Source organism: Natator depressus, chromosome 2 (genome assembly GCF_965152275.1).
Source record: "Natator depressus isolate rNatDep1 chromosome 2, rNatDep2.hap1, whole genome shotgun sequence".
Classification (NCBI taxonomy): domain Eukaryota; kingdom Metazoa; phylum Chordata; order Testudines; family Cheloniidae; genus Natator; species Natator depressus.
Window position 1 is genome coordinate 29777315 of NC_134235.1, and position 144179 is coordinate 29921493.

Below are 144179 nucleotides of genomic sequence, written 5' to 3' on the forward strand. Positions count from 1 at the left end.
GTGGATCCTGTGGGCTCAAAACACTAGTTAATCTCCAAACTCTCCTACTCTCACTCACAGAAGTATTTTGATGCAAGACACCATCATTCCGATTCAAGACCTCTGAGCCCTGGTAGACAGAGCTGCAGAATGAATATTGTGCCTGTGGCAAACAGCTTCCGAATACTGACCCCGGATAAAAAAAAATAACTTCTACAGCAGTTGCTAGTTATGATGATGCCCATAAATAAGACTGCATAGAGTCACTTGGCGTTGACAAATCCATGTTATTCCAGAACAGAATTTGGGCTGTGCACAGGTTGCTTTGTGGCCCTTTTTCACAATGGGAGCAGGCTGTCTTAGAATGGCAATACATGACCACTTTTCTGCTTGTGAAAAAGCAAATACATACTTGGAGAGGGAGGTGGGCCAAAAAAGATTAACATCATGAAAAGACGTTGAACCAGGAAATGATGGGGCAGAGAAGAGATATGCAGGGAGAAACCCAGAGGAGTTCCAGCAGAAGCCTGGGAACCTCCGAAACCAGATGTGATGTCAGGATCAGGTATGTGTGGGACTTATGAGGCACCAAAGACTTTGTAGATGAAGAAATTAAGATTGTAGCTACAATCATGCACTTTCTCCAGTGTCCAAAACCATGACCACTTTTCTATTTACACTGTTCTCCTGGAAGCTGTTCCACTGTGGGTAAGTGTTTGTGTGTATGAGTGTGTGTGTGCACAAGCATGAGAATGATGGTGTAGCCTGGTGGTTAGTGTACTTACCTCAGAATCCAGTCCCCCTTTTCTTCTAGGTTTTTTAAAAAAAAACATTTATCCATACTGAAACAGCTTCAACAGTAGAGCCCAAGGGAACCCTACTTCACTCTATCCCATAGCCCAGTGGTTTAGGGCACTTGCCTATGAAGTGACGGATTGCTGTTCAAATCCTTTCACCCACTCAGACAGATGGTGGTGATGGACTTTAACTGGTGGGTCTTCCCCTTCCCAGGTAATAAGTATCACTGTGATAAAAGTTATGAGGGAGGTCATCTGCCTTTTTTTGTTAATCTAGCCCAAAGTTCCTATTATTTAGTATTGTACACTTTTAAGGTCTAGAATAATGGCAGGTGTGTAGACATGTGAATACTTCATGATTGTTTTCACTGTGCAGTTATGATTTCTCTTATGAACCAGACATAAGGAACATTTTTTCTTGAACTCCACCTCCTTTTATAATGTTAGTGATTTTTTTAAGAGCCATTGCCCTTTTGCAATTAAGGGCTTAATTAGGAATATTCAAGATATTTCAGATGGAGTAATTCAGCTTTTTAGAAGAGTTTTATTTGTATGTTTAATATTTTTGTGTTCAGTTTTGCAGTGGAGTCTGAGTGTTCTTTTAGGCCATAAGCATATATTAAAAATAATCATGCATACATTGACAAGATTTCAAAGAGCACGCTCTTGAAGGAAAATATTTATTTCAACAATTTTTGGTTCATGTTTACCTCTCAGGTCATCAAATCTTGATTTCCATCCCAACATATCATCTGCTTACTGTCTAATTAAAATCCTTAGAAAATGGCCTTGATCCAAAAGTAATGCATCTAAAAAAAAATAATGAAGTGAAGAATAGACGATGGAAGGTTGTGAATACAAAGGGCGGCAGAGTTAAACTACTTTGGGCACCTTACCACCTGCCAATCACTACACTTCCAAACTTATGAGTTTCCTATAAGTATAAACTTAGCTGCCTGTTTTCTGGGTTTCCATTCCCCCCCCTTTACTTTCTAAATGTTCTTGCAAGATTATACACCCAAAACACTGAACATCCCCGCAAGGTTAGCTTCTGCTAAACAAACTTTCTTGAATGGTATCTGCTTATTGTGGGCTGGAGAGGCATCTTGAAATTCAGCTAAAGTAGCTATAGTCATCCAGGAAGTGAAGACAGAGGTTCACTTGGAAGACATAAGCTATACCAGCCCTATACCCAAAGCAGTTTACTTTCTCCTTTGTACTTGCGCAGCTCTGCTGGCTGATGCATTGGAGGCAGAACCAACACTCTACCCACTCTCTGCCCCTTCCAAGCCATTCCTCACTTACCTGCATGACAGGAGGAATACGAGCTCTGTAGCAGATCATCTCCCCGTTGTGTAGGGTCTGATCATCTTCTCGTGTCCTTGCCACAAACTAGATATTTTTTCCAGAACCATGCACAAGTGATGGCTCTTTCTCTCACTGTAGCAAGGTCCTCCTTTGTACAGGTCTCCTCAAGGAGTCAGCAAACTAGCAGGTACTCCAGAGTCTGCACTTCACCGTACTCGCATGTATTCATGTAACTAGAGTAGCCCCATTTGATCCTATAGTCTTTGAACTACCAGTTTATGTATGCAGGCGGTTCAAGCATCGTCAAATTGACCAGTCTGTATTCGCCCCTCTGAGAAGCCCCTCCGGGGCTTCCAGATCTATTTCAGCGCATCCAGGCTGTGCATAATCTTTCATTCAATAACCTCAGTTGTGCCTTGCCAACTGTTGTATCCAAAGGCATAATGCTGGTAATAAAACTTTCACAATTTAAAGCATTTTGTTACTCCTATCTGACCATATAATGGGTACCTTAGTCTACTGTGATCCTTCTCTTTGGTTTTCTACCTTTCTTCCAATGTCAGGTGGTGCAATGCCAGCAAGTACAAGCTATCCTTTGGTGTTGGATTTAGACATCCTGTTATTAAATGACAGCTGTTGTGTAGAACAGGTATTAGTTTCTTAGCATGGACAGATTGTTCCCACACTGGACATGCATACCTCTCCTGTAGAGTAGCACAAGACGATAGCAGTGGTTCACAAAATAGCTGGATTAGCTCCCACTTTGAGGTGTCCAGTTTTCAGAGGATGTTGTTGCAGGCACTAACTTTCCCTTTTATCTTCCCTACATGTGCTTTGAAGGAAAGTATTCAGTCCAGTGTCACCCCCATATAAACAGGTGAGTGATTAGCCAGTGCGATTCCATCCCAGCTGGTGGTTAGTTTCCGCTTTGCTTTTTGATGGTGTAGGTAAAGAGCCGTCAGGTTAGTCTGAAGCAGGTTCTTATTGTAATAAGCTGAGAGGTTGCTCAAAGCACAAGTCAGTCTGTTCTCAACAGTGGTGACATTCTTCTCCTGTGACATGATGCATAAATGAAGCTCCTTATATTGGTCCATATGGGCTTATCATTGCTACATACAGTAACTCCTCACTTAACATTGTAGTTATGGTCCTGAAAAATGCTACTTTAAGTGAAATGATGTTAAGTGAATCCAATTTCTCCATAAGAATTAATGTAAATTGGGGGGGTTATGTTCCAGGGACATTTTTTTCGCCAGACAAAATACTCTATTTTATATGTGTGTGTGTGTGTGTGTATGTATATGTATATGTGTATGTGTATATATATATATACACACACACACATATAATATATATATACACAGTTTAAGTTTTAAACAAACAATTTAATACTGTACATAGCAATGCTGACTGTGAAGCTTGGTTGAGGTGGTGGAGTCAGAGGGTGGTAGAGGGGGGATTTCCCCAGGGAATACCTTACCGCTAAATGATGAACTAGCACTCAGCTGAGCCCTCAAGGGTTAACACATTATTGTTAATGTAGCCTCACACTCTACAAGGCAGCACGAATGGAAGGAGGGGAGACAGTATGGCCGAGAGAGATCGAGACACCCACCGTTTGTGTGTGAGAGAGACACTCATTGCCCCTTTAGGTATGCTGACTCCACTCTAAGAACACTACCTTTTTAAGTAGATCAGCAAGCTGAGACAGCAGCTGCTGCCAGCAAGCTCCCTCCATCCTGAGCCCTGTTGTGTCCCCACCCACTCTGTGGAGATGGGGTACAGGAGCAGGAGGAGAGGGGAAACCCTGATGTTAGCACCCCTCCCCCCCCCCACCCTTTGCACAACAAGCAGGAGGCTCCCAGGAGCAGCTCCGAGGCAAAGGGCAGGAGCAGCACATGGCAGTGGGGGGCAGGACAGCTGAACTGCCGGCAATTGATAGGCTGCTGGGTGGCTGCTGCACAGGGAACTTAGGGGGGCAGGGAGCTGATAGGGGGGCTGCTGGTCCATCCTGGTTCCAAGTCCCCACTAGCTAGCTGCAACCGGCTGCTCTCTCTGCACGCAATGGACAAAGCATGCGGCTGCCAAACAACATTTATAAGGGAACATTGCACAACTTTAAAAGAGCATGTTCTCTAATTGATCAGCAATGTAACAACGTTAATCGGGAGGACATTAATTGAGGAGTTACTGTATATTGAAAAGGGCTGGTGCTAGCACATTGCCCTTTGGGAAGCCATTTTGTCATCCTCTCCAGTGGCTCCATTTCTTTCACAGTTCTATGTAAAAACATCACTAACAATTTTTTACATAGTCGGATGATGTAGGTAGCTCACACAGAGGTGTAAGCGTGGCTTATGTCCCCTTACTCCTTAGAATGGACACACAGCTGAACTGAGAATTGAACCCTGTCCAGTTATTCTGTACACTTAGTCATTTAGGCCCCAGTTCTGCAACCTGATTCATCTGGGCAAATCCCTATATCTACATGGGTCCACTGAAGTAAGTAGGACTGTGTATAGGTGCACAAGTTGGCTTGTGCAGATCAGATGTCAGGATCAAAGCCAAGGCATTCACTTGAAAAGAAATAGAAAAATACATAAGCAGAGCTGGACTTGGAAAAAAACTCCCTCTCCCACCCCATTGTCATGACCTTTTTAAAATAAAGATACACTGTAAAAATTTTTAAAAAAATCAATAAAAAAGACTGCACCTCTTTCAAGCCTTTGTTTAAATCTGCACCGCTACCCATTTAGTGGAAAATATTAATGGTGAATGATCCAACAAAGTTTTCCACCAATAATTAATATCCTGTTCTAATACATTTGTCAAACCAACAGCCTTATCTGTGAGTGCTCTGAATCTATCAATCATGTTTTATGATGAAGGGTTCTGTCAGTTCTTTATAATTTAAAGGAGAACCAAGTCAGATTCTTAATTTCTCTTATTCCCCTTATTTTCCAAGATGTTATGTTAAATACTGACATTTTTCTCTTTCTTTATATCTGAACAGAAAACCCTGTACAACAATTTTGAAAAGATCTTAGGTTTAATAAATTAGAAAAGTAGAGGGAACAACACAACTGTTCATGATTTTACAGTACACTAATGACCGAGTAACAATGGGTAAGAGTAAGAGGTGTTGTGATACTGTGGTGACTTAGACAACATAAGAAGCTTAATACAATAGTGGGAAAAATAAGATTTTCCTTCTATTAAAAAAGGTACAGCGTGAATTGTCATTCACATTAGCAATCAGCACTAGTTTACTTATTAGCCTCAAGAGAGCCTCTTATGATACATAAAATCAACATGCAACGAGATAATTTGCTCTTGAACTGACTTCTATCAAGCAACATTCTGACAAGAAAGAAGCACAACCCATTTTGAGGCCCCACTACTAATTGCGGGGGGGACCTTCATTTCAGAAATGTTCTCTCCGTTACAAAGAAGCTCACCACTTTTCTTAATAACAGAAGAGCAATTGATCAGCTACTTTGAGATATCAAAAGCTCATTTGAGAAAGGAAAAGTCTCACTATTTGTGTCAGAGATTTGCATGAGAAATATCATGGAATTATTCAGGTGTTGTGCATTTTTTTAAACACTCCTTCACAGATAGGGCTTTTTTTTTTTTTTTTTTAAATTCCCAAATTATAAGACTGGATTTTTAATACATCTGTTTAAAGTACTGATCTCCTCATCAGACTCCAGCTTTAATTTTCTTAAAACAGTCTCAAAAATAAATAAGAAATCATGGCTAGTGGTCTAAAACTCAGGTTTGAAGAATCACTTTCAAATCTTAACGGGATTATTTGTTTTCCAATTATTAGAGAAAGACTTAGTAAATACAAATTCAAAACTCTCCTGAACAGTACAGAGTGCATTTCCAATAGCCCACAGCTGAATAAATGTGATCCAAATATGGGACAAACACACCGCACACATCAGTCCCCTCTACAACCACCTGCTCGGCAAGGCTAACTGTGGCACAACAGCCTTACTCCTTGGGGAGGCGTATCTCACATTTTTAAACCCAGTCAACTTCCCTAAAGGTAGAGAACACTCTACGCAGAATCCACAACAAACTGAGGGCTGTCCACCTCACATGGCCATGCCAGCCCAGAGGGCAGACAAGCCTTTTAAAATAAAATAAATCCTGAAGTTAACCAACAAACAGCAAAGCACATCCACTTTCAACCTCACTTCCACAATTCTCAGAGAGAAAGAGGAGGGTGCATAGTCCAGTGCTCAGGACACCAGGCCAGGCAACTGGACAGCCACATTAAATGTAAGATATTATTAAATATGAGTAATTATCAATAACAAACAAACATTCAGGAGATCTAGAAATTAGGAAGTGGACCAATATTTTTAATTCATTTCTCCTGTTTACTTCTATTTTCCTTCCCACTTTAGCAGAAGACAGGCTAGACTGAAGCTGTATATTCAGCATTTGCTGTCTCTCATCTATCCCTGTCTCTTCTGTCATATCCTGTTCCCTTTCTCTTGTTTGTTTCCCTGCCAGAACTGCTCTCTGAATCAAGAGATGTGTTCAAAGTGGAGGACAGACCACTTATAGAATGAGCTCCTTGGCATGTCTGAAAACAATTCTAAGTCTGAGAACAGCTAATCCGGGCTAGTTGAGGAGAATCAGGATGCCTTCTTTAAGATATTTTTTGTGTGGCCATGTTTAATGTAATATGTGCTTCAGCTTGTCCTGTTGATTTTTATTCACTCTAACCTACAATCTGTAATCCCTTATATTTTGTAACAAGATAACAGATTTGAGGATTTAACTGTGCCGGGATCCAGAGCCATACAATCGCAAAATTAAATCTCAATTTTGCAAAGATGTACACTTGTGCTTAATTTTCAACATTGTGAGTAGTTCCATTGATTTCAATGGGACTACTCACATATTCAAACTTATGCATGCACATAAGCATTTGCCACATCTGTGGCTTGACATTCAGGTTGGGGTTTCTATAGGGAACCCTGACAGTGGTCCTAGTTGGAAATCTGATCTGGCACTTGGACAAAATTGGTGGAAATCTTGTGAGAACACCTGCTTTTGCAACATGTCAGTCAGCTGCGCTTTTCCTTCTTTCCTCCCATCTGACACTATCTTCTTCTTCCTTGCTACCTTTGCTTTCTCCTGAGATGTTGTCCCACAGGATTCCCATCTCCCTAGCCACTGCTCCCTCCTTTCCACCATCTCTTTGGGGCATCTGAGGCAGGTCAGGCAGCCACTTAAAAGTGGGAATATGTAACTCTGCTGCCAGGTTGGGTTCCATATCTAGGGCTTCCTTTTCAACAATACAACACAGAACAGGCTTGAGCCCTACCCAGTTACTTGGAAAAATTACACACCAACCTGGGCACCTCAGAGGCAATACTTCCATACTCACAAGCACAGAGTCTAAGTGCAGAAAAGAAACTTTTAATGAAAGGAGAGAAGTCACCCAACATTAATTAAGGAAAATACCACAAGCAGGATTCATAAACATAAAGCTGTGACCAGGACACCTACCCAGAGTGCGTGGGGCAGTGCCTTCTGCCTCACATTCTTGAGTTCTACAACCAAAAGATCCTTTACTGTGCCCCCTTCTACTCCCCCACCATACCCCACTCACAGTGGTTGTCCTTGGTCAGGGAGGAGGCAGGATTCAGAGGTGCAGTTGTGTGAATTCACCTCCCACGGAGGGGGGGAGGGGAGGAAGAAGGCACCTTTCTTGCGCTGCCATCTGAGCACTTGCTCAGTCTGGCCGCCCCATCAGCCGTGGTTCCTCTCCGCTTGGCTGCCCCGCCAGCCACTCCCACTGGCCCACAACTTGCCACTTTTGTCGGCCACTGTCATAAATATAAAGAGAAGGGTAAACACCTTTAAATCCTGCCCAGAGGAAAAAACCCTTTCACCTGTAAAGGGTTAAGAAGCTAAGATAACCTTGCTGGCTCCTGACCAAAATGACCAATGAGGAGACAACATACTTTCAAAGCTGGAGGGGGGGAAAACAAAGGGTCCTCTCTGTCTGTGTGATGCTTTTGCCGGGACCAGAGCAGGAATGCAGGTCAGAACTCCTGTAAAAAGTTAGTAAGTAATCTAGCTAGATATGTGTTAGATTCTGTTTTGGTTAAATGGCTGATAAAATACGTTGTGCTGAATGAAATGTATATTCCTGTTTTTGTGTCTTTTTGCAAGTTAAGGTTTTGCCTAGAGGGATTCACTATGTTTTGAATCTGATTACCCTGTAAGGTATTTACCATCCTGATTTTACAGAGGTGATTCTTTTACTTTTTCTTTAATTTTTCTTTAATTAAAATTCTTCTTTTAAGAACCTGATAGTTTTTTTCATTGTTCTTAAGATCCAAGGGTTTGGGTCTGTGTTCACCTATGCAAATTGGTGAGGATTTTTATCAAGCCTTCCCCAGGAAAGGGGGTGTAGGGCTTGGGTGGATATGTTTGGGGGGAGACGTTTCCAAGTGGGCACTTCCCCTGTTCTTTCTGTAACACTTTGGTGATGGCAGCTTTTAACCTAAGCTGGTAAGAATAAGCTTAGGGAATCTTTCATGCAGTTCCCCACATCTGTACGCTAGAGTTCAGAGTGGGGAAGCAACCTTGACAGCCACCCATCAGTTACCTTCTGCTACCACCTGCTTCTCTGATGTGACCTCTGTCGGTCAGCCTCTTAGTGTTTTTAGCTCTCTGCAGGCTGGGCAGAAACACTACCCCATCTCCAGTGATTTCAGCTCTTATTGAGTACTTAAAATAACAAACGGCTCCTAATGAAGCCTATTTAGTTCTGCTTTTGAACAGTGGGGAGGAACAGGTTAAATCAGACCAGGGACCCTTAGGGAGAATCCACACCTCCTGGCTGGGATACCTGTCCCACTCCTCATATTTTTATAGAGGTCTGGCATTCAAACCCCTGGCTTAAGGGTTTCACCTTTCAGCTGAGGGTGACCCTCTCATTTGGGACAGGTTAAACACAGTTCTGCTCCCCTTTATTCATACAATAAAGACAACAACACTGATAACATTTCACTACCCCAGCACTCAGTGCTAAAGTGATTTGTAACCCAGCACCAGCCAAAGTTGATCTGCTGGATATCTTGGCAAAGTAGGTGTGTTCATGTAAATAAAGTTTGTTCCTGAAGTCTCTCCCCCTCCCAACTTGCTGTCACGGGAGAACTAATTCAGACCCTGCTTACAGGAAGCTTGGGAAGATGGTACATACCCAATCCTTCTGCCAACACATATGTGGCATCAGAGAGAGGTACAGTCCATTGCCTGATCCTACTACTGCCCAGTGGAACTACAAACCCCAGAAGCCTTGCCGTAGTTCTGGATACAGATTTTAGGGTCAGGCAAAGGTCTTAAAAAAACAACGCCCCACTGTGTTTTTTATTCAGCATGAGATATAGATATGACACTGTTCTCTGCCATCCTCCACTCCCTCTCGCAAAAGGAGAGACAACAGGCAAAACTAATTAAAATAATTAGAGTTTGAGTGAAAGATCTGCATTAAATATCACAGAAAATCCCAATTTGCAATAGCTAATTGATATGTTAGATAATTAGCTTGTGCTTTCTCAAAGAAAATTTTAAAGATCTGCATAGACTGTACTGAAAAACAGCTTGAACAATCTAACAAAAAAATAAAGGAAAAGCTTTTTATGAAGTGGTTCTGATCTTACTCTATCTAGTTTTATAGAAAGTTACATGCTTCTTCTCTACAAAGTCAAAGATTATTATTCAGTTTAATGTCTTCCTAAACAATCTTCCTTTGGAATTATTTAATTGATCTCACAGTCACCAGGCTAATGCAAAGACCCCAATGAATAGTTTGGAACTGAGGTTGTAAATGTGACGTGTTTGCATATTGTACTTATGGTATTAATCTTCAGGGATTGTTCCAAATGTACATGAATTTTTTTGGGGGGGAGGGGCAGTTTTGGATGTTTACATTAGCAAATGTAAGCTAAATCTCAGCTTGGCCAGTGCAGGGTGGATAGAGGCTGCTCAACAGATCATCTGAAAAAAGAATCGTTCTATATGAGAGGATGTGCTGTGGGGTGCACTATGCTGCTTTTCTGAAAAGGAATAAAATGTTAACATTAGCGTTGCCATACTGGGTCAGACCATGATCCATCTTATCCAGTATCCTGTCACCAATTGTAACCCACCCCAGAGCTTGAGGAACAATATACAAAACAGGACAACTTGGAGTGAGTCACCCTTGTCTTTCACTCCCAGCTTTTGGAAGTGAGAGGTTTAGGATCACCCCAACAATGAGGTCATGTCCCTGATCATCTTGGCTAATAGCCATTGATAGACCAATCCTCTATGAACTTTTCTCATTCTCTTCTGAACCCTGTTATACTTTTGGCCATCACAACATCCCATGGCAGTGAGTTCCACAGGTTAATTGTGCATTGTGTGAAAAGTACTTCCCCTTGTTTGCATTAAACCTGATGCCTTTTAGTTGTGTTGAATTACACCCTGATTTTTGAATTGTGTGAAAGGGTAAATAACACCTCTGTATTCTTCTCTTTTCCCCCCACACCCTTCATGATTTTATAGACTGCTATCATATTCCCTCATTCTCATTTCTTTCCTAAAATGAAGAGCCGTAACCTTTTTTCAGTCTTTTCTTGTGTGGAAACTGTTCCATATCCTTGATCATCTTTGTGCCCTTCTCTAAACCTTTTCCAGTTCCACTGGATTCTCTGACAGAGCTACCAGAATTGGACAATATTCAAGGTATGGGAGCACCATGAATTTAGATGGTGGCTTATGATATTTTGTCTTACTTTGTATCCTTTTTCTAGTACTTCCTAACATACTGTTAGCTTTTTTGACTGATGCTGCATATTGAGCAGATATTTTCAGAGAACTATCCACAGTGACTCCAAGATGTCTTTTTTGGTTGGTGATAGTTCATTCAGAACCCATCACTGTAAGTAAATTGAGATTATTTTTTTCCAAATGAGCATTACTTTGCACTTATCAATATTTAATTTCATCTGCAATTTTGTTGCCCAGTCCCCCAGTTTTGTGAGATTCCTCTAACGCTTCACAGTCTGCTTCGGACTTAATTCAATATTATTCAAGATAGTTATCTGTTAACTTCACCACTTCACTGTTCACCCCCTTTCCCAGATCATTAATGAATGTTGAACAGCATAGGCCCAGCAGAGATACTTGGGGAACATCACTGTTCCCCTCTCTCCATTGTGAAAAGTAACTACTTATTCTTACCCTTTGTTTAGTTACTGATCCATGAGAGGATCTTCCCTCCCATGACTACTTAATTTTTAAAAAGTCTTTAGTGAGGGATCTTTTCAAGAGCTTTCTGAAAATCCAAGTACAGTATATTTACTGGAGCCTTCTTCTCTACATGCTTGTTGAGTCCCTCAGATAATTCTAATAGATTTGTAAAGGGAAGTCATTCCCCCCCCAAAGCCATGTAGACTCTCCCACAACATATCACGTTTATCTATGTGTCTAATAATTCTGTTCTTTACTATAGTTTCAAGCAACTTGCCTGTCTCACTGATCTATAATTGCCAGTGTAACCTTTGGGTGGGCTAGAGTTCACTTCATTACCCTTCTCCAGTGCCTAAAAAAACCCACCCAACTCCCATAGAAGAGTAGCTGGAGACCCAGAGTTCAGTCTCTAAGGATTTTCAGCAAGGATCGCACAGGATCAACCTCCCCACATTCAAGTCCCAAAAGGAACTAAAGAACTGAATTTAATTAAATAACTTGATAATAATCTTATTTTTACAACATGGCATGGCTATTTTATAATCCACAGGCATTAGTTTCACAGATATACATAAACATAAATAAAGAAAACCAAATTAAAATCCGAACAGTTCAGTACCCACAGAAATATAGTGAGAAGAAACTGAAAGTTCCCAAAAGGTTAGGTTTTGTTCACTTAAGTCTCAGTTAGAGTCTTTGATCACCAAATCTATACAGTCTGCTGAGTCTTAAACATCATCTTTCCTCCACTTGCTTGTAGGAATCTTCAGCTGGAATCCAGGCAGATGCTTCCTCTGCTGAAATCAGTGCTAGCCAGTCAGCTAACTCATTAACCAATCACTCAGTTAAATGTATAGAGTTAAAGAAAACACTGCTTCAAAAAGCTTCAGAGTTGGGACAACAGCCTGCTTCCTGCTCCTGGGCTCAGCTTCTCCCAACTCACATCAGGGCACATGGCCCTTTTTAAAGCAGCTGCCCTGACTGTTTGCCCTCCTGGAGTCTGACTCCAGCAACAGTGAACCTACTGGTGCACACCCAATTCCAGAAGCTTCTGGATGTGGAGTGCTTAATCGGCCTAGCAACAATGACCCAGAACAGCTCACTCCTACTTCCCCGCCAATGGGTCTCTTAAAGAGATATCTCCCTATTAGGCACATGGGTTACACCAGCATCACCCCTGGTTCCTTTTGGGGGGGGGGGGATGGTGTCACATTAGCTACCTTCCAATCCTCTGGTACAGAAGCTGATTTCAGTGATAGGTTACATACCAATTAGTAGTTCTGCAATTTCATCACGTTTCCAGCTCAATCAAGTTTGGATCTGACTGGCACTATTGGCCAATATTTTTTTCTATTAATTAGTTTACATGTATACAATATCATTTATCCCAGGATCTAAGTGTGCTGCTATGCATTGATTTTATCATTTTTCAAATTGACATGATTACGATATGGCTTTTAATTTTCCAGTGGATTTAGTGCTCATGACAGAAACCAGACAAGCAGTACTAAAGTGTGAAACCTCTAATTATTCACTGAGCAGACACAGTTCAGATAGCTGCACTGTAATCTTCCCCATGCTGTCCCATCAGTATTCTTCAAACCTGCCACCTAAACCCTTGGAGTGAGAAGGTAGCTGCGTTTACCATAATACATTGTTTTTCTCTAGGAGCTCCCAGAAGAATACTATCAATTATAGTAATTTTGTGATGTAATTACCTAGCCACTGGGAACTGTATTGAGACCACAAATTCCATTCCCATCTTATAGAACATAACTAGAGCATAAAAAAGCATCTAGAAAAACCCCACAAGTTCTACTGTTTGGCCAGTTGCAAATCTCTATATCAGGCAAATAAAGTTAAAAGTTTTGAACTAATTGTAATAATTCCCTCCCCTGCTTCCTCCAACCTGTAAAGATATGGAACTTGTGCTAAGACCCTACATGTCTCTTTCAACTCAAACCTAAATCTGTGGTAATTAAATGGCTCGTTATAGTGCCTCACACTCTAATGTATTTATCTTAACACTCCTGTGAGGTAGTAATTTCCTATTAACCCATTTTACAGGTGGGGAACTAAGGAACAGAGGGGCTAAGTGACTTGTTCAAGGTCACAGAGGAAATCTGTGACAGCAGGGAATTTAACCCACGTCTACTGAGTCCTTCACCAGCACCCCAACCACTGAACAATCCTTCCTCTCACATTTTCCAGCATTCTATTGGATAAACTAAGATTAGGGGAAAAAATATTACCAGGAGGAAATTAAAGACATTTTTCAAACAAAGTTTTAATGACTGACTGAACAGCTTTTCAGGCAAGCTAATATTTGCAGTCATAGCTAGTGAATGAATTCCTCAGATTTGTCTTTCTCTCTATGGACATATCCTAAGATCTAAATAATTGTTTTAGGTCCCAAGCCGGCAAACACATGCTTAACTTTAAGATTACTTTAATGGGACCAGTATGTGTGTGATCCTCCTGCCACGTGCCAATCGCAGCAACAATGGCAATTTTTAAAAGATAAATAAAAGTATGAGTTGATACCCCACCTAAAGTTCTACTCCTACTTCTGGCTCTGGAAAATTAAAATATAAGCCCACAATTATCTTTGCAAGTGTTGCCCTCCACACACTTGCAAGCACTCAGGAGTCCTTTAGAAACAAAGAACACAAGTATCTTTTTATTTGGGGTAAAACAGACAAAAACATGAAAGTATGTCTGCACACAATTTATGCATATATAAATAAATTTACATATAAGAAAATGGGGTTTCCTAATCAGTACATCAGGAGTCTGGTCAAACACCCACTCCCAAATACTAAGAGTTCAATTTATGGAGATCCAGAGTGCTGTCTCCCCCCAAACTCCACTCATGATTTTACTAGATTAGAGCAGACTGGCAGAAGATAACCACCCCAAATCTAGTAAAATCATGGTCAGTTCTGTGATTTTAGTTCTTCTTTCACCAGTCAGGTGGGCTGGGGCACTATGAAGTCATTAAAGCAGAGGTGCCACCACGCCCCAGTATTGTCAGGCCTTGCTGTGAAGTCAGTTCTCCTTCTGCTGGCCTGCTTGGCCCAGTTCTGCAGATTCCGCCACACATGTTTCAGGTGGAGAACAGAGACTAGAACAGGATCTTGGACAGAATTCTTGCTCCCTAGGGTAGACAAAGACCTTTCCCCTCCCTTTCATTTGCTTTGTTACTAAGAATGGCTTTTGTTTGGATGCCCTCTGACCCAGGGCATGTCCTGCACAATTTCTATGCCCTTTCATGAGTTCAGTAGTGATAATCTATCATCAACTTTAAATATCAAAAACAGATTTCAGTTAAAACAAAACTCAGTAAGTGGACTTATGTGTAAACAATATTGTATTATCCTTTGTGTAAATGAAGTTGGCCATAGCAGGTTTTTTTGTTTTTACCCTTACAGAGGGAGCAGAGAGGCTCCATTCTTCTAGGTCCCTAGCCATGGAATTCACATAGATTAAAGTTAAGAACATGTATGTTAGAGCTGGGGCCTTAGGTTTGTTTGTTTTGCATTTCAGAAATATCCTGACCTTCTAGAGAATGTTAGAATGACGGAAATCTGCCTGAGGACCTATTGTAAAAGAAATGGTAAGTACCAATGTAACCCAAAAAGAGAGTCAGGCAACGTCTTCATATTAGAAAAAAAGATTTATAACTTTTCATTTGTATGTTGGAATTAAGATGGGAATCTTCTGATCTAAACTTGTTCATCTGGTTTGGATTTCTTCGGTAAAATCTAAACCTTTAAAGGGACCCATTTCAATTTCTGCTTTAGAAACTAACCTCCCTCCCCCACCCCCCAAAAAAGAAAAAAGTTTTCATTTTTCGATTAATGGGACCCAGTCTCAAGTTTGTAATAAGCTACAAGAACCTGAAACATGGAGTAATTTTTTCCTAGATATTTCACACACCTTTGTGCACACAGCATTACAGACCTGCTTACTCAGGCAAAAACTTGCATTGACTTCAAATAAGTAACAGAGAAACAGTTGCTGAAAATAGTCAATACTTGCCATCTCAGCCAAAAGAGATACTTACATTTCTTCGAACTAGTGCTGCTCAAAAAGGAAGTTACTGCACCTAAAATTCATAATTTATAAGAGGAAATGTAATTAAGTAGATAGGCATCACACTGGAAATCAGGCATCATGCTGGAAATCAGGAAACCTGGATTCTGTTCTCGGCTCTGCCATCGCTCTGCTATGTGACCTTGTCCACTCTGTGATTCTATTTTCCCTCCCCACTTTTGTGCATATGGTGTCTGTAGATTGTAAACTCTTTGTGGCAGGGACTCTTACTATGTTGTTTGCACCTTGGGACTCCCACCACAGTTGGGAGCTGTACATGTGGCTGTAATACAAATAAATGACAATACAATGATCAGACCACTGCCAGTAGGTTACTAAGTCATCTCAGTCAAGGAAGAAAGCCAAGTTTTATCCGTTGACAATGAAATAATGGTGAAAATAGTAAACAATCATCATCAACTCTGCCTGAGGCCATAGATTTGAAAAGGAATCTTGCTGAGTGGCTTGAACACCGAGGAAGAGATTTGGTGTTATTTTGATTTTGTTTTGTTTTAGTGGGGATAGAATTTTGGAAAGCTGAGAACAAGCAGAGAAATAGAAAAAATCCTGATGTAATTTCCAAAAGGTTAGCAGAACATGAGTACAAGTCATTACCCTTTTCAGTTACAGCATTTCCTACCCTTTGCAGGGAATAGTCTTACTCGCCACACTTGTTCTGAAAGCTCCTCTGGGTTTCCAGAGTGAGACACTGCAACATGTCCAGTTATTTTCATGGAAAGAGAAAAGAAGTGGAAACCTCTTCTGCAGAAGATGAAGCTTTAAATTATAATTTAAAAATTGTTGACACCCCCCCCCACTCACACTAGTTAAAAGTAGGCTCTGCCAACTAGTCTTGGCACAGCTCCCATTCAGAGCACACATTTTTCACTATTTATTCCACCAGGTCCCAACAGCAGCAATTGCTTGTCCCCCTCCTTCCTGCTTGACAAATGCTATGATAATACTATGATAATGCTATGCTGTGTGCAAGCTTCCCTGTGTAGCTCTTCAAGACCTTATATCTTGATTTTTAGACCCACAACTATTGTTTCCATTTATTTACTTCCAATTAATAAGCTTCTTTTGTTAAAGATTAAAATTTACCTTACAACTAATGTATATCTATAGATATACCATCTCCCATCAAAATATCGCAACTCTCTAGTTTTCAAACATTTACAACATTAACATAATTAAAATTTAGGGCTGGTAAAAAAAAATTTTAAAATTGCAATTAATCATGAGATTAAAATAGTCATGATTAACCACAGTTTTAATTGCACTGTTAAACAATAATAGAATATTAATTTAAATTATAAATATTTTTGGATGTTTTTCTACATTTTCAAATATATTGATTTCAATTACAACACAGAAAACAAAGTGTACAGTGCTTACATTTTATATATTTGATTACAACTATTTGCACTGTAAAAAAAATAAATCTACAAGTCAAAGCAAGAAAAGGCATAGAAATGTTTAGCATGTCTGGCACATAAATACCTTGCATCACCGGCTAGAAAAGAACCATGCAAATACCTGTTCTCACTTTCAGGTGACATTGTAAATAAGAAATGGGCAGCATTATCTCTGGTAAATGTAAACAAATGTGTCTGCCTTAGCAATTGGCTGAACAAGAAGTGGGATTGAGTGGATTTGTAGGCACTAAAAGTTTTGTTTTTGAATGCAGTTATGTGGAAAAAAATAATTCTACATTTGTAAATTGAACTTTCACAATAAAGAGATTGTACTACAGTACTTTTATGAGGTGAATTGAAAAACAGAATTTCTTTTATTTTTTTTACAGTACAAATGTTTGTAATCTAAATAATGTAAAGTGAGCACTGTACACTTTGTATTCTGTGTTGCAACTGAAATCAATATATTTGAAAATGTAGAAAAACATCCAAAAATATTTATAATAAATATAAATTGGTATTCTATTATTGTTTGACAGTGTGATTAAAACTGTGATTAATCAAGATTATTTTAATCTAGTTAATTTGTTTTGCGTTAATCACTTGAGTTAACTGTGATTGACAGCCCTATTAAGATTATTATAACTTGTTATGTTTGTGATAGTGCCTAGAGATCTTGAACGGGATCAGGACCCAATTGGGCTACATGATCTACAGGTACATAGAGAAAAATCTTGACCCTATTCAATAGCCATTTGGGATTTTGCCATTGACCTTACTGGGCATAGGATTTTAAATGAAATCCTAGCCCCATTTAAGTCAATGGCAAACTTTCCTTACCTTTATTGAGGTCAGGATTTCTCTCATAGTACAACATAGATAAATATCTTACAGTCTAATCACAGCAAGGCATACCTTGGAAGTATGAAATAAAACAAGGGAAGGGAGAATCATGGTAATAAAGAAAGATCATATCAATATACAAGTGAGCTGTGTACTTCTGGGTGGTTCCTGGTAGTTCCAAATGATTGCAGATCTATTTATTTATTTTTTAAAAAATAATAGAATCAGTTATCCATTAACTGATGCACAGTCAACCCACTGTGGGCTGATTAACATTCATTTAGGTCAATGTGTCACATCATGGTGACTAGCAATTTAAGATGCACATCACACAGAACAGGACATTGTCCACCCTGAAGTTTGGCACTGCCCAGAGTTAGCTGAAAACTGTATGGATGTTTGAAATTTAGTAGTTCATGTTTCAGGGATTCAAAATAGATGCACTTTTTGTTTTAAAAAAACCTAACATTGAAAATGTTATTGCAAACAGTAATTGAATTGTTAGCAATCTTTTCCTTTTTTTGAAAACTGGGGTTTTGATAAGTGAAAAACTTCTAGAATCATTCCAATATTTGCCAAGGGGAACAAAAAGTCCAGATATTTTTAAAATGTAAAATTCTAAAGAAAGAAAAGTCACTTAATTTTGGTTAAACAATATACATTTCTGAACATGTCCCCTGTCACCCACAAAAAACTGAACCAACTGAAAAACAAAAGAACAAAACCCACACTTGTCATTTGAAAAATTTCAACCAGCGCTACTAATGCCACTGAGAACAAAAGGATCATCAGCTATTACAGAACAGTGACAGCAAGTGGATTTATTTAAAAATATATATATATATAAACTGAATTGCTTAAAGCAGCAACTTTCGTTTGGCAATGCATCTTATTTACAATATTGGTATTTAAATAAAAAAACCTCTTACAGAGCTTCATTCCTCTAGCACATAATATAAATCACAGGTAAGAGAGTAATCTCTGGGGAATGAATTTTCCATTAACAAAATATTATAAATGCTGTTGCCACAGTTCTTAGGAAAATCATTTAAAGCTGCTTTTAAAAGTTCCATATATACCAACTCCTGTTCTATTTTCTTGACAAGTGACTTTTGCATTATTCTGAGTTACCCATCAATTTTTCATGACAGTGAAGGACCAATTGAAAGGAATAGAAGCAACCATGATCTCTGGTGTTATGATAAAGCACAACATGACCTCTGGGCAATATATAACTTGCTTTGCCTGACCATTTTAACAGAAGATCACCAATAGTTGTGCAAGTAGGTCCAACTTGTTTTCTGCTCTTTTCATGTAATACAGCTTGTGTTTTTCTGAATATACCCGAGTGGCCAAGTTCGTCCCAGATTCATCCAGACTGAACCTAATGAAGTTGTGCCCACTTACACCTGAGCTGTATTTGGCTCTGTATCTTTAAATTCCATAGCCCATAAACTATTCCATGGACATGAAATCATTTTAACACTCCCTTCCTTATGATTCAGGGTTGTGCATGTGGAATTATAGGTGACATATTTTTTTATATGCAGATATTCTCATCTCTACTTTACCTTTTACTCTGACACCTGATAGCTTTAAGTGTAAAAAGAGAATCACATTGAAATGAACCTATACTGATAATGCACAAAAAATTAAGACTATGATAGGGTATCTAAATGATAACTCAAAGTTTTACCCATATTAAGCCTAATACCCAATACTTGTGATCTCCAAAATCTGACACTTCAGATAAAGCACAGACTTGTAGATTACTGATAACTATCATGTTGTTAAATGTACCTGTGATTGAAAAACTGCATCTTCAGGGACTGAAAGTTTTTTCAGTTTAATACAAATAGTCATTGTGCAGTTTTGTTAGTAATGGACAGTCAGTGTTTCTCTACTGGGTAAGCTATGTAACACTAAAATGTGTTTCACTTGTGAGTGTCAGTGGAATATGAACGCGCAATTCACTAAGCTCCATCATGGTCAATGGAAATTTTATGAGATAGGTTCACACATCTACAGTAGCTAACATGTTTCTTTCACGTCACGTTTCACTTTCTGAACCGGAGTTAATTTATGCTCATGTCTTCTGCTGTACACAATAAGACTGATCCTGAAAAGTGTTGAGTGCCTTCAACTCATGCTGACCTCACAGGAACAGCTCAGCATTTTGCAGGATCATGTGTTATCTCACAAGTAAGTAGGTCAAGCATATCTGTATACTTAACCTGTCCAAATGTTATCATGGACTGAGTACCTAGTTTTTCATGCCCAAAGTATACATCTAGTTCTAAATACCTCCTCTAGCTCTCATGCTGAAATGTTCTGCTTTCTGCTCTCCAGGCAACTGGAGTGACTAACACATATTCAACGAGGAGTCCGGTGGCACCTTAAAGACTAACAGATCTGAAGAAGTGGGTTTTTTTACCCATGAAAGCTTATGCCCAAATAAATCTGTTAGTCTTTAAGGTGCCACCGCACTCCTCATTTTTTTTGTGGATACAGACTAACATGGCTACCCCTCTGATACTTAACGCATATTATGAAGCATGAGTACTGAATTAACCATGCTTACAAACATAGGCCAAACATATACAGAGGCATCATGCTGTGGATGAAATAAGTGACAATTCTCTGTATGGCACTGGTTAGAGCACATCTACTATCTTAGACACAATTCTGTCCTCCTTCATTACTAGAAGGCCATTGACAAGTTAAGAGCAGCTCAGAGCGGGACTAGAAAAATGTTTAAACAGGGAAAGAAATGATGGTGATCGATTAAAGGAACTATATACGTATATCTTAACTAAAATAATGCCTTAGCTAAAAATCTATTAAATGGACTACAAATATTTGAAGATATTGGGGTATTTAAACACCAGAAATGGAAGAAGGTTTTTAGTATTATCCAAAGAGGTATAACATGGACTAATGGGATAGAAATGGAAATTTAGGCTGAATATCAAAAAGTATTTCATAACAATCTACTTGATTATGGAACAGTCTTCCTAGGAGAATGGTGGAGACTATTCTATGGAATAATTTTCAAAGGGCTGGTCAAAACATAGGAAGATGCACACTTTTTTCTTATCTGTATGTCAGGATACCCATCACCAAAATATCTTCGCACCTTAGGAACCTACACCATTATTATGGAAATGATTGTTTAAGGAAACTTCTTAAACAATATTTTTAAATTGCACATTGAGCAACAATATAAATAATAGGTTTCAGTCAGGTAGCATTCTAATGGAAAGGAAAGACTGTAGTTTAATACGACTTATATTGTAGTAACATTTTCAAGTCCAAGCATGTGTGGAAGAAATATTTCAGGATGCAAGAGGTTCCTTCACAAAGATATGCACAGTATACTTTTGTTCTAACAGATACTGTATCTTAATCTTGGAGAGTGATTTATTTAATAAACTTGGCAGAAGACAGTGTTTCCCACAAGCATGATAGTCCACTGTCAGACTATACTTCAGTTAATTCATTTCAGTTCATTTTTTATCTCCAAGCTCCTCTCCCCATCCAGTCCAATTATAATTTGAAATAAGTTGGCAGCTATTGTGCTCTAGATGACCTAGTGTAGGTCTATAGAAACTAAGCCATGCTAGTTATAAATGAATTGCTCCTTGCTGTAAGACATACAGAGATCAACTCCTACCTGACAAAAGCTTAGCTAAGATGTTAAGTTTGGTTAAACCTTGTTATGGGTTGAGCTGAAGCCTCATTGAAATTGAGGTGCGACTGTGCCCTTCACATAAGTTAGCTGTGGTAGAGATAAGGGGCCACCCATAAAATAAGGCCTAATAGAGCCTGCCCAGGAATTTTGGATTGGGAGGGTGGAAAAGATTTTTGGTTAGTATTGTTGTGTGTAAAGTGTATACTTGTGAGGGAAGAGAACACACAGAAACCAAGGACAGAAGAAAAGAGGGACAGAGGCAGACAAAAAGCAAGCCAAGCAGTAGCCTGTGAGCATAGTGACATCCTGGGAAAAGCTAAAGAGGACTTTTGGGTTGGTTGGCTGGCTAAAGAGGCTAGAGGATGTAAACTAAGAAACTGTTCCTTTTGTTCTTGGTTGCAGGAGCAACCGGCAGAAGCAGGACTTTGCATGTTCATTGTAAAGAAAGAAGACTGCATCAAAAAGACCAGACTCCAATTTCTGCTTCCAACTTGAACATTCCCAACTCTCTCAAATTTGACTAGCCTCTTGGGTCAAAAAAAAAGGGCAACGCTATGTTCTGAACAGTGATGGACATACGGACGATGCTCAAGAAATAATGTCCTATAAGCAAGGTTAAGATTAAGCTGTTTTGGTTCACATGGTACAGCAAGTAGTGATTGGAGATTAATCAAATGTATGATTTCCCCCTGAATATATCAAGTATCAACAATATTCAAATTAATATTGTAAATGTTCATGTTCAGAGCTGGAGCCATATTTGATTTAGGATTGGAATGGGTTCTGTTGCTGAATAACCAGCAGACCTGCACAGTGAACTGACAGGTGGCCCAGCAGCTCTGCCACAGTGGGAAGATATGACTCCCTGAAGTATGTGACAGCAATTTCCCAATGATGCATAGTGATTGTCCAAGATAAAAGCTTAACATTGGTTCAAATGCAGGGGAATTCTGTGCTGTGGCTGTGACAGGATTTGCCTCTGAATAACTTGTATTTTTTCCTACCAACTTATTAAATATTGTCACACTAGCAGAAATACATGAAATTGAAAGTCTGAAAAAAGTTGTAAGGGTTTAACAAAATAACCAAAACAATAGTATCTATATAAAAAGCTGAGGATTGTCAGTCTGTCTATCCATGACTCTGAAACCTCGAATGTCTCTGAAATCAGTGTGAAGCAGATACAAATGGTTTAGCATAGTTGAGAGCTCTTTTTCATAGAATCATAGACGATTAGGATTGGAAGAGACCTTAGGAGGTCATCTAGTCCAACCCCCTCCTCAAAGCAGGGCCAACACCAACTAATCATCCCAGCCAGGGCTTTGTCAAGCCGGGCCTTAAAAACCTCTAAGGATGGAGATTCCACAGCCTCCCTAGGTAACCCATTCCAGTGCTTCACCACCCTCCTAGTGAAATAATGTTTTTGTTTAGAATATCAGCATGTTAAAAACTTCCCCAGGATTCATTTTGTTACCATTTTTAAATTCTCAGGCATTTTTGGCTCAACCCTCCCTTCTTCCCCCGTCCCTCCCCCTTTTTGAAAGCAGTCCTGCAGAAGTTTCTGCAAATATGGATATACAGCACTGATAAAGACTGATACTGGAATACTGCTGGTGGTTCTGGTGTCCATACTTCTTAAAAAATGTGTTGAACGATTAGATGGGGTACAAAAAAGAGCCACAAAAGTTATTCAGAACACTTTTAATCAGAATTTGCTAGTTTGTCAAAAACTAAATGTTTCTCAGAGATTATTTGATTGCAACTAAGTGCCTATAGTCCATTGGAAGAGTCTGATGGAACTCTGATTGCCAGGTAGATTTCTTTTGGAAACCAGCCCAGTTTCCTGCCAGCTCACTTGGCCAGCTCCTCAGCAGTTTGCCTGCTAGGCTGACTTGGAGTTGGGGATTCCAGGGTTGGTGGCTCTGGGACAGCCCACCAGGTAGACTGCCATGATCCAGGGCTCCATTACATTTTGCCAGAGAACTTTGCATTTTTTGTTTTCAATCAGAGCAAAATCGTATTTCAAATCACTGGAATTCTTTTGAAACTGAATTTTTTTCCCTCACAGCTCTAGTAACTACTTTAATAGGGAGAAACACTGGGTAATAAAAGGCTCTTTAATCTAGCAGAGAAAGTTAGAGGAATCAACAGCAGGAAGCTGAAGCCAGACAAATACAAATTAGAAACAAGGCAAAGTAATTTTAACAGTGAGGTTGATTATTCACTAGAATAAACCACGAAGTGAAGTAGTGAATTTTCCACCTCTTGAGGTCGTTGGATCAAGACTGGATGTCTTTCTGCAAGGTATCCTTTAGTCAAACTCAAGTTAATGGGCTCAATATGGGGGTAATGGAGAAAAAATGTATAAAGGAGATCAGAATAGATGATCTAAGGGTGCTTTCTGGCCTTGAAATCTATGAATTTGTTAATCAAGTACTGAGGCTTATTTCCCCCATGGAGTTTCATTGACTCTGTTAGTGTGTCCTTTAAATCATAGAATCCTAGAATATCAGGGTTGGAAGGGACCTCAGGAGGTCATCTAGTCCAACCCCCTGCTCAAAGCAGGACCAATCCCCAACTAAATCATCCCAGCCAGGGCTTTGTCAAGCCTGACCTTAAAAATATCTAAGGAAGGAGATTCCATCATCTCCCTAGGTAACACATTCCAGTGCTTCACCACCCTCCTAGTGAAAACGTTTTTCCTAATATCCAACCTAAACCTCCGCCACTGCAACTTGAGACCATTACTCCTTGTTCTGTCATCAGCTACCACTGAGAACAGTCTAGATCCATCCTCTTTGGAACCCCCTTTCAGGTAGTTGAAAGCAGCTATCAAATCCCCCCTCATTCTTCTCTTCCGCAGACTAAACAATCCCAGTTCCCTCAGCCTCTCCTCATAAATCATGTGTTCCAGTCCCCTAATCATTTTTGTTGCCCTCCACTGGACTCTTTCCAATTTTTCCACATCCTTCTTGTAGTGTGGGGCCCAAAACTGGACACAGTACTCCAGATGAGGCCTCACCAATGTTGAATAGAGGGGAACGATCACGTCCCTCGATCTGCTGGCAATGCCCCTACGTATACATCCCAAAATGCCATTGGCCTTCTTGGCAACAAGGGCACACTGTTAACTCATATCCAGCTTCTCGTCCACTGTCACCCCTAGGTACTTTTCTGCAGAACTGCTGCCGAGCCATTCGGTCCCTAGTCTGTAGCGGTGCATGGGATTCTTCTGTCCTAAATGCAGGACTCTGCACTTGTCCTTGTTGAACCTCATCAGATTTCTTTTGGCCCAATCCTCTAATTTGTCTAGGACCCTCTGTATCCTATCCCTACCCTCCAGCGTATCTACCTCTCCTCCCAGTTTAGTGTCATCTGCAAACTTGCTGAGGGTGCAATCCACACCATCCTCCAGATCATTTATGAAGATATAGAACAAAACCGGCCCGAGGACCGATCCTTGGGGCACTCCACTTGATACCGGCTGCCAGCTAGACATGGAGCCATTGATCACTACCCGTTGAGCCCGATAATATAGCCAACTTTCTCTCCACCTTATAGTCCATTCATCCAGCCCATACTTCTTTAACTTGCTGGCAAGAATACTGTGGGAGACCGTGTCAAAAGCTCTGCTAAAGTCAAGGAACAACACGTCCACCGCTTTCCCCTCATCCACAGAGCCAGTTATCTCGTCATAGAAGGCAATTAGATTAGTCAGGCAATTAGATTAGTCATAATACCAGTTGTGTTCAACTCAAAACCCCACTACAACATTACAGGAGAGTTCTCACATTCCCTCCTCCTACCCCCCACCCAACTGAGAATGGTCATAATACAATACACACCGTTTATGTTGGACAAAGTTCTGTTCTCAGATCTGCACAGTGGATCTCATTTCCAATATTTTGTTCTCCCAATCATATATCACTCAGATCCATGCATAGAGGGAAAGCAGAGGAGCAAAAAGTGAGATCTGTGAAGATATGAAAGAAGAATTACATCCTCAGTTTGGACAAATGTTAACGTAAAAGGAAAAGCTTATGCCAGCATTGAATGCTTTAATGATTTATCTGACCCCTAGTAGCAGTTTAGCTTGTTTGATGTTAGTGCAGTAAAACATAGATGAATATTACCATGATCTGATTTAGTATGGATATTTTTCCCTGACATTTTTATGCTCAAATTTACTTACAGAAGTGTAATTAGTCATAACTGAAAAATGAAATCACTGGGCAACATAACATAGGTATTAGGATGACTGAAAATATTATGTTTAGACAAATCCTGCATTCCAATAGTTGTGTGAAAAGCCAGAATGGTGATTTATATTAATCATTATAAACATTTACATAGCACCAACAGTAACTTAGGTACATTATAGATAAGTATTAAATGAAGACTAGGTTCTTAACTTGAAGATTTTACAATCCTAGTAGGCAACACACCTGGACGGCTCTCTCCAGGTGACGGGAAAGGATAGTATTCCACATTAAGAACCTCCCTCTCATCCCTCCCTCCCTCCCTCCCTCATTGAATAGGAGTAAGTATTGTTTTTACTGTGGAACTGCTTTATAAGTAAATTGAAACCTGCATGTGTTGACTATTTACTTGTTTAATTTTTTTTTAGCAATTTTTTTTTCATTTTCCTCTCTTAACAAAATGGCAACCACAAAAAGAGAAACCTGACAATTGTGCAAAACTTTATTGGAAACAAAGGCCACAATATTTTAAAATATGTAGACACCTAAGTTGAATTCTATGGGTTATGCTCATGTGCATAATAAGTTACTGATGTGCATCAGTTCTTGCAGGATTGGGGACCAAAACAGTCATTCACTATAACAGTAACATTCATAAAAAAAGAACTGTACAATACATACATTTTGCAGCTCAGCAGAGGTGTGCAATTGAAGGAAAGTTTCAGATTACAGTAAGCCTATTTGGTGCATTTTGGGAAGTCAGCATATCTGCTTGGCCCCCAATGAAAAGACTGTAGTAGAAGATGTTAAAGACTGAACTGAGAAAAGTTTTAAGCAGATATAGAGATTGGAGTTTCCAGAGCCAATGCTATGTTTGGAGGTGAGACCGACTACATCTAGTCGGTACCTTTCCACCTCTTCCACAAACTCTGGCTCCTTTCCCCCCAGCAAAGTGACGTTCCATGTCCCTAGAGCCAGTTTCCATTGCAGAGTGCCAGTTCATCGTGGCGTGTCTCTGCTGCTGCTGCCATTCTGGCATCACACCAGACCCTCACCCTTCACCTCACAGGGGGTGAGCCCCTGAGACAGGTCCATGTTGCCTTTTTGAGGTGGGTCCAATCAGGTTACATAGGTAGCCTGACCACCAAATGGGGTACCTGACACCATCCCCAGGGGTAGATCCTGGTATCCCTAGTCCAGGTGAGGTTCATGTGGTTATTTTTGTGCTTTCATATTGGTAAGGCAGCATGGGTGGATGAGATTTGCCCAGAGCTGTTGAAAGCACTGAACAATGTTGGGGTGTCATGCTTAACATGCCTCTTCAATGTTGCGTGGAAAGCAGGCACGGTATCTATGGACTGGCAAACTGGGGTGATGGTCCCATTCCTTAAGAAAGGAGACCAGAGGCTGTGTTCCAACTCTAGGGGGATCACACTCCTCAGCCTCCCCAGCAAAGCTTATGCCAAGGTACTGGAGAGGAGGTTATGCTCGTTAGCTGAACCTCAGATTCAGGAGGAACAATGCAGATTCCATCCTGGCCAGGGAACAACGGATCAGCTTTTTGCTTTCTCAGAGATACTCCAGGGGTCATGGAAGTTTGCTAATCTGGTCTACATTTGTTTTGTAGGCCTAGAGATATCTTGTGGGATGTGCTGCAGGAGTATGAGGTGCCGATGCCACTTGTGTGTGCTATCCGGTCCCTCTATTCCTGGAGTGAGAGTTGTGTTCGCATTCTTGGCATTGGACTCCACCAAATGTGTGTCTTGTCCCCACTCCCCTTGTGATTTTCATGGATAGGATATCAAGGCACAGCCAAGTTGTTGAGTGCATCCTATATGGGGACTCTGAGGTGGCATCATTGCCTTTTGCGGATGTTGTCCTTCTTGCTTCTTCAGACTTCAGTCTCCGACACGCACTTGAATATTTTGCTCCTGGAGTGTGAAGTGGCTGGGATGAGAATCAGCACCTCCAAATTAGAGTTCATGGTGCTCTCCCAAAAGAAAGTGGATGGCTCTCTCCAGGTGAGGGGAAACACTAAGCTACCCTTAGTGAAAGAGTTCAAGTATCTAGGAGTCTTGTTCACAAGTGATAGCAAGCAGAAGTATGAGATCAACCGATGTACCAATCCATGCTGGTGATGTGGGAACTGAGTTCTTGAACAAAGCTCTTGGTTTACAGGTCACTCTATCCCCATCCTAACTTTGGGTAATGACTGAAAGTACGAGATTGTGGGTCCAAATGGCAGAAAAGGGGTTTCTCTGCAGGGTGGCTGGACTTACTCTCCAAAGTAGGGTGAGGAGCTTGGCTATTCAGGAGAGCCTCTGAGTAGAGCTGCTACTCCTCCAGATTGAGAGGAGCCGGTTGAGGTGGTTCGGAGACCTGATAAGGATGCCCCCTGGAAGGTTTCTATTGGAACTCTACTGGGCACGTTCTACTGGGCAGATGCCCCAAAGCCAGCTCAGGACATGCTGGAAGGATTATATTTCCTGGCTGGCCTGGGAATGCTGGGGAATCCCCCAGGAGGAGCTGGAACTTGTTGGAGGAAAAGGAGATCTGGTCCTCCCTACTCGCCATGCTGCTGCCGTGACCCTCATCAAGAAAGGCAGCATGGGGGGGGGGGGGGAGAAGAAGAGATTGGAGTGGGAAGGAGGAACCTATGAAAAGACTGAGATTAGACAGGTGTGGATTTATTCAAACGAAGATTCATTGTCAGTCTGGAGTGTGAACAAAGATTTGGCCTTGTCCTTATTTTGTCCAAACCCAAACAGTAACTGAAGTAGTGTAGGACTCTTAATAAGGGACTAAGGAAAATGTATATATGTTGGTATTAAAGTAGAATTGAAATAGGTAATGCTAATTCAAGTTTATCCAAACTATTTTGGATAGAGGATGTGTCACCCCAACTCTGCATTTCCTGGTCTTTTAGGTTTGGAGTACATTTTTTAAAATTGTAATGAATATTTTTAACTCCTCATGTCCTGGTCTTTCAGAAATTGACTTTGAGCATTTAAACACTAATGATTAGGAAGGATACAAAGACAACATGGCAGTGATATGTGGTCCCAACATTAACGTCAGCTTAATGCCCCCATAACCCCCTTCTGGTGAATATTCTTTAAGATTTTTTGCATCACAGTTTAAAGAAAATTTCTTAACAAAGAAGTTATCCTCTTTCTTTTCCATGAACATGGTACAATAACAGTGAGACACCTAGTTTTAAAGTCCTCCTCATGATTATTTTACATCTTCAATCAGAATAAAAAGAGACTCCATGGTATAATGGCTTATACAATGATACTGACATGTCTTTTGGGAACTACATATTAACACGAATTACTTCATAATATAGGATCCTGGTGTTACAGTTATAGGATTATAAAATGAATAGTTTTTGCATTGGTTTTGGAAGAAACAATTAATTAACGATATAACACCACTAGTCTTTTGATATTGAAAACATATTGTAAAGTTAGTGGAAAACAACCATCCCCATAGAAATTTGAAACATCTGAATTATGACTTGTCTTTAATAAGAAAAGCTGTTTGAAAACAAAAAGTTAGGATGCAACATGATGACTGATTATCCCTTATATTCTCACCGCATATAAAAACATTGTGCCCAACACAGTACCTAGGTACATGTATTACTATGATATATTGTGGGAAAGGCTAAAACCTCAAAGACTGGGAAGGAAGGCACTAAAGAAAAAAAGAAGGGAAAAAAGAAGGATCAGGAGGATTAGATGAGATCACAGACTTACAAATATAATGGAAGAAAGGAAAGCAGCAGATAATTTACCAAAATCCAAGCATATTGTATTTTATACAACCTAAAACCTATTTAGGAAAATAGGACTTAATCCTGCAAACCCTTTACTTACATCAGGAATCCTTATTCAGATCTCTGTTCCAATAAGACTGCTCACCTCAAGATTTTTTTTTTTAAAGCATTTGCAGCATCAGCCATGTAATTTTATTGTGAAGTCACCAGATGGATGAGACTTTTCATAAGCAGTTCAAGCTGTTTGGCTTAATCCCCTGCCCAGTGGTGAAAATTTCAACCAATTGTTCTTTAAATAGACAGTTATCTGAATATTTTGACAGTTATGTTTGTAAAAGGCTGGGTTTTAGTTCAGATGATGACTTTTTAGAAAGGTGTCACTTGTACACCACTTAAGTTTAAGTGGAAGCAGTCCATCTGGATCAAGAGCTCAGAGGTTACCATTGGGGAGTAATTTATCCAGGTTACATTGAAAATGTCTGCTGGTGCACCAGTGCATGTAACACCCACAAAATGGTATGGGCAGTTAAAGATCTCAAAATCTCTTATGTTCAGTAGGCTGCAATTGCTTGTAATCTACGTGAACCTCTGCATGACCAAAATATAAGCATCTGGCATTGCATAAGCTAAACACAATCAGGGGTCATGTTGTCTTAAAATTGTTCATCACAAAAATAGAAGGACCACTAATGCCTGATCTCAGAGCGTACATGGATCTTAAATTGATCCAACTGCTACCCACAATGGGAACACCACAGTTATGAGCGTCTCTCTATGTTCAACAGGCTTACAGGCCGTTTGGACTAAGTAGATCTCCCTGTTTCTGATCGAGACCATTTAGACTCTCTGCCTTAAAGTTCCTTAAAAGCATTTGAGTGAATCAGAACAGGACAGTGGATCCTTTGTGAATTAAAATTAGTGATAGCCTTGGGAGCTTAAATGAATTTTTCACCTCAGTATTAAAAAAAGCAGCAGATGGGTAGCTTCCTAGAGACTGCACATTTCTGGAGGGGAAATGAAATGTTACAACATTCTACCATTGCACTGGAGCAGATAATTAGGCAATTAGAATTATTAAGAGCTGACAAAGAACAAGGTTTTGATGAACTTTCTAGTTAGGCTTGTGGTAGCAGCTGTGATGATCAAGGTAGAGGCTACTGAGTACATACGCTACTTGCAGACTAACCGACTTACTGAGTGAATGTACACCTCTGGGTTGTGTTGGCTAGGCGTCGTTATCTTCCCCCTTCAGCAACAATGGCTGGTTTTGTCTTAATGGTCAAGACAAAGCTAATTTCCTCTCATAATTTCTCCCCATCCTCCTTATTCCACACAGTTCTGTCTCAGATTAATTCCAAATAGTCACACTTTTGCATCCAGCACACTTTCCCCTTTGGATGCCTATTAATTTCCCCAGTGTCTCCTGGAAACAGAAACATTTATGTAGTCACTGGGGGAAGAGTGTTCCTCTGAAGGAAAATGTGTCCCAGGAAATGATGGACGGTCCCGATTCTGAACTCTGGAGTAGCTTCACTGATATCTGTTGAATTACACCAGCATAAAACAGGTTTCATAAAAGTGAAGATTTATGAAATCGCGCTAAGAATCAGACATCACTAAGGAACCACCCAAAAATTATGAGACGATCTTGAGCAATAAGGTCCTTGCAAATTATCTTAATTATGAGGAAGATACTGGGGAGGGGGGAATAGATACTATTTGAGAGTTCATAACAGTATTTCAGTCAAAGATAATAGGTTCAGAAGGGGCAGATGAAAAAAGCCCACAGGTAGGTATAAAAAAGTACCTGAACAGGAGGCTAAATGTGTGTGTGGAGGGAGCAGGGGAAGAACAACAATACGAATGATAACAGTGGGGCAATCTGACAGACATTTAAGATGTCTCCACACAAATGAGAGGAATATGGGGACCAGGAACTAACTAGAATTATTCCTGCATAAGCTAAATTGTGACTTAATTGTCACCACAGAGATTTAGTGGGATAATCTCATGAACTGAATATTGGAAGAGGGTACAACTTGTTCAGGAGGCATTTCTAGAATAACAGAAATATCCAAAAAAATACATGAAGGATTTCAACTACCCAGACATCCGTTGGAAAAAGTAATACTGGACACTTCGTGTTTTGCTGTAAGTACTTGGAAAGTAGGGGGGATAACTTCTTGTTTCAGAATGTGGAGGAAATAAAGAGAGCAACCAATTTAGATTTGAACAGGCAGGAATTGGTTGCAAATCTAAAGGTGGAAGTCAATTTGTGTGAAAGTGATCATGAAATCATCATTTCATGATTCTAAGGAAAAGAATGTGTGAGAGCAGCACAGTAAGGAAAATGCACTTTAAAAAGACCCAAACATTAATAGACTCAGAGAACTAGTGGGCAAAGACTCATGGGAAGAAAATCCCAGGGAAAAATGAATTCAGGAGAGCTGGCAGTTTCTCAAAGAGACAACACCAAATTCTCCCACTGAGAAAGAAAGAAAGATAATAGTAAGAGGTCAATATGGCTGTATCTCTAATGACCTGAAAAATAATAATAAAAAAAGAATCCTACAAGAAGAAGTGGAAAAGATGGACAAATTGCTAAATAGGAGTACAAAAAAGAATATCACACACATGTAGGGACAAAAACAGGAAGGCAAAGGCAGAAAATTAGTTACACCTAGCAAGGCACCTGAAAGGCAATAAGAGGAGTTTCTATAAATACATTAGGAGCAGGTGAAAGATAAATTAAATTGTAGGTCCTCTACCTAGTCAGGGAGGAGCTGACATATTTAATGTCTATTTTGCCTGAGTCTTCACTACAAAGGTTAATTGTGACCAGATTCTTGACCCAACTAAAATTAACAACAAGGGTGAAGGAACACGAGACAAAATAGTGAAATAATGGGTTAAAGAATATTTAGATAAGTTAGATGCATTCAACTTGTCAGGACCTGCTAAAATTCATCCTAGGGTACTTAAGGAACTAGCCGAACAATCTCTGAACTGTTAGCAATCATCTTTGAGAATTTATGGAGGACAGGTGAGGTCCCAAAGGACTAGAGAAGGGAAAACAGTTACTATCTTTATAAAGGGGAACAAAGAGGACCTGGGGAATCATAGACCAGTTAGACTAACCTCAATACCTGGAAAGATACTAGAATAAAAATTGATTGCTTAATAATTTAAGCACCTAGATCAATGGTAGGCAACCTGTGGCCCACACGCAGCCCATTAGGGTAATCCGCTGGCAGGCCGCGAGACAGTTTGTTTACATTGACCGTCCGCAGGCATGGCCACCCGCAGCTCTCAGTGGCCTCAGAAAAACTGTCTTGCAGCCCGCCAGTGGATTACCCTGACGGGCCGCAGGTTGCCCACTACTGACCTAGAGGATAACAGGGTGATAAGTATTAGCCAATATGGAATTGTCAAGAACAAATCATGTCAAACCAACCTAATTCCCTTCAGTGACAGGATTTGCCTAGTTGGGGATGGGTTGGGGAGGGGGTACTTATGGCACATCTTGATTTTAGTAAGGCTTTTGACAATGACCCATGACATTAAAAATATAATAAAAAACACTAGGGAAACATTACTAGATGAAATTATTATAAGTTGGGTGCAAAACTGTTTGAAGGACTTTATTCAAAGAGTAGTTATCAATGTTTCACTGTAATACTGGGAAGATTTCTCTAATGGGGTCCAAGAGGTCTTTTAGCACACCTGTACTTGTTGGTAATGCTTGACAATTGTAGGATTTAGGTGCCCTTTTCCTCACATAACACCTTGGATATGAGGCTACCTTGGGATAAGAATTGTTACTTTAGGCCACCTACCTCTACAAGTAGAAAGAATGTCCTATTAAACTTTGAAAATGGTACACATAACACTTTTCACATCATAAGTAAACAGGTTATTAAGGCTTTGTTCTAGTATAATCAAGGTAAATAGGTTTTTTCCCCCCTTTGAATTGGTGCTAAAGAAATAAATGTTTGTCTATTACGTGGAGAGTGATATCTAAAGGTTTGATACAATACAATCATAGTGAAATGATTTTTGAGCTATTGTAGGAGAGGTAATGGATTTTGAAACAGTATAATCAAGGTAAAAAGAATTTCAAGCTTGTGGAAATTAAGTAATTGTACTGATAATGTAAGCTGAATGTTGGAATTACAAGTTTTATAGAAAGTCATGTACTTAAAGTTTTACTGTAAGGCAAGTAACAAACATACCATAAACAATGCACTGTAGATCTTTGTGCTGAGTATAAAGTTAAATGCTCTTTGATTTGAGGAAGAGAGAGTTGTGATTCCCTCCATACTGAATTATATAAATAAGATGACTCATTTGAATCAGCATGTAAATGGGATCGAGTTCTATTTTATAAAGCTTGATTCAGAAATGTTCACCATTGATATCAGGGACATCAGACTTCTGTTGACTTTTTTGCTTAAGTTCATCATAGAACAGCGGAAACAGACACACACTCAATCTCGAGATTTACTTGATGTCACCTGTGGCCCTGAATTTTCTTTCTCCTACATCACTGATGGCAATTTTGTAGAGTTGGTGACACAGATTTGCAATGGCTCATTGCCTTGAACCCACTTTTACTTCTCTGCTATTCCTTTTCCAAACCTCCATTGTCTCTCACCTTTACTCCTGCAGCTCCATTCTCCAGATCTCCCCAAGTCTTAGGTCTCCACAGTCTCCCATGTCTAGGGAATGCAGGCAGCAGCATTCTCCCTCTTGCACACGCTCTTTCTCTCTCACACACACACAACCCCCCCTCGCCTTTGTCCTTTCCCCATCACTATTGCATGTCACCCTTACTCACCCTCTCACCTCATTTTAAAACTTTGATTGTAAGCTCTTTGGAGGAGGGTGGCAGGGCCATCCTTAGGCATAGCAGCGGCTGCGTAGGGCACCCGGAAATGTGGGGCACCCCTGGGTCTTAGTATCCACCCTTCTGCCTCATCCTATCCCTATTCTGCCCTTCCTGCAGACTCTCACAGTTAGCTGCTGCAGCCTGGTGAGTCTTCCTCCAGAGGGGATCTAGTAACTTGAAAGTGAAAAAGCCTTCCAGCCTGCCGGACCTATTAGCACAACATTGAAACTGTTAAAGATCCATTCAAATGGTAATGACCCATTTAACAGGCATTTGCCAGTCCCCAGGTATATACTGTCAACTTCTGAATTTACTGACAAAAACAGTAAGTTACAGTAATATTTACTCAGAATCTGTTAGTCTACAGGACCTTAATTTAAAATTTGCTTTAAAAATATTTCGTTAGTGTGTTAGTGAAGATTATAAAATCACATCTCTAAAAAAATCCTTGCATAGATTTTTAGATGCAGTCTGAGTATTCATCGTTAGCCTTAAATGCTTGGATCTTCAAACATATAGTTTTTTTTTTTTTCAATAAATCCTGCAAAAGACCAGCCTTATCTAAATACACATTCTAATTACTATAATACAAAAAACTTGCTTCCAAAGTCTTCCTGTCCTTTCTGTACATCCCTTTCTTCCTTCGCCCCCCTGTTGAAGTGAGCCCTTAAAGGGACAACACCCCTTTCCTTCCAGACAGCTGGACAAAAGAGTTTCCCTTTCTTTACTTCTGACTTGATGAACTTGTTTAAAACTTGATGAACTAGTTTTAAGAGAACCCTCCAGCAAAATCAGTTCCTTAGTAAGATATAAAATCCTTTGTTATGCCTAAAATTTGTGGAAACTTATTTTTTAAAGCTGGCGAAATTTCATAAACATGTCTATTGTTTTGGAGATCACAAAGCAAATTAGTGTTCCCTTTTTCTAAAAGCAATGAGCATTGTTATGAACACACTAAACCTCTGTGACTGATTAATTTAAAATAATGTCTTTGTTTCAGTGAGTTAAATATGTAGTAATCTGGAATGATTATTTTATTAAGGCTTAAGAGTACATTTAAAATCAGCTTAGAAATACTGATTAAGAAAATGTAAAACAGATAAGAGCTGCATCATGTATTCCATTATATTTAATGTTGTATTCAGCAGGACAGCTGACTTGCCCTAACTACAAAGTTTTTGCAAATAAATCTCTGACAAACTTCAAGGTATATCAAAAAAACTGTGACTGACATTTTTTATTCCCAAATTTAGTGCTTTTAATTAGTTACCTTCTGCACGTCCTGTCTTCACCTTCTGGCATGCAGTGGAAAACATGCTCCGTTTTCTTTAGAAAGAAATTGTAGAAGAGTGTTTTTTTTTTCAAATGTCATTTGCTTCATTTGGGTTCAGGGATTTAGCTGGAAGGGGGTGAGCAGGGTGCGGGAGGGAAGAGAGGAGGGAGACAATGGAGAGGGGCGGGGCCTGGGGCGGAGTGGGGTGGAATATGGGTGGGGCCACAGGCAGAAGAGGTGGGCTGGGGAGCTAGCCTCCCCAAGTGGCAGCTTCACCCACTGCCCATGACAGCAGATAAGAGTTGGTCGGCTCCCGCACACCCAACGTGCAGTGCAGTCTCCTTAGGCAGGAGTCATATTCACAGAGCCAAATGCGATGGCACCACACATTCTGTATGAGGAGAGGGTACGGGGGTCTCTGCGGGGAACTGTAACTCTCCGCCACTGTGAGGCGGGCCAGATGGCTCGGTATCCTTTGCTGCCTTCTCCCTTCCCTGCCAGGCTGCAAGCCTGGGCTGCTGTCGGGCAAAGGGGCACCAGTTTAATAATACTGCATAGGGCCCCATAAATCCTATGGAAAGCCCTGGAGGGAGGCACCTTGTATTTCTATGCTTCTTTTAGATGATTACAAAAAATAAACTGTAGTAAGAACCAGTTATTTTTAGGGAAGTTTTGGTTTTATAAAGGACTAAAGTAGTTTCTGCATTAAACAGCTGGTGCCTACAACCTGAGGTGACACTTCATCTGATGATAGGAGTCAGTGTTTCCCAGCATGATTCCACGATCGCAGTAATGTATGCCCTGATCATAAGTACCAGAATTATTCTCATGCCACTTTACCTTTCCATTTACATTTTAAAAGAACACTGCACGTTAATGGATATTTGTCTGTTTTAACTATAAAATTCCTTGCTTTTTGGTAATTTAAAGTAAAGACCCTAACGCTATTTTAAAACATTGTGCTGGCTTAATGGCGTCTCATCTTGCACCCACAAAAGAGCTCTTTACATAAATGTAGGAGGAAAATCTGCAGAATCTTCAGATATTTTAACCACATGTTCCAGGATTAGCTATATTTTTTTTTAAATGCATTTCCACAAATCAGTTATCGAAAATAAAATGAAATGCTGTCAAGGACAAATTTATTTTTAATACAATGCAATTTTACTATTAGCACAAAGAAATAGTACTTTTCTGAGTAAGAGGATAAAGCAATTGTACTCTATAATTTATAGCGTTTTAAAGGCAACTGTTATACATAATTGTTCACCTAATATGTTTATGTAACCAATCTTTTTTCTGGGGAATTGCTAGATCATGTCTTTATACACTCTTCAACAAGAATGCCCAAACAAACTTCTACCAAAAAAAGTTTCAAAACAGAACTTAAGTTACATCTTTCAGGGCTATCAGACACTCGATGCTTAATATAAACACATAGAGGTTGAATATTAACATGTTCATAGAATCAGAGAATATCAGGGTTGGAAGGGACCTCAGGAGGTCATCTAGTCCAACCCCCTGATCAAAGCAGGACCAATCCCCAACTAAATCAATGTGTTCTGTGAATGATTCCATTTTTTGCTTTACAAGAACAGGTTATGCTTTCATACATACAGCATGAAAATGTGTTTCTCCCCACACCCTACTCCCAAGTAGTCACGCTACATTAATTGGTTTGATTACTGTAGTCTCACCATATTGGGTGGTTCCTGACATTTCACGCTGAGAATCTTGACCAAATATTGATGCAATAAAATGTAATGTATTTATTGTACACTTTATTTGGATAGTGTATAGTAACTTTACTCTGTTTATGCTAGTATGCATCTCTTTTCTATGACTAAGAACCCAGGCAAACCTTAGGAAACTCACTTCAATATCAAGCAGTAGATACATACAAAATATCCTTATTCTTTAAGGGTGTGTGTAAGTCATTATATTAAGGTTGCAAAGCCAAACACTCAAAAGTTAGGAAGTGCCAGAGTTAACAATGTCTGTGCAACCTTAACTTGGCAAGCTTGTGCATATGTGTTATGATCCAGGCCTTAGTTACAACACCCCTGTACGGGCTCTGGGGATGAGTTAGACTTTTGTAATGAGAGAGGAAACCTATAGACTATTCTTTTTGCGGGTACAGACTAACAGAGCTGCTACTCTGAAACCTGTCATTAAATAAGTAGTCACTTTAAATGTGAGTTCTCTGATACCATGTTGATTGGGTGTGGGATGAGAATCTAAATAAGACAAGAACATACATAAGATAAAATAAAAGTGGGATCTTTGTGAACATTGTTTGCATTGCTTATGAGTAGTCTACTTGGATTTAAATGAGGTTACCTATGTGAGTATGAAAAGTAGGATTTAGCCCTAAGTATCTAGGACCAGATTTTTAAAGGTCACCTACAGCTAGCTAGGCACCTATTGGAGTTTTCAAAAGCACCTTGGTGCCTTTCTTCAATGGAAGTTAGTAACATAGGTTGTTTTGTAAATTTCATGGAAAGTGAAAGGGACTTAGGCTCCTAGGTCACTTTTGAAAATGTACCGGTGAATAAGATATTTAAGTCCCATTTTAAAAAGTGACACCACCTAATCAAATCTGTTAGCCACTTCACTACTGATAACTGTACCAGAAGCTACGGTGCTTGTTCACTTTTCCTTGGTAACTTTAGTGCTTAGCTAAAAGTGCTGGATTCTCTTTAGGCAGTTTATGGGATACAGCAGGTTATTGCAGGATTTTGTGTGCATTCTATGCAATTTCAAATATGGTTTTAGAGGCACTCTAGTGTAAATGGCTGCAGCATGCCTCAGCTTGTCACACTTTCTAAATATTTGAGATATATCAAAAAGACCAAGCACACTGCAGCAACGTACACAGCTTCTCTAATAAGTACCTGTACACCCCCTCTATAGTAACAGAGCAGCTCATAAGCTTTAATAAATGTATCCACAAAACACTCATGTGATGTAGGGAAGGGTTATTATAATACTTGTTTTATAGAGTGTGAATTTAGAAAGAGAAATTAAATGACTTGTCTCAGCGCCCAGAATTGAAGCCAGATCTCTTACGTCTCAGTCCAGAACTTTGAGTCAAGATCATCCTTCCTGCCATCAACTAGAATATAGAATTGGAAGTGACTTGAGAATGGTGCACAAGCCTTGTATTTACATTACAACTGATACTGTACTGAAGTTTTGGTCAGACTCAGAGTGGTTCCAGTTACAAATATCAGGTTATCATTATCGTCCTGTTCAGGTAAACATATGTAAAACATATTGCTCATAAAACCCACAGTGTGCAATCTTTTACGTACAATAGTATTTGTAAGAGCAATAGTATTTGTAAGAGTTGGCAAGAACATGAGGGAATGCAGTGCCAATTTCTTAAATGACGAACTCTGAATCCAGTCTAGACCTCTCTACCCTAATCACTTAGCTAATAGCTACCAATATCCACCCAGATGCTCCATATTGCTTCTTTTATACTTGACTGTGACAGAACTACTAAATAAGAGCTCAAAAAAATGACCAAGTAGTTACCTAAAACAAATTCCAATTATTACAACCTGCAGTTTGTGCAAACACACACACTTTAGATTGCAAACTCTTCAGGGGATGGACACTGTGTTCCTACATATATTTGTACAACATCCAGCACACAGGGGCTCTGACCAAGACTACTGGCTTTTAGACACTACCACATTATAAACAAACACAGTTAATCACAAAACCTCTTTCATGAGCTCTTTTTCTTCCCATTTGTGCCATCCCCGACCTTTCACCTCTCCATGTATCATGAGGCGTTTAGTTGTCCTGTTAACTTTATGACTTAAGATTTTTGAAATCTTTTCCTGTCAAAGACACTGATTTTATATCTGTAAAGTACTTTGAACAAAACACATACATGTTAAAAATCATTCGTTGATATATTACAGTAGCAGCTACAGGCTCAACTAGGGTTGCCAGGCATCCGGTTTTTGCCTGGAATGCCCGGTTGAAAAGGGACCCTGGCAGCTCCACTCAGCACAGCTGACCGAGCCGTTAAAAGCCCAGTTGGCTCCCAGAAGCAGCCGGCATGTCCTCTGGCTCCTAGGTACAGGGGCGGCCAGGGGCTCTATGCGCTGCCCATATGCTGCCCCAAGCACCAGCTCTGCAGCTCCAATTGGCCTGGAACCGCAGCCAATGGGAGCAGCACCTGCAGGCAGGGGCAGCACGCACAGCTCCCTGGCCACCCCTGAGCCCAGAAGTCAGAGGGATGTTCTGGATGCTTCTGAGAGCCACCTGAGGTAAGCCCCAGCTGGAGCCCACACCCTGAACCCTCTCCCATGCCCCAACCACATGCCCCAGCCCTGAGTCTCCCTACCCCCCCGGCACTCCAACTCCCTTCTGCAGCCCAGTGAAAATGATCAAGTGAGCGAGGGCGACGAGAGCGAGTGATGGGGCGGGGGAGGAGTGAGCAGAAGTGGGGCAGAGGTGTTCGGTTTTCTGCAATCAGAAAGTTGGCAACCCTAGGCTCAATCAGGAAGGGGTCCCTTTATGGTAATCACTGAACAAAAACCACATAGCACAAGGATAATCTCAGCCCCAAAGAGCATCCACTCTAAGACAAGATGTAACGGGATAAGACAACCAAGAGGAGCAAGGGAGAGCAGGAGTTTATGTGGGAGGGGGAAATCACTAAAGTAGTTGAATTTTTAGGACAGATTCTCTTTGTGCACAATTCTTAGCCAATCATTAGCCAGCTATCAAACTCACCAGTGGCCTAGCCAGTATCTCTCACAGCATTCAAAAGAAAAAAAACATTTTACTCTAGGGGTTTAGTAGAAATATCTGGAAGTTTCACCAATCACACAAAGCAAATACTGTTAAATTCTTTTTCAACATAATGCTTTAACTAGAGAAATTCTGAGTAAACCATTACGTTTTATGATGTATTTTATTGCAAATAATAGTCAGTTAATTTGCTTTAGACAAAAATGAATGCAGACATAATCAATGCAAACCCAACTGTTTGGTTAGAATTTAATCTAGTGATAAAATATTTATACTAAATTTGAAAAAAAACTGAAATACATCGTAAATCATCAAGAGGTTTGATCCAGAGTCCATTAAGTCAACAGAAAGACTTCCATTTATTTCAAAGGATTTTGGGTTGGGCCTCAAGTTGTTTTAAAATTATATCCTTTACACTGTGTCACTCCCTCCCCCATCCAGGCTAACAGTAGGGAAAAATGTTTCCCTCCAAAGTAACAGGTATGGCTGAATACGCTCACAGTGAAGATCTGATGAGCAAAAACATGCAGAGTCATGTTTCAGAGTGTTCTCTAATGGAACCCAGTAGGAAGAATTCTTCCTAGTCCAGTTAGATACTAATTTAAGGAAAAATTTGAGGACCACTGGATATGCGATCTGGAGCAAGACCACCAGATATCTCATCTGTTTGATGTCACTGCTTTACTACTTTTATTGTTGAAGGTCTCTGGAGCGTATGCCACACAGTTAACCATGTGACTAGGCTATGTCTAGTCACATGAGCTTCCCTTCCTCATAAGTGTTGGCTATCTTGCAAGAATAGAGAGAAGAATATTGTATTACAGGGGATTTCCCAGTCTCTCTCTCTCACACACACACATACACTACACTCTGGAACATAAAAGCTAAGACCCTTAAAAAGCTGAACTGAGTTGAACTAAAAGAATAAGAACCAGAGTCTGTGAAGTATCTGTTTAATCAATGCAATTATACCAAGAACATATACAGCCCTCAGCTGTTGGAGTAATAGGATGGGATTTTCAAAAGCACTCTCTATTAGGTCTAACAATGGTAAAATTACCATTGACTCCAATGTGAGCAGAGAGAGGCCAATACTGAGTACTTTTGAAAATACAACCCATAGTGATAAATTATGCTAATATCACCTGGCGAAGATTTTTTGGACAATGAATCCTGAACTTTATTAGAAATTTCAAGTCAGTCATCATAAGAGAGACAAGTAACATTGCTTACTTCAGATTTACTCTGTTTTTAAACAGAAGTTACTAATTTAATATGGCCACAGATCTGATTAGGTACCTTCTTGCTAGCTCTCCACCAGGCTGCTGTGAGGGGAATCCAAGCTTTTAAGTCTTTGGATGTATTAAGATTCCTGGAGCCTGAATGGAGTCCAGACACCACCCCAATCTTGGGGAACCTAGGCACTTGCAGGGTGCAGCCCTTCTACTTGGCACCCTAGTCTGAGAGCCAGAACCCACTGTCCAGTTTCCTAGCCCTATTCCGCCACCTCCATACTTAAACAGACTCTCTGGCATGCCATGCCAAAAGGTGTAAACTTTCTGGAATACAGTTTAACCCTCTCTGGAGGCTTGCAGTAGTTGTGAAGCATTTAACACACACACTTTTCCCAGAGTTTACCATTTTTCCTCTTTCACTTTATCATATCAAGCACAAGACACTATAGATCATATAGAATGAACGCTGATGCATTTCCCTGACTCAGTTACCTCACCACTCCAAGACATTCTTTGGGCAGTGGTTGGGCTATTCAGAATCCCTGCTTCAGTGCAGCTTCTGGGCTGGAATGTGGGGCCTTCTTCCCAGTAGGTCAGATTGCTTCCTTTGCCCTTCAGTCTGACCCTTTCCTTCTTCCTCCTCCTGGGCTTCCTTTGTTCTGGCTTTGAGTAGCTTTCTACTGTTCTCCTCTTACCCCTCTGAAGGGAGGTGGGTAAAATAAAACTGGTTTTGAAAGTATGCAGCTCCTTTTCTAGCAAACTGTGGTGACCAAAGTAGTGTTGGAAGTTAAGTATCTTCCTTTTGTATCTGTTCTAGGCAGACGAGGACACAACCCTGCTAGCCCCAGGTGGATACATATACAGAGAGAGATTAGTGATGCAGCATTTTTTCATAGTGACATTTCATAACTCCATAATATCAACCAGAATGCATAAATTCTAAGATTATCACAAATCTACTCAAGCCACCACCACCAGATCATGAGAATATACTATTCTCTCCAAAAACAAAAAGTCGAAATTAAGGCCAAGAACGCTGGCTCCCTGAATCATGTGAGGAAATTAGACTCATCTTTAAAAAAAACAACAAAAAACATCCATCAAACACAACAACGGTGTTTCTAATTCTCTTGTTTGAAAATGTAAGTCAATGTGGTGATGTCTGCCTGAGTCTGCAGGCAGAGGAAGGACCAGATGGGGAGAAGCTGCCTGGAATACTGTGTCCAATTCTGTTGCCCACAATTCAAGAAGGATGCAGATAAATTGGAGAGGGTTCAGAGAAGAGCCATGAGAATGATTAAAGGATTAGGACAAAATTCATCTATACCAGGGCTTAGGTCGGCTGAATTACATTGCACCGTGTAATTTTTTTCCACAGCCCTGAGCAATGTAATTATGCCAACCTAAATCTATATATAGACCAGCCCTTAGAAAACATGCCATATAGTGATAGACTCAAAGAGCCCAAATCTACTTAGCTTAACAAAGAGAAGGTTAAGGAGTGACTTTATTAAAAGTATCAACATGGGGAACAAATATTTAATAATGGGCTCTCATCTAGGAGAGAAAAGTATAACATGAACCAATGATTGGAAGCTGAAGCTAGACAAATTCAGACTGAAAATGAGATAAATATTTATCAGTGAGTAATTAACCACTTTACCAACGTTTACCAAGAGTCATGGTGGATTCTTCATCACTGACAATGGTCCCTTCTGGCTTTGGAATCTATGAACCCACACTCAGCACAGATCATGCCCCTTACTCTTAGAGATGAGGGTATGAATCCACCTTTACTAAGGTGGTCCACCCTAGGCCACATATTAAGAAATTATGTTCTAGGATCTCAGACTATCTTACTCAGGCCTGCAAGAGACACAAACTTTAGGAATCTTGGGAATTCTAAGTCAAGGTTCTACTTTCCAAAAAGCACACCAAAACAATGCCCCAAAACATTCAAAAGGGTACAATAGCACCGTAAAAGTGATCCAAACTTACCAGTACCCTGCTAGCACCATCTCGAGATTAACCAGAAACTCAGAGACAGCCACCTCCTTAATAGCCTATTCAGAATCTTAATTCCCGTATGTGAGCATTGGACAAGTTTGCCTCTAACTTCCCAGTTCTCTATAGTGTGGGGATATATTTTGCACACATGCACTAGTGCTGAACCTCTACACAAATATTAAGTTATTCACATGAACCTAGACATTACTAAGTGCTAGGATAATTTCAATACATTTTGTGCACAGAGACTACAGTCTAAGAAGAAAGGTTAAAAATCAATATATTTGCAGAAGTTGATTAATCAAGGTAAACATGTTTTTAAGGACCCTCAAGAATGCTCCGAGTAATTTTCATGAAACTCACATTTGATAACTTAACTAGAGTTGTGCAAAGTCTTTTGTCACAACACAGCAAACTGGATGATGCTTTTTACTTATATGGCGGAAGCAGCTAGAAACTCTAGTTAATGAGCAGCGTTGCCCCAATTTACATGAGACAGGATGCAACAGGTAGCCAAAACAGACAAATGGAGGATTGGGACAAGTGGATTGGGATGAAGTAGCAACAAAGTGAGAGAGGTTATCAGGTGTCACAGTTCATTGTTTGCCTAACCAGTGCCAGAACGGGAACCAATACCCAAGGAGAGACGAGCACTGGTTCCAGATTGTAAAAAAACAAACAAACAAAGAAAAACACATACTTCAAAGGGGTTTCAGCCCAGGACACAGCCACCATCTCTCCCACTAAACTTCCCTGTTCTCTCTGGAGGTTGCAGTTCTTTTCTTCCTCTAATTTAGCTTTTGTTAGCTTTGTTTGGGAGGGGGAGCAGTGGCCGGTGAACCCCTTTCTCTCCATAAGTCTTTTAGGGGAAGCTGCCTGGCTCTTTCTTCTCCTAGGTAGCAGCACTCTTTATGAGGGAGGAGTGTGAGAGCTGGTGCATTGCAAACAAGAAGGTATTTTGGAGTGAGAGTGAGCACTTGAGGACTGCTAGAGTTAATAGGCAAAGCAACACTTGCACTGCTAGAGGCCTGGGCTTGGTTTATGAACAAGGAAGATGCAGGAGGAGTGTGTGATCTGTTTTTCTTAACAGACCCTACAGTGATACTGTGGCCACTGTTCAGGTTTTTGAGCTTACTGCTTAGCTACCACACACACACTTTCTGCATGCAGGTTGCTCGTTACCTTATCTGCTTCATTGGTAGAGCCCTGCAAATATCCATGTTTGTGAATGGATGCAGATCCAAATTTTATATCCATGAAGAGATCTATTCATTGGTCTCAAGTCTTTTATAAGGGGCTAGGTACAGGCAAAGACAGACTCATTCTACATTTATTTCCCTGCTTCCAAGGAGCAGGCAAAAATACGTTTCCTCCTCCAAACAAGTCCTGCAGCAAAAGAACTGTTGTATTAATTTCAGTGGAATAAGTGGGCCCAGAGAGTTAAAGGTGTTAATGTGACCTTGTCATTGTACAACACTAACATTTTTAAAACAAGGTTTGGTATACAGAGAACTCAGTGTGTTTGATACCATGGCAACACTCTGGTAAAAGAAATCTTTACCCTTTTATTAAAGATAGAGAAAAGGAAAAAAAACATATAGGCTGGAGCACCCACAGGGAAAAAACGGTGGGTGCTGAGCACCCACCAGCAGCCCCCCATCAATTCCCCCCACCACCTCAGCAGCTACCACCTGCCAGCGAGCCCCACGGATAAGCACCTCCCCCTGCCTCCCCACGCCTTCCGTCCACTGCAAACAGCTGTTTCGCGGCACGCAGGAGACTGCAGGAGGAAGGGTGCAGGAGCAAGGATGTGGCATGCTCAGGGGAGGGGGTCGAACAGGGCGGGAAGAGGCGGGGTGGGGGTTGAGCACCCCCTGGCACTTTGAAAAGTCGGCACCTGTGGTTAAACACATTGGAAATGTCAATTGTTAAATGAGGTTTTCATTTTAACAATATTTCTTGTTCCCTGTCCATTTAGCTGAGAAATTTTAGAAGGAAAGCATGCTTATTTTTTTAAAAAATTAGATGGTATAAAAGACATTAATTGTAGTTTTTGTTGAAAACAGTTGAGATAGGGTGGAGCTGTAAAAGTTTGATTCTGTTTTCTAAAATTGGGGTGCGGGGGCAAGGAACGAGACACACAAGAACAGCAAAAAGATAGAAAATGCAGCTTTTGTCTCTGGTGTTGACTTACTTGCAATCTTCCTGCGGGAAAATACACAGATATGGCAGAATTGTTTTAGTCATTTCCAACCCAGACCTGGTAGTCTTGTAGCAGCACTGGGCTGTTTAGGGCATTGCTTTTAGCTTAGGGTGACCAGATGTCCCAGTTTTATAGGGACAGTCTCTATATTCATGGCATTGTCTTATATGGGCACCTATTACCCCCTACACCCTATCCTGATTTTTCATACTTGCTATCTGGTCACCGTAGTTTAGCTGCCTCTTTGATTACAGGCTCACAGTCGTGTTGTAAAATACAGTCCACCAAGACTATGGCACATTTTTTTTTTGGTCCTTTTTTTGGAACGTAAAAGGAGAGGGGTCATAGAATCATAGAATATCAGGGTTGGAAGGGACCTCAGGAGGTCATCTAGTCCAACCCCCTGTTCTAATCAGGGATAGGAAAGAAAAAGAAAAGGTGGAGAAGGAAAAGGACACATGAGGGGAGAGTCAACATCTCACATTCCAGGTGGTATATGGATTTAGCCAAAGTCAGTGGAGAGGGCGGTAAGGTTTCATCTGGGTCCCTCTCTAGCCCAGTCAGGTCATCTCTCAGGATTAGGATAAAGGTCAATCAGGAGGATCCTGGGATCCAGGAGACCATGATGGTAAAGCTCATTTCTTCCAATTCACCTGTCTCCCAGACAGTGTTACAATCAGGGTCCAGACACCTCAAGGGGGAGTAAAGAAAAGCTTAACCCTCCAAATAAGCAATTAAACCAGCTGCTTGCTTATTATGTAATTGTATTACAAAAATATATCAAGTAAGGTCTTTTATGAAAGCTTGTAATTCTGAACTGGATGGTCATTAAAAGATGAATTCGAAACCTCGTCTGCATATGTTTAGAGAAAACCTGTGCTCAAACTTCAGCTCCACTTCATGGCACAGGAGAAGTAAAGCAGGAGGGTCACCTCCCAAGCCAGTTGTTTACACAAAACGAATGTCCTCATTATTCATTATCCTCATAACTCATCTATTGTCCAGCCCAGGAAGAAACAAGGCTGGACCATTAAAGTTAATGGAAAGACATTGAGGAAATTCTCAGTTCTCTCATTTTAAATATCTACAGTGACTAAAGGAAGGGGGAAAAAAAAAACACCACCCAGGAACACATACCTGCACACTCTTTTAAATCAGAATAGGTTTGAAGTGAAATCCATCCAGAAACTGAGGGACAGCATCAGGGGTGAAAGTAAGTTAGAGGACTTACCCTTACGCCGGAGTCCTGAGCAGGGGGCGTGGCCTCAACCGGAAGAGGCATAGCCTCAACCGGAAGAGGCAGGGCCTTATATCCCCGGGCCCTTTAAATCTTGATTTAAAGGGCCAGGGCTCCAGCTGCGGTAGTGGCAGCTGGGAGCCCGGGGCCCTTTAAATCACCCCCGAGCTACCAGCTGCAGAGGTGGCTGGGAGCCCCGGTGCTCGGGAGCGATTTAAAGGGCCCAGGGCTCCAGCTGCCACTACTGCAGCGGAGCCCCAGGCCCTTTACATCACTGAGGAGCCCTGGGGGCTCCTGGCTGCCACCGCTACCCTAGGGTTCTGGGCTCTGGCAGAGCTTTAAAGGGTCTGGGACTCTGCTGTGGTAGCAGCTGCCGGAGCCCCGAGCCCTTTAAATCCCCTCCTGAGCCCTGCTGCCCGAACCCTGGGGTAGCGGTGGCTAGGCTCCATCGGGGATTTAAAGGACCCCAGGGCTCCAGCCGCTGCTACCCCAGGGCTTCGGCAGCAGGGCTCCGGCGGGGATTTAAAGGGCCGGGGCAGTAGCAGTGGCTGGAGCTCCGGGGCTCTTTAAATCCTCCCCAGAGTCTCCCCACCCCTACCCCAGGGCTCGGGCAGCAGGACTCAGGTGGGGATTTAAAGGGCTTGGGGCTCCAGCCGCCACTACCGCCCCGGCCCTTTAAATCCCCTCCGGAGCCCTGCCGCCGCTACCCCAGGGCTTCGGCAGCAGGGCTCAGGCAGGGATTTAAAGGGCCCTGGGAGGGTAGCAGGGGCTGGAGCTCCGGGGCCCTTTAAATCCCCACCAGAGCCCCGCCACTGCTACCCCAGGACTTTTAATTGCACTCTGGGAAAGCCGGTTCTGGTACCGCGCACCGGCTCTTACCGGTACGCCATACCGGGGCGTACCGACTTACTTTCACCTCTGGACAGCATCTAAGCAGGAAGCTGCCGGAACAGTGAATCCCTGCTCCAGTCTGAACAATTTCCCAGTGTACCCCCAAGCCAATAGGTATCATGTATTAGAAAAGGGATTTTATACAATATAGAAGTGTGAAGTCTGAAGTTGTATATATGTTTATTCGGTGTAACTTGCATGTATTTGCTCCCCATTACTATTTAATCTTTGAATCTGTTTCTTTTATAAAATAAACCTTGGGTGTTTTACACCCAAAGCAGGTCTTTATTGTGCAAACTGTGTTGAGTATATGTGCCACAGTGGGCTGATAATTGGGGGGCCTGGTTTCACACCTTTGGGGGTGATGAAGCAGAAGGGAAAAATCCAAGTGTCGAAGTTAAGAACTCTGGAAGAACGGACATGGGTGCCAGGTAAATTCCCCTTTGGGGGCGGGCGGCTAGACTCCAGCCCCACCCCTTCTGCCCATGCCCCCACCCATGGCTGGAGCAACAAGCCCTCCCCCGCACCCACTTGGTCAGAGGATCCCCAGGCTGGCCGGAGGCCTGAAGGTCCCCTTTCCCTCTACACCTGCCCAGAGAAGCCCTGAACCCCCCCTTGTCCAGCACTTGCCCAGAGGAGCCCTGGTCCAGCTACAGCCATACCTCCCCTCCCCAAATCCCAAGCTGCCCAGGAAAAGCCACAGTATCTCTTCCCAAAGGAAAACCTGAACTTTTGACATGCTCCATGCAGGTTCTGGGGTGGCTGAGGAGGTAGTATGTGCTACTCCGCTTCCTGGGATCATCAGTAGTCTCTCTGGAGTCCAGGGAGATTATTGATGAGCCCAGGAAGCTGAAAGAAAAGGAGTACTTGTGGCGCCTTAGAGACTAACCAATTTATTTGAGTATAAGCTTTCCACTACATGCATCTGATGAAGTGAGCTGTAGGTCACGAAAGCTTAAGCTCAAATAAATTCGTTAGTCTCTAAGGTGCCACAAGGCCTCCTTTTCTTTTTGCGGATACAGACTAACAAGGCTGCTACTCTGAAACCAGGAAGCTGAGTAGCGCATACTGACTCCTCAGCCATCCCAGAACCTACCTGGGGCATAATAAAACAAAAACCTCCCCTGCCAAACATGCAACCACGTGCCCAGCGGCAGCAGAGGCAGAGTCTTCCCTGGCCTATTCTACTTGCTGCCTATGGGGATGGATTTGGGGAGACTTAAGAGTGGAAGTGCTGTTGGTGTCACCCTGCAAAGTGAAACTAGGCTAGGGGAAGCCAGGGTGAGACCTTGTGCTTGCAGGCAGGCTTGTGTGTCAGGGATATGAGCCACAACAGCAAGTCACCCCCATGGTTACAGGGCAGGCAGCGACAGAACCCTTGCCCGGTGTGGGTGATCCCCAAAATGTCACAGCTAGTAATTTTTTTTTTCCCAAAAAAACTTTGATGGCCCTAAGAGGCAGTGAGGAGTGGAACAGCCCATCCCCTAATGATTTTGTCCATTATTTAAGCCTACTTTCTGACACAGCCATTAAGAGAAATGTGGGACCAAAAATTGTTTACCAGGCATGATCTTAATGCAGTCCTTGAATTATGTCATTAGGCCTTTGTCTCCCTTTCTCACCTCTGACCCCATAAATATTTGGTCTAGGATATTATGACATTCATTGATCTTGCACTCACTTTTCACAATTGAGCTTACAATTAGGGCCTATAAATGTATCCTATCACAACACTGGTGCCTGTGAGACATTTTATTTATGGAACTGAGATACCCCACATTATACCATCCATCACCTTGAGAAATCCTTACAAAGGACAAGGGTATAAGCAAAGGAAGGACCAGGTAAAAGCTTCTTGGTCTTGTTCCTGCAAAACTGGAGGCAAGAAGTTTATCATTCCACCATTAAGATTCCCTGGGATATACTGGAAAGTGTACTTCTGCCATCCTTCCTTCCCCTCAGACAAACAAAAGATGGGGGTGGGGGGAAAAAGGCCCTAAGATTTTCATGCTGAAATGAAAGATATGAGCCAGTAGTCCCCCAAAAACATTGGGCAGGGAGAACCATGGCTTGTTGCAGGGAAATTGCACAGAGAGGTTGATTTGGGAGGGTTTACTTAAATATCTAACAGAAAGGTGCTATGGCACCTCTGTTTCAGTCAACAATATTTAATGGGTTTCCTTCTGAAGTCACACTGGTCTTATACTGACTGCACTGAAATTAATCCTGCTCTATAGTGCCGCAAGTGAGATCATAGTTAGGCCTAGTGCTTCAAGCAAGCATTTAAGACCAGTTGAGCATGCAAGAATAAAGTCAAGTGACATCCAAAATATCAGTTATGCAACAGCAAAACAGAAACAGTTAACAAACCAACTGAAGCAATAATAATTCAGAACTTAACATTTCTTCCTTTTCTTTAGGCTGTCAGCTTGTGCAGTATACAATTCTAACTGTCCATTCACTTCATTTTTTCAATCTGATTATACAGTTTCACCTGCAGGGACTATTCTGTGTAACAAAGGCCTTAGACAAATATTATCTTGTTTTTAGCCTCTTTAAATAATTGAGGAGACAGCTTTCAGATGGTTTAACCCCAATCTTATCAGATAAATATGTGGGTTCTAGTGGACCTTCAGAAAGGTTTTTTTTCTTCTTACGCTACTGTTACTAACCCAAACATCCAGACTCACTGAAAAAGCCATTACTTGATTATAGTACTCAGTGACAGTAATTTTTAGTGGTTCTGTTACTCCTTTCAGTCCCTATTTCTCTGAACATCTTGTTACAGAAGTTGAAGTCTCAACAAATAAGTTAAAACATTCACTTTACAGTCAACGTTTAGCATAGAACATCTATAGCTGTTAAACTACACCAACCCTGTGCCCTGCAATCAGATTAGGAATTCTAGAAAATAGACCTGATTATTAACATCTTGACAGGGAAAACATTTGCCCACAGGCTCCAGTCAGTGGCCTTATCAGTTTCCAATTAACACTGAATCAGACAGGGTCCCCCATGAGCTATAACTTTACTTTGCTTTCATTCTTAGTGCATGTTTATTTAAAAACTAATCTCCCCCTTGCAAGGCAGGGAGCACTCCTTGTACTGCTACCTATCTAGGCCTTAGCCTCTCTCCTCTTGGGTAAATTTGGTGTGGCCCCTGACCTAGCTTCAATATGTCCTCCCTTTAATTTCCTTTGTTACACTGTTTTTTTCCTAGAGAGACTTGTACCTAAGCCTTGCTCAAAAGTGAAAATTGCCAGCCACCCAAGATGAATCTTGGGCCCCAGGCTCAGGAGCACAACAAGCAGTGTATACTGAATATGACTGGAGTGGGAGTGAGCAATAACTAATGTTGCTATAATTTCCAGCAGTTTCCAGAAAAAATGAAATTAAAGCTCAACTAATGTTTCATTAAGTGCCAATTTGTGACACCTAAGTACTGTCCATGACAGGGTCCATAAAGGGGGTCACACCCTACGGTGAGCTCAGAGAGACTGTGCCTCAGACACTGCAATAGTGAGTGGCCCTTTCACAAAGAAATTCCATGCATTCCACTCCTTTTGTACACCTGCATAATGGCCTTTTGAGCCTGACCCCATGCCACCTTTATACAAGAGGGGATTCTATCCTCAGAAGCCAGGACTCTGAAAAGAGACTTGGGGCTCATGGTGGATGATCAGCTGAACATGAGCTCCCAGGGCAACGTTGTGGTTCAAAGGGTGAATGTGACCCTTGGCTACGTAAACAGGGGAATCTTGAGTATGAGCAGGAAGGTTATATTACCTCTGAATTTAGCACTAGTGGAATGCTACATCCAGTTCTGGTGTCCACAACTCTTCAACTGAAGACCAGCAAATGCTCTGCTAAATCCTCCTGGTCTGTGGATGACATTCTGAAAACAATGTAGTGACATCTGGAATATAAGGGATAAAAAAAGCCACTCTTCATTAAAAAATATTTAAACAAACAATTTAATACTTCTTGAGCGTCTTAGGCTTTGTCTACACTGCCCTTTCAGTGGTAAAACTTGTTGTTTAGGTGTGTGAAACCGCCGTGCCCCCCGCCTCCTGAATGACAAAACTTTTACCAATGAAAAGCACCAGTGTGAACAGCGCTTTGTCGGCAGAAGAGCTCTCCCGCTGACAAAGCTACCGCCTCTCTTGCGGGAGGATTTTTTTTTTTGGTCAGTGGGAGAGCTCTGTCCTGCCTGACAGAGTAACAACATTGTGTCTAGGTGCTGACTCTGTGGGTGCTCCAGGGCTCAAGCACCCACAGTGGGAAAAAAATAAAGAGAGTGGGTGCTCAGCACCAAGGAGCCAGAGCTTGAATGTGGAATGTGATGAGTTCTATGCTGCTAACAACTTCTGCCCTTGTGGGGAAGGGAGTTTGTTTATAAATAGAGGCAGGGTGATTAAGATAACAAAAGGCCTGTCATTAAATTAAGGAGTGTTAAATGATCCTGAAAGCATTCTCTGGCACTCCAGCTAAAAGATAGGAAATAAAGGGTAGAACAGTGGTCTCCAACCTTTTTATGCCGAAGATCACTTTTTGAATTTAAGATCCACCCAGTATCTACTCCACCCCCGTCAAGGTTCCTCCCCCACTCTGAACTCTAGGGTACAGATGTGGGGACCTGCATGAAAACCTCCTAAGCTTACTTTCACCAGCTTAGGTTAAAACTTCCCCAAGGTACAAATTAATTTTATCCTTTGACCCTGGATTTCCACTGCCACCACCAAACTTTAACTGGGTTTACTGGGAAAGGTAGTTTGGACACGTCTTTCCCCCCCAAAATTCTCCCAACCCTTGCACCCCACTTCCTGGGGAAGGTTTGGTAAAAATCCTCACCAATTTGTATAGGTGACCACAGACCCAAACCCTTGGATCTGAGAACAATGAAAAAGCATTCAGTTTTCTTACAAGAAGACTTTTAATAGAAGTAAAGGAATCACCTCTGTAAAATAAGGATGGTAGATACCTTACTGGGTAATTAGATTCAAAACATAGAGAATCCCTCTAGGCAAAACCTTAAGTTACAAAAAAGGTACACAGACAGGAATAGTCATTCTATTCAGCACAGTTCTTTTCTCAGTCATTTAAAGAAATCATAATCTAACACATACCTAGCGAGATTACTTACTAAAAGTTCTAAGACTCCATTCCTATTCTATCCCCGGCAAAAGCAGCATACAGACAGACACAGACCCTTTGTTTCTCTCCCTCCTCCCAGCTTTTGAAAGTATCTTGTCTCCTCATTGGTCATTTTGGTCAGGTGCCAGCGAGGTTACCTTTAGCTTCTTAACCCTTTACAGGTGAGAGGATTTTTCCTCTGGCCAGGAGGGATTTTAAAGGGGTTTACCCTTCCCTTTATATTTATGACAACCCCTTCCCTAAGGCCCCACCCAGCTCATTTATTTCCCCCCTCCCTCCATCGCTCGCTCTCCCTCACGCACTTTCACAGGGCTGGGGCCAAGGAGTTTGGAGTGTCAGAGGCAGCTCCGGGCTGAGCCTGGGGCAGGCGTGCAGGAGTGAGGGGTGCAAGCTCAGGGAGGGAGTTTGGGTGCAGGGGTCATACGGTCACATTGCACCTAATCTCATAGAATCCACTGGACATTTCATGAATTTTACTTTTTATTAGTGTCATTTGTGGTTTATAGATTCAAAATCCTTCAGGGATTGTTACAAATCAGTGTAACATGCTCAATTGTGGGGTGTGCATTGGCTGAGCCTGGGGCAGGGGGTTGGGGTACAGGAGTGAGGAATGCAAGCTCTAGGAGGGAGTTTGGATGGAGGAGGAGGCTCCAGGCTGGGGCAGGGGTTTGAGGTGCGGGAGGGGGTGTGAGGTGTAGGCTCCGGCCAGGAGGTACTTACCACAGGCAGCTCCCAACTGGCGACACAGCAGGGCTCGGGCAGGCTGCCTGCTTGCCTGCCATGGCTCCACAACGCTCCTGGAAGTGACTGCCCACGGGCATGTCTCTGCAGCCCCTGTGGGGGAAAGGGGCAGCAAATCTGCTTGCACTGCCTGCACCTGCAAGCGCGGCCCCGGCAGTTCCCATTGGCTGGTTCCTGTTGCTGGGGGCAGGGGCAGCATGTGGAGCTGCTGCCTTGGCCCCCCACACCCCCCTCAGGGGCTGCAGAACTGTGCCAGCAGCCAACCGCTTCCAGGAGCTGTGTGGGGCCAGTAAAGATACCAATTATACACATTCAGTGACTAGAATATGAAAGAAGTGTATAGATACACTGAAAATAGGCTGCCCCCAAAACTGGCAGTGCCCCCCCCCCAAAAAAAAGAAAACAAACAAACCACATACACCTACTTCTTCAAAGGCACCCACTGACAAAAACAAAAGTCAGGGCCTATGACACTACACTTCTTTTAGTGGCACAGCTGCAGCAGCACAGCTGTGTCGCTAGAAGGTGCGTAATGTAGACATAGCCTTAGGAGATGTTTAATGAAGGGCTGACATTAATAACTGATGCAAATATGTAGACTGAAGCTAGCTTTGATTACATAGCACAATGTGGGGGCTGAATTTTACTGCTAATTTAGAATCTGATCACTCAGTTCTCTGTTTGTGGGCATCCCCCAGCACTATGATTGAAGTTATGACAATTTCTGGCAGGATTTGGGCCTTAGGTGAAGGAGTCACCTCTACAGTATAGATTTTAGATGATCAAAAGAGTGATCATCCTCTGAATTTCACTGTGAACCAATGCACCTTTGTAAAAAGAAAAGGAGTACTTGTGGCACCTTAGAGACTAACCAATTTATTTGAGCATAAGCTTTCGTGAGCTACAGTTCACTTCATCGGATGCATACTGTGGAAAGTACACAAGATCTTTTTATACACACAAAGCATGAAAAAATGGGTGTTTACCACTACAAAAGGTTTTCTCTCCCCCCACCCCACTCTCCTGCTGGTAATAGCTTATCTAAAGTGATCACTCTCCTTACAATGTGTATGATAATCAAGTTGGGCCATTTCCAGCACAAATCCAGGTTTTCTACCCCCCCCCCCGCCCCACACACACACACAAACCCACTCTCCTGTTGGTAATAGCTTATCTAAAGTGATCACTCTCCTTACAATGTGTATGATAATCAAGGTGGGCCATTTCCAGCACAAATCCAGGTTTTCTCCCCACCCCGCCACCCCCCCACACACAAACCCACTCTCCTGTTGGTAATAGCTTATCTAAAGTGATCACTCTCCTTACAATGCATCTTTGTGTTGAGATTCAGGGGGAGTATATGGAAACATGACAAAAATGATGGGAAAAGCAAATACGAAGAACTTACCCAACAAAGTAATCCCTTCATCAGAATGGCCAGTGGAAATAGCCCCATATTTTAGGAACTGTGCTGAGTCTATTACAGTTGTTGCATTTGTTCATATTTCATGACTAGTTGTGGCAGTAGAAGTCACTTCTGGAATTAGTGATTTGAAGCTGCATTAGCTCATGGTGTTATTACTACATTATCTAATAACAGAATATTTTACTTGTTCTAACCATATATGTTTCACAAGTTTTTATCAAGCATGCAGAATTAGTACATAAACACAGAAAGTAATATAGCTAAGACATAACTTATGTCCTTTACTATTTTTACTTCCATAGTAAAAGTAAAACAAATGCATTTCCTATGAGAGGTGTTTTACTCAAACACATCACACAAGACACTTCTGGTAATGTTTTTCAGAAAGGAAATGTCTCTTTTCTAATGCTCCACTATACTGATTATGGCTAATTTCACAGATATAAGAAATCCTTTTGTCAGTGTTTTCAGAAACTACAAAGTTGACATGTACTTGTCAGTATATTAAGAGACAGCTGAGCCTTGACCTGAATATGCATGTACATGAAGTGCATCTACTCATTTTTTGTGGCTTGCTGCCTGTGCATGCAATCAAGGACAATATATTGAGATGCAAATGATTAGTTAGCAACCTATGCACATTATGCACTTGTTTCCCCAGTCAAGATAAGTGGTCCACACACACACACACCCCTCAACCTTTTTTTAAAAAAAGTCCTAGTGGTAAAATCATTTTTATCTTATGTTGTTTTTCACTTGACATTAAGGTTTAGTTACATAGCTTTAGAATTTGTAGAAGGAAGTTACAGTCTAAAGCTGAGTCTACTATGGGACAAAGAAATCAGGTTTACAGGTTTATATAGTCAGTATCTTCCAGCTCTGAAAATGTTGTCTGCAGCTCTTACCTCAGCAAGACAAGTAATTATTTTTCAGCTTTAATATATTGAGCACAATAGCATCCATGTGCAATGGTTCATTGTCTTTTATTTTGTTTTTTGCAGGTTCAATTAAACTGGAATGGCTCATTGAAGAGCACTGGTCTGATATACTGTATGCAACAACTGGAGCTCCCTCCTCTGCAAATGCCTTACACAGAATTTGTAAGTAGCTGGCATTGCAAGACTACATTGTATTCTAGATAGTGGCTCTTTTTTTAAAAAAAATACATAATGTTTATATGCCTATACTCGGTATTACCAAACAATGATTGAAACTTAAAACTAAAGTCTGTTTTCACAGTGTAGTTTAGAATGGTTACAAATGCAATATAACAAATACACACTAAGAAGTGCCCTGGTGTACACATCCTGGTATAATTGGTGGGATTTTGTGTGATTGTATGTGTCATCTGGAACAAGAAAGATTTTAGAATAAAGGATTGTTGGCAACCTGCAAGTGATCAAAGAATACTTCAGAAGAAAGTCTTTATTTCAGATAACAACTGGCTATAACCACATATTATCTGATACTGCAGAGCAAGGTACCAAAATGTTTTGAGACATCTCAAAAGAATGGAGTTACATATTGGATTTCTGAAAGGGTTTCATCCACTGAAATGCAGAACATTCCTTTTGAAGACAGATTGTCTTAAGACAATCAATACGGTTGAGTAAAGAGCATGGGAAGGTGGATTCAAATGTGTGGGTGTTGCAGAACTGAGCAGCCACATTACTAGGCTACTTCCAGAATTCATTTATAAAAACAAAAAAGTCTATCTATAGGATAAACACATGCTTGTCAAATGGTGGTAAATGTAGTTTATAGCCCAGTACCTTTCATCTGTGTTAGTAACTACCAAATGCTTTTAATAATCTATCTGCTTTCTGTATCTTCTGGTGAATATCTTCCAAGCCATTTTTTACTTCGTCACACAATTTCAGGATGTGTAATTCTATTATATGTAATTATGTGATACAAGTGCAGATAATTGTCCAGGTTCTTTTATTAAAATGATCCTGGAGGTAACTGCAATTTATCCAACTCACTGTAATGGCCCACTTTTACAAAATATGGTGTTGCTCCCTTAAACAAGTTATCCGGTAACAGCTGTTTAGTTTCCACTGCTGGCACACTTACCTAATAAAGCTTACGCTAATGAAGCAGCTACTGTTTCTAGCCTCAGACAATTCAGAGAGTTTGCATTTTTCCTCCTTCTATCTAATGCTCTCATCCCCAGCTCCTGATGGTTTAATATCCCTGAAAAAAGTAACAGACCTCTTTGCCCATTCATTTCATGAGCTGATTTACTGAAGAGAGAGCCCTTATTTTTATATTGCAATTTAAAATTCCCTTATTAGTTTTAGGAAGAGATTTTATCTTTGCCGATTTGACTTGAAAGGTTCTAGACACTGCCATATGAACAATGATACAAATGTGTAGCATCTATTTGCAATTCCTAGTGATGACGTTTAGATTCTTTCATCTTTCCTTTAGAAAATATTCAAAGATTGAGGCAATTGACTAACAAAGCATACAATAGGAAAATTCAATTCACCAATGTACCTGGAAGTAGAAATTGGCCTGTAAACATGTATTATATACCCAACAAGAATAGCTTATATTGCAGGTAGTTCCACTGTAAGTATTGTTTTGCTTGCTTGTCCACTGTTACCTTATGCTTATTAAACATAGTCACCAAGGAGGAAAACTTTTCCTCCTTGTTGACTTCAGTGCACGAGTCGGTGCAGACAACAACTCATGGCCAGATTGCCTAGGACATTTTGGCATTGGAAAGATGAATGAGAACAGTCAATGACTTCTTGAATTCTGCTCCCAAAACCAAATGTGCATTACCAAGTCATATTTTACAGGAAAGGATTGCCAAAAAGTGTCATGGCGACATCCATGATCAGGCCACTGGCACCAATTAGACCTTGTTATCGTCAGGAGGAAAGACCTACCCTTAGTGCAGAACATTTGGACATTCCACAGTGCTTATTGTGACATGGACCACTCCTTGATTATTAGCAAAGTGAAGACTACAGCCAAGAAACTACATAGAGCAACACCTAGCAGCAAGCCTAAAATCAATGCTATTAACACCAAAAACCAGAGGAAATTCCAGGAGTTTGTGAAGGCTTTTGAACTTAGCATGCATGGGAAGTCATTACTAGAGAAGGCAGAGGAATTCTGAGAAGATTTAAGAAAAATCCATGAAACAGCTTTAGCTACATTTGGGGGAAAGAGATAATCAAATAAGGACTGGTTTGAAGAAAATGAAGCAGAACTATAACCTCTGATCAACATTAAGAACACAGCCTATCAAGAACACAACAAGAAATCAGAGAGCACCAAGTGAGACATCGACATGCAGAAAACAGAGGTACAATGAGCAAGCAGATACTGTGCAAATCATTACTGGATCAAGCTCTGAAGAGATATAGACTACCTCAAAACACAGGAAACCTCTAAGTTATGTATGATGGCCTGAAGAAAGCTCTAGGTCCCACTATCAACAAGGTTGCCCCTCTCAAATTGCACAGCAGTGAAATCATTACAGATAAAAAACAAGCAGTTATCTCATTGGGTTGAACACTATTCAGAGTGATATGCACAAGAAAAAAAAACAAAAAACAAAAACCCCCACATCACCAGCTAATCACTGGACCAAATACCAACTCTACAGGTCATGCCAGAGCTAGATGTGGAGCCCACTGTAGAAGAGCTAAGCAAGGCCATTGATTTGCTATCAAGTGACAAGGCTCCTGGAAAAGACAGCATCCCAGCATAAATCCTAAAGTGCAGGAAAGCCTATTTACCATATCTTCATCAGCTGCTACTAAAATGCTAGAAAGAGGGTGAGGTACCACAAGAGATGCATGACGCAAACATCACCACTTTGTATAAAAATAAAGGCGAAAAGGGTGATTGCAACAACTACAGGGGTCTCTTGCTACTAAGTGTAGCAGGAAAAGCTTTAGCAAAAGTCATCTTAGTGCACTTACAACAGCTGGCAAATCATGTCTACCCTGAATCACAGTGCAGATTCAGGGCTGGAAGATCAATTGTAGACATGATATTTTCTCTGCATCAACTCCAAGAAAAGTGCAGACAGCAAAACCGGCCATTGTACATTGTCTTTGTGAACCTAAGCAAAGCATTCAACATAGTCAGCAGAGCAGATCTATTTACAGTACTAGAAAAGATAGGATGCCCACCAACCCTGTTAAGTCTCATGTTGTTGTGGAATGAACATATAAGAACAGCTGTCCAGTTTGACGGGCCCACTTCAGACAGCTTTGAGATGAAAAGTTGAGTGAATCAAGGATGTGTTCCTGCCCTACACTCTTTGGAATCTTCTTCTCAGTACTTTTGAATTGTGTAGTTAGGACATGAAAGGTGGAGTGTATCTCACACAAGATCTGATGGGAAACTCTTCAACCTGTCCTGACTTAAGTCAAAGACCAAAGTCAAAAAGGTTTAATCTGGGAACTTCTATTTGCTGATGCTGCTGCTCTCATAGCCCACGATGAAGATCACTACAAGAACTCATGGACTGCCTTTCAAGTGCCTGCTGCCCTCATAGCCCATGATGAAGATTACTACAAGAACTCATGGACCTCCTTTTCAAGTGCCTGTATTTGCTCTCACCATCAGCATCAAGAAAATGGTTGTATTAGGACAGGGGGTTCCATGAGATCCTTCAATTACCTTAAATGCAAACCAGCTAGAAGTAGTCCAAAAGTTCAGCTATTTAGGTTCTATCTACAATGACCACCAACCTCTCACTGGATGAAGAACTAAATGTTTGCATTGGGAAGGCTGCCACCGCCTTTAGCACACTAGCTAAAAGAGCAAGGAAAAACTCAAAGCTTACCATCAAGACCAAAATGCTAGTGTACCAATTTTACATCCTCAGCACTATCATGTAGGTGGGGAAACATGTGCTCATCAGGAGAAAAGGTTAAACAGTTTCCACCTACATTGTTTATGTCACATACTTAACATCAAATGGCAAGATATGTCACCAATGAAGATGTTCTTCAAAGGGCAAATTTACCAAGTATGACAGCCGTGCTCAAGGAATGATGGCTGCCTGGGCCATCTGAGTAGGTTGGAAGATGGATGCATACCCAACGACATGGTATACGAGGAGCTATCAGAGGGAACTAGAACAACAGGACGTCCCAAGCTTTGCTATAAAGACACATGCAAGTGAGTTATGAAGGAATCTGGAATTGACCCTGACTGATGGGAAATCTTGGCAAGTGATTATAACAAGTGGTACCATTGTCTCCATCAGAGTATCAAAGTCCATGACAGAAGCTGGCTCCTACAGCCTGAAGAGAAAAGAGTCCATAGGAAGCAAGCAGCTCCCAACCAAGATACATACCTTTGCAATAACTGGCAAAGATCATGCAAATTTCAGATTGGACTATTCAATCACATGAGACATTGCAAACCATCTACATCATAAGCTGCAATTCCCACCATCTCTCACAGACAAAAGGATACCAACAACAACAAAAATTAAATATAGCTCTCATCCATGTTTCCCATGAACTCAGAGGCCTGCGGCCCTGAGTGCAAGACACTGATGGAAGTGGACCCTTTAGTCCAGGCCCTTTTAATAGGGAACACAAGTGAGAAGGATCAAGCCCCTCTCCCTTCCCCATATCTTCCAGAAAGACATAGTCCCCTATCCCGTCCCCCCACAACTGAAGTCTAAAGCCTCATGGGCTGTAGTAAGATAAAAATTATGAAAAACAGAACAAAAAAAATCGGTTCAAAACAAAAAAGAACATTCTGCATCACATATTTGGCCTGAGACAATGCAAAAGCTAGGGAGGTACCAGTTAGGATGGAGGAGTGCAAAAGCAAAATCCTACATCTCTCCTCAGCTTGTTCCTTTCTCCCTGACCCTTTTGGTTGGGCAGTGTGTGAGAGACCCCACCTAAAAGCTCCAGGTAGAAGTCAGCGCCTTGTGATATAGGTGCCTCTCCTCGGTCATTCTGCTCCCTCCCTTCTGTCTCAGAACACTGTTGTGCTTCAGATTTCTTTGATCACCTGGCTTAGTAATATAATCAGAACCACCCAGAGCCACTCTTACCCACTGGGGTATACCCCAGTATATGCACAGAGGGGACTATTAGTTAATCTGTCTGTGACCTGGTAGGTTCTCGCCAACCCCAAGGAGTTCAGAAATAATCACGAATGTAACTTGGCCTTCTAGATAAGCACCAAATCCCACAGCTCTATATCACCAAGTCATTGCTCACTCAGAAAGGGGCAGGGGAGAAAGAGAGAGCCAGAGAATGTAGGAGTCCTTATAAGAAGGGTGTATCAGTATTTAGTTTACCATCATCTGCACCCAAAGTCCCATCCTCCAAAACTTCTCGTACCTCTCAGGTGAGTCCAAAGTTTCTTAGGGAGGCAGGTTCCAGTTGGTGTCCCACTCTCCCTAGGCTCACTACTCTTTTGGGGGGTGTTTTTCCTCTTGACATTCTACCAGTCCCCTACCCTTCTTGGGAACTGTTTCTCTACCATTTCTCTTTAGAATGAACTGGGTCTACCTTATATAAACCCTAGACCCCTGCAACTACACGCAGCCTCTGAGATAACTGGTTGATTGGAGTCAGCTACTTGTGGTTTTTCTTCCTCCCCTCCCCTTCTCCCCCGTCCTGTAACTGTTCACTGTTACACAGTCATTCATATTGTGTCTGTTATAGGTTTTCCAAAGCAATTCACTATTACAATTACTGCTTTGGCTAAAATGTTAAAGTTCCTATTTGTTTCTGTAATAATTTTAGATCCTATATACCTATTACATTTGCTGTCTTCCAGAGTACTGTACTTTTTGTTCCATTCTATTAAAAATATTTTTGAAAGGTAATTGTCCTTCATGGAGACGTGAATCGGAAACTATTTCCTTGTGTGTCTGGCAACTAAGTTTAAAGAGGCAGGGGGCTCCTATATCCTTATGCTTCTCTCAATATTGGTTCTAACCTATTTTAAATTTGAATTAATCAGCAGGTTGAAATTGATTGTCAAATCAGCACAGACTCTATTAGTGATAAGTGAAAAACAGTTGTGGTAACTTGAGTGAACAAATATAAGTAACAATGCAACATATGAACAATGAGTGAAAAAAACCCAGCTGAATCATATACATAAATAAAGTCCAATGAATTAAGCACTGACAAAACCAGTAAAAACATAGCAACAAGAGCTTCTTCAAAGCATTCTCATCCTCCTGAGAACACAGTCCTAGTGCATTTCACTAATGTTATCTAAGGTTTATTTTTGGAACCATATCAGTTAAAATGTATGCAGTAAACTAAGAGCCAGACAATGGATCTCATATGTACAAATGCACAAGGAGCACCTTTAGGGTTGAACCAAACTCTTGGTTTAAAGGGTGTGAAAGGAAGATAATTTTAAACTACTGTGACAGGGTCGGACCAGATGGCTACAGCAGAGTAAAAGAAGGCAGATATATTAGCCCCAGGTTAAGTAGGTCCCTTTTCCCTGGGTAAGGTAACAGGGAAGGGTTTTTTTTTTGTTTTTTTTTCCCCGTTTCCCAACAGGGAAGGTTTTTTTTTTTTTTTTATTGAAACAGAAAAAAATTTTATTGTGACAATTACAAGAATTATCAAGAACCAAATCAAAGTATGCAACAAAACAACGCAAACAGAAGGTATAACACAGCAGCTTTCAGGAGGGAGAAGTGTTCAGGCTAGCCTGGGCCCAGAGCGGGGGGCTTGGTCTTCCACCCTCCTGAGTTACCTGGTGGCCTAGAGCGGGGGGGCTTCCTCGACACTCGTGGTCTTCCACCCCCTCGAGTTACCTAGTGCCGCGCCCAGTGTCACCGATTATCCCCCCCCTGAGAGTGCCCGGCAAGATGGGCACGGCTGCGGGGTGGGCAGTTTGGGGGTGGGGGGGTAGACACCCACGTATTATAGGGCCCTCCTAGCAAAGGGTTAGACGGAGGGAACCGGATGGGGTCACCGAGCAGAGAACCCCGGACAGCGCCCACCGCTCTTCAAAGGTGTCAAGGGAGTCGGTGGTCGCCGCCCAAAGAAACTCCGCCCGGATACGTGAATGTACTGAGGATAGGAAAAAGGCCCTACAATCACAGGACGTTTCATGGGCCAACCTCCTCTCTCTGGTTTTATAAATGGCTGTTTTTGCCAAAGCTAGGAGGAGGTTAACCAGGAGATCCCGCGACTTTGTGGGGCCGTGGATGGGGAGTGTATAGATAAAGAGGTGGGGAGAAAAATGAAGCCAAAAGCGCAACAGAATATTTGTGAGGAGCCGAAAAAGGGGCTGTAATCTGGTACACTCTAAATAGACGTGTGCCAGGGTTTCCCTCACATTACAAAAAGGGCAAGTATCCGGGATGGAAGTAAACCGTGTCAAAAACACGCCCGTGCTCACAGCTCCGTGAAGGAGCCGCCAACTGATGTCTCCGACGGGCCTCGGGACCAAGGTGGAATACAAGCTGGCCCATCGAGGTTGCTCACCCTCCAAAGGTGGCAGGAGGTCCCGCCACTTTGTGTCGGGGCGGGACACCAGGGTGTGGGCGTGAAGAGTGTGAAGCGTGAGTGTATACAAATATTTCCGTGATGCAAGTTGAAAACTGACCGGTTGCAGTTCATGCAGCCGGCTCACAGTGAAAGGGTGAGGGGTTTGTCGGGATCGGCAGGGTAGGGGCCCAATGGAAAGGTCCGGCAGGCCCGGGGTAGAGGATGGGCGTGGTGCGCCCTCGCGCAAGGCTCGGTTGACATAAGCCCGAGCTGCAGGGGTCAAGGCGGCCTTCACCTCCTGAAGTACGCGCCGGGGAGTACGGGGGCTGGAGAGCCCCATGCGCCGAGCGAGCGTCAGGGGATCCAGCCAGTCTCTCCGGTCATAGTCCAGGAGGTCTCCGACCTTCGTGACTTCCGCCAAGACCAACCTCTGGCGCACCGAGCGGGACTCCGCCACCTGCACACGGAGTTGGGGGTTGTGTAGCAGGGGCTCCATGAGGAGATCTGCTCCCGCGGTGGCCGCCACGGACCTGGTCGTTAGAAACAGTTTCCAGGTCCGGAGGAGGTCCTGGTAGAAGACCGGCAGCCCGGAGAGGTCTCGCGGAAAACCTCTCGAACAAAGGTAAAAGAGCTGCCGGTCGTATCGGAGCCCCTGGAAGCGGCGCAGGAAGGCGTGTGCCAGTATGCTCCACGTCGAACTACCTGCACTGTAAAGGAGCCTCTGCAGGGCCTGGAGGCGGAAAACGCGGACCTGAGTGTACAGACACTTCAGGCCCTGTCCTCCTTCCTTCAGGGGTAAATGAAGAACTCCAACAGGGGCCCAGTGCATTCCCGACCAAAAGAACTCTAGAATCAATCTCCGGAGGTGGGTCAGGAAACCCGGGGCCGGGGCCAGGGTGTTGAGCCGGTACCAGAGCGTGGACAGGACTAGTTGGTTAAGCACCAGTGCTCTCCCTCGGAGGGAGAGACATCGGAGTAGCCCTGTCCATTTCTGGATCCGCTCTATCACCCCGCCCTCCACATTTTGCCAGTTCTCCGGCGGGGAAGGGTGCGTGGCGGAAAGGTAAACGCCGAGATAGAGCAGAGGACCCGCGCTCCACCGGATGGTCTGAAGCGCGGGTGGGAGGGAGCTTACCTGCCGCCAGTCCCCCACCGCCAAGCCAGAGCTCTTGACCCAGTTGACTCGGGCGGAGGAGGCTGCCGAATAGATGGCTTGGCATGCCTCCACTCGCGCCAGGTCGCCCGGGTCCTGGACCACGAGAAGTACGTCATCGGCGTACGCCGACAGGACCAGCCGCAGCTCCGGCTCCCGCAGCACCAACCCTGTCAACCTCCTGTGGAGGAGACAGAGGAAAGGCTCGATCGCAAGAGGGGGCACCCTTGTCGCACTCCTCGCCCGAAGCTGACCGGTTCGGCCAGGGTCCAGTTGAGCCTAACCAAACACTCTGCGGAGGCATACAGCACCCGGAGAAAACTCACAAACTGAGGTCCGAATCCAAACGCCTGCAGAGTGCTCAGGAGGTACCCATGGTCTACTCTGTCGAACGCCTTCTCCTGATCAAGGGACAGGAGGGCGAACGACAGACCATCTCTCCGCCCGAGTTCCAAAAGGTCTCGGACTAGAAATAGGTTGTCAAAAATGCTGCGACCTGGGACAGTATAGGTCTGGTCTGGGTGGATCACGTCCGCCATCACGGACCCTAGCCGCAGCGAAATTGCTTTCGCTACGATTTTGTAATCCGTGCTAAGGAGTGAGACGGGACGCCAGTTTCGTAAATCGCGGAGGTCCCCCTTCTTCGGCAGCAAGGCGAGCACTGCTCGCCTGCACGATAGAGGGAGGATCCCGCCCTGCAAGGACTCAGCCCAGACAGTAACTAGGTCTGGGCCGAGGATGTCCCAGAACGCGCGGTAAAACTCCACGGTCAGCCCGTCCATGCCCGGAGATTTATTGGTGGGCATGTGGCGGAGGGCTTCCGAGAACTCGGCCAGGGTGAGAGGCAGTTCTAGCCGCTCTCGGTCGCCCACGCTGACCATGGGGAGGTCCTCCCAGAGCACCCCGCAAGCGCCAGGATCGGTCGGATCCGGGGAGAAAAGGCTTGTATAGAAGTCGCGGGCCCTCCCACACATCTCCTCCGGATCCGTGAGCGGGGTGCCGTCTTCTGCTAGAAGGCAGGTGACGTGCTTCTTGGCCCCCCTCGTTTTCTCCAGGGCATAGAAGAAGCGGGAGCCGCGATCCATCTCCCGAAGGAGGCGGATGTGGGACCGGACGAAGGCACCTCGGGCCCAGTGGTCCTCGAGGGCCCGAAGCTCCTCCCGCTTCTCCCGGCACGCTCCGCAGAGGGACGGGTCCTCGGGGTCGGTGGCCAGGCGCCTCTCCAGCTCCAAGACCTCCCGTTCCAACTGCTCTATCGCCGCATTTCTCCGTCGGCTGGTGCCCCGAGTGTAGTCACGGCAGAAGAGCTTGGCGCAGACCTTCCCTAGATCCCACCATCGCCGCACCGAGGGAAAGGCACGCCATTGCTCTCGCCAGGCGAGCCAAAACTCCCAGAAGGACGTCACGAAGCTCTCGTCCTCCAACAGGCTATTATTAAAGTGCCAATAGGCCGGCCCCAGTCTCTCTGCACGGAGGGAGACCGTTATAGTAACTAAATGATGGTCGGAAAAAGGGGCCGGCCGAATGGTGGAGGAGTGGGCCTGTGAAAGATGGAAACGGGATAAATAAATACGGTCCAACCGAGAGTGGTGTGACCGATGGGCCTCCACCCGGACAAAAGTAAACGTGGAGGTGTCATCTGGGTGATGGTCACGCCAGACGTCCACCAGGGAGTGATATTCAACTATTCCCCGAAGAATATTCGCGGCAGCCGGGCTCGGCTCGGCGCCTGAGCGGTCCTGTTCCTCGAGGGTGGTGTTAAAGTCTCCTCCCAGGACCAGGCACTCGTGCGAATCTAGGGTGCCGAGAAAGTCGGACACCCGCTGGTAAAATTGTGGCCGCTTTGGGCTCATTTGTGGGGCATAGATATTAACAAGGTTAACCACGAGCCCCTCCATACGGACTCGAAGGTGCAGCAGGTGGCCTGGCACAACCTCAGTGACCCCTAGCACCTCGGGCCGTAGGGTGGGGGAGAACAGGGTCGCCACTCCAGCTTGCCAAGTCGTGAAGTGGCTAAAGTAGACCCCGTCCCCCCACTCCAGCCGCCACCTGTCCTCAAAGGTCGGGTCCGTATGGGTCTCCTGCAGGAAAACTACAGAGTACCCTCCTTCCCGAAGGTAAGAGAGCACCTGGGACCTGCGGAGAGCCATCCTACAGCCCCTGGTATTCAAGGTTGCAATAAGAGTAGGCATCATGCGGAGGGCTGGTGGGGTGGAGGTTTCTCGGTGGCGGGGGTGTTTGTGGCCCCCGGCGGGTTGCGCACCAACCCGTGACCCATCTCATAGATGAGTAGATCGCTTTGGAAGCTGCGGGCCCGCTCGTAGGCCGCAGCACCGCGCCTGCCTTGCCCTTTGCCCTCCTTTATAAGGGCCCTTGTGGTCCGAAAAATTTGCTCAAAGTCCCAGAGCTGAAGAGCTAGCTGTACCTTATTGCGGGCACCACGGGTGTGTTCTAAGAACTTCCGTAGTGCATGCCGCAGCTCATGGGGGGATGGGGTTACGGTTCCCGGGGTATTCCCCGGTGGGACTCTTAATACAGCCTCGAGGTCCGCTAAGGCAGGTAGGCAGGGTGCGGACCACCGACGGGGGGTCTGACAGGCTGGGGTTATGAAATCCATTTCATGCCTTGGGGTGGAAGGGAATGGCGGGGGAAAAATTGCAACTCCTAATGGGTCGCAACTAGAAAGTGTAAAGACTGCTCCTTGGGGGGAATCTGCAGAAGGCGGAAAAGAAACGACCCCAGGGGCGGCAGGAGCATCGCAGGAGGGGATAAACTGGGTGGGGCTAGGGGAGGGGGCAGGGGCAAAGGTAAGGCTCTGAGATTCAGGAGGCAAGCAACTGAAGGAAGGTGCCTCCTGAGCAGAGTCGAGGGTTAAGGGGTAAGGGAGGGGGCTCCCAGTAATGCTAGGCGCTGGCCCCGCGTTGGTCTTGGCGGCCGTGGCATCAGGTGGTGGACCACCTTCTGCAGGGTGCTTGCCCGGGAAGGCAATCAGGGGGAGGGAATATGGGGAAAAAGGGGCTGGGGTGAGGTTGCCCGGTCCGAGGCCAGCCGGGAGTAGATCATCCTCTCCCTGGGTGACCGGGGTCAAATCTAGGGCCTCAATCTCCGCGTACACGGAGGAGAGGCCAACGCCTGCTACCCCGGGGGCCTCTCCTCTAGGGCCCGCCTCAGCGGTCGCCTCGGGGTTCGCGGGGGGTTCGGATGGTATCCGAGCAGAAAGGGCGTCCTCAGGGGTCTCGGAGGGGAGGGTCTCCCGTGGAGGGGGAGTTCTGCCCTCCAAAGCCAGTCTGTCTTCTCCTCCCGACACCAGCGGATGGACCTCACTCGTGGTCGTAGCGGAGGGCTCGATGTCAGTGCCTCCCTTCCTGGTCTTCCGGGGGGCTTCCGCGTCGGATGGATGCAGCGGAGCTCGAGCCTTCCGCTTGCTCCGTTTCCCCTGGACTAAGTTCCAGTCCTCCATAGCGTCGTCCGGGGGCTGGTTAGCAGGGGTCGTGTCAGGGGGCGGAGGTGATGGTTCAGGGGTTCGGGGGGGCAGCGGTGAGGCAGCATGAGGAGGGGGGGGTTCTCCTTGGGGTGGGCCCTCTCCTATGCCCGATAATATCTTTGTCGCACCCTCCTCCATAGGCTCTACTGAGGTGGTAGTAGCAAGGGTGGGACTCCCTTGCTCGCCCAGGCGTAGTAGAGAAGGAGTTTCCTGGGCCCGGGCGGGAGCAGCAGTGGATTGAGTAGGAGGAGGGTTGGTTTCAGGTGCTGGGCAGCCAGGGGCGTCGGCAACAACGGGGCCGATATCCTGCCGGGTCTCGGGGGTCTCAGGTGCCCCTCCCCTCCGGGCCAAAGGGCAGTCTCTGCGGACATGCCTGGCCGAGCGGCAGAGGTAGCACCGGGCCTCTCCGGTGGAGTAGAAGACCCGATAGCGGGCTCCCTGGTAGGGGACTAAGAAGGACCCCTCGAGCGCCTCCCCGTCACGCACCCCCGCCGGCGGTAAAAGCTGCACTTGCCGGCGGAAAGAAAGGACGTGACGGAGGGTGGGGTCCTTGCAGCCCAACGGGAGAGGGCTGATGACAGAGGTAAGCTTCCCCAGGGCGGAGAGAGCAGGTAACAGGGCAGCATTGAGTAAAAAGGGGGGAACGGAGGTAAGGACGAGGCGAACACCCAGGTCTTCTAGCGGTTCTAGGGGAACAAACACCCCCCCTACCACCAGGCCCCTCTCCACCGCCTCTTGGGCGGCAGCCTCCGTAGCTAAGAAAAAAACGACCTTCCCATACATCTTGGAGGCCGCCACAATAGCCGTGGGTCCTACCACCTTCGCCAACGCCTGCACGTATGTCTCCACGTGGGGCGAGGCGGGCACCAGGAGGCAACGGACACCGTGCTTCCTGGTCAGGGCGGAAAAAGGGCCCCGACTGCTGGTGATTGTAGCGGAGGCAGTGGGTGGGCGAGATGACGAGGCGGCAGGCAGGGGGGAGCCTGCCACCGCCCGGGCATACGTCCTGGGGGCCGGGGGGGGGACATATGTAGCGCTGGTGGAGGGAATTGCAGGGAGGGGCGCCGCAGTCGATGACGAGGCCACAGCTGTGGGGGCCGCCCCTGCCATGGAGGGCCCAGATGTTTTGGCGGGGCCCTTTCTTTTCTGCCCGTCCTGGCTTTTGCGGCCAGCTGGCAGAGGGTTCCTAGAACCTGAGGTGGGAGGGGGCATAGCAGCAGCAGTAATCACTCCGGTGCCTCCTGCTGCCGGTGCCCCAGCAGGGGCGGTGGCAGATTTTTTGGCAATCGTGGGGGGGGGGCAAGATTGGGGGTTGGGCGGGGGGGTGGGGGAAAAACAGCTAAATTTTTGAAAGGGGCCTCGCCTTCCTCATTCCCCGCCATTGTAAGCAGGGAGGGACGGAGAGACACCGGAAGGAAAAAGGGGGAGGGGGGAAACAAAATAACCACTCCTCCCTACTAAGCTACAGGAGGGGAGAGGAATATCAAATGGGGTGAACAAGGGGGGGGGAAAATCCAATAATAGGGGCAAGCTATAAGCTAAGCAATCCGGGGGGGGCGGTGTAAACCCACGCACGTTTGTCCAAAGAGTCTCGTTTGGTCAGCTGTTATGTCCGGTCCGAAAGGCAAAGTTCAAAGCAAACAGCTGGATCTGAAGGCGGATGGCAAATTGCCAGCAGGGACGAAGCGGCGGGGGGGTCGTGACAGTTGTAGTAATGGTGGGGGGGGGTGGAGCGGGCACCGATGGATCGGGGGGCAGCTTATTGCCACACCCCCTGTGCCGCCACAAATGCAATTAAAACACAGTCAAACTTCCCCCCACGAGAGTAGAATTCGAAAAAAAACCCTCAGTCTTACGACCCATTCACGATGATTCGTAGCTTTTTAAATTATGTCTCCTGTCTTCTGAAATCCTTCTTCTCCGGCCGTGTTGGCTGTGTTCCAAGGCTTCCGGCATGCTAAGAATGTTGTAAAGATAGTCCGAGCTGCCAGCAAAGCGGCTGGGTCTGGGGGCTTTCACTCCCCCTCCAAACAGCAAAATCGGCAATCTTCCCCCCCCTCCTCCGGGGGTTCAGCTAAGACAAATAGCTGCGCCCGAAAGCAGGCGAGGGGGGGTAGTGCTAACTGCAAAATGGCGACTTATAAAAAGCAAAAAAAACGGCAAAAAATCAAACTAAATCAGCAAAGCGTCCAGCCCGGTCCGGGGGGGAGGACTAAGGCAGGGTCCAAAAGTAAGAAAAATCCGGGCCAGGGGGCTTTAGGAAAGAAAAGAAAGCAGATAGCTGGGGAGCAAGCTAGGGACGGTCCGTCCTCCAACAGGGAAGGTTCCAGAACAATCAGGAACCTTCTGGAAACAATTAAGACAGACAGGCTGAGTAGAACACCTTCAGCCAATCAAGAAGCTGCTAGAATCAATTAAGGCAGGCTAATCGGGGCACCTGGGTCTAAAAAGGAGCTCACTTCAGTTTGTGGTGCGCATGTAAGGAGCTGGCAGCAAGAGGTGCTAGGAGCTGAGAGTGAGAACGCATACTGTTGGAGGACTGAGGAGTACAAGCATTATCAGACACCAGGAGGAAGGTCCTATGGTGAGGATAAAGAAGGCGTTGGGAGGAGGCCATGGGGAAGTATCCCAGGGAATTGTAGTGGTCGCACAGTTGTTCCAGGAGGCACTCTAGACATCTGCATTCCACAAGGCCCTGGGCTGGAACCTGGAGTAGAGGGCAGGCCCAGGTTCCCCCGAAACCTCCCAACTCCTGGTCAGACACAGGAGGAGTGGACCAGGACTGTGGGTTCACGAAAACGGCCAAACTGAGGGCTGCCGTGAAGCTCCAAGGTGAGCAAATCCACCAATAAGTGCAAGACCGACCAAGGTAGAGGAGGAACTTTGGCACAACTGGTGTCAGGAGCAGGATTTCATGTGCACAGCTTTTGGCCCAATGGCAGGTGCCCTATGAGGTGGTTGAACCCGGGGGGGGGGGGGGCAGAAGTAAAAGAAAAGGGAGAGTGTTTATTTTGTTTTTCACCACAATGGAGGACGTGGTGTGGGCACTGATACAAGCCACGGCTGCCCAGCAGGAGGCTACCCGTGTTCAGGCAGCTGCCCAACAGGAAGCAGTGCGGCTGCAGCAAGAGACTAATCGCCTGCTGATGGACCAGGCTGCTGAAGACCGGGCTATGTTGCGTGAACTGGTAAACGAGGTAAAGGCCCTTACAGAGCTGAACCGCGGCCATGATGGGACGCAGAGCATGCAGGCCAGCAATTGGCTGCAGAAAATGACACGGGAGGATGATGTAGAGGCATACCTCTTGGCCTTTGAGAGGACAGCCCTGCGGGAGGCTGGGCCCTGAGAACAGTGGTCTGGCATCCTCACTCCATTCCTGTGTGGGGAGACCCAGAAGGCCTACTATGATTTGCCTGAAGAGGCTGTGACAGACTACTCCCAGCTGAAAGCAGAAATCCTGGCCAGATCTGGGGTAAGGACCGCAGTGCGGGCCCAGCGATATCATGAGTGGAGGTACCAGGAAAACAAAACCCCGCGGTCCCAATTATATGACTTCATCCATCTCGCACAAAAGTGGTTACGAACTGAGTCCCGGAGTGCAGAGGAGATACTAGAGTTTCTTGTCATTGACCAGTACATGAGAGGACTACCATCAGACCTTAATGCCTGGGTAAGCCAGAACGAACCCTCTACCTATGATGAGGTTGTCGCGCTGGTAGAAAGGTGAAGGATGGTGAGGGAGCTGACCCAACCAGTTAAGGAAGAAGCACCCTGGGTTAAACTAGCAGCACCAAGCCCTAGAGCTCGGGTGACTGGGCCACCAGGAGAGCCCCGGTGGAAAAAGAGAGGGGCTGAAGGCCCACCAGAAGCCACAAAGAGTCGGAGCACTGAGGGGGAAGAGGATCGTGATGTTAGACTGCCCAAACCAAGAGACCGGGGAATGCCTAGGGCTCCATACAGATGTTATGCCTGTGGAGAGTGGGGACACATAGCTGCACAGTGTCCCAATGCCGAGGAGCCTATGCAGTGTAACCTGGGGAACTGGGCAGATCCATGCTCCCTAATCCACCTTGTGGGGATCTCACTAACCCCACATATGTACAGCAGACCAGTGAAACTAAATGGGGTAGAGACCACAGCACTGCTTGATTCGGGGAGTGCTATCATGCTTATCTCGGGGAACCTCGTGAAGCATAGTCAGCTGCTGTGGGCTAAGCGTACAGGGATAACATGCGTCCATGGGACAGTTGGTTGTTACCCCACCATCCCAGTAAAAATCGAGATTGAGGGGAACACTACTGAGGTAGCAGCAGGTGTAGTCTCTAAACTCCCATACCCAGTGCTCATAGGGAGGGACTTCCCAGGGTTTGAAGACCTACTCCCGGTAGGGGAATTGGAGAAAGGGGGAAGCCCTGAAAGTAGGGAGGCATCCACAGTAGACTGTCAACCCCCAACCTTCTCTGAAATATCCCCAGATTTGTTCTCCACTTCCAGACAGCGTAGAAAGATGAAAAGGGAAAGAAGGGCAGCTAAGACCTTGGGAACCCGAATACTGGCCCAAAGCCAGAGGGTCACCCTCGTAGGTAGGCAGACCCGAGCAGCTGAAAAGGAGGCCACCCAGGAGGGAGAAGCACCCGAGTCTGACCCACACCCTCACGCCTCTGAACCAGTAGAGGCAACAGAGGCTGGCCCCTAGATCTAGGGCAGATTAGCCCCGGGAGAGGAAATTTTGGATGGGACCAGGCTGAAGACCCAAGGTACGACAACATTAGGAAGGAGGTGACTGAAATAGATGGGGTCCCTGTGGAGGGAAAACCCAGGGACCAGGACCCTACTTCATAATGAAGAAGAATCTCTTATACCGGGTTGCACCAGTACAGGGGCAGAAGGTACAGCAGATCCTAGTACCTCAAAAACACCAGAATGCTGTATTAAGTCTGGCCCATAGTCATCTTTTGGGGGGGCATTTGGGGGTAGAGAAGACCCTGGCACAGGTCATGTGACAATTCTTCTGGCCCAGAGTACATGAAGAAGTGTAGAGGTACTGTGCATCCTGCCCAGAGTCTCAGCTGCACAGGCTCCATCCCCACTTGGGGGCACCTTTAGTACCCCTTACCATCATAGAGTTCCCCTTAGAGTGAATAGCCATGGACCTAGTGGGACCCCTGGAGAAGACAGCCCGGGGTCACCAATATATACTTGTCATTCTTGATTATGCTACTCGCTACCCAGAAGCCATCCCCCTGCAGAAGAAGGCCTCTAAAACAATAACTAAAGAGTTGGTGGGGATCTTTGCCTGAATGGGGTTACCAAAGTAGATATTAACAGACCAAGGTACCCCATTTATGTCGAAGCTAATGAAGGACCTCTGTATGCTGCTCCATATACATACCCTGAGAACTTCAGTCTATCATCCGCAGACCGATGGGCTGGAAGAAAGGTTTAACCGAACCCTCAAGGCAATGATAAGGAACGTGGTAAGTCGGGACGGGAAGGATTGGGACACCCTACTACCCTACCTTATGTTTGCAATCTGGGAGGTACCTCAGGCCTCAACTGGGTTTTCCCCTTTTGAATTATTATACGGATGCCACCCCCGTGGCATGATAGATATTGCAAAAGAAATCTGGGAAGAGGAACCCAATGAGGGGAGAAATATAATTGACAATGTGTTGCAGATGTGAGAACGAATAGCCCGGGTCACCCCTATTGTACGGGAACATTTGGAAAAGGCACAGGAAGCCCAGTGAACCCATTACAATCGCCAGGCAAAAGTCTGACCGTTCCAACCAGGGGATCAGGTGATGGTGTTGGTACCCCCGGCAGAAAGCAAGCTTTTGGCCGAATGGCAGGGGCCCTATGAAGTGGTTGAACCCATGGGGGAAGTAACCTACAAAGTGCAGCAGCCAGGACGCCGGAAAAAAGAACAAATTTATCACATTAACCTCTTAAAGCCTTGGCACCAACAAGAGGCGTGTGTAGTTGCCCAAGAGACCCCGCTCCAGGGAAATAACATGCAGGAGGAGATCAGGATATCCACTGATCTGACACCAAACCAGAAGAAGGAGGTAACTGAGATGATCAACTGGTACCAGGACGTGTTTTCAATCAAACAAGGTCAGACCACCAAAGCATATCACCACATTATCACAGACCCTGGGGCAAAGATAACTTTAAGGCCCTATCGGGTCCCAGAGGCAAAAAGGGAGGAGATCAAGGCAGAGCTAAAAAGGATGTTGAAGCTGGGAGTCATCGAAGAGTCCCACAGTCAGTGGTCAAGCCCGATTGTGTTGGTGCCCAAACCCGATGGCACCACTAGGTTTTGTAATGACTTTCGCCGGCTGAATGAGATATCCAAATTCGATGCAAACCCCATACCTCGTATCGATGAGTTAGTTGACCTCCTGGGCAATGCCCAATTTTTGACCACCCTTGATTTAACAAAGGGATACTGGCAGATTCCCCTTGCCAAAGATGCGAAAGAAAAGATGGCATTCTCTACACCTGAGGGTCTGTTTCAATATACTGTTCTTCCTTTTGGACTGCATGGGGCACCTGCCACCTTCCAGCGTCTTATGGACAAGCTCCTACGGCCCCATACCAGTTATGCAGCAGCATACCTGGATGATATGATTATTCACACCCCCGATTGGGAAACCCACTTAGGAAAGATGGAAGCGGTTCTGGACACACTAAGATGGTGGCCTCACAGCCAACCCAGCCAAGTGTGCTTTAGAGCTAGTCAAGGCTAAATACCTTGGCTACATTGTAGGAAGGGGCATGGTCAAGCCCCAACTAAACAAACTAGAGGCTATCCAAAATTGGCCCCAGCCAAATCAGAAAAAGCAAGTCCGGGTATTCCTGGGTGTGGTGGGATACTTCCGACGATTTATTCCCCATTTTGCTACCAGAGTGAGTCCCGTGACAGACTTGATAAAAGCCCGGGGTCCAGACATGGTGAAGTAGACAGATGCCGCAGAGAAAGCATTCATGGATCTACGGATAGCCCTCTGTAGTAACCCCGTGCTTATAGCCCCAGACTTCAACAAATAATTCATTTTACAAACAGATGCATCTGAAGTAGGATTGGGAGCTGTCCTATCGCAGATGGTCAGAGATGAAGAACACCCAATCCTCTACCTCAGCAGGAAACTTCTCCCGAGAGAGCAGAAGTATGCCGTGGTTGAAAGAGTGTGCCTAGCTGTGAAATGGGCCATGGAAACACTACGTTATTACCTTCTGGGATGACGGTTTACCCTTGTGACCGACCATGCACCCCTCCAGTGGATGCAGCAAAATAAAGAGAAGAATGCAAGGGTGACCAGATGGTTCCTGTCCCTCAACTTTTCCAATTCACCATACAACACCGGGCTGGAAGCTACCATGGCAATGCAGATGGCTTGTCATGAATACACTGCCTGACGTCCCAAGTTGCTCAACCCCGTAGTGTTAAGCAGAGGGGTGTGTGTGTGTGGGGGGGATATGTGACAGGGTCGGACCAGATGGCTACAGGAGAGTAATAGAAGGCAGATATATTAGCCCCCGGTTAAGTAGGTCCCTTTTCCCTAGGTAAGGTAACAGGGAAGGTTCCAGAACAATCAGGAACCTTCTGGAGACAATTAAGACAGACAGGCTGAGTAGAACACCTGCAGCCAATCAAGCAGCTGCTAGAATCAATTAAGGCAGGCTAATCGGGGCACCTGGGTTTAAAAGGGAGCTCACTTTAGTTTGTGGTGCGCGTGTAAGGAGCTGGGAGCAAGAGGCACTAGGAGCTGAGAGTGAGAATGCAGACTGTTGGAGGACTGAGGAGTACAAGCATTATCAGACACCAGAAGGAAGGTCCTTTGGTGAGGCATAAAGAAGGCATTGGGAGGAGGCCATGGGGAAGTATCCCAGGGAGTTGTAGCGGTCGTACAGTTGTTCCAGGAGGCACTCTAGACATCTGCATTCCACAGGGCCCTGGGCTGGAACCCGGAGTAGAGGGCGGGCCCCGGTTCCCCCCAAACCTCCCAACTCCTGGTCAGACACAGGAGGAGTTGACCTGGACTGTGGGTTCACGAGAACGGCCAAACTGAGTGCTGCTGTGGAGCTCCAAGGCAAGTAAATCTGCCAATAAGCGCAAGACCCACAAAGTTAGAGGAGGAACTTTGTCACACTACCTACAGATGATGTAAATTTGTTGTTGAAAGAAAGCATGGAAGGGGGTTAAATAGGGGAAGGGAGGAAGGAAGGAAGATCCACTGATTACATCACTATCATGGGACTTTGGAGACCTGAGTTCAGTTCCTTGTTCTGCCACAGGCTTAATGTGTCACCTTGCACAAGTCACTGAAGGTATGTCTAAACAATGACTAGACACTGACTCAGGCCCACTGGGCTTAGGCTATGGGCTGTTTCATTGATGTATAGATTTCCAGGCTTGGGCTGGAGCCCAGGCTCTAGGCCCCTGTGATGTTGGAGGATTCCAGAGCCTGGATTCCAGCCTGAGCCCAGAAGTCTACATAGCAATGAAACAGCTTCAGAGCCGAAGACCCATGGGCTCGAGTCAGCTCACACAGGCCAGGTGTGGATTTGTCTTTGCAGTGTAGACATATGCTAAGGCCCAGATTATTAGAGGTATTTAGGCACCTAACTTCCACTGAAATAAATGGGAGCTAGATGCCTAAATATCTTTCAGCATCTGGGCCTCAGTGTCCCATCTGTGAAATGGGGATGATAGAACTTACCAACCTCATAAGGGTGTTAAAGACTGTGACGTGCTCACACATTGTGGAGATGGGGGCTAAAACAGTAATGGTGTGAAGTGAGTGTGTTTAAGAAAATGGATGATGAGGGGGTTTTAAGGATTCTAGCAAGGGTACAAAACTGTTACTACAATAGAATAGATTATTTTTAAGATAGGAGGAAGAATAAACTGTATATATACCTGGATTCAAATTTGTTTTGATTGTGCAATGCTGATGGGACAAGATTTTGGCCCCTTTTTTGGCATTTCTTTGCTAGAGAGCTGCTGGCACTTTGTTCAGCATGGCAGTGAGCTATGGGCTGCATTGCCGTCACTATATCAGCCAACGTTATCATCATAGTCACTAGACAACACCTGCTGGGACCTGGGGATCACATACTGGATCTTCATTTTTTTTTAAATATAACCCTTCTGCCATGGTGGAGCTGGCAGCAACCATGGCCAGGTTCCATATCTAGGGGTTCCTTTTCAACAGTACAACACAGAACCTGCTCGAGCCCCCACCCAGTAACATGGAAAAATTACACACCTCCTTTGGGTGCCTCTGAGAGGCAATACTTCCCCACTCACAAGCATAGAGTCTGAGTGGAGAAAATAAACTTTTAATGAAAGGAGGGAAGTCACCCAACATTAATTAGGAAAAATAACACAAACAGGATTCGTAATCATAAAACTGTGAGCAGGACACCCAACCCAGAGTGTGTTGGGCAGTGCCTTCTGCCTCATGTTCTTGAGTTCTACAGATAACACTTCCTTTTCTGTGCCCCACTCTGGTCTCTCACTATACCCCACTCACAGTGGTTGTCCTTGGTCTTTGAGGACCCAGGGTTCAGATGTGCATCTGTCTGAGTTCACCTCCCACCTGAGAAAAGAGGCACCTTGCTTGCTCCATCATCTGAGCATTGGTCTGGTTTGTCACCCCACCAGCCATGGTTCCTCTCTGCTAGCTGACTGTCAGTTACCTTCTGCTACCACCTGCCTCTCTGCTGTGACCACTGTACATCACTCTCTTAATGATTTTCTGCTCTTTGCAGACTGGTCAGAAACACTGTCCTTCCACAAGTCCTTTCAGCTCTCATTTGAGTCCTTTAACATAACTAAAGGCTCCTAATGAAGCCTATTTAGCTCAGTCTTTGAACAGTGGGGAGGAACAGGTTAAATGAGACCAGGGACTCTTGAGAAGAAGCTACCCCTCCTGGCCGGGGCACCTGTTCCTATCCCTCCTACTTTCACCGAGGTCTGGCATTCGAGCCCCCGGCTTAGCGAGTTCCTTACCGCTGAGGGTGACCCCTCAATCTGGACAAGCTCAGCACCGTTCTGCTCCCCTTTATTCATACAATGAAGATAAAAACATTTCACTACCCCTGCATTCAATACTAAAGTGATTTGTAACCCAACAGCAGCCAAAGCTTATCACTTGGAACTTCATAAGTCCTATCTCCTAGATACCTATGCAGAGTAGGTATGTTCATGTAAATACAGTTTGCTCCTGAAGTCTCTCCCCATCCCAAACTAGCTGTATGGGAATAATTCATTCAGATCCTGCTTACATCAATCCTAAAGGCTGTTCTGACAAAACCAGAGAGCCCAGGAAAGCAAATGTCACTATCTCTATGGCAGTGACCCTGGAGAGGTGAATCTAATGTTGCTACTATAACTCACTCCTTGACGTGTCAATTCATTTTTTTTTTTTTTGCCTTCTGTGTAAGAAAGGTCAGACATAGCCAGCCAGGACAAATCTAACCTTTTCTATGGCTAGTTTGACAACTAATTCTTACCCGCTAGGATTGGCTACATGGGTTGTATGCCGTGAGATCGTCTATGGTGTTCAAGCAATTGAACTGCAAGCATCAGAGACAGAAGGTACATTTTCCTCCTCTTCTGATACTCTTTTCTCAGTATCCTTTTTGTGCATTTTGTCTACAGAAGAAACAGGTCTGGAGTTCAAGAGAATCAGAGAGTTACCACACCACTGACCCACACAACAAAAACAAGGGAATTTGACCATTGACTTTAAATAGAAGGGTTAGTCTAACATTCAGCACTTTGGTAAATCCCACCCTTAATGTCATCTAAGAAAATTTCAGGCAAGGGGTTTTTCCCTTTAAAATAATCCATTCAATGGGGTGGGGCGGATCAGGGAAGTTGAGAGGATAAGGGAATGTAATACAATGAAGATTTATATGAGATGTTGAGTTGTAACTGTTTTCCCCCTTTTCTTTATTTATGCTCTGTATTTAGTACGTGTTGAGAAGAATCACTGTCTAATGATGTGCTACAGGCAAAACCAAGTCACTGGCATTAAAATCCCAAACCCAAGTTAGTGGTAATGTTGTGGCAAATAGTGTAACATAAAACCTATAAGAAACTCTCTAAGGTCCATACAACAGTCCTCATTGGGTATGAGCAGCTGGAATCCTGGGCTGAAATCCTAGCCCAAGTTTTGCTATTGACAGCAGTAGGGTCAGGATTTCACTCCTGGTATCTATACAATGTGGCTGGACACAGCTCTAAAAAAGAGGCATGGCTGAGTGAGGTGGAGGCAAGGCAGGCACTTTCTTCACCCTGTGCAATGGCTGGTGGTCGAAGGCCAACAAAAGCAGATGTAATGGTCGGTCCAAAGAGCTAACTCCCCCAATTCCTCTGCATCTGTTCTGCCTGCCTAAGGACGCCAGCATTTGCTGCTCAGACACTTCTCTTCTACACTTCTCGTTTACTACAACACAGCTTTACTATTTAATGGCACAGAAGAGTCCAAAGCACACAATTAATCACTGTAAAGGTAAATAGTATTAGGGGTATCTCTTTCAACACTAGTCAAGGTGAGCCAGTTAAGCAATAAGTCAATTTATTGTCCAGATGCTACTGTGGAATATTATAAGTTTGTGCTTATAGTTCTGACTAGATCCCAAAAGCAGAATAACATTTTCATACATAGGAGGAATGGAAGGTCTTACCCCAGAACATTTTGCATACAGAGCAAGAGTATCTTGCAAATGATCACAGTGTGGTTCTGAATCAAGCTAAGGAAATATTATGCACCTCTGTTTGATAACTAACATTCCAGCTGATTTGTTTTTAGTTTGAAAATAATTCTTGTGCTCAAACCATTGATTTTAGACTGACCTGAGAATAGAATGCCATTGAAGATATCCCTAATTCACATGCAAAAGAATAGTCAGTCATTTGATGCAATCAGAGAAATTTCAGAAGGCAGAACTTGAAGTTGGAAGTCAGATGACTAACCAGAAAATAATTCTTCTTCTACACTACTGTCCTGGTGAATGTTACCACTTTCTATATATAGATGGCCTCTGCCAAGGAAAAGCAGCTGGTTGCTGAAGATCCAATTTAAAGACATGGCGTATAAATTGAAAATCAGATTGACCACCAGACACCACCTCTCTTGTCCTTGCCAGTAGTTGTCCAGGAGAAAAAACCATTAGCCAAGGTCCGTGTATGATTAAAAGCTAGTTGAGCAAGCCTGTGTAATGTTAATCTATAGTCTATTAAAAGGCTGATATGATTTCTCTTCCAATAAAGAGGCTTTGAATTCACTACACAGACAGATACATCTGCTGCAGTTATACAAAAAGGTCTGCTAACTTTCTAACTTGCAAAATCAGATTGACTGCTTGTACTTACGTTACAATACTTGGACTTGTGCTTAAGTATCATTCTTATATTAGCCTTTTGATATACTTCTGCCTGCTGATCTGAAAAGAGATGTTATCTAAATGGAACAAGCAATTTTACTTTCCAATTTACTTTACTTTCCAATTTTTCAAGTTGGGAAATGCATCAAATTTCACAGTTTTAGTTTCAATGAATCCGCCATTTCTTTAGGAAAAAAAAATCCCAATAAGCTCTAAATGGGAGTTTTACCATTGACTCCATTTGGGGAAGAATTAGTCCAATGAGTGCTTTAGAAAATGCCATACAAATAAAAAGTGTTCATTCAAAATATTTATCTTCCAGCAGCTCATGTAAGTGTGATTCTTAGATTGCTTTGTAACATTCCAACACAGCTAGCCAGGGAACTATGGGTTGTATGGGGACCCTCTCACCTACGCTTACATCTACAATATCAAAAGTAAACTGGTAGTATATTGCATAGGGAACTACCTTATAGTGACTCAATAAACTAATCGCACAATTTAACAGTAGTTGAATACTTCAAGGGAAGGCAGTGTCAACAAAATATTTATCATGAATCTCTGCATAGAACATTTATGTTCAGCCACCATAGTTAATGAATTATCATTATGATCACAACTTTAAACAAAAGTCTCTGAGAAGAGTGTGGTGACAGGAAGCATGTTTTATGTTTGTTTTCTTTTATTTTTTAAAACAAACATACACACACTCTCTTCTTTCCCTCAGATATTGAGAACTATTACCAGCACTACTTCCCTATTACAGCCCTGACATCATAAAGTGACCTGCACAGAAGAACCTCTTGAATTTGTGAGGACTAAGTCAATTTCCAACTTCTCAGAAGATAGTGACTTTCACTTTTAGAACAATAAAAAGGATATTATTTTTTATTCATAACATCACATTTACTTACCTGAAAGCTCTTTGGGGCACGGACCATCTTTTTCTACTATATTAGCACTTAGCATAACATCATGGGACCCTGGGTCCATGACTTGGTCTCTTAGGAGCTACTGGAATGAAATGAAATGAAATGAAATAAAATAAAATAAATAGCTTTACATCAGAGAGAGCATTTAGTGTATCAGCTCTATAAGGACTCCTGGTTTTCCACCATTGGTCCTGGCCACACTTTGTTTCTTCCAGTCCTTATGTAACTTCCAATGTCATTTGAATTGCAGTCACTTTAAGCATTTATCAAGATACAAACCTTTCAAATAATTTTCTCGTATACATTGAAACTCACATATTGCTCCTGTAAATCATATCTGGACATTGGTGAGGCAGATACCTGCAACCCAGACCAGCTTTTACCTCTTTTGTTCCAAGCCATTAAACAAGAGTTAATTAAAAAAAAAAACACCCACAAAAACTATTTACAAAACAACTACCTTAATTAGGGGGTTTCATTAATAAGACAATTTTGGCAGTTGTGACACAGTCGGGGGTTTACTTTAATTGCACAGTCCCTTAATCAGTTAATGGGATATACACTTTGACCTAGGTTGATTTTCAGATACTATGATGATGAATGTCATAGAAATACCTATGAAAAAATAAATACTGACCATTATATCATTTGTCTGGCCTGCTGCTGAATGCCAAGTGGCAAAAATCTTTGGAAGAAGTTCCTTCAAATCCTTCCTCAAAACTCAACACGTCTGGTAACTCAATAAAGCAGACTTCACCATGTGCCAATGAAAAAAAATGTGAAAAAAATCTAAACCAATCAAACAATACTTAAAGTAAAAATAGGTACTATAAAGAATCTCAGGATCATATACATACTTTGTCCTCCCTTTACCTTCCTCATATGGTAACAATTTCTGTTATTTATAAGTTAGTCCCCAGTCATGAAATCTAATCTACACAGGCATGACCCTGTTCTCATGTGGAGTTGCTGAAATTTCAGAATCAGGAGTTTGGACTGTAAACTTCCAATACCAGTAAAGCAAGGACTGTAAAGTGTGATGAACATCTTTGACTCCCAATAAATAATGACCAATATTAATAAAATTATTGTTGCAATTAACATTTTAGTGTGAGATACATTGATTTAACCCATAGAATCTCTTTATAGAGGTTCCAATGAACCTTTTTTTACCTATTTAAGAGAATGATTAATTCACAAATGCAGATTTTTTTCCAAGCTGAAGTTTATAAGTGATAGCTGCTTGATTGCAGTGCATATAACTCAAGGCTGCCATGGAAAGCCATAGAGGAGCTGTTGCTGAATACTTATTTTATTTGTAGATTTTTCTCTGTGTATTGCTTGCTCAGAATATGGTGGACACATAAATCAAGGAAGGAGAAAAATGGTTTTGTGTGATATGGTGCTGTTTGGGGAGAAAAAGGAAAGAGGAATAATGGCATGAAATTAGGAAATGGAAATTTTTGTCTAAATATAAGGTAAGTTCCTCGAACTGAGATCTATTAAAGTGTGGAAAAGCCCCCCAAGGGAAGTAATAAAATACAATTGCTTGGGACCTCTACAGCTAGGGACTGAACAAAGCACTAGGAAATATATTTTAGGGAATAGTCCTTCACTGGCAGGGAAATGTAGTAGATGGCCTAATTTCCATGAATCTGAATTCCACATTTGCTAAATAAATATTTGCCCAATACTTTGTCACATTGCCTAATTCTATGTGTGATCATGAACTAAAAGACCCTATTATAATGCATATGCACAGGCTGGCAGAGGTAAACATAGAGAAAAGTAAACTAGCTTGATCTCAGAATTTTCTAGCTCCTTTGGATTTATATTTCAACTTTAATATATCATAACCATACATGGTAGTTCTTTAGACTGAATATTTCAATAGCTAATATAACTAAGCACTTTCTTTCCATCTCCTGTTTCCCTGATTTAAAAAATTCTAGCTAGATTACCCAGACCAACTTTTCTCTCCATTCTGGACCCTTGTTGTCTGCAGCCTCTTTGCTGCAGAACAATCTGGGAGCTTTGATATGTTATTTATTTTACTATGTATTTTTAGCCAGCCTGGCATATGGTCACCAAGTACACCTTTTGTTCATTGATGTTGTTAGTCCAGTACACTGTTGACTATCTTTGTAACTGAAGTTGGGCACTATGAATTTTCATTTGCTAAACTTTAAATCAGCAATTTTTTTTGCAGCTTATATCAGTTAACTTTTGATCTTATTTACTATCCCAATTTTCCTTATAAATCCTGACATCTATCAGAAATGACCTTATCCACTTGCACCCTTTCATTTCCCCCCCAAAAGCTTAAGAACTCTTTTTGGTATTTCTTTGTGAAGCTTTTAAGGGGCAACTTTTCCAGAGATTGTTATTCCTTATTAAAAAAAAGGCCCACAACCCTCTTTAATCCAGTTTTTTTTAGTTTTAATGTGGACACTGGTTAACAGAAGAAATATTGGGAAAAAGCCATTGGTCAATATCAGCACAGAGAGAAACACAGTAATGATACAGGCCAGTACAAGTTCAACAAGCCTTGAGTTGCTCTGATATCTTTGAAATGTGCCATTAGACTTATAATTAAAAACATAAATAAACTGTATGCCTTGGCTAGAAATAAGGCATGCATTTTGAACAGTGAGGGTGATTAACTATTGGAATAACATATCTAAGGATATGGTGGACTCTCAGTCTTTGTCTTTAAGTCAAAATTGAATTACTTTTTAAATGATATTCTTTACCTTAAATAGAATGGGCTTGATGAAGAAATTATTGAGTGAGATTTTTTTAGTCTCTGTTATGCATGAGATCAGTCTAGATGATAATAATGTTATCTTTTGGTCTTAAAATCTGTTATTTAAAAATAATAATTCAGCAACCTGCCCAGAAAATACTAAATTGACCCTGTAAAAAAGCATGTAAAAGTCTGAATACTTATCATGACATATTCAAATTATCTAGACCTTGTGATCATATGTCCACCAGCCAGGTCACTCAACTCTCCCATTTCAGTTCCAGTATAGATTTCACCTTCTCCTACACACAGGTCCTCCAACCTGCATACACAGCCTCCTTATTCTTAACAGACCCAAGCTCCCTTGCAAGTCCTCCACTGGATCCTATTCAGCTGCACCACTCGTACTGTGAGATTAGATGGCAGCCTCAGAAGAAAATGGGATGGATGCAGGGTTCTTTAATAAAACCCTTCCAAACCTTAATGAACTTTTTGTTTTGAGTTCACTTCTAGGCATCAGTAAAGGTTTAATAGGGAGCGGGCTGGAGTTATTTCTAAGCCAGTTTATCTAGTCCTAGTTTTCAGTAACAATCCAGCATGCAAGTTTCTGTCCTCTGACTGCCTACTAAATATCCACATGCTGATTCACTATTGCTCTCACCCATAAGAATACAACAATTGCTGCCTCAGTTTATTCTTCCTCTCAGTTATCATTATTAAATCAATAATAGAATGTCTATAAAGTGTAATTGTTAGACATTTCAATAATAATATATAATTAACAATATTGCAGTGTAATAGTAATTTGAGGGTACTTCCTGGCTCAGTAATAATTGTGTCCTGGACACTTTTGGGGTTGGAGTCTATTGGCCTAGATTATGATTTTTACCTCATAAACAAGAATCACCCTCAAATTATCTTAATAAACTCTGTTGCTTTTGATAAGGAGACTGTTAAAACCTCTGGACTAGCATCTAAGGAAAATGGAGAAGGCATACTTTAAATTATTTTCCATGGCTTTCCCTATGGGTTTTAAAATATTTCTAAAGAGGGAATCTGTGAATCAACAATCAATTTATTGGAGCACTGCTAATTTGCATATCTCATTTTAAGCTGTGCTAATTGCCATTGAAAATGCCCAACTTGTTTATTAGTCATTTCTTATTTTCCTGAAGGAAGAGGCTATTTACATAGAGATGTTCTCTGAAACTAAAAAAATCATAATTATCCTGGGATCCAAAAGGAAAAAAAAATCAGCTTGGAAATGTGTCACCACAAGGTGCAGATCCTTTGTCTTGTAAGATGAAGTTTTACAGTTAAGCAAGTACACACCTCCTGGCATTTTGAGCAGCGAGGTAGTTTCTTTCTATTGTTCACAGTTTCATCTGCCTTGCATATAATCAAAACAGCATAATATTCTAATTACTTTGTAAAAGTTACACTACTAATTTGCTCGCCATTTTTTTGTACATTAATCATTTATCATGCAGGATGACTCCAGCAACAACAGCAACATAAAAGTTGTGGGATCAATTTGCATGTGCCTATTCCCTTTGAAAAGAAAAGCTACAATCACATAAAAATTCTCAGTCACGAAAACAACATTTACATAGTTATCCTGGGGTTACACAGAATTCCTTTAGTTATTTACTTCTTAAAATGACCAGCGATAGTAATGCAAATATCACTCTATACGAACAGCTGATGTAGTTATTTTTCTCTTTTTAAAAGAACAATAAAGTGCTACATATAATGCTGCTGCTTGTACATGATTGCCTACCATATTTATAGAAAGTACTGTGAAAATGGGAAAATTATTATTCTCCAGTAGATTTGCTGATTCAATAAGCAACAATGTTCCCTCCAAGTCAGCTTTGAACAATCAAATAGCAATGTGTTAGGGGGAGCTCTGGGATTTGATTCTGAACCATTCAAGTAAATGGGAGTTTTTTCATTGACTTGAATGGGAGCAGGAACAAGCCCATGGTGTAGGAGGTAGTGTCTTTCAGCAAAGGTGTAGAACTGAGGTCTTCCTGATCACTTGTAGCCAAAAAAGATGCCACTGTGCTATTACACAGCGATATTCTGGACAGATTCCAGTTTGGGGAACTATATTCTACTTATTGAAGCGCTGCCTGAAGTTTGCTTTGGATATGGTATTGTTCACGTCCAGCCCTGAACTATAGTGGAGTATTACTGTGCAGTGTTAAATTCTCTTGCACAGTTGTGAGTGCTTGAATTGGTAATTTTCAACTGCAAACTTTTGGTTTTTGATGTTTTTAAGAACATAAGTTGTAGGAACATCTTAAAAGATGGAGGGCTGGCAAGGAAGTGAATCCTGCTTTAAGGATTTCTTACACTTCATATTCTGGGTGAAATTCACTCCTGTGCAAAGGGCCAACATGAGGCTTATGCAGCTCTGAAGTCCCACTAATACCTTCAAAGAATCACTAACTGGGAGCTAAGTGGCATGCAGATTTTGTGTTGGGCTTTGAAAAGGCATGAACCTCACCTTTAGAGTGAATGTAGCACAAAAATAGAAATGAATACTTAGTATTAATGGCTAACAACATTAGTCAGCCTTAGACTTACTGGTGATCATTAAAATCAACAAGCATGCACTTAGTAAGCATGCTGATAGATGGTACCAGTCGGGCTTAGCTAACTGGTGCCTCTTACAGATATGAAGGCTCAAACATATACCCGACATGAGTGCAGTACAAAACAGATATTATATGTACCATGTGCATCCATGATCTGAGAACTATGTGGCAATTCCTGACTTTTGAGTCCTTAAGTATGCAATCTTATTGTTGCATTGACAGATTTGCTGTTATTTTTTACACTTAATAAATGTAAGAGATATTTGGGTGCCATTAAAAACTCAATATTAGCCACTATGTTGTGATTGTGATATCAAAGTCTTCCCTTCTTGAAGTTCTGGAGGTTCTGGAGATATCTAGAGTGGTAATTGTTGTCTTTTTAATGGTGGCCACTGGAATTTTATGTTTACAACTGCAAAGCTTAATTAAAATAAAATAAATCTGAAAACCCAGAAACTACAATAAATTTATATTGGTCATCCCCCGACAATGAGATGCATTCTACACACAAACTGCATACCTTGAAATATCATCTGTACATATTTATAGCAGAAGATTTTAAAGGTTCACAACTCATAATTAATATTGTACAAATATTTGTAAACATGGCATTTTAACCTAAAATATAATTAGTCTTACTGACTGTACCAACTTTCAGGTCTATGATACAATATAATTTCAGTAACCATAGAGAAATAATGAATGTTGAAAAAAACTTTGTTTTTTCCTTGTTCTTTCATGGTAAATTAAAATAGATAATTGGATAACCCATCTAGCAGTGAATCAAGGCTATAGTACAGGAAGGCAAAAAGGAAATGCTGTAAGCAAATGCAGTTGTAGAACGAGTAACAGTGCCAACTAAATTCAACTTTGTTCTATTATCAAAAGTCTAGCTATGAATTTGCATATACACTTAATCAAACAAACAATTGTTTACCAGGAATAATTGATGGAATGCGAAAAATACTCCATTACAAATCCAGATATACTCGTATGTTAGTATTGTTATTCTAGCCCTGACCCTCACAATTCTCAAAATGAATGGTTTCACATTAACTTCTGTGAAAAAACAGGACTTGGACCTAATAGATATGAGTGAGCTTCCCACATGCACCCATTGTTCCTATGAGAGTCAGTAGGAATACTCTTTGTGTGAGGGATACAGGATGGGGCTCAAATATAGGAATTTGGACAGCTAAGCTGCTTTTAGAATAACACCACAAATATATCTATTTAACCATTGTGGACATAAATACGACACGAGCCAAACTTGTTTATAATGGGAGCCTTACTGAATCTTCTTCATACAACCTGAGCTGCCATGTACCACCCCAGGTGGGCAAAGATATACCTCATTCTGGATATGCCAGGCATATGTTAAATGTGAGAAGTTCTTTGGGATCCATTGCAATGTGATCACTTTTGCTTTGAAAAGTGTTTAAAGCTATCACTTACATTTTTAATTGATTTGATTAGGCTGAACACTTTTTAAAAAAAATTATTAACTTTATATGAAACACACTGTCTCTTCTCCACATGTCTGTATGGCGAAATGTACAGTTCTGATTAACTGAGCTTTCTCTTCTGTAGGTATATTTTTTCCTCCACACTCAGCAGTTTGGTTATGCAATACTATTTGGAAGCAGTTTTTCTTTTCATTAACTTCAAAACTGCTTTGTCATGTTATTAATTAGGCTAAGCTTTGTTAGTGATGCTAATGAAGCACTAGTGGGGACACTGCATATTACCCACTAAGGGAAGGCAGTTTCCTTAATGGTTTCATAATTTAATAGCTCAATCTTTATCTTCCATTTGAATTTAGATGAGCCTAGCAAGAGGCAGCTATGTAGATGCTATGAGACATGTCTGTGAGTGCCTATATGGTATTTCAGATTTTCATGTGTTCAGCTGTGTAGAAGATTTCTGTGACAAGCATACAATGAAAAACCAATAAGAAAAATAACCTGCTCCCTCTACCTCCAAAAGCTTTACAGGTAGCTGTAATTTTATTTCTCTGAGTCTCTTGAACTCTTCAAAAAGAGTTTCGGTCAAGCTTTAAAATGTCAAGGGGAGATTTTCCAAGGCTCAAAATACCACATAAGCACCCAGCTCACATGGAAGGTCAAGTAAATGCGGCAATGTATTATAAATGGTCTCCTGTCCATTATTTACTTAGCACTTTAAAAAAATGTTCAGGCTAATTACATATGGACCACACACACACACACATATAAGATTTAAAATTCCACTGTATGATAAGTATCTGCATAAAGGAGAATCAAATATCATTGTACATAATATAGTCATTACATCACATATACATTGGGTAAGTGAGGAACCGTTGACAAAGTGTGGGATGGAGCTTGAATGGTAGGGCGTGGCATAGTCTGTTGAATAGAGAATGGTCAGCTTTGCCACTGATCTGCTTTGTAGCCTTGGACAACTCACTTCCCCTCCTTGTGCCTCTGTCTTCTCACCCTTTTGATTGTCTTGACTAGATTGTCAGCTCTTTAGGGCAAAGACTCTCTCTACCTATGTGTCTATACAGCACCTAGCACAATAAGGTTCTCTGATCTTGGTTAAGATTTCTAGGCATTAAAATAATGCAAGCAACAAATACTACATAGGGAGTCCCTTTTTGAGATCTTTAGTGTTGACTATTTTCAGAGTAGCAGCCGTGTTAGTCTGTATTCGCAAAAAGAAAAGGAGTACTTGTGGCACCTTAGAGACTAACCAATTTATTTGAGCATAAGCTTCCGTGAGCTACGAAAGCTTATGCGCAAATAAATTGGTTAGTCTCTAAGGTGCCACAAGTACTCCTTTTCTTTTTTAGTGTTGACTATGGAAAACCTCAGCTCCTCTTTATCTTGTGCTGATTTAATTAGAGAGCTTTTAGTAGTTTCATAATTTAATAGGTGTGTCAAGATTCCTTCCTCACTCTGAACTCCAGGGTACAGATGTGGGGACCTGCATGAAAGACCTCCTAAGCTTATTCTTACAAGCTTAGGTTAAAAACTTCCTCAAGGTACAAACTTTGCCTTGTCCTTGAACCCTATGCTGCCACCACCAAGCGTTTTAAACAAAGAACAGGGAAAGAGCCCACTTGGAGACGTCTTCCCCCAAAATATCCCCCCAAGCCCTACACCCCCTTTCCTGGGGAAGACTTGATAAGAATCCTCACCAACTGGTACAGGTGAACACAGACCCAAACCCTTGGATCTTAAGAACAATGAAAAATCAATCAGGTTCTTAAAAGAAGAATTTTAATTAAAGAAAAGGTAAAAGAATCACCTCTGTAAAATCAGGATGGTAAATAACCTTACAGGGTAACCAGATTCAAAACATAGAGAGTCCCTCTAGGCAAAACCTTAAATTACAAAAAGACACAAAAACAGGAATATACATTCCATCCAGCACAGCTTATTTTACCAGCCATTAAACAAAAGGAAATCTAACGCATTTCTAGCTAGATTACTTACTAATTTAACAGGAGTTGTAAGGATGCATTCCTGATCTGTTCCCGGCAAAAGCATCACACAGATAGACCAAACCCTTTGTTCCCCCCCACTCCAGATTTGAAAGTATCTTGTCCCCTCATTGGTCATTTTGGGTCAGGTGCCAGCAGGGTTATCTTAGCTTCTTAACCCTTTACAGGTGAAAGGGTTTTGCCTCTGGCCAGGAAGGATTTTATAGCACTGTATACAGAAAGGTGGTTACCCTTCCCCTTATATTTATGACAAAGTGCATTAAGTGTTGTCTTATTCAATTAACAATAAACCATGCTGGTTTGCATAGTTTAACTTATTGCTCTCTCCATGCCATGTGGTTCACTTTCTCTCTCGTACCGCTTAAGAGTTCCCCCACTGGTGAACAATAAGCGTTCAGTGTTCAAAAAATGTGAGTGCTGTGATGCACTGTATGTTCTAACAGATCTTTTCCATCTACAGCCTCTGAGCTTATAAACTCTTTAAGGCCTGAGCTGAATAAGATATTAAAAAACAGTGTCTAATCTTCTGCTTGTATTAAGCACAGTCTGGTGTTTTAATGTCCTTCTGCACTAACTGCTCAATAAGCAGGGGTGGTCACTACTCATCACAGCATATGTCAGCCCTGAACATTTCAACTATGGTGTTAACTGATGCAAATGTATATAGTTATTACTATCCTCTGCTTAAGAGAAGATCAAACCAATTCACGTGTGTATCAGAGGCCTCTTCTGGCTGAGTTAGTGGAGCCATTTCTTTATCGGATGAAGTAAGACACTTGTGTTTTAAGAGATGAAGGTCATGGATGTTATTCCAGATGCTACATGATTGGCTGATAACTACATTATTTGTATGAAGGCAGTCATTCATTGTTAAATTATTCAGGAGAGTGTAAAGGTTGAAGTCATCCCAGTACTTTTAAAATTCCTTTGCCCTGCATTTCAGCACCACACAAATACTTAATATAAGTTACACTACTTATTATAATAAGCAAATTAAAAGTGTCTCAGAATGGGCATAAATTGTTCACCCTGAATGCTTGACAAATCATGATGTTAACATTTTGCATCTAGACACATGCACAATAAGAGAGCCCTTAGACATGGACAATAAAGTTAAATTGCTATATTGATGAAGACAACTAATGCTCAGTGAAGCTTAAATTAAGTAATCCATATGATTTTTTTTAAAAAAAATTCAGTAAAGTATACATATTTTCATGGTTAATTTAAGTTATTTTATTAGTGGAAGTCAAATGGGCTTATTTTTCATGCTTACGATGTCCTGTTTGATAAAATATCTCTAGATATGATAAGATAATTGGCTTACATAGAACAGTTTTGTTTTATAATTATACATTAAAAATATAGGTTTATACAGTCAGACTTTACTTTAATGAGCTACCAATATAACTACCCATAACTTGTGTATGCATTCAAAAACATCATGGCAAGTGCTTTTAGATTACTATTTAAAATGTATTATTTGGATTTAATATTATTTAATATATCTGGCTGCCAGACATGCTGCTCTGAGTGGCACGGTAAGGGGGCCGGAAGGTTGGATAAGGGGCAGGAGGTTCCAGGGGGCAGTCGGGGACAAGGAGCTGGGGGGGGAGTTGAAAAGGGGGTGGGGTTCCAGGGGGCCCATCAGGGGGTGGGGGTGTGAATAGGGGTCGGGGCAGTCAGGGAACAGGGGGGGTTGGATGGGAGTGGAGTCCAAGGGGAGCAGTTGGGGCGGGGGTCCCTGGAGGGGGTGGTCAGGGGACAAGGAGCGAGGGAGGTTGATGGGTTGGGGGTTCTGAGGGAAGTAGTCAGGGGGCGGGAAGTGAGAGGGGTCAGATAGGGGGCAGGGGCCAGGCTGTTTGGGGAGGCACAGCCTTCCCTACCTTGCCCTCCATACAGTTTTGCAACCCTGATGTGGCCCTCAGGCCAAAATGTTTGCCCATCCCTGTTCTAGTTCTTCAATAAACAAAGCAGGAGGTCCTACAGACAACAGTCTCCTTCAGTATTCAATCTCAATTCATCCATCCCCAGAAAACTGCCTGTCCTATGCACTGAATGAGGAAGGGGTCCTGTGGCAAGAATAGTATGTGACAACTTCCTGGTACAAGTGCTGGAGCAACTGACTAGGCTCCCCTTGACCTGCTGTTTACAAACAGGGAAGAATTGGTTGGGGAAGTAGAAGTGGGTGGCAACTTAGGCAGCAGTGACCATGAGATGGTTGAGTTCACGATCCCCACAAAAGGAAGAAAGGATAGTAGCAAAATAAGGACCCTGGACTTCAGAAAAGCAGACTTAGACTCCCTAAGGAACTGATGGGCATGATGCACTGGGAAGCTAATATGAGTGGGCAAGGAGTGCAGGACAGCTGGCTGTATTTTAAAGAAGCCTTGTTAAGGGTGCAGGAACAAACCATCCCGAAGTGCAGGAAGAATAGCAAATATGGCAGGCGATCAGCTTGGCTTACCAATGAAATTTTGATGAGCTTAAACTCAAAAAGGAAGCTTACAAGAAGTGGAAATTTGGACAGATGACTAGGGAGGAGTATACAAATATTGCTAGAACATCCAGGGGTGTAATCAGGAAGGCCAAGGTACAACTGGAGTTGCAGCTAGCAAGGTATGTGATGGGTAACAAGAAGGGTTTTCTACAGGTATGTTAGCAACAAGAAGAAGTTCAGGGAAAGTTTAGGACCCTTACTGAATGGGGGAAGCAACATAGTGACAGATGATGTTGAAAAAGCTGAAGTACTCAATGCGTTTTTACCTCGACCTTCACAGACGAGGTCAGCTCCCAGACTGCTGCACTGGGCAACACAGTATGGGGAGGAGGTGAGCAGCCCCCCGTGGTGAAAGAACAAGTTAAGGACTATTTAGAAAAGCTGGATGTATACACGTCCATGGGTCCAGATCTAATGCATCCAAGGGTGCTGAGGGAGTTGGCAGATGTGATTGCAGAGCCATTGGCCATTATCTATGAAAATTCGTGGTGATTGAGGGAGGTCCAGGATGATTGGGAAAAGGCAAATATAGTGCCCACATTTAAAAAAGGGAAGAAAGAGAATCCGGAGTACTACAGACCTGTCAGCCTCACTTCAGTCCCCGGCAAAATCATGGAGCATGTCCTCAATGAATCCATTTTGAAGCACTTGGAGGAGAGGAAAGTGATTAGGAACAGTCAACATGGATTGACTGACCCACCTGATTGCCTTCTATATGAGATAATTGGGTCTGTGGATATGGGGAAAGCAGTGGATGTGATATATCTTGACTTTAGTAAAGCTTTTGATATGATCTCCCACAGTATTCTTGCCAGCAAATTAAAAAAGTATGGATTGGACGAATGGACTATAAAGTGGACAGAAAGCTGGCTAGATTGTTGGGCTTAATGGGTAGTGATCAAGGGCTCTATGTCTAGTTGGCAGCCGGTATCAAGTGGAGTGTCGCAGTGGTCAGTTCTGGGGCCAGTTTTGTTCAACATCTTTATCAATGATCTGGATGATGAGATTAATTTCAGCCTCAGCAAGTTTGCAGATGACACTAAGCAGGAGGGAGAGGTAGATATGCTGGAGTGTAGGGATAGAGTCCAGAGTGACCTAGACAAATTGGAGGATTGGGCCAAAAGAAATATGATGAGGTTCAACAAAGACAAGTGCAGAGTCCTGGATTTAGGCAGGAAGAATCCCATGCACCACTACAGGCTGGGGACCTACTGGCTAAGCAGCAGTTCTGCAGAAAAGGACCTGGGGATTACAGTGGATGAGAAGCTGGATATGAGTCAGCAGTGTGCCCTCATTGCCAAGAAGGCCAACGGCATATTGGGCTGTATTAGTAGGAGCATTGCCAGCAGATGGAAGGAAGTGATTATTCCCCTCTATTTGGCACTGGTGAGGCCACATGTGGAGTATTGCATCCAGTTTTGGTCTCCCCACTACAGAAGGGATGTGGAAAAATTGGAGAGAGTCCAGCAGAGGGCAAAGAAAATGATTAGGGAGCTGGGACTTACAAGAAGAGGCTGAGGGAACTGCGTTTATTTAGTCTGCAGAAGAGAAGAGTGAGGGGGGATTTTATAGAAGCCTTCAACTACCTTTCGGGTTCCAAAGAGGATGGTGCTCGGGTGTTGTCAGTGGTGGCAGATGACAGAACAAGGAGCAATGGTCTCAAGTTGCAGTGTGGGAGGTCTAGATTGGATATTAGGAAACACTATTTCACGGGGAGGGTGGTAAAGCACTGGAATGGGTTACCTAGGGAGGTGGTGGAATCTCCATCTTTAGATGTTTTTAAGGCCTGGCTTGACAAAACCTTGGCTGGGATGATTTAGTTGGTGTTGGTCCTGCTTTGAGCAGGGGATTGGACTAGATGACCTCCTGAGGTCTCTTCTAACCCTAATATTCTATGATTCTATAATTATGTAATTAAAGACTGTATAACTATGATTTCAGCTTCCTCAATCTATAGGTGACCAGCTTGAGACATCTCACAGAATCTTATTTATAGAGCAGAGATGCTCAGCAGTTTTTGAAAAATCAGGTCCATGTAAGACCTCTCACACTGGACAACCAAAAATCGTTGGTCAGTCTTGAAAACCTTCCTCTTTTTAATTTATTTGCTCTTGAGCATTTTTTGTGATGGCCCATCTCCTATGAAACTCATTTCTACCCAGACCTCTGGTCAAAAATAGCCTGCATTTATTGCCTTGCAGAGCATGGTGCAAGGGCTCTCTGTTTTGGGGACGTTAGAGCTAGAGATATCACTGGAGGGGTAACATTTAGTGAAAATGGTGTCTTCCTCCTCCTAATCTCTTATCCTTTGCTATAAGGTCCATACAGGGTGGATATTGCTGTTACTTTAGTTTGAAGTCGAAGTGTGTCTTTATTATTGGCAAGTGCACCTACAGCCTAGGACAGGCTCCTTTTTTGTTGATTCCAATAAATCTAAATAAGCAAGTGAAAAGGAATATGTTTAACACAGGGTGCTTGCATTGAGTTTGAACAGGTAGTATTCACTAAAAGCACAAATGGATGCAAAGTGCAGCACTCAAGTCCAAATGCTGTTGTTATTTTTGCTGACAGAGAAGGAAATTTCAGTGATACATTAAGAAAAGAGCTGATTTTGATTTTTAGTGTCTTTTTATGTTGGGGAGGAAGATGGTGCAGAATATGAATTATTTTTCCTGCATCAAGTATGACTTTCTGCAACTTAGTCAACCTTTTCCTCCCTGTAAACATTGCCTGAGGAGGCCATTTTTCACAACATGGAACAAATTCCACCCTACACAGAGGCAGAGCCAGATTCTAAACTTAAGTACATAAAAATATCTTACAGAAATAGGATTTACCTCCTCCACAGGCCTTGCCATATGCTAGAAGGTCACCTACAGATTTACCAAGTACATTTTCTGCTCCTCGGCAACAAATAATGTCTTTAGAAAAATTCATCTGCACTCCCACAGACTGTCAATTATATTAGAAAAACAATACATGGCGTTCAGCAATTCTGCATTAATTAAACATTTCAATCATTACCTTTTTTAAAGTTTTCAGCCAAAATAACTGATAAAAAGCAACTGAAGGTTTGAATGGGTGGGTAATAATCACAGGGTCTTGCCTTTCCCCTACAAAATGTGTGGTTCAAATCTAAGGAAGACCATCTTTCTTTCTCTCTGCTCCCAGCACTAGCTTATGGGGACTGTATTACTTAAAAAAAAATCCCAGAAAATTAATAACAAAGATTGTTCAGCATCCCAAACTGGCACAATATACAAGTAGACACACATTACATACTCACTGGGAAAACTTATTCTGAAGCTATTTTGGATTACTGTAACACATGGTACAGGGACGACCCTTTAGGACCATTTGGAAATTTCAATTAATGTATCCTGTTTCCTGACAAGCTTGTATTGCTGGGAGTATGTGACACCAGAGCCTTGTGATCTGCACTGAAATCCAGTTCATTGAATTGAGTCCTAGTTACTGCACAGAAGACTTGCTCCTATGAACCAAAAGGATTACTCGAACAAGGCTGAAGCCCAGGTGCCCCCTCTCAGATAGGTGCCCTAATCACCAGGCTATGGAATCAATCTCACTCTTTCTGGCCCAATGAATATTTAATTGTTTATTACGAAGTGGAACAGATTTAATAGGAGATTGAGCACTCCCCACCCCCAAAATAGCTCATTGAGTAGGGTAATTACCCAGATATGGGAGAGCCAAACTGAAATCCCTTCTCTGCCTGAGGCAGAATGGGGACTTTAACCTAGGTCTCCTCCATCAAAGGTAAGTACTCTTGCTACAGGGTATAAAGGGCAGCAGTGGCTCCTCCTCCGGTGTTTTTGTGAATGATGCCTAAATCCCCTCATTAATATAGCTTGAATATTTATTTATTTATGGGCTGATACTATTTGGCAAATTTGTGTCGAATGCATGAGTCGCATTAGTTGACCTGAATAGGCATTTCAGTGAATACACTATTTATCCACTTTTGTTTTGCCCAGAGATCCCATCTCTTCACACCTAGTACTTTCTCATTTGAAAGGAGCTCAGGCCTCCAAGCCAACAGATCGAACTGTGAGTTAACCTGGAGGCAGATAGACTGTGTTACCCGGAGTTCTTTCAACCCAAAGCTCTTGGTAACTTTTACTCTGTGCGAGGTGGTGTCAGGAAATAAATCAGGGGAGACACGACTCTCCGACCGATAGATGGCTGGCACAAACAGGACAACACAAGAGTGCTTTCACTTAAAGCTAAACTTTACTTAGTCTCAAGCACTTATACACACGTCTCCAACAGGTTAGTAAAAAACCCCCAACCCTTGATAATTACCAAAGCTGAGTGTGGCCCTCGAGTGGCACAGCGGCAGCCCGTCTGCCGGTGGGGAACACAAGATGCATCCAGAGGGAGAGTCCAGTCCTGAAGAGTCCCACCACCTCAAACTTTTCCCCCTTATTTATACATTAGTAATAGAATGGCATGTCCCTTAAAGCAAACTTGTTAAGTAAGCAGTTTCAATGGTTAAGTGAGAGGTTCCTTCTGATTATCGATTAACCAAGTGTGGGTTTTTCCAGAGTTTGCAGCCTTGAGGCCCCAGTAGACTTTCCTGGGGCACATCCTGCTCTTCTAAAATGCATGTATCAGCAACTTCAACACAATTCTTATCAGAAAGGACGCGAGGTCAAGCTCTCTCTGTGGCACCCACACCCCACCCTCCCCTCCTGCTTTGGTTAAACTGAGACTGCTTAATGGCCAATGTACAGTCTGCTGACTTGGCTGCTTTTAGCAATAAGCCATAGTGGTTTCAACAGGAGACAGCCAGGGGTCCGCAGTATGTGGAATTTGCCCTGTCATTGGCCTAAACAGAATTCCATGTGTTCTCACAGGTAATTAATTGTAAAAAACATTTTAAACTGAATGGAACAATAAGAATATGCACATGTATTGATTATACTGGGCCCAATCCTCAGTTGGTGTAGAATATCATAGCTTCACTTCAACTAAGCTATGATGAATTACACAAGTTAAGTATCTGGTCCATTCTAGGTATAACTTACAAAATGTTTAGGGCCAGATTGTTGCTGGTGCTTTGCATGGGACACACATGTGAGGGGTGTAGCACACAAAGGGGATGCATGGAAATCTCCTTATACTGTCCCACATTTAAAGGCCAGCACTCAAGTGTGTTCCCTTCATGTGCCTTTGGAGAACACATCTCACATGCAAAGGATGGAGTTAGTGTCATGGCTAGCACACTTCTCTTCACTGCCTACAACACAGGATGGATGCAGGTGAGCTCTGTTCTATTCATAATTTAGAGGAAACATTGCTCGGGTAAAGAAAATGTTTTAATCTCTAATGCCATCTAGGGACAAAACTGGACTGCAGATCTCCTGTCCAGGATTCAATTAAATTGTCATATGTAAAATGTATCAAATAATTATTAAAATGTTCTCCTTCCTTTTGTCAACTTTAAAAAGAACTTTGCTTATCAGAATTACTGTCCACATTATTTTTAACTGGTCAGCCTCTGGAGTTTTCCTAGAAGGCCTTTATGCAGTAAGCATACACAAAATTCAGACATAATAAACAGCATAATCTTTGTGTTACAATGGAATACCATGAAGATGGTTGTTTTGTTTATGCCTTTATCAACTTAGGCAGTATTACTACCACATGTTCAAAGGCACAATATCAAAATGCAAGTGCTAGAGACTCTTATATAAGCATTTCCCCTTCCTATTATAGATATAAACATTTTTTAAAAAATACAATAGGGACGCTCACAGCAGGTGATCCAACTGGCTGTTAATACTAATATTATTTCTGCTACTCTAATGCTTTCAAGGTGCTCCTTTGGAATGTACATACTAGGAAGGAATTTTCCCTACTGAGCTTTTTATAGGACAAATATAGATTTTCCCATATTGCTTTCAACGTTTCCAGTCATTCACCTCTCTAACATTTTCACTACAATAAATAAAAATCTTTTAGTTCCAGCCTTGAAAAAGGAAGTGTTGTGAATAGCTAGCTCTGCGATATATGTAGACATTCGAGGTTTCAAGTTTCCCGAATGGTTCCCATGTTTTACAGCTTATCAGTGTATCCGCCTTCTGGGGTCTGGCTTTGCTTTGTTCTTGGTTCCTGCCTAGCTCACTTAAAAATTCCTTTGATATTCTTGATAATGGGGTAAAGGAATCTGTTTTTTAATCTCCTGGAGGCATTTCAGCAGCTGGGTCATGAGTCCTGCTCCTTTTTTTCTATGGTTGGTTTGATGTAACATGGGGTGGCTTGCCTGGTTTTTGACCAAACTGTAGCACCAGATTTGGCACAGACTTCAGCACAGTGATTCCCATAATGGCACTTCTGATCAGCAGCACCATTTCTGTAGTGTACAGGTTCTCTTTCTCCATTCCAGTCTATTCAGGAAACCCAGTACTAATTTGTTATGAGTCTCACACTAGTGTTCCTGTCAGTGTAGTTTGCTATGGCTTAGAAAAATCCATTTCTTTAAGTTCTGGCTGATGGCAAATGGCTGGTCCAGAATCCTCAGACAGAGGCTACTAGAAATATTTTATTTTAAAACTTCTCTGGGAGGGCTAAATTGATCCAAGTGTCCCATTGTTGGCTTCACAGTTTCACTTGGGTCAGCTCAGCTGGAGCTACATTCTTTATGGTTCTTTGCTTTTCAAAGGTTCTGTGAACTGGGAGCAGGAGAAAAAAAAAGATTTTTCGGGGGTATATCTGGCCTGGTTTGAGGCTTACTATGTCCTGGGAGTCAGGCAGCTTGAGTCAGCATATTAACTTGGCACTGAGCACAAGTTGATTTTTTTTTTAAACTGCCAGCCTTCTAGGCCAAGAAGAGGAAATGTCGTTTCTTCTCTTGAGTCATCCCTCATCGCTCCTCATGCTTGCTTCAGCTCCACTGCTCGCCTCTATCCAGATTGCTTTGTCTCAGAGTTCTGGTCCAAATGCCTGATCCTCTTTTTCATTCCTTACATAGTCCCAAACTCCTCAATAGTAAAATCCCCTATTCCATTCCAGCTCTACCCTCCTGACAGTCACATGGAATCACAATTAGATAGTTTTACAAGAGGACTTCTCAGATCTAATCCAAGCCCTTGCCAAAACACAGGATTTTCATGACTACACTAATCCTTCTAGAAATTCATTCATTTGGTTTCTGAACACCTCTAATGATGGAACCTCAGGTACTGCCACAGGCAGATACATTCCCTAACACACAGTCTGGTTAAAAAAATTGTGATTCCCATTACTACAACAATCCTTCCTAATTGTACTAAAACACTAATCCTTACTCTGTAAAATAGGCCACTAAGCTGGGATTTGGCAAACCAAACTGTCTACTGACTAAAATAGATAGGGACTTTGAGTTACAGCTAACACAGCCAAGCTGAATCTATTTTTTGTTAATGCAATTTACATTTGTCTCCCCCCTCCTCTTCTTCCTCTCACAGTCCTTGGAAGTGGTAACCTTAGTTTCTCTGTTTCTGACAGGGAATGAGAATTCTTCTGGTGTCAGTATCCCAGCCAGAGTACCCAGCAGAAGAGTGCATGCTGTGGTGTGTTTTGAAGCTAGTACATCAGGCAGCTTCTCATGGCTTCACAGTTACACTAGAAGCTTGTGAAGCTGAGCCAATCAGAGCTCAGAAATGTGACTGCAGAGAGAGCTCCAGCTGAAAAAAAATGTTTTTAGTTAAACAAAACAACCTCTTATGTGACCTTGGGTTGACGAGTTCATTTTGTCATCATTGCATTGTATCTTTTTTTCTTTTTCAGGTAAGATGCAATAGTTTGGTACAGTATCTGAATGTGTGTAACTTTAACATTTTGGTTAGTTTCACAAAGAAAGGAACATCCTCCCAGAAATGTGTGTGTCATCATCCTGCTGGCAGTTCCAGAGCACATGCCAGAATATCAGCACTTCTCAATTTACGGGGCCTGCTAGAAGCAATGACTTAAGTTATCAAGCTAGTAGGCACCATTCCCATTGGTGCATTGACATCAAATGTGTCCGCCCAGCTTGCCTTGGGCCTGGACCTTCCTGTTCTTCCAAAAAAAGAACAAGAGTACTTGTGGCGCCTTAGAGACTAACAAATTTATTAGAGCATAAGCTTTTGTGGGCTACAGCCCCCTTCATTAGATGCATAGAATGAATGCAATCTTCTTACTCTATGTTCCATTCTATGCATCCGATGAAGTGAGCTGTAACCCCTGAAAGCTTATGCTCTAATAAATTTGTTAGTCTCTAAGGTGCCACAAGTACTCCTGTTATTTTTGCGGATACAGACTAACACGGCTGCTACTCTGAAACCTGTTCCTTTGGAGCCATTACTGTGCATCATGACAATATGTACTTTTGAAGACTCTTAGTCACCAGATCATTTTCTTGATACATGATTAGGACTTACTCAAAATAATACTAAGGATGAATCATAGAATATCAGGGTTGGAAGGGAACTCAGGAGATCTAGTCCAACCCCCTGCAGGACCAATCCCCAACTAAATCACCCCAGCCAGGGCTTTGTCAAGCCTGACCTTGAAAACTTCTGAGGAAGGAGATTCCTCCACCTCCCTAGGTAACACATTCCAGTGCTTCACCACCCTCCTAGTGAAAAAGTTTTTCCTAATATCCAACCTAAACCTCCCCCACTGCAACTTGAGACCATTGCTCCTTGTTCTGTCATCAGCTACCACTGAGAACAGCCTAGATCCATCCTCTTTGGAACCCCCTTTCAGGTAGTTGAAAGCAGCTATCAAATCCCCCCTCATTCTTCTCTTCCGCAGACTAAATAATCCCAGTTCCCTCAGCCTCTTCTCATAAACCATGTGCTCCAGGCCCCTAATCATTTTTGTTGCCCTCTGCTGGACTCTCTCCAATTTTTCCACATCTTTCTTGTACTGTGGGGCCCAAAACTGGACACAGTACTCCAGATGAGGCCTCACCGATCCCGAATAGAGGGGAATGATCATATCTCTCGATCTGCTGGTAATGCTCCTACTTATACAGCCCAAAATGCTGTTAGCCTTCTTGGCAACAAGGGCCCACTGTTGACTCATATCCAGCTTCTCATCTGCTGTAACCCCTAGGACTTTTTTCTGCAGAACTGCTGCCTAGCCACTCGGTCCCTAGTCTGTAGCGGTGCATGAGATTCTTCCGTCCTAAATGCAGGACTCTGCAGTTGTCCTTGTTGAACCTCATCAGATTTCTTTTGGCCCATTCCTCTAATTTTTCTAGGTCCCTCTGTATCCTATCCCTGCCCTCCAGCGTATCTACCTCTCCTCCCAGTTTAGTGTCATCTGCAAACTTGCTGAGGGTGCAATCCACGCCATCCTCTAGATCATTAATAAAGATATTGAACAAAACCAGCCCCAGGACTGATCCTTGGGGCACTCCGCTTCATACTGGCTGCCAACTAGACATAGAGACATTGATCACTACCCATTGAGCTCTATGATCTAGCCAGCTTTCTATCCGCCTTATAGTCCATTCATCCAGCCTATACTTCTTTAACTTGCTGGCAAGAATGCTGTGGGGGACCATATCAAAAGCTTTGCTAAAGTCAAGGAATAACACATCCACTGCTTTCCCCTCATCCACAGAGCCAGTTATCTCATCATAGAAGGCAATTAGTTTAGTCAGGCATGACTTCCCCTTGGTGAATCCATGCTGACTGTTCCTGATCACTTTCCTCTCTCTAAAGTGCTTCAAAGTTGTTAAAAATTGATGGGAGTTGTCTGTTCAAATTCTAAGATACTCAATGAAAATTAGTATTTTCCTATTAGCCACTTTTGTAATATTCCTTAATTGACTTATTTCAAATGCCATAATCAGTTTATCCATTTGATCAGTAATCTGGAAAAAATGTTTTTAAAGATAGCATTACAGATTTTAAAGTATACTTAAATTTAAAAGCACTTTAACAACTACCAACTGCTTTAAAAAAATATTTCTACACAGAAATCTTTGTACCAGATACACTTCAAAGTCAGTTTTTTTAGCACGGGATTAACTGCCTAAAATACTCAGGCACTCCAGGGAAAAAAAAACAACAACTCAAAACGACCTTAACTTCAGCTATGTGAATTGTGCTACTGAAACAATAATTATTCTCTATCCCAATTAGGCAAACTAATTAACAGAGCTAAAGTAGTGATTCCTTAATGAAGCTAATTAACACCATGTCTTATGTTCACTCACACAAATTCATGTCTAGATACTCTCATGGAGACAATACATGTAATTGTTAGTTTATAATATCTATATTAGCAATTTGTTAATTTGGATGGGATTAACACTTTACAAAGCACTGTATTAAGGGAAATGATTAATTTTCAAAATAAGGACCCTATTCTCAGCTGAAATGCATGTAACGCCTCTTCTCTCTGGATATAACGAGAGTTCTCTCTTTGTTTCATATCAACAATTGCCTACTTAATCCCTCCTGGACTCAGATCTTGCAATATTTCCTTCTCCTCCACCTCTCCAACATCTGGCATCAGGTAGTGGCCACAGAACTTCCACGCCACTTTCTCAGGGCATGGGGTTCAATGGGTCCATGTAATCATGCATCATGTGTCCCTGATTCTATAACAGTGTACAAAGAGATAGGATTCAGAGTAGCAGCCATTAGTCTGTATCTGAAAAAAAGAACAGGAATACTTGTGGCACCTTAGAGACTAAAAAGAAAAAGAGTACTTGTGGCACCTTAGAGACTAACAAATTTATTAGAGCATAAGCTTTCGTGGCTACAGCCCACTTCATCAGATGCATAGAATGGAACATATAGTAAGAAGATATACATATACATACAGAGAAGGTGGAAGTTGCCATACAAACTGTAAGAGGCTAATTAATTAAGATGAGCTATTATCAGCAGGAGAAAAAAACTTTTGTAGTGATAATCGAGATGGCCCATTTAGACAGTTGACAAGAAGGTGTGAGGATACTTAACATAGGGAAATAGATTCAATATGTGTAATGACCCAGCCACGCTCAGTCTCTATTCAAACCCAAGTTAATGTATCTAGTTTGCATATTAATTCAAGCTCAGCAGTTTCTCATTGGAGTCTGGTTTTGAAGCTTTTCTGTTGCAAAATTGCCACCCTTTAATCTTTCACTGAATGGCCCGAGAGATTGAAGTGTTCTCCTACCGGTTTTTGAATGTTATGATTTCTGATGTCAGATTTGTGTCCATTTATTCTTTTGCATAGAGACTGTCCAGTTTGGCCAATGTACATGGCAGAGGGGCATTGCTGGCACATGATGGCATATATCACATTGGTAGATGTGCAGGTGAATGAGCCCCCAATGGCGTGGCTAATGTGATGAGGTCCTATGATGGTGTCACTTGAATAGATATGTGGACACAGTTGGCATCGGGCTTTGTTGCAAGGATAGGTTCCTGGGTTAGTGTTTTTGTTGTGTGGTGTGTGGTTGCTGGAGAGTATTTGCTTCAGGTTGGGGGGCTGTCTGTAAGCGAGGACTTAGGAGGCCATCTCACAGCTCTCACCATGCAGCCCCCGATGGGCCATTGTGGGTCAGAGATAATTTACACAGTCATGCACAATAACTAGGTGAATTTCACCATAAGAAAAATGAGCTGTTTTAACTTCCAGTTTATTAAGTTTCCATATCCAACTGAAACTGCAGGCAGCCAGAATGTAATCAACTGAAGTGGAACTTGCCACTGCACTTGAATTAATGACTCTACTCTTACAAGTGGGTTTGTAAGTGTGTCATGACTAGAGCTAGGCAAAATTTATCAACCAAAACTTTTTTCAGGAAAAAAAATGCAAATTTTATGACACTGAAAACTTTTCTGAATTTTTGATGATGACGCCAAATTTTAATAATAAAAAACATATACAGTGTTTTAAATGAAACATTTGACATTTTTAAAACAAAAAAAATTCTGTTTTCTATTTGAAATCACTTTTTGTTTTGATTTTTTTTTTTTACTTAAATGTTGTTTAAAACTGTAGAGAACAAAACAAGAACAGCTGAAAATCTAAATTAAATTTTGCTTGTTTTGGGTTGAGTGAAATGTTTTGTTCAACCTGAAGTGATCTTTTTTTTTCCAATTTTTTAGAATGGCCAGCAACCTGAAAAATCTGTTATTAACCCAACTGTAGTCATGGCCTTAGTTTTACCTCTCATCTGAAAGACTGATACCTCCAGGGTCAGTGTCAGCTAACATCCTACAGGAATCCTGGATTTGGTGCTCAACTGGAGAAAAGAACACTTAGATCCTCTATTTTTAGCATGATTTTTTGAAGCACATTGGATTTTCCATAGCCAAGAAAACCCCTACTTAGTTTTGAGACGTCTGATAGGATCTACCAGCTGGAGATGGTGGGAGTACAGCTTTCTGTTCCCCAAACAAATCTTACACATAATGCTCATGTACTTGCACAGGTAACATTATTTGTGGGTGCGGGCAGGGCCAGATTAACTCTCCTGTGGGCCCAGGGCTATTAGATTTTGTTAGGCTGCTGTATACAAGCCTTTTTCCTGGAGGGAGTTTGGTGCAGGAGGGGGCTCGGGCGGGGGATTGGGGTGCAGGAGGTGGTGCAGGGTCTGGCAGGGAATTTGGGTGCAAGAGGGGGATTCTGATCTGGGGCAGGGGTTGGGGTGGAGGAGGGGGTGTGAGGTGCAGGCTCTGACTGGGAGGCACTTACCACAGGTGGCACCCTGCTGGCGGCACAGCAGGGCTCAGGCAGCCTGCCTGCCTGCCATGGCACTACACTGCTCCCAGAAGCAGCTGACTCCTAGCACGTCTCTGCGGCTCCTGAAGGGAGGGGAACAGTGTGTCTCTGTGCTCTGCCTGCGCCTGCAAGCACCATCCCTGTAGCTCCCATTGGCCGGTTTCTGGCCAATGGGAGCTGTAAGGAAGGTGCTGGGGGTGGGGACAGTGCATGGAGCTACCTCCCCCCACCTCCGCCAGGGGCTGCAGAGGCGTGCTAGCAGCCAGCCGCTTCTGGGAGTGGTGTGGGGCCATGGCATGCAGGCAGCCTACCTGAGCGCCCTGCTGCACCATGGGACTTTTAGCAGCCTGGAGTTGGAGATCGCTGCTTGCCTTGAGCTGGGGCCCTGGGCTGCAGCCCCTATAGCCCCTGCCTTAATCCGGCCCTGGGTGCGGGAGCCTAAAACTTGGTGAACTGGCTTTCCTTGAGAAAAATGAATAGCTGACACATTTGTTTTTCTTTTACAAAGATGAAATACAAGTCAGATTAGCTAGTCACTGTACTGCTAATAATAATGAATGAAACTGTTAAGTAGTATTCGTTCATTAAGGAAAAAATTGAAAGTTCATTATATATTATCAGACAAGCAAAATATTAATTCATTTCTAACTTCTGCCTGTAAAATTCAGTAAACCTCACAAAGAGAAGCAAATACAAAATTTAATCTTTAAGTGGATCCTATAACTTCCTCTACGGAATGCCTTTTCTGGCTCTTGCAGGCTAACATATTCCTATAATGGTGTCCTAAAGCAGATGTGCTCCAGTGGAATCCAGTCTGCCTCCTACTACTGCTGCTGTTTCTTTCACTGTTCCTGTTGCCCAAGAATGAAATTATTACCTTGCACACTCCAGGGCAATGGGCTTGCACATGCCAGAAGAAAAAAATCTCATTTGCCTTCTTAACAAAAGCGATGGCTAAATCGGGCTTTTTAAGGCTGTGAATATCAGTAGAGAGAGCTTGCACAACTTACTTTTACAAAGCTCAAAAGCTTGTCTCTCTCTCTTGTCAACAGAAGTTGGTCCAATAAAAGAAATTACTTCACTCATCTTATCTCTCTAATATATTGGGATCAACATGGCTGCAGCAACACTGCATATTACAAACTATGTATTTAATACTTATTGTTACAGTGGAAGGTTGGTACAGGTCTGGTCTCTTCAGCGGCCGGAGTTCATCTGCCCCAAGCATCCTACCCAACACAAAGATATGTTATGAATTGAGAGCTCACCTAAGATGTTAATAATTTTTGAAGACACAGGATCAGGTTGGCCTTTTTGTCTGGGGAAAGGGAAGGCCTAAGGATCTTTGCCTTCTCTGCACCCCAAGGAAAGACTAGGGACTGTGACAGTCCTTGTGCTTGGAGGAATACAAGGATTTTCCTCTCTGCTCATGATTGGAGGTACAAACCACTCCAGTGGATGAAATAGTCCCTCATCAATTTTTTCCTGTAAATTATCCACTGTCAGGAAAAGGGTGAATGGAGTGTGAGTCCATACACCCTTAAGTTTCACTTCTGACAAATACTGGGGCTAGTGATTTTGGATGACCAAATTTAGAGACCATAAAGAGACCTTATTTCCATAAAGTGCTGAGTATCAGCTGGGAGGACCCAGACCCCTGGGTGGGGAGTACCCATACCTCTTAAGGTGTCAACTTCAGTTCTTCAGCATTGAAACAACCTAAATCATTAGTCGCTTCTGAAAATCTTGGCCTCTGTAAATAAGACTACCAGGCATCCACAGTAAAAATATAGTGAAAATTGCTAGAAATTATGTACTGTATGCTGAGCACTACATTATTTTAAAATATGAACAGTTGAGCCATATATTGAATTAACTGATCTATGTCAGCATACGATAGCTCTACAAATTACTTGGCAAATACTATATGTTTATTTTAATTTAATCTGTTCATAAATTATGAAAACACCAAAGACTGACTGAAACTTATACACTACTAATTCTTTTCCATGCAGGCAAAACTCAAATGGCCAAACAGATGTTTATTAGATATCTTAGAAAGAAAAAATTGTGCTTATAGCTGAAACTTGGATGGCAAGTTTCAGCCTAGAATCTTTTTAGAACTGAGTTCTAAATTCACAAAAAGGGATTATTAATGAAAGCGATAATACAACCTCTCTTATACAATTCCAACCACAAAAAATGTAATCTTATAGCTAAGGTTGTAAGAATTCATTTTAAATCTATTAACATCCTAAAAAGAAAGTAAAAGGATGAAGTGATTCCATCATAACCCACACTCTCTTTATATGTCATGACTGCCAATACCTGCAATGATACATATACACAAGAGACTAAAAATTTGTCTTAAAACTAGGGCTGCCAATTAATCACAGTTAACTCACGTGATTAACTAAAAAATTAGTTGTGATAAAAAAATTAATTGTGATTAATCACACTGCTAAACAATAGAATACCAATTTAAATTTATTAAATATTTTGGATGTTTTTCTACATTTTCAAATATATTGATTTCTATTATGACAGAATACAAAGTGAACACTGCTCACTTTATATGATTTTTTATTACAAATATTTGCACAATAAAGATGATAAAGAAATAGTATTTTTCAATTCACCTCATACAAGTACCATAGTGCAATCTCTATCATGAAAATGTAACTTACAAATGTAGAGGTTTTTTTGTTACACAACTACACTCAAACAAAATGTAAAACTTTAGAGCCTATGAGTCCACTCAGTCCTACTTCTTGTTCAGACAATCACTATGACAAACAAGCTTCTTTATATTTATGGGAGATAATGCTGCCTGCTTCTTATTTACAATGTCACCTGAAAGTGAGAACATGCATTCTCATGGCACTTTTGTAGCCAGTGGTGCAAAGTATTTATTTGCCAGTTTTGCTAAACATTTGTATGCCCCTTCATACTTCGGCCACTATTCCAGAGGACATGCTTCCATGAAAATGATGCTCGCTAAAAAAAATGTGTTAATTAAATTTGGGAGGAGAATTGTATGTCTCCTGTTCTGTTTTACTCACATTCTGCCATATATTTCATGTTATAGCAGTCTTGGATGATGACCCAGCACATGTTCGTTTTAAGAACTCTTTCACAGCAGATTTGACAAAATGCAAAGGAAGTACCAATGTGAGATTTCTAAAAATAGCTACAGCACTTGATCCAAGGTTTAAGAATCTGAAGTGCCATCCAAAATCTGAGATGGATGATGTGTAGAGCATGCTTTCAGAAGTCTTAAAAGAGCAACATTTCGAAGCAGAAACTACAGAACCCGAACCACCAAAAAATGGTGGCATCTGACTCAGATGATGAAAATGAACATGTGTCAGTCCGCACTGGTTTGGATTGTTATCGAGCACAACCCTTCATCAGCGTGGATGCATGTCCTCTGGAATGGTGGGTGAAGAATGAAGGGACACATGAATCTTTAGCACATCTGGCACATAAATATCTTGCGACACCGGCTACAACAGTGCCATGCGAACACCTGTTCTCACTTTCAGGTGACATTGTAAACAAGAAGCAGGCAGCATTATCTAAGTAGGACTGAGTGGACTTGTAGGCTCTAAAGTTTCACACTGTTTTATTTTTGAATGAAGTTATTTTTTGTATATAATTCTACATTTGTAAGTTCAACTTTCATGATAAAGAGATTGCACTTCAGTACTTGTATTAGGTGAATTGAAAAACACTTTTTTTTACGGTGCAAGTATTTGTAATCAAAAATAAATATAAAGTGAGCACTGTACACTTTGTATTCTGTGTTGTAATTGAAACGTATTTGAAAATGTAGAAAACATCCAAAATATTTAAATAAATGGCATTATATTATTGTTTAACAGTGCAATTAATCATGATTAATTTTTTTAATTGCTTGACAGCCCTACTTAAAACCTTAGCACTGATCTTTTCTAATCTGTGGTGTAACAAAATTTTTACACAAATTGTTACATTAGCAGCATACAGCACACTATACTATACCTACCTTATTATAATGGTTATTTATTATAGTCATATATAGAACGTGAATGTGTAGAAAATGGTATAGCTCCAAATACTGCAAGTGGCTCTTCATAGATCCATAGACTTTAAAGCCAATACGGGCTATTAAATCATGTAATTTGACCTCCTGTATATTACAGGGACATTGAATTTTCCTCTGTATCCCCATATAAGTACAAAAACTTGTTTTTGACTAAATTGTAACTTATAGAATTGCATCCAGTCTGGATACAAAGACATTAAGAAATGGAAAATGGATAAGTTCCCTTGGTGGTTTGTCCCAGTGCTTAATCACCTGCACTATTAAAATATTGTGCCTTATTTTGCCTTGAATTTCTCTGGCTTCAACTTCCAGTGATAGATTCTTGTTCTGCCTTTCTCCACTATGTTGCATTCTCCACTCCAGAGTATCTATCTTTAAAAAGGAGAACAAAGAGGACCTGGGGAATTATAGACGAGTCAGCCAAACTACAATACTAGAAAGGTACTGGAAGAAATTATAAAAACAATCAATTTGTAAGTGCCTGGAGGATAATTGGGTAATAAATAACATCCAGTGTGAATTTGTCAAGAGCAAATGATGTCAAACCAACCTAATTGCCTTCTTTGACAAGGTTACTGGAGTAGTAGATGGGAAGGGGAGGAGTAGATGTGAAGCATCTTGATTTTAGCAAAGCTTTTGACACATTCCCACCTCATTCTCAGAAGCAAACTCGGGAAATGTGGTCTAGATGAAATTTCTGTAAAGTGGTGCACAAATGATGGAAAAAACATACTCAAAAAGTTGTTTTCAATAATTCACTATCTAACTGGGAGGATGAAACAAGTGGGATCCCATAGGGGTCTGTCCTGGGTCTGGTACTTGTCAATATTTTTGTTCATGACTAGGATAGCAGAGTGAAGAGTATGCTTCTAAAATTTGTAAATGACACCAAATTGTAAGCACTTCGGAGGACAGAATTGGAATGCAAAAGGACCTTGATAAATTGAAGAATAGGTGTGAAACCAACATGATTAAGTTAAATAAAGACAAGTGCAAAGTATTATAATTAGGAAGGAAAAAAATCAAATGCATATCTAAAAAAATAAAGACTATCTAGCTAGGCAGTAGTACTACTGAAAAGGATTTTGGTGTTTTTTTGGATCATAAATTGAATATGAGCCAACAATATGATGCTGTTGCAAAAAAAAGGCTAATATCATTCTGTGATGAATTGTGGTGATCAATTGTTTTCTGCATCCACGGAAGGAAGGACAAGAAGTAATTGAATTAATCTGCAGCAAGGGAGAATTATGTTGGATATTAGGAAATGATTTCTAACTATAATGATATTGATGTAATGGAATAGGCTTCCAAGGGAGGTTGTGGACACCCGACTGTGTGGAGTTTTCCAGTATTGGTCTCATCAATGCCATATACAGTGGTAATAGCACCTCCCTGCTCCTGTACTCTGTTCCCCTATTTAAACATCCAAGCATCACATTAGCCCTTTTTGCCATAGCATCACTCTGGGAGCTCATGTTGAGTTGCTTGTCCCCTACGACTCCTTTTCATCTACTGTTTTCCTGGATACAGTTCCCCATTCTATAGGTATGGCCTGCATTTATTGTTCCTAGATGTATAACACCCTATGCCTGTATTTAAATGCACCTGGAAAGGGAGGATTATTCAGTGACCTGGCTGGAGGGCTGAGCCACAAAGAGGGAGAACTGTGAGTCCTGGAGATTGAGGAGGGACACAGTGTGAGCAATTCATCAGAAAAGAGGACATTAGACCTAAGTGGAGCTAATGCCCAGACCCAGCCACAAGGAGCAGCCCAATGGTAAATGGACCCCGTGACAACTTCATTAGGGGTCGAACCATGCAGAGTAACTTGCAGGATCGAGGCCATAGTTTGTACAACATTGATTGTAATGGAAGCAGTCTGAAAAAAATCTGGTCTTTTTATGTGTTTGTTTAGGTGCCTAATATATACATATACCTGGCAATGGCAAAAGCAAGAGTCATAGCCCTGACATAGCCCCTTGACAAATTTCAAATCCCTGATCTAATTTATGTGGGCAGTAGAGCATCTCCCCCCCCCCCCCAAAAAAAAAAAAAGGCACCAGAAGCTTTTAACATGGGCAAAAGATATTTTTCCTTAGTTTCATTCTTGAAGATGGTTAAATCATTTTGGCTGAAATTTTCCAGGAAAAAAACAAAATCAGGATGAGGCAGACATCCCACGTGGAAAATTTCTGCCTAAACAGTTTATATCTAGCCATGTTTTAGGCAACTAAAAACAAATTCTTGTAATGGGAATTGTCAAGCAATCTTAATAATAGGTGTTGCCAGTCCTGCCTATAATGATTTAGATTGTTAGGAACATGACTGAAAATGCTGTGCTAGTATACCAGTTTTAATAAGTAAATCATAAAATATAATATACAAGTTGGTTTTACACAGATAACATCTTTATAGTTACAGATGTGGTCGCATATCACACTTCAACAATAAAGTTAAAGACTTCCACCTATAACAATTACTAGCTATGACAGGAGTGATCTTCAAATAGCAGTGATATAAAATATTAATTCTGCAGTTATTCAACAGCGTAGTAAAGGTACCTAGTTAAAATTCTCACAGGGTCTCTGCTCATTATCATCAAATTTATGATTAACTAGAAATGCCACTAACATTAATGCATTGTATAACATCCCACATTTAAACTGCTGACAAAAATAACTGAATTAATATTGTATTAATCATTTGGTTCCATTAACTCTCAAACTTCAATGTGATGCTAAAAGTATACATAGAATATTGATATAATATTAAGGATAAAAATCTGTAGTATTTGGGTGCTATAGTTTCATAAGAAGGACATTTTACAAAATCATCAATCGGTAAGTGGTGTTGCACCCTTTCAAGGAATTTATAAACTCAATCTTTTTCACTGTTTAGCAGGCACACAATAGAAATGTACAATTTTTGTGAATGTTCTGTAAAATTTTAAATTTTAAGATTATCGTTGGCTTATTTTGCTAGAACTATACACTCAACAATACTGCCACTCAAAATAATTGTACATATTATCAGCACCATACAGTACCTCTGTTTATATGAATTTACTTTAGTGAGCTAATTTATTTGAAACCCTGACAGTTATTTAATTGACAATAATAATATCTTATAAAGATGTGTGAGCCACAGGGACATACATTAAATCCCGGTTTTATCAGATTTTAACCAGTGTTTCCCTCAATCAGAATCTGAGATGGAAAAATAACTATTCTTTTGGTGCATTTGGTTTACTTGAGCACTTACAGATGCAGTTTAACTGTATCTGTCTGTTACAAACAGTGATGGACCCTCACCTCAATCCAGAGTCATATCTGGGTCTGAATTCCCAGAATTCTGGGTATTCACATTTGGGGATTATTTGGGCTTATTTTGAGGTACCAAATGTTATGTTTTTCCAGTAGATTATATAATACATGGCAAGAGAAGTATGAGGCATGCTGCAACTCTTGGTTAAGTCTAAGGCTATGCCTACACTTACAGGGGGCGTGTAGAGTACATACATTGAATGCCTCACAGCACAGGTATAAATAGCAGCATAAACTGTGAGGCACTGCTTAGGAGAGTAGAGTAAAGACATGTCAGATCCTTAGGATACGTACCCTACATGGCTCTCTGCATGCCCAAGCAATGTCGCCTCCATCTACACTCAGTCATGAGTGGCATGGAGAAAGCGAATAAGGAAAAGTTATTTATTTGTTCCCATAATATAAGAACTATGGGGCACCAAATGAAATTAATGGGCAGCAGGTTTAAAATAAAAGGAAGTTCTTCTTCACTCAGCGCACAGTCAACCTGTGGAACTCCTTGCCTGAGGAGGTTGTGAAGGCTAGGATTATAACAAGGTTTAAAAGAGAACTGGATAAATTCATGGAGGTTAAGTCCATTAATGGCTATTAGCCAGGATGGGTAAGGAATGGTGTCCCTAGCCCCTGTTTGTCAGAGGGTGGAGATGGATGGAAGGAGAGAGATCACTAGATCATAACCTGTTAGGTTCACTCCCTCTGGGGCACCTGTCGCTACACAGGATACTGGGCTGGATGGACCTTTGGTCTGATCCAGTATGGCCATTCTTATGTTCTTATATTCTCACGCTGCTGATTTTAGCAATGTAATGTCCCACTTTCTGTCTGCTACAGGAGCCTTTCCCCACAACTAAGAAAGGCTCCAGCAGGGGCCTCAGGGAAAGGCTCTGGCAGCTCCCCACTGCTGGAGCCTTAACCCACTGCAGGGAGAGACTCCAGAAGCAGGGAAAGGCCATGGCACTTGCCCAGAGCCTTTCTGTGCTGCCTGCCCCCCACCAAAGCCTTTCACCAACACATGTAGCTACACACTGCAGTGTGGACACAGCCTGCTTTTTACTGGGGTGTATGGCTTCACGTACCCTGCATGCTGCTGCTGTCAGTGTAGAAAAGGCCTAAGGCAGCATTTCTCAACCACTGGGTTGTAGCTCCTGGGGAAGAGTTATAAGGCATTGACTATTTTATTCTAAAGCAAAGAAAATCTTGCTTCCCCACTCACAACACATCCTGACCATTCAAGGTCAAATATTCTATGTCAACTTCTTGAAACACACATGCTAAATTATATAGGCTTACTGTTACTGATACATTTTTTTTTTATTTTATAGCAAATGTAAGGGGGGTGTGCACACTTTTGACTTTCAGTAAGAGGTCACCAACCTGAAAAGTTTGAGAAACAATGCTCTAAGTCATAGGAGTCAGCACCATCCTGCCTTTTACATATTGTTAAATAGGAGGGGGTTCTGACTTGACCCTTGGCTAGATGGTAAGCTGGTCCCAGTATGGAAAGTAGTGACAACCACTGGTTTAAGAGATATGATTCCATCATTACACATACAGAGATGCTTTCACATCTGTTTTGCACAAGTGTATTTACAAGTTCCTCTTTGACAGCCTCATCCAAAGCCCATTGAAATCAAAGAAAGACTCCCATTGACTTTCAATGGGTTTTGGCTCAGGCTGTTAATAATGACAGATAAACTGGAAACAGCATAGTTAGTAAATATGTATAATATGAAATACTGTCTGTTTACCCAGGCCTGATACCACCCACCCTCTGCTTTTGCAGTCATTGACAAGTCAAGAAGCACATTTCTAACTGCTGCTTTGCATGAAAATTTCATTTATTTGAGTGGAATGTCATCATATACTACATCAGGCATGGCAAATTTGCTGGCAGCAGTGGTTTTAATATATACCAAATAAATATTAGATTTATTTTAAAAAGAAGTCACTCAAGAGCCAATGAGCCAATAAACTAGTTTTGTTAAACATTTCAGAGAAGTTAATTAGCATATCTCCTACCTTTCTCCAAATTTATCTTTGTTCTCCAGCCAACAAACAAGAAAGTAGAAAAAGAAAGAAATAGTTAAATACAAAGTAAAACAAAAAAGTTTATCCTTGTAGTACATATAGATTTCCCCACCATAAAGATGTTTCAGAAATATTTGGGGGTTTTTCGTGACAATGCCACGTATTATTTCCTCACTGCCATTCACTTGTTTTAGCTTGATCCTGATTACCCAAGTATGAGTCCTGATTAGAAACATTTATTGTTCAAAAAAAATCTGTTTTAAATTACAAAAAAAATTGTGTTTAGTGTGTGTCAGGGGAGTTCATTATCTGATTATTCACAGACTACATTTATTCTTGTTCATGCAAATAGGTGAACATGTACGTTTTCACACCACACTCAACACTATGATGTCCACGTGTCACAGTAGAGTTCCTCATTTAGTGTGGAATTTGAGTGTGCCTTGTGCAATGGGAACTACTATGCTGCTGATTCAACTACCACCAACCTATGGCGTTGCCACCACAGGGTAATAGCTAATCTCTTTTGGGAGCTCCACGTAAAGTTAGTTGAAAGATACTTCAGTAGGATGCAGTGAATCAGCATGTCTTCTGCCTCGGCCAAATCCACTTTCCATTTAGCACCACTATGCTGGTTGTTTAGAGTCCCCACTCAGAAATAGATTGTAGTGAGTCAAGTCACCACAATCACTCTGGACAAGAGACACACATTTTGGAGTCCTGGAAAACCCACAAAAAGAAACACTGATGGAACAACTAGAATGATAAGAACCAGGAAAAGGTACAGCTGTGAAATCCTGGGAAAACAGAATATCAAGAGGGAGAGTATTGTTGACTTACGACCTTTCCCCTGCTTCCCCTGCATTTAATCTACTTTGTGATAAGTTTAACAATAGTATAAGGGGTCTATAACTGACCTTAAGGTTTTGCATTGTAGTTTGAAAAATGCATGGGGACAAGTAGATGAACATAAGTAATTGGGTTATCAAGCTTGCTATATTCAGAATGTATTGTGTTAGTACGAGGCCTATTGTAAGAAGTCATGCTAATGGCTGAGTTGTAGTTAACATAGTGCAAGACTGAAAGAATATAACCCTAGATCATAATTTTGCACTCTCATTCAGAGAAGGCAAATGAGGGACCACAAAAGGAACAGTACACCACAAGATTCAGTTAGAAGAGAGTTTGTTGGGGGAGGGGGGTGGAAGAGTGTTGGCAGTTAGGTTGCTAGACAACAGGTAAGTAGTTTGACCACTGTGATGCATAGGAATTATTAGGAAATGATTGAGAAAGGACTGATGCAAACAGTTAATACAGTATTAATGATTATGGTTAATTATGGACACCCAGAATGCCACAGATGGAGCAGGGGCAGGCATTGACCTTATGATAATTGGAGTACCAGAACAACTGTTTATCCGTGACATCTGCATGATGTGGATGGAATATAAGACACCACACTTAGTTCCCTTTCCTTGCATTCTCGCATGCTCTTAAATGGAATCAGCTGTATCTATGGTTTTCTGAGGTCCTCCACTTGCTAATTTTCATCACTGTATTTTCCTCATCTTTTTTATAGTATAAGTATGAAATATGTTTATTAGCCTGGCCCTATTGTGTGCATACATTGCTTATTTGGATAGGTTTATGCTGTTTAATATTTATAGGTAGTATAATTATTTGATTTCTTTGTAAGGTTATAGATGGATCTATACTGTTCTATTTCCAGTCACTTCAATCCCAGAAAGAAAGAGCAGTTTCTAAGAGAAACTTTGTGGGTAGCCCATTTTGAGAAAAATTTGTGATTGATCATGAATAATAAACATAAGTGTGGCAAATCAGTTGTGTCATTATTTGTAATGGCTACAGTGTGACTAGCAACATCCAGTGCAGTTGGGAGGTAAAGGAGCAGTAAGACCAGACTCAAGACCCTGAGATCTGGTAAGAGGAAGGTCATCAGAACTTGGTGAGAGTGATTTCAATGAAGTGCATATGATAGAAGTCAGAATGGAAGGGTATCTGGAATCTAGCTGGAGAAGAAATGGAGGTAGTGGTTGTAGACAGCACATTGAATGAGTTTGGTGGTGAAAGGAAAAATAAAAAGGCAGGTGTGTGTGGGGTGTCAATGGTGGTTTTTTTTTGGGGGGGGGGGGTGGAGGGGTTGGGGAGACCTGAGCAGACTTGTATTGTGAAGGGATACAGTCAAATGGTGTGTGCTGAGGTGGAGAAAAATGATAATGAGGGGATGAGGTCTCAAAAACAGTGCCAATTATTAACATTCAAATTTGAGGAGCTGAAAAATTGAGTAGAGTTTTCAACAGTAAAGTGACTTCATTTTTACATTGAATGTCAAAAGTTTTGCCCAGCTCTCCTCCTGACACACATTTTACTATTTGTGGTTGCTGCTGCCTTGCACACACAATGTTATCTTCAGGTTACTTTGAACACTTATAATTATAGCCAGGCAGTTATTACTATGTATTATTCATTTAAAAAAATCAGGAGCATACAGTATAAGGGTGGGTAGTAATTTCATATTAGGAAATAAAATGGTCTCTCTTGAATTTCTAATTTCAAGAATGAAAGTATGATAAGTAAGGCGCTATTTTAATTTTAAAATCAAAATGTAAAGCATGTCTTTGGAAAGGCTGCTCCATAGCCACAGGAGATTTTGAATGCACATTACAAAATGGCTGCAGGCACTTATTTTGGTGTGAATGAATATTATATATAATATTCATTGTGAATATATATATATATATATAATATTCATTCACACCAATTTAAGTGCCTGCAGCCATTTTGTAGTGTGCATTCCAAACAGAATATATTTCTTTCTGCTGAGTTATACTAACTCAGCAGAAAGAAATATATTCTGTTTGTAATCAAAGTGTTGAGTGATTTTATTAATACTAAATGAGTCAGAAGGTTGAACCAGTTTTTGTTACCCTTGAAAAAGGACAAGGAATTCTGTATTCATTGAAATTTTGTATTCATAACTCCACTTTAAACACTGACTTACTCCTTTTCAAATTTTGGCCTATAACAGTAGTTCCCAAACTTGCTCCACCGCTTGTGCAGGGAAAGCCCCTGGTGGGCCGGGCCAGTTTGTTTACCTGCCGTGTCCACAGGTTCGGCCGATCGCAGCTCCCACTGGCCGTGGTTCGCTGCTCCAGGCCAATGGGGGCTGTGGGAAGCGGTGCAGGCCGAGGGACATACTGGCCGCCACTTCCAGCAGCTCCCATTGGCCTGGAGCAGCGAATCGCGATCACTGGCAGCCGCGATCGGCCAAACCTGCGGACGCAGCAGGTAAACAAACCGGCCCGGCCCGCCAGGGGCTTTCCCTGCATAGAAGGAGGAACATGTTTGGGAACCACTGCTCTAGACTTTGAGAAGTGTGGTAAACTAATAGAGCATACGTTAATATTAAAACTTGATTCCAATACTGACCTCTATTGTTGACCTGTAAATATTCTTTCATCCTTGAAGATGAGTGTTTTAGGCAATGTCTGTTCTGCAACTGGGAGGTGTGATTCCCAGCTCAGGTAGACATATATACACTAGCTCTGCTCAAGTTTGCGTGCTAAAAATTGCTGTGTGGCTGCTGCAGCATGGAGCCAGCTCAGGCTGGCTGCACAAGTACAGCCTCAAATGGCTAGCTCAACCTGCCTGCTGTGCTGCTGTGACCGCAACTGCTATTTTTAGGACTTTAGCTCATATGGAGCTAGCAAGCGTATGTGTCTGTGAATGACACTTCGAGCTGCAGTGTAGACCTACCCTTAGAAAGAAAAGGGAAAAAAAAAAGAAAACAAAGAGAAAGGGAGCTCAAGAAAAGTAGATAATCGAGTGGGTTTAAGTTAACACAATTTACAAATGTGTTAACTCCATTAGCACTTATTCCATCTGCTTCCGCAGATTTTGGTCTTCACTGGAGATGCACCAGAATATGGATTTGACAGATCAATTTATAAACATGTGATGGGTTTTAATTTGCCATTGCTTTTAGTAGTCTCTTGAGCACTTGCAGCATGATCCAAAGCCCATTGAAGTCAATGGGAAAACTCCCACTGACTTCAGTGGAACAGGCCTATATTTCCTTTGACTACAAGTGAAATTTAGTTAGCCAGTATATTAAAAATATACTAGAAATAGTATCCTTACTAGGTTTACAGTCCTTTACTTCACAGTGACTGTGATTCATAGATTCTGAATGTAAAGCCAAAAGCGACTTCTGATGCGATATACAAATCCTGTACCAGCATGGAAGAGGTGAAGGAGCTGGTTTAGGCTACAGTGGCCCTGCCCCGTTGCACTTGCAAATTGTGCCAGGACAGGAGGAGGAGCTAAAAGAAAGGAATTCTACTCAGATGGGGGCAACCCTGGGAAGGGAACAGGCTGTTGAACTCCCCATCTCCCAGAGAGAGGTCTATAAACCTCTTTGCAGAAAGGAGAACACAGATACATGGGTGGCAGGTTTATATAATTTTTGGTGGTGATCAGAATGGAGCCATCCCGTCCATAGGATGGACTGGGGCAATCACCCCGGGCCCTGCGCTTCAGGGGGCCCCATGCTTCAGGGGGATTTGGGGTCCAGGGTGGCCTGAGGAGCTAGCAGGGGGCCTGGCACCAGCAGCAGCGATTACCCGGCCCTAGCCTGCCCCTGCTCTGCCCCTTCCTGCAAGCCTCCACCCTGCCTCTTTCCAACCTCTGCCCCCTCCCACAAGTGACGCCGGTAGCTGGCAGGGCGGGGAGGAGCGCAGGTCCAAGCTGGGTGGGCGGGGGCCTGGTCACTTGCTGCTGCCAGCGCTAGGCCCCCCACTAATCCTCCGGGCTGACATGGACCCTGCGTCCCCCTGAAGCACGGGGCCCCCCAAAGCTCGGTAAGCCCAAACATTGGTGGAGCCGGGCCCACACTCCTAAATATTGGTGGAGCACAGGCACCATGGGCCCATATAACTTGTAGCCTATGCACAGATTCCCTGTGCTAAGACAGGAAAAGAGACTGAGACCTATACTGGAGACCCAGTGAAATCTGGGAGGACTATGATACTGCCAAGGTCCCTCTAAATTAAGAGAGGCCAATATCCTCATCGTTTTCTTTCTTTATGCTTTTATTTAACATCACTTGGTGACTGTGGACTGTTTTTGTTTCTTTCAGCTGAGGGACCTGAGCAGGACCGAAACAGCCAGAAGGCCTTGGCTAGAGGACCGAGCACCAGTCCCAGTAAACTGACATGCCCCACAGTGGTGGGACAACTAGAAATGCATGACTGTGCTCCCGACATTGGTCCTGAAGAGGGTGCTCTGCCAAATTCAGATTTGTGACAGGACTCTTAGCTTATCCAGTCTGACCTCCTGGTTACCAACCATTACATTTCACCATGTTAACCCTAGAATGAGCCCAATAACTTGTGTTTGGTTAAAGCATAACTTCCAGAAAGGCATGCAATCTTGATCTGAAGACAAGAAGAAATAGAAAATTAACACTTTCCTTGGTAGTTAGTTCCAATTATCAATCACCCTATTTAAAAAGAAAATCTGTGCGTAATCTGAATTTGTCTGGTATCATCATCCACCCATTTGTTCTATTTATGCCTTTCTTGGCAAGATTAAAGAGCTCTTTAGTACCAGTATTTTCCCCCATGAAAGTACCTATTCATATAATCAACTGAATCACTCTTTTTTTCGATAGACTAAACAGATTGAGCTCTTTAAGTCTCTCTCTGTAACATGCTTTCTCCAGCCTTCAAATTTAGTTTGTGTCTGTTTTCTGTACCATCTCAATTTTTAACATATTTTTTAAATTGTGGACATGAGAACTGTATGCAGTATTCCAATACCAATGCCACATGCAGAGGTAAAATAATCTCTCTGCTCCCCTATGTATCCATCTGAGGATCATATTAGAGCTTTTTGCCACAGTATCGCACTAGGAGCTCACATTGAGGTGTTTCTCCACTGTGATCCCTACATTCTTTTCAGAGTCACTGCTTTTCAGGATACAGTCCCCTAGTCTGTAGGTATGACCTGTATTACTTGTTCCTAGCTGTATAACTTCTTATTCAGCTGTATCAAAATACATTTTGTTGGAATGGGCTCAGTTTACCAAGTGATCAAGATTGCTCTGTATGACTGCCCTGTCCTCACCACTAGTTATGACCCTGCCAATTGTTGTGTCATCCACAAAATTTATCGGCAGTGGGCTACATTCCTAAATGGATTTAGGTGCCTAATTTCAACGTTAGGCACCTAAGCCCACGATCAGGCACTAGTGGTTTTCACAAAACCCCACTTAACTGAGACTTACTCAGCACCTAACATTTTCAGTAAAGGTTCCCTAGGTGCCTATGTTTATGCCTCTGGGCATGTGGGCTGCTGCTCCATTAAAGGCATCCAGACACCTAAGCCCCAGTGTGATGCACAAACCAGGGGAAGTTAGGTGTTCCTCTGAAGTTAGATGTTCCTCTGCCTAATTTTCCTATGGGGCCTGATTTGGTAAGCATGTGAGATTGAGGAGGAGGACTTCTCTCGTAACTTTTAGCCCAGTGGTTAGGGTTCTCACCTGGGATGTGGGATAGCCTTTAAGTCCCTCCTCTGAGTGAGGGGGAAAAGGGATTTGAACAGGGATCTGATACTTCTCTGAAAGGGCATGAAACCAATTTTCAAAATATTGAGACCAGAGAAATCCTGAATTTCAGACAGCTCTACTTCTAATGGCCTACACCAATTTTGAAAATGGGGTCCAGGCTCCTAACTCACTTAGGTGCTTTTGAAAAAACTTGCCCCATGGCTATATCTAGCTAAGAGCCAGACTTCTCTGAATTCAACCTATGAAATCAATTAAACTAGTTTAAACCTATTTCAGTGAAGCAATCCAGCCATAATTACTATATACCATCTGTTCTGCTTGCTATGTGTTTTATATTATAAGCTCTTCAGGACAGACTTCCTGTTATTTAGCAGAGATCTCCTCGAATAAAACCATACACACTAGAAGTAAAATAAATATTTAAGGTGCTGATATTATCGTGGGGGAGGGGAGAAATGCTGAGAGAAGTTGCTACTACTGCTTTATAATTGCTTTACCTAGGGCAGTGCCTTTCTTCTGTCTAGCCATTACCAAACTAACTAAAAAAATAAGTAAATCAAACAGCCCAAGCTTTAAGCAATCCTTTAACACAGCAGTTGGAAATTTGTACGTCACTCCTCTCCTGACTGTTGTGCTGGGATGTGAAAAGGAATAGAAGGGACTATGAGACAGGACTCATGGAATAGTTCATCTTTTATGCATAAAGAATAGAAAAGACTGAAGAGAGTGTGATCAGGCTGTTCAGATTCCAGCTGGCAGTATCTGGGAATACAAAATGAATGCCTAGGTATCTTTAGTAGCATTTGTCATCATCTGGGAAAGGCAGAACTGTATAGAATTACAGGAAGATGCATGCCTTGAAAACCTTTCCTTGCAACTGCTAACTTTGGCTGCAATATGTTGCTGTATTCCTGATTTGTTATTTTCTCCTTTTGTTATTTTCTCGAAGGGATCTCTATGGACACATGGTAGCTTATCAGATGCTTAAAGAATATTCCATGGGGCATCTGCTCAACAATGAGATTTTTATATGTCACGTTCCTAAAAGATCTTAAAAACCAGGAGCCAGAGAGATTAATCTGAGAACAGGATTAGCCATGAGTACGGAAAAAGGAGGTAGAATAGCCTTTATTAAACTATAAAGAGATGGTATTTTGTGTTCCATAAATACCAATTATTTCTTGGCGTTTTATGAACCTTCCTGTCAAGTGAAGTGGATAAAACATATTATTTATATATGCAGATTTCTGAGGTCTACTGAAACAAGAAAGGCAAAAAGATCTCTTCTCAAACAAACGTAATGGATCACAAATTTTAGATTCGGACCTCCTTGTCTGTGTGAAACTCCCATTGTCATTCATAGGAGCTCTGCATAGATAAAGACAGCAGAGTATTAGAGTTTAAATCCACAGTGAATAACTGGGAGGAGCAGTATGACCAAAAGAAGAAAACTAAACCAAACCTATTTTTTTCTGATTCTTATGTAAATAGGTTGTGATGACATCAGATATCACAGTGCAGTAGTGGGATAACAGAAAACGTTTTCTGCAAACAATGAAGCATTTGCAATATTCTCCATTCTTTCCATCTCAATGAGTTGTCAGCTGGCAGTGTCTTCTAGTTATGCTCCAAAACAATTTATATACCTGTGCAGTTCCACCTAAATGGATCGGTACGGTGTCTTTACATCCATATAGTCATTGACAGAAGAAATCATAATCAGCTGTATCAGCATGTATCAGCTGTATTAGCTGACTTTCCTGAGGTCACATTGTGACAGTCTGTATCCCTATGTTCACCCTTTTTACAAGACTATGGTGGATTTTGTGAAAAGTATGCCTTGTGAGGTATCATTTGAAAACTCATAATTTACTGATCATTATTGTGTGGTAAAATATTTGTGGCAAGTTGTATGTAAAATTATATGGTTTTACTGTAGGATATGACTGAGACATATTCCAAGTCTGCAAAAGCAGGTACAAAACAGTACCTCAGAGACCAAAGGCAACCTGATGCGGCAACCAGGTGTCCACAAAGTAAAATGGACTATCATCTGGTTAAGCAGCTATTCTTTGGCAGGAAAAAGGATGTGAGTGAGAAATTTACATCTGGAGATTCCCATCCCCACAGACTTCCTTTCTCCTGAACACCAGCTGGAGATGATTTTCAAAGGAAAAAGAGAAGCATAAGAAAAGGGGAACAAACACTCCAAAATACTTCCCTCTTTCTCTATGCTCAGAGCATCAGTTGCAACTGAAGGACAAAGAAGTAACACTGAATTGGGGGAGGGGTCCTGGCTGAAATGAATCCAGCCAATAAGATGTGATGGGGAAACCTTTGTTTTGAATTCATTTAGCTTGTTATGTTAGATATTAGTTGTGTTTTACTTTTTATTTCTTTGTAATCAATTCTTACTTTTATGCCTCATTACTTGTAATCACTTAAAATCTATCTTTCTGTGGTTAATAAATTTGTTTTATCTAAACCAGTGGGTGTTTGGAATGAAATGTTTGGGAAACTCCATTTGAGATAAGATTTGTGCACATCATTTTCCAGTAATCAAATGATGGACTTTATATGAGCTTGTATTGTCCAGGAAGTTGCTAGGGTGTACAAGACGCACATTTTTGGGGGAAGTCTGGGGCTGGGAATTTGTTGTGCAATGTAATTCATGAGTGGCTAGCTTTAGCACCCATACAATATTTGGGAGTGATTTGCATGACGAAAACTGTGTGTGAGCAAATCAGGAGTGGTTGCTCTCCCAGGTTGAAGAATTGAGGGGACATGGCTGTCCATCTGTTCAGACTGTCCCTTGGGTAATGTCACACACATGTCTATGGTTAGCCCGATTTATGCAACTTCACTATAAATTGAAGAAGTTTCATAACATAAAAAAGAGCTCCTGCACGTTTTGTAAAATCATTTTTCTCTCTTGCCTCATGAAGATTATGAGTATTTAAATTGTTTTCTACCATGATGCAGTGCTACACCTCATTTTCATAAGTCCCTGGGGATATTCACACAGCTCTACGTTTAGTAAAATTGCCAAATTATCACCTAAAAGAACAATATATAATAATGAACAATATTATGTGTATGGTAATCTTAATAAAAGCAATATAAAAACCTCCGGTACAAGAAAGCTATATCAAGTATGACACATATAAATGAATTGTTTTCAGCAATTTCAATCTCCCATGTCAAATCTCCCATGTCAAAAATTCAATCTCCCATGCCTTATTATATAAGGTCTGTTCACAAAGGCCATTATGCTGCTTAATGGCAAGAACAAGAGGAAACTTACTCCCATCTAGAGCTAGAAAATAAGTTTTTTTTCTGTCAGATTCTCTCCTTAACAAGGTGTTGTATGGAATATCTACATTGTGATAATGATCGCCGATGATAGGTCACAAACCATAATTCACAGTTAAATAACTTTGGAGACAGTAGGAAGCATGTCCTCTATTCGAAACAAATCTAAATCTCAACCAGTATCCTCTTTTGTGGATAAAGCCAGTTCAGTTTTATATAAAGGATACAGTGATGCCATGCATAATTATGAAAGGAAAATCAATAAAGTGTTACATGTTCACTTCATTATACTCATGTGCTATTGTTACATAGCTAGACCTCAAAATTAAAATTATTGGCAATATTTGTAACAATTTGCTCTTCCAATTCAAAACAAAACAAAACTACACTACCCTTTCAAAATCAACCCTTTTCAGGATAGAGTCCCTCCATCCTATAAGTATGCCCTACATTCTTTGTTCATAGATGCATACATTTAGCCATATTAAAATGTCATTTGCTTGTGCCCAGCTTACCAAATGATCTGTATTAGTGACCTGTCCCCTTTATTATTTACGCGCTTCCCCAATTTTTGGGTCATCCGCAAATTTTATCAGTGATGATGTTATGTTTTCTTCCAGGTCATTAATAAACAATGTTAAATAGCATAGGGACAAGAACCATTCCCTCTAGGACCCCTATAGAAACATAGGCATTGAATGCTGATTCCCCTTTTACAGTTATATTTTGAGACCTATTAATTAGACAACTTTTAATCCATTTAATGTGTGCCATGTTAATTTTATATCTTTCCAGGTTTTTAAATCAAAATGTCATGTGATACCCAGTCAAATGCCTTACAGAACTATATTATGTCAACACTATTACCATTATAAACCAAACTACCATGATCTCATCTGACTTCCTGCATAATGCAGGCCATAGGACATACATGAATTAATTCCTGCTTCAAGTCTAATATCTGCAGCTGAACTGAAGCATAGCTTTTAGAAAAACATCAGTGATAAAGAATCCACTACAACTCTCGATAAGTCATTCCAACAGTTAATTACCCTGTTAATTTTTTTGCCTTATTTGTTGTTTGAGTTTGTCTAGTTTCAACTTCCAATGATTGGATCTTGCTAGATCTTTATCTGTTACACTAACGAATCCTCTTACCAAATTTTTGTTCTCCATGTAGGTAATTGTAGACTGTAATGAAAACACCCCTTAACTTTCTTTTGACTCTTCTCTGAACCTTCACCAATTTCTTTTTTCTCCCCAATGTTTCTAGAACTGTATTCCAGTAGTGGCTGCACCAGTATCAAATACAGAGATAAAATGACATTACACAAGGGTATCATCCAAATGAGTAACATATAGTGTTGACTAATATATGCTGGATAGCATATAAATATATCATATTAACGATATGTATTATCCACATGACATATCCACGAATATATATTATATATAATGTAGTACCAATAAAATTAAGTACAAATGGTGTATAGTAAATAGATATAGCCTAAACTGGCCTATACCATAATTCTGGTCACTTATGCTAAGTATCCTATAACACTTTGCATTTGCTGAACTAAGCACCTGGAATAAGAGATAGGAAACTTGTAAAAATCAAGATACATTTCTTCTGTCTTAGTACAAGCTGGGGAGGTACCTTCATGGACCAGTGCCTGGAATGCTAGTATCCAAAATAAAAGTAAGGAAGGAACAGAACAATAAGTTAGGGAACTGAGACAAATGGATGGGTTGGATTTTAGTGATGTGTAAAGAAATATGTACCTTGTAAAATCATATAAACAATACCATCTGAAATGTGTCACTTGGGGGAGCACACCTTCTGCATAAGGTGAATGTAACATTGCTACACAGCACAACGTCTCAGAGACTGGTATGACATGGAACTCTTTTTCTTGTACCATAATAATAAATACGATTGACATTGGTTACTTGCTATCTTGAGTATATTTCATAACCAATCTAAGGTTATGTAATTGACCATACAATTTATCAACAATAGGTGAGGATATGACTTAGTCACAGATGTCACAGAAGTCTTTACTGGACCTCCATGACTTCTTCAGCTTCAGATGTCAGCGGCAGGAGCCGGGACCGGAACTGTGTGCCCCCACCGGCAAAGTTCCCTGTAATTTTTTGCATCCATGTGTGGAATGAATTTTGTTATGTGCACAAATATGGAGGTGATGTGCGGCACGGTTGGGGTTGAGGGGTTCGGAGTGTGGGAGGGGGCTCAAGGCTGGGACAGAGTGTTGGCATGTGTGGGGGTGACGGCTCCAGCTGGGGATGAAGGCTCTGGGAGGGTGCCGGGGATGAGGGTTCAGTGTGTGGGAAGGGGCTCAGGGCTAGGGGAGTGGGTTGGGGTGCAGGAGGGTGAGGGCTCCAGCTGGGGGTAGGGCTCTGGGGTGGGGCCGGGGATGAGGGGTTTGGGGTGCAGGCTGTCCCAGGAGAGAGACGACTCCCCCCAGCCCTCTCTCGCCACAGCAGCTCTGGGGCCAGGGTAGAGGTGCCTCTTCCCGCCTGTGCAGCCCTTGATAGCCTGCTGCCCGGCTGTGGTGCTTAGAGGCAACTTAGCCCACCAGTAGCTGTGGCCGGGACTGAAGACAGGGCTGTAACACCCCCCTGCCATCCCATTGCGGTGGGGTTCAGGCTGTCAGTCCCCACTGCCATGGGGGTGGGGCTCCACTTGGCTTTCCTCCCCCCGCCCCCCGCTTATTTTTAGTTAAAGTCACAGATAGTTTTTCTTTATTGCCCATGACCTAACAGGAGCCTGTGATCCATCCATGACTTTTACTAAAAATAACTGACAAAATCTTAACCTTAACAATAGGTTATGATAGTACAGGGAAATCTGTTCTTTCCTCCCTTTTCATAGAACAATTGAGCATGTGTATATTTGTTTAATTCTATATTGTATAATTACAGAATTGGTCAAAACAATTAAAATCTGACATTTCTCTGTTTATAAGAGAGTCTATTTTGTTAAATTTGTGAGAGCTATTTTAAGTCAAACTTCTTGATATTTATAAAAGTTTTAGTTTTGTCATATTAAAATGGAAAATCTTGTTCCAGCATCAGTCTTCACATCTAAACAAGCTAATTTTTACAATAACTATAACTGGATGCAAAGAGTATTTTTCTGTGAAAATTACAGGAAAGGCTAAATGTTGGAAATGGTCCAGAGTAAAATTGCAATGATTTTTTCCCTCTCCTCAGACCCTACTCTAGTGTTTTAATTTGTGATTTTTGCACCTATTAAAATTTGTATGTAATATGATTCACAGGTGGAAGAACCAAAGAAGGGATTAGCATAACAGTGATTGCTATTCACAGTAATGTCTCCAGTTTCCTAACAGTTTCCGAAATAGGAAGCATGTTTATAATTTGGCTCAATACATTGTCTTGACATTCATTTATAATTGTCAAAAAAGTGCCCAATTTTGAAGAAAAAACATTTAAAATTAACTGATTGTAGTATTTCATTAAGTCCTTAACCTATATTTTTTATTTATTGCATTTACCATTTTAAAATAGGAAGTTATTTTTTAAAGTTGACTCTTAGCATCCAATCAACATCTAAAATGCAACCCGCAGTTTCAACATGCCAAAAGTAATCTTAATGATATGGTTTATTTCTGAAAGATAACCAAACTCAAGTCTAGACTGGAAAAAGCATTTACCCTTTAACCATGTGTGCAAAAATACAAACAGGCAACAGTTGGATATTTTTATGCAGAAACATATCAGTTATACTGAGTGCACATTTATAGCTTCTTTGCTATCTGTTTAGATAATAGTATGCCTAGAGAACATTAGTTTTAAAACCATTGCCTGAAGGCACCGGTCCCAGGCAATGATGAGTTTACAATGGCAATCTTCAATAAATTATTGAAGCCATTTATTTATAAGAAGCTCCATTGTGTCAGCTCCAAAGCACTGGTACAATATACCTCCTTATATTTAATCAGCCCTATTCCACATCCTATCATATCTAAGCCAGCTATCAGAAAAAAAAAACCTTTTACTTCACTGGGAGTTTATTTTATCTTGTGAAATGTGTAGCGGGGAATTTATGTGCAAGGCCGGGTTTACAGCTCTGTAATCTCTCTCAAGTACCTGAGAGTTGAGTATTGCATCCTTCAATTTTGCCTAGATTAAAAGACAATTTAAGAGGTTTGCTGCTTCTTACAGGAAAAGCCATAAACATTAGGCAAATGTCCATCTTATAGTTCTGGGAAGTTGTGCTTGTCAATCAAGATAATTACATTTAGTTTCCTAGTACATCTCTTTTGATGGAGTAATTCAAGGTTTGGTTCTTTGACACCATTGTAGTTCTCAGTGTGCAAATGGCTGTCAGCTGTACACACAAATCTTGAGACTATGAAGGTAAATTAGTATGATGTGATCATGAAGGGAAACTGCATATCTAAAGCTTAGAAAAGTAGAGTGGGAGTTAAGAGCCTTGGGTTCCATTCACACCTCTGAGGCAGACTTATGACAATGGGCAAGTCATTCAACTTTTCTGGTATGTTTACTTTAGAATGATTACCAGTTAACTCAAGTTAAAACATTCTACTGCAAATAAATTCTCTGTGACGTTATTGCCTGTATTTAATGTGGAGAACAACAATATCTACCAGACAGTGGCAAAAAACCCCCAAAACAAACAAACAACCAACCAACCAAAAAACACGCATGATGTGTGGCAAAAAAAAGCACTTTGAGATCCTGAGATGTAAGGTGCTGTAGAAGTGCAAATCATCATAGTTTCTGAATATACTGTAAGTGATCTGTAACCCTACACAGCTTCACAAATGGGATTATACTAGATCAAGACAGGAATTTTCCGATGAAACAGGGTTTTGTAGATCCTGAAATCTTTTGAAGAAATGTGTTCTGTTTTATGAAGCACAGGCAGGTTTCCTGCTTGCTCACTTGATGAGATGTTAGGGAGATTTTAGGAGCAAGGGCTCCAAGGCAGTTGCCATTGTCCTACCAGTTGTCAGCAATGCCCACGCACATTTCTTTGAGAAATCCACTAACACTTGGAATATGGCAGGTGCAAAAACACGAACATTGGATAATCGTCAAGGTTTCAATCCAATTCCTTTGCAATTCACAGAAAAGAAAAAAGACATTTAAGTACTTAGCTCCTTTTCATTTACATCAAACTAAACTAGTATCAGTAAAGTATTGTACCATAATTTAAGTTGTGTACTCCATACATATTGGCAGCATCATGCTATATCACTAACAGCATTGACTCACAACAATCTGAACCCCTGAGGAGTTTCTATTATCTAGGCTTCCCTTAGGTACTGTCCACTAATTGCTGAAATCTGCCAAAGAACTCAGAGCATCTCACACTTCAACTCTGATCACTATTTGGTTTTATTCAGAAAACAACAACAACCACACAACAACCACCTTATTGCAAATATGCAGTATCAGAAGCAACTTTAATGATGAATGAAAAAGAGCATAGTGAATGGGTAAGCACTGAGATATGCAAAACGTGCCTATGTCACAATGAGACTCAGTGAATATTTGGCCCATACAGGGCATAACAAGGAACTTAAGATTTCTCTTTTTTCTCTGTGACATGTATTTAGCAGACATATTGCTAGCAAAGTCATACAGTTTGCTTCCATGCTACATGGTAACATATTTGATTAAGATATAGATAGCAAATAGTTTTTATTTGTGGACACAAGAGATAAAATGCCTATCTTCCAGTGAATAAGGGAAAGATAGATTTGTTGGTCACTTATGACTGCCCCTAAGCTAGTTTATATTATAGTAGAGTAAGATAACTTATGTTACTTAAACCTACGTGGCATGAGTGTACATTCCTCAGGCCGTCTGTTTGCAAGCAATCTATGACAGACAATAGTGCCATAAGATTAAACTAGAGATGACAGAGTCCATAAAACAAGTTGTGCATTTGCCTGAATACATGGACTACCAGACACAGGGCTATAACACTGAATATCTAAATGTAGGATATAATGCATTATGCTCTTTCAAGTGAGGCATAGTCACATACAGAAGATTCTACATGTTCTGCAAGAGACAAAAAGCCTTCTCTTTCTTTAAACAGAATGGAAGTTCTTATGCTCAGGAAAGGAAACAAGCAATGTATATCAAGATATTCCCACTTAGTGCACCAATAGTAATTCAGAGCTTGTCGTCAGACCATATACACTGAGTATATTCACTGTAACAGATATTGTTGCCTTTCATGGTTAAACATAACTGCCACCTGGTATACATACTTTGTTCTGGAGACCTTTGTTAAAACCAGCTACATACTGCCTAACTGGTGCCAAGAACATAAATACACACATCTGCTAGTTTAATATGTACTGGCAAAGGAGGATTCTGGAAAGCCAGTGGCTGTATGATCAGGATTTCCTGTAACATACTGCAATCTATTACTCTGGTGTCTAATATATATTCAGTTATGTCTGTAAGGTTTATATAGATGCTGTGTATATATAACTGCTTCTAATGTTCATTGCTGAGTACAGGGTTCTTCCCCGAATCCTCTGCTCTTGTGGCTGATCCTCCCTCTCTACTTTGTATTCCTTTTCTTCTGGATGTGTAGTTATCTCTAGATTCTTCTTCAGTTGTTTACTGATCCATCCATTGGGAAGTAGAAAAACTCTCAATAGCTGGATGGCACTAAGAAAAAAATGTAATATGTAAACTATTCACTACTCAAGACAGATAATGCGGGCTGTTCACATATAATTCATGTTCATATACACAGTGCAGCACATAAAGTTCTACCTCTTTCATGTACAAAAATATTTGCTAGGCTGAGAGAGGATCTTGGGACTAGAAATACATAAGTACATTAAATGACTTGTTAGATAGTTAATGGTTTGGGTCCCAGCAAATGAAAAAAAAATGTTGATCTGGGAAAAGTACAAGCTGTTGTAACCAGGGATGTATGACCTTAGTTACTGTGAATTCCTGAAATCAAGGCACACTGCACCTCAGTGATAGAGACATGAGGAGAGGGGTGATGAGTTGAGTGAGGACCTGATACATTAACTTTTAAGTTGGAGAGGGGGGCAATTCTGGGAAGAGTTGGTTGCTCTGTTATGAAGGCTGTGTTAGAGGGGAAAGAGAAGCATTTATGTGTGGGGCTTTGCTGGGTGGAGAAAGGGATGGGTATGTTGGAGGGGCTCCCCTGGGGAACTGAAATGTGTGTCTGAGTGGGGTACTTCTTTTGTTGGGGGAATGGCTGGATTTTGTTTGGGTGTGAGGGAGGGGGCTATAATGGTGGAATTGATGGATCCTTTGCTGAGGGCAGGGTTGTGTTGAAAAAGAAACTGATGGCTTTTTTTGTTGGGGAAACCATACAAAAGTCATTATTCTCTAGTGCCTTCACTATGATGGCATTCATGCCCTACAAAAAGCTTAAGTCAGAGAGAAGGTCTGGATTTATTATAGTATAATGAATTCAATTAGATTTCCTTTAAAAGGCCATACATTTACATACTGTATAGATACTTCTCTCACACAATACTGTATACTCATTTTATAAATGCATTAGTAGTGCTTTACTTTTACTGCTACAGATTTTTTTTTTATTTTGTTTTGGAAAAAGTTAGCATAGGTTTCAGGTTCATTATCTTTATACAGTCTATTTTTCAGGTGGACCATTTCCTATGTATTCAACCTTACACATTCTAGGTGTTTTTCCTCTAACCTTATCAGGAGTTTCATGTACTTCATTACCTAACAGATGGTTTGTTACTATACATGCAATTTCTTCTCTTGTCATGAAATGGGTGGTCATACCATCAATGTGGATTCCCTATTCTAAAGCCTGTAGTGTATTTTTTAGATATCGTATGTTCAGCTTTGTAGCCATTTCTTCAGTGGCATGCCCTTTGTTCCCTCATTGTGGATCTGAGTCAGAGTAACCATTACAATCACTGTCCATGAAAGCACTAGGGAAACATTTCAGGCAGCATTTTTCTGACAGCAAAAATTTCATTCCAACATACGGCAGCACTGCACACAGCATCCGTTAATGTGTAGCATTTAAGGAAATAAGTGACAGGCAAATCTGATGAGAGCAAATCACACAGGAAACTTTCCTGATTTCTCTTTTACCACAAGACATCAATGTTCTGCTCCATGAGCTGAATGCATGATGGGGCATTTTAAGAAAATAAGTTATAGGAATCTTTTTTTTCCTGAGAGAAATCTCAAGGTAGGGCAACTATCCCCTAGTAAAATTGTTTTTTAGAAGACAGGCTATTTTCTTTTCATCTTTTTTGAAACAGGAAAACTGATAATTGGTTTATGCAGGCAGTAAACAGGGCAGTTGCCTTCTGTTTGTTGAGTCTGTTTATATTTCAGGAAGATGGCCCATAAATCAATATACTAGAAGATATACAGATTTACATACCACCCAGGGCTAAGTGATAATATTGCAGCTTCTCATGGCATTTGACCAAATTAAAAATGAGATACCGCTTTTCATTTTTTGATAGTGGTTGATATAGTTTGGCATCATCAATTTGAAGTTCAGTCAGGTCATCTGAATCTTTTCCAAGTTTGTCCATATTGAATCCAGTTAAGCACATAAATCTTTTGCTTCTGTTTTCAAAGGAGAACAAAAGACTGACAGGAAAAAAGACTCACTGGTTAAGTGTAATTTTCTCCCTTTTTATGCCTCCTTCCACTAAGAAAATTCGTGGAATACATTATGCTTCTGTAACTCACTGGCCAGTGTGTGTTACATGTCCTCTTTTGTGCCTGGTCCACAGCGGATGGGAGTCCGTTACTATGCCCAGCTACAAAACCTGGCTCTAACTCAAACTGTAGCTGTTTATGTGTTTAACGCTGGATGTCCCTGGTTCAATTCTAAGTATCAGTCAAGAAGGCAGCCATCACACTTCCACAGAAGAATTTTCAAGTCTAAAAGAGTCATAAGGCTCCCACTCCTCTCATATGGGTTTTGCTTAAGATATGCTTGTGGGCTATAATGAAGGGGAATTATTGATACAGATTTAGTAGCCATAGCAAGAGCTACCCAACATCACCTCTAATAAAAAAGTAACAGCAAGTACAGATGGTGACATACATAACTTGCCAGAGATGAACCTCAAAGTGTCTAGAAGAATTATCAAGCAGGGAAAAATCTACTGAGGTTAAAAAAATTTAGTATGTAATATATTCTAATGGGGCTTTCAGGATAGGTTACAGCTCCCAGATTTTATAGTGAGGATTTCTACTCTAGACTCATGAGAGAAATGGTTCATAATAGTATAGTTCTTCCACACCTAGTTTCATTAGACATTCCCAAATGTGCATAAAGACATTTTTCATTTCACAGATAATCTGAAATAATAATAATTTGCACTGTCAAAATTTTGAGCTAGACATTTTTGCCTTATTTCCACCACCCCAATTCTTGCCACATAGATGCAAGCAAAATGTAAAAATGAATAAAACCAGTCTCCCTTGGGAAGGTTGAGGAAGGATGGCCCTATAGTAAAGGTATTGGACCTGGGCTTATGAGAGCTGTGTTCAATTCTGAAGACATTGACGTTGTTTGAGTACATTGGAGGTTTGAAGTGGTGGCTGTAGTACTGAAGCCCAATGGCAAAATCTGAATTTGTGTGGTCCTTGCACAAGTTAATAAAAGCATGTGCAGAGAGACACATTCTTCCCACAGTGGACCAGACATTAGGTCTGTTATCAGAAGCCAAAATCTTCTCAAAGTTACATGCTTCACCTGGCTTTGCCTTCCCCTTATCCCCCCACACTAAATAATCTATTCCATTAAGTAAATTCATTATCCCGTTTGAACGTGCTGTTCAATCATCTTCCATTCAGCAGATTTCAGCACTAGAACATTAAAGAGATCTCTTTAATTGTCAAATATATGGATTTGGAATAGCCCACAAGAAAACACATTTAATAAAATAAGCGAATAACTGACATCTCCACCAGTTTTGGTGCAGTTTGGTAAACTATCCAACAACAGAAGCAGTGGATGCAGCTTCATATGGTACAGGAGCCATGCTCACACAAAAACAGTCTGAAACCGACCAGAGGACTGTTGAATTCATATGAAGAAATATCAAGAAGCCTCATAGAAAAAGAAAAAAATGCCTGTATCATTTCTCTCTGTAAACAAAACTTGATTAACCACAGATTTTTTTTTCTGGAAAGGACACACATACATTATTGTAGCTGATTACTTCTCATATATTGATTTGACTATGTTTACATAGATTTCATTGGCACGGTTCATCCAGAAACTAAATATCATCAAGTTCCCGAAGTCCTCATATTTGATAAAGAGCCTCAGTTTACCTCTGAAAAACATTTGCCCAGGACTTCGATTTTGACCATTGTACTAGTAGTCCACATTGCCCCCAGAGCAACATAGAGGTGGAGACTCTGAAAAAGACTTCTGTAAAAATCGATGGACCCGTAGAAAGTATCCCTGGAATATTGTTTAACACTGCTTTTGTCTGGACTATATCCAGCAGAACTTCTTATGGGAAGACAAGTAATGACACCTTCATCTGGCATGCCAATACAATTTAAACCTCAGTGACCTGACCCAAAATAAATTTTGAAAACAGGATGCTGAAATGAAAATTTGGTATAAACAAAACTTGAATGTCAAACTCGCTACCTGAACTGAGAGATGATGGAACAAAGTTTGGACCTTGTTTGGGACTTGGAATTCCCAGATCCTACCTAAGGGAGATTCCAAAAGGACTTCTCCGGAGGAATTGGGTTTCCCAATATAAAGAAGGGAGGATCAGGGACTTGCAGGCACTCTGTCAGGAAGTGAACCTCCACCCGTACGGAATTCCATGCACAAACTCAACAGAACAGAGAATGTGGTCTGGAAGACTTACCGATCCCCTCAAAGACTTGATCTTTAGAATGCTATTCAGAACTATTTAAATGCAACATAGTTATGTAAATAGTTTAAAACAATGACGTTTATTTTGAATTGCTGTGTATATACAGTGGCTTCTAATTTAAATTTTAATCTTTTAATATAAAGAAATGGGGATAAAGGAGTGGTTACAGAGTTCTTGATCCTCCACAGTTACCAGAGAGGCATAGGTGCTGGAACTAGAGGGGTGTGTGTGTGTGTGTGTGTGTGTGTGTGTGTTGGGGGAATGCTGCCACGCCACCTGTCTTGAAGCAGTTTCCATCATATACAGGTTTTACCGTTTGGTTCAAAGGCTGTCAGTACCCCCCACTATACAGATTTTTCCAGCACCCCTGCAGAGAGGACCAAGATGCATTGCCATGGGGGATCTTATTAAACATAGGAACTTCCTGGTAAGGGAGTTCTGTAGTTGCTGCTTATAGCACGACTCTTTGTGTTTATGTCCTCACACTGCAGATTATGTTGGCTACTGCAAGCCAAGCCTAGGATGCAAAGCTACAAGCAGTGAAAAGTTTTCCTAGACACGGGAATACAGTGTGAAGGATCCACAGGTGTGCAACACTGCCCAAAAAGTGGATGGTGCTAGCCGGTGAGGAAGTATGACCAGAGTCAAAAAGGGAGGGAGCACCACTTCATAAAGGAAAGTCAATAAATAAATAAATAAATAAATAAATAAATAAATAAAAAGAAGATAGAGCTTTTTTGAGCATACCTCCAGGCAGCCTTTTCAAAGGATGCTATTTAGGAACCCCAAATGAAGTTTAAACGGGTCCTCCCTTAGATGAATCCCCTGCTCTTGTAGAGGCTGGTTGTCAGTACAAAAGTCCTGCTTTTACAGGGAACAAAGGGTGTAATATAGCTGAACAAAGAGGCTGGGGAATCAGGAAATAAAGTGAATTTGACTGAGTTCTTGACAAATGGAAGGAAGCTCTCAGAAGATGGAAAGGGCTCCATCTTTTATGAAGTTACCCTTCTATAATTAGCTACAGTAGTGAACCTTGTAGCCATGGGGCATTCCGTGACAGGCCCTTATGTGGGTGTGGGACGAGACCATACATGAACACTCAAAACCCAGGTCTATGAATGTCCAGTTAGTGCCAACTACAATTGCAATCCTCCTGCTCAGCAGATCATGCTCTGACTGTACTTGTGGGAGTACACATCACTTCAAAGAAGGCAGAATAAAGCAAGACCATTGACTTACCCTCTTCACCACACCAGCATGCAGAGTAAGCCTCACCAACTTGACTATGCCACCAACTATGGACTGTGTGGGGCACAATCCTTTCCTAAGCTTCCTTTTCAGGAATGTAGCTCCACAACACTCCAAAAAGCAGGCTAGTACCAAAATGGCACAATTTGATGCTAACTTAGTTTTACTAATTATGTTTATTACAGTCATCCCCACTGGGTAACCAAGAACAGATTCCAGTTTTGCTAGACACTATTCAAACATAAAATAAGAGACAGTCCCTGCCATGAAAAGTTCACAAGCTAAATAGATAAGACAGGGGTAGGACTAAAATATAAAACACAAGTAGAATGCACAGATGTGATCGCTGCAAACATAACATTAGTTCAACAATTATTTGGTTTTATTATTTAAATTCTTCCTGTGGGGTTTGGTTAAAAGGAGCTTACCTAGATTGAAAGATGCGTGGAGGCGATTGGAGCAAACAGCCAGCTGGCGCAGTGGAGAGATCACCCAGACTGAAAATTACAGAAGGCAGTTCCAGGGCATCTGTGTCCAAAGGCTTCTGCTTGGCCTGCTTTCTGCATCTGCTGAGCTGGATTCAGGCTCTGGCTGGTTTCTCCCTAAAGTCCCTTCCTCTGAGCCCACATCATTGAGTGGAGTGGGGATGTCATGTGAGTTCTAGTGCCTCCAAAGTTGGTCTCCCTGTGTAGTTACCTCCATTTGCCATTCAAGGAGTGCCTTGTCTTGGTGTCCTCTATCGCATCTCTGGTGTCACCCACTGCTAGTGTCTGTGAGCTGATGCAGCCACATACCACTCCCAAGTTGGCAGATCCAGACCATTACACATTGGTATCCCTTTTAGTATTTTTTCAAAGGAAGCAATGGAATTACAGGTGTATTTAAACAAGCTGTCCAATCCCTAAAGTTTTGTCATGAATGAATGCAATTCCATTACAGGGCAATGACAGACCTGACACTTCTTTGAAACCAGTTTAAGCCCTTGCCTTAAGCCTTGAAGAGCATCAGTATCACTGGATTTAGATACTTGACAGAAATTGCTCAATATCCCTACAGAATAGGACAAAAAGGCTACAGACAGAGGAGAATAGCCAGAGGATTATGTTTACTCACAGTCAGCCCCTCAAGATTGAGAGCTTATTCAAAAAGTAATTGCAAAACTTCCTGCAAACATCCGGTGAGAGAACCAATAAGTTGTTAATGCATCATTTTAGGTATAGGAGCCTGTCTGTGGAAGTGAAGAGTGTCACAGGATGGCTTCTTCCTCTGGAGATAATTCTCAGTAAACAAGCCACCTTATCTTAAAGCTTAAGTGTTACCATATGCAATCATATACCATTTTCATGCTTTCAAAGATAAATTAATTTTTAGAGTGCTTCCAGCCAAGGGGCTTGGATGACCTTTAGTAAAAAACTCAAACACTACATCAATATGACAAAAGCATTCAGAAAAAAATGGGACAGGTGAGGGGGCCTGGGTTGATGTTGCAAATCCTCATAATCAACTAGGATTTTGTTTGGGAAAATGAACACTAGGGGGAATTTATATCCAGGCCTCAGTTTATCCAAACCTCAAAGATCAATCAGTAGAAGGTCAGAGATGGGATGGGGTGGTTTGAGATTAAAATGATTCTAACACCACCAAAGTCTTTTATTTTGCTAGATAGAAAACTAATGATGGGGTTAAGATTTTTTTTTCCTTTCAGAGCAGAGAAAGAAATCAAAGAAGTAGTTCCAGGCTTGACCTGTCTAAAGATAATAACAATAATTAGAAAAGTAGACCATCTGAAACTAAAAATCAGAAAACTAAGAGGCTTACAACCTGGAGGAGACAAAGAAAAGATTTTTCTCTATGAGCTCTTACAGTGCTCATATAATAAATATTATTTGAAAAATGATCATTTTCCTGATTGTTTTTAAAAGTGGAGACAAACGTGAGAGGATAGAGTCTCAATCCAATGTAGGCCATGGAAGAAAAGAAAAGAAAATGAAAAGTCCACAGAGCCATTTAGTTCAGAGGTATTTTCCCCGGTTTTCAGTATTCTAAGGCTATGCGATTCCCAGCTTGAGCAGACAGACTTGCACTAGCTGTCCTTAAGCTAGCACCCTAAAAATAGTAGCATAGCCACAGCAGGAAGAGACAGCATGGGCTAGCCATACTGGGTACAAACTTGCCCAGCCCCCAAAGGTGATGCCGCTTGCCACTGCCTGGCTACATTACTATTTTTAGTGTGGTAGTTCAATGACAGCTACTGCGAGTATGTCTACTCAAGCTGGGAGTCACAGATCCTCAGAATACTGAAAATGAGGAATCACACCCCCAGCTCCAAGTGTAGTCGGAGCCTCAGAATTGGAGTGTACCACAGACATGGCAAGGAACAGGATACACTAGAGTACCTAGCTGGCAACCAGATTTTTCTGACCACATCTTTCTTTTTTTTCCTCCCTTCCAAATAAGAAGCTCATTAGGGACTTACAGTACCAAATGTAGCTGTACCACACAGTTGCCAATGCATGATTTTATCATGACTCATAATATGTGGTGCTTTTCTAAAAGCCTCAACTCCTGGAGATCTGATTACATGAAAATTTCAGCCTTCACTTACAAAAAGAGAAATTCTAGCCCTCATGGATGTGGAGAGAAGCTTGGAAAATTGAGCCCTAAAAGGCTCAAAAAAAAAAAAAAAGAAATTAAATAAAAAGAACCCATAGGTTATTATTTTCAAAAATCTCATTAAATCAATTGCATGGGATTTTGGGGACTGATTTTTTAATAGTTGGGTGTTTTCAGGGCAGGACCAACTGCAGCACCGATTGATATAGAAGGGGAATTCATAAAAAAAAATTGAATAGTACAAGTCTTTGCTTAACTAACCGAAATATGAAGCAAAAACAGGCTAGAAACACTAAAGAATCTTGCTGTTAGAAAATTTACCAGCGGTGACAAAGCACAACAGTTTACGGGGACTCAGTGCACCCTTTTGAAAAGGCTATGCCCACACATCCGGGGGGAGGGGCCAAATACTCCTTCCCTCATTATTTTTTAGTTCTGTTATGATTCTATTTCTTCTTATAATTGATTAAACAAAAAACTACAATTGGTTATTTTTGTGACTACAGGGCCATGCGGTATATAATGGGATATACCAACTCTATAATAGGCGATGCCATCTGAAAGCAGGCTATGGAAGAGCCAGTGCTGCAATTTCTATAAACCCTTCTTTTCCTGTAAAGCTGCTGGAAGTGTTGTAGAGAGTTCGCTGCAGATATAAAAAAGGCAATAAGTTTGCAAAATTTAATGCCTTTCCATGTTTCTTGTAACTGACCTGTAGCAAAATGTATCAATTTGAGAGTATGGGATTTGTGAGCCAGCTGCTGATATCTGACCTGTGATAAAGTTTGGTGAGCTCAGCATGAATTTTCACTGATAATATTTTGTGACACGGTCAAAAGAAATCTTGCTTTTATAGCTATGATTTGAAGACTACTTGTCTGTTGCTGTTCAATGCACTAAACTGTTGGGTTTGTTGAATAGTAGACTTATTTTTAAAGATGAATTGAAATGAGTTTAAAAGTATTTTTTTTCTCAAGTCATTAAAAGAATTTATGGATAGACTTGAATGTTATACTTCAGTTTGAAGATGAAACAAAGATTTGCAGTGTCATAGGCTCAGGGTTCCCTGTTTATTAATAATGTGGAGGAAAAATTCAGTGGACCCAAGTAGGCCTAAACTTCCCAAGTAGGCCTAAAACTTTGGTCAAGCTAACTGTGCATATAAAGTATAAGAAGAAAGTAAAAAAAAAAAAATCCATTGTAAGGCAATTGCAAACAGCACAGCTTAAGAAATGTAACCATGAACCGCAAAGGAAACACCTGTCAATAACAGGAAAAGCTTGTTTTTGCTAAACTCCAAGTAAGGCAAAACTACTGTTAAGCTTGCACTATATGCCAAATAAAGAAAATGCTGTTGAAGAAAGTGGGTTTAACAAATTGTGGTTTTCAGCAATATAAGCTCCTGTATTTTCTGTTTACACCAGAGCAGCTCCGGTTGACTCTCCCTGTATGTGCATGCTTGAATAAAGTAACCTCAGGTTTGTTCTGATCCAAACACAACATGTGGTTAATTTTCCACCACAATAACATCCTCAGAGCAGAAGACAATAATTAATGCAGGAACCATACCCAGTTCCTCAGTTCCCCAGAACAGAGCTCCACTTTCCTGCCCTTCAGTTGCCTCCACCCCCTTGGTAACATACAAAAGCTGGACCGTCCCTGTCACCAGCTGTCAGAAGTCAAGGGTGCACAGGGTTATATCCTCAAGAGAGCATCCACTTGATGGACTGGAGTACAGCTAATCTTTGCTTTGTGGCTTTTCCCATTAGCAGATGCATGCAGGCATGTGGATCTTTAGGAGATGGATGTGCAAAATGAAAAGATAAAGACAGCACATAGAGTATCTAGGTTCTGGGTTTGGTGCACGTATGGACAGTAAATTTAGTGCCTTTCCTTTTCTGTGCGTCGGCATGTATTTAGTGCTTGTGAAATGTACTGAATCGATAGTCATTGAGAATAAGCCCTACATTTATTCATGGACAGATGTAGCATGGGCAATCTTCCCCACACTGTCATTGCAGTGTGCCTCAATTGTGACCAGGCAGGACCACTTATGTGCATAATACCATCTCCATTCAGCCTTTAACCTTTGAGACCTCCCTCCCTGAGGAGACCTGCCTCCCTTAGCCAACTGTGGAAATGAAATTGTGCTACTGCATGCATGGATCTCTGATCTGAGCCATCCAGTCCCTTGTAAAGCTCTTTATCATCTATTTTGGAATGTAACTTTCAGTATGTCGCAGGAGAAGGACAATAAATATAGCAGGAAAGAGAACACATCCAGCAGCACGCACACACACACACACACACACACACACACACACACACAAAATGCATCAAGAGAATGTAGAATGAGGACCAAACTAGTCATTGGCATAAGTTTCATTAGCATCCGTTAAACCTATCCCAAGCAGCAGGAAAAACTATAAGGTATAGTTTATATAAATGTAAGATCATGTTTCTATGGGGGGAGGGAAAGTTGTTTCAGAATAGATTTTTGCTATTCTATTGAACCTTGTATTCAATTTATCCTTTCCATGGTATTCTACAGCTTCTGTCACATCTTGTTTAGAATGTGAGGGGACTGGGTTTTTTTCCTACATATTTTCCTCGGAATGATAAATGATACGTATATAAATGGTGACAAAGCAAGGCGACACAAATTTCCCCTGTTCCAGACTTTACTAGAAGCCTAATCCTGAGCAAGAGCTGCAGAGACTCTACTGAATAGGGATAGCACTTAGCCTCAGTGGATGCACCCACATCTCGTTGGGTTATCAGCACAAGCAGTCTTAGAAATGGGGCTGGGCCATCAAACAATTATTTTCCTGGCTCTCTACCCCTTCATGCATGATGATCAGAAAAGTAAACAGAAAAACAGCCACAGTATTCTAGGGGGGCCATGAAGGCCACATTTTATATGCTCTAACCCTTCAGGTTTGCTTCTCTCACTGAAGAAGAGCCTTGTCTCTGCTTAGCTGCCAAAATTAAAATTAGGGCAGTTAAGTGATTAAAAAATGAATCATGATTAATTGCACGATTAATCACAATGTTAAACAATAAGAGAATCTTTTATTTAAATATTTTTGGATGTTTTCTACATTTTCAAATATATTGATTTCAATTATAACACAATACAGTGTTGCAGTGCTCACTTTATATTTATTTTTATTACAAATATTTGCACTGTAAAAACCAAAATAGTATTTTAAATTCACCTAATATAAGTACTGTAGTGCAATCTTTATCATGAAAGTTGAACTTACAAATGTAGAATTATGTACAAAAATAATTGCATTCCAAAATAAAACGATGTAAAACTTTAGTGCCTACAAATCCTCTCAGTCCCACTTCTTGTTCAGCCAATCGCTCAGACAATTTTTTTTTTACATTTGCAGAAGAAACAAGTTTTTTTAACATTTATGGGAGATTATGCTGCCCCCTTCTTGTTTACAATGTTACCTGAAAGTGAGAACAGGCATTTGCATGGCACTGTTGTAGCCAGCGTGCAAGATATTTAAGTGCCAGATGTGCAAAATATTATGTCCCTTCAAGCTTCAACCACCATTCCAGAGGACATGCATCCATGTTGATGATGGATTCTGCTCGATAACGATCCAAAGCAGTGTGCACCAACGCATGTTCATTTTCATCATCTGAGTCAGATGCCACCAACAGAAGGTTGATTTTCTTTTTTGGTGGTTTGGGTTCTGTAGTTTCTGAATCAGAACGTTGCTCTTTTAAGACTTCTGAAAGTATGCTCCACACCTGGTCCCTCTCTGATTTTGGAAGTTACTTCAGATTCTTAAACCTTGGGTTGTAGCTATCTTTAGAAATTTCATGTTGGAACCTTCATGTTTTGTCAATCTGCAGTGAAAGTGTTCTTAAATCAAACAACATATGCTGGGTCATCATCTTAGATTACCATAACACAACATATATGGCAGAATGTGGATAAAACCATGGAGCAGGAGACATACAATTCTCCTTGAAGGAGTTCAGTCACAAATTTAATTAACACATTTTTTAAACAACCATCATCTTCATATCCTCTGGAATGGTGGTCGAAGCAGGAAGAGGCATATGAATGTTTAGCATACCTGGCATGTAAATACCTTGCAATGCCGGCTACAAAAGTGCCATGCAAAAGCTTTTTCTCACTTTCAGGTGACATTGTAAATAAGAAGCAGGCAGCATTATCTCCTGTAATGTAAACAAACTTGTTTCTCTTAGCAATTGGCTGAACATGAAGTGGGACTGAGTAGAATTGTAGACTCTAAAGTTTTATATTGTTTTATTATTGAGTGCAGTTATGTAACAAAAAAAAAATCTACATTTGTAAGTTT